At 45.6% G+C, this 121,896-nt stretch overlaps 1 long non-coding RNA gene across 1 annotated transcript; it reads left to right on the plus strand.

Annotated features, from left to right (window-relative positions):
- Nucleotides 1-13,231: 13,231 nt before the first annotated feature.
- On the plus strand, nt 13,232-121,529 carry LOC137369464 (uncharacterized). The gene is made up of 4 exons (XR_010974950.1): nt 13,232-13,315; nt 27,345-27,432; nt 118,808-118,841; nt 120,886-121,529. It is a non-coding gene; the product is annotated as an uncharacterized lncRNA (long non-coding RNA).
- Nucleotides 121,530-121,896: the final 367 nt, after the last annotated feature.

Raw genomic sequence — 121,896 nt, forward strand, 5'->3', positions numbered from 1 at the left:
TGACTTCCCACATTGCACAGGAGAAGCACTCCACGCTGCCCTGCCATGACTTACCAGTAATTTACTCCCTTAAATTAGTCAAAAATTAGAGATTATTTACACGAGGGACCTTGATTCCCTAAAAAACACTACTTATATATAAAAAAACTGTAGACCTCACCTTTCTCTTTATTTTAGTTACTAACCCAGCTATTTACTGATACTCCCTAACAGCAGTTACTCACCAACCAATCACCTTGTAGCTTTCCTGTGATGTCACTGTTCGATTTTTTTTTTTTAAACTCAGTCAGCACGCGCCAACTCCTGAAGAGGCCCCACACAGGTCCGACTGCTATCCATTCTTGAAGGTAAGTGAAGGCCCAGAGCCTGGTGCTGAATTTATCTGCTTCCAGTTCTAGGTGCTCCCACACAGGTCCGACTGCTCTCCGCTTGTAGCTTGCAGCTCAATTGCAAGGGCTGAGGCTGCTCCTCTCCTACCTTCGCGATCCCCTTCCCTGCCTGACTCGCAGACACACAGTCCTGACCACTGACCAAATCAGACAACTCAATCGTAAGGGGTGTGACTTCCATCTGGAATAAAGTGTCCAGGTAACTTTCCCCCTCCCTGATGCATCACAATGTCTGCAGCTCAGCCTCCAGCTCATCTATTCTGGGCCGAAGCTCCTCAAGCTGCAGACATTTACAACAGACAAGACACATACTGCAGCCATGTCACATCACCTGTCCTGCCATCTTTATCATGATAACTAAATTCAATTTATTTTTCTTAATTAATTTATAGTTCCCCTTTTCACCAAACTCCCTCACTCACCAAACTCCCTCCTTCACTCTCTGTGCACACAAGCAGCATGCAGTGCAGACAAGCAGCATTCAGAGACCCCTGAATTTCTACTCTCCAGAAAAAAATGATGAGTTAGCTTTGCTAGAGCTCAGAAACCAGTTTAAGTTAGCTACCTAATTAACTAACTACAGCTACACTCAAAGAGCTTGTTTGTCTCTGTTTAAACCTGGAAGAAACTTAACTTGCCACTTAATTTAAATAGTAATTTTAGTTAATTGCTAAATGTAAACAAAAAAACTAGACTTTCATGAGAGATTAACCCTTAAAATCGCCTCACTTACCAGACTCCCTTCTTCACATTCTGTGCATGCAAGCAGCATGCAAAGTGTTTGATATTGAGTCATTGGGGCTGGGAAAGGTCCTATATTTAATCCCTGGTCTTTGTTGAGTTAGCTGATGTCAATTAGGATGAAGGAGAGATAATATAATTGGTCTTGGTTTCCTTAATTTAAGGTGAGTAAATCAGTCAAGGTTTTAGAAGATGGCAAAATCAGGATTCTTTTCAACTGTAATCTGACAAAATATCAATAGAAGCAAGGAATCTGACAAAATATCAGTGAAATATCAGTAAAAGAGGAGAGTGTAGAAGCAATGGATAGGGTAAAATTTGAGAGGGAGGAGGTACTGGAAAATCTGTCTAATCTTAGGGTAGCTAAGTCACCTGGTCTGGATGGCTTGCATCCCAGGTTGCTGAAAGAAGTGGTGATGGAGATAGTGGAAGGGTTTGCCATAATCTTCCAATCTTCGCGAGATACGCAGGAGGTGCCAGAGAATTGGAAAGTGGCAAATGTGACACCCTTATTCAAGAAAGGGTGTAAGGACAGTTCTAGCAACTACAGGCCAGTTCATTTCACATCAGTGGTGGGTAAGGTTTTAGAATCAATAATCAGGGAAAAAAATCAACAGGCACTTGGAAAGGCTTGAGTTAATTACGCATAGATTTGCAAAGGCAGATCATGCTTGACTAACTTAACTGAATTTTTTGATGATGTAACAAGGAGGTTGTTGAAGGTACTGTGGTGGATGTTCTGTACATGGATTTTAAGAAAACGTTTGATAAAGTACCACATAGAAGGCTGGTTAACAAAATTGAGGTTCATGGAATAGGAGGGTCAGTGTTCAATTGGATAATAAATTGGCTTAAGGACAGAAAACAGCAAATCGTGGTAAATGGTTGTTTTTCAGACTGCAGGATGGTAGACAGTGGTGTTCCTCAGGGGTCAGTGCTAGGACCACCGCTTTTTTTTGCTACATATAAATGGCTTGGATCTGGAATACAGAGTAGAATTTCAAAATTTGCCAATGATACCGAACTTGGAGGAGTGGCAAACAGTGAGGATGATATGAATCGCCTGCAACAGGACATAGATAGGCTAGCAGAATGGGCAGACAGGTGGCAGATGGAATTTAGTACATACAAATGTAGGGGATGCATTTTGGCAGAAGGCGGAGGGTGAGGCAATATCGACTTAATGGTACAGTTCTAAAAAGTGTGTAGGAACAGAGGGACCTGGGGGTGCATGTACACCGATCTTTGAAGGCGGAAGAACATATTGAGAGAGTGGTTAGTAAAGCATGTGGAATCTTGGGCTTCATAAATGGAGGGATAGACTACAAAAAAGGGAAGTTATACTGAACCTTTATAAAGCTCTGGTTAGGCCACAACTAGTGTATTGCATCCAGTTCTGGTCACCACACTTTAGGGAGGATGTGAGGGTCCTTGAGAGGATGCAGAGAAGATTTACCAAAATGGCTCCAGGGATGGGGGATTTTAGTTACAAGGTTAGGTTGGAAAAGCTGGGGTTGTTCTCCTTGGTGCAAATGAGATTGAAGGGAGACTTGATAGAGGTGTACAAGATTAAGACAAACTTAGATAAGCTAGACAAGGAAAATCTGTTCCCATTAACTGATGGTACAAGGACCAGGGCACACAGATTGAAGGTTTTGGGAAAGAGATGCAAGGAGAATGTGAGGAAGAACTTTTTTACGCAGCGAATGGTAATGACTTGGAACTTGCTGCCCACAAGGGTGGTGGAAGCAGAAACAATCAATAATTTCAAAAGGAAATAGGATGGGGTCTTGAAGGAAATACGGGAATAGGACTGACTGGATTGCTCTGCGGAGAGCTGGCATGGACTTGATGGGCGAATGGCCTCCTTCTATGCTGTATGTGACTATATGACTCTAATGCGTCTCACAGTCACTTGTTATTGTTCAGTATCACACATGAAGAGTGAACAGTTAGATGAGGTACAAAAGTGCTTTTGACATCCATGGTACCATACTCCAGTAGAACGCACTGCATTGAGGATTAGAGAAAAAAATAAAACTAAACATGAAATCTGGAAGAAAATAATATACAAAATGTTGTCCGAGAGATAAGGGTTATACAGATAATCTTCTAACCTTTTGTTCTCAGCTAAGAACCTAGCCCACTAGCAACAAATACTGGAAATTTGGACATGTGTTTCATATGATTTTGTTGGGTAGGTAAATGGGGCAGCCAATTTGTGCAAAGTAAGATCCATCAAACATCAGTTGAACAAATGACCTGTTCATTTCTTTTGCATAGTGTTGGTTTATAGTAGAAGGCTACTTTTAATGGTTTTCTTGCCTTCAAAGATATCCATTACTATAAAAGGGGCGCTAAAAGTCACTTGTCATTCAAAAGGTTTATATTGCAAGCCCAAACTCCTGTTCACAATAAACCAGGATATGCAGCTGTAAACAGGTTCATGCTGCTACAAATGATCAATGACCCATTATTGTAGACACTTAGCAACATAAGCAGAAACCTGTATGGTGCAAATTTACCTCCAGCAGCAACGTTAATGGCTATTCTGCAATCACAAGAAACTCACAGGCAAATTGATGTTCGGGCTCCTTGCAGCTCACTGCTTAATTAAAACAACATAGTCAGAATTCCTTGAAACCTTGCTGCTTGATAACTTGTCCTTGCTCTAGTGTAACCACTTCCTCTCAGTCTCATTCAATGTGTGTGAAACATGATGCCATTCTCTTCCCCCACTCCCCAACATACAGACTAACATGCACACATCCTGCATAGTTTTGTGCTCTTTTTCCCTCGAGGTTCCCCTACAATGGGGCATTTTGGTTCTCAAATTTTGCTTACAGTTATTACTCTGCATTACAGATTACCAAAAAAATATAATTCTGACATCACGGTATTTTTCAAATAAGGACCCTTTGAATCTTTCTCATCCTGATGGAAAAAATAATTGCTTCCCGAGCTCGGTATCTTTAAAAATGCTCTCAGGGCTCAAATTCTAAGCCAGCCAGTCAAAGCATTTTTTTCTTGCACGCTGAAATCTAAGGCCTTTGAGTTGTGTGTTAATTTGAAATGTGTGTCATGTTTTCCTTATTCAACACATTTAGCATCCACATAAATTCGATATTTTGACACATTATAGTGGATATTTTTCCTGCATCTGTAAGTGCCACAGCTTTCAGTTTGTGAGGGCCTTGTTTCTGTGGATTATGGGTTTCAGACTGAGGGGTAGGGGGGAAGGTATATAATGTCTAATGTGAGATTGCTTGGATTACCTCAATCTCCAAGGGCAGTTTCACTTGGAGCTGAGTTGTATTATGATGGTGTATAAGCACCAGTGTCTTGTCACCAATTTGGGTTTATTCAGTTGGGAACACACAGAATTGCTGTTTTGATAAGGGGCATCTTGTCAATCCAACAGTTAGAAAAGCAGCTGTGTTGGTCACATAGGAAATTATTTCCCCTTGCCTTTATGGGCTTTATTAGTCCATCCCTACTCTCAGAGTCTTCGGGCTGCATTTTACATTCCTGCCGCCAATCTGTAAACAGTGGCGGTCCACATGCACGCTATTAAAAGCGGCGGCTCATTTAAATGGTCAGGGCGGATCATGTCCCCCGATGACATGGAGGGGCGGGCGGTCCGTCCCCGGCAATGATGTCAGCAGCCTTTGCGCAGCTGGATGCCATTTTTAAAGGGCTTCGAGCCCTACCACTTAATTTAAATATTTTAAAAAAGAGGTTACAAAAAATGTTTAAAACATTTAATTTGCCCTTCTCCCACTCCTCCAATAACCATGCAATTCATTACTTGCCTTCTCCACCCCCCCCCCCCCAAAACACTTCCCCTGCCCATCTGACCTTCCCCCACCCCCCCGTCAAAGTTCATAAACTGTGCACTGTAACCCTTCCCACCATCCCCTACACCAATCAGATGAATTTGACTCCGCTAAACCCCCCCTCCCGCACTGGAAAACTTACCTGCTTCCCCCTCCCCATCAGTGTTCTGCCTCGGATCCCCGGACGGCACGGGTGTGCCGGCCGCCAGCACCAATATCGCTCCGGGATGGACTGTGGGAGCATGACGGTCATTAATTCAGATATTTACATTAATCTACATATTGAAATTGGGCTTCCATCACCGAGCAGCAGGGGGGCCACCATGAGGCCTTGCCGCCGCTGGCAATAAGAAGCCGGGCCGTGCCGGCATCAAAGTCTGTGGCGGGCCTCTCCCGAAGGCATTTTCCGGACCCCCCCACCCCTCCCCACCACCGCCACAACCCTGACATTGGGGGGTCTGTAAAATTCAGCACAATTGGGTGATTCCTCACAAATTGTGAACCCACAGGCCTTTGTGGTATATTGCCATACAATATCGCAACTATAGACCCAAGTGGTCCCTTTTAGAGTGCAGCACTCTATGTCCAGTGCTATCCAAGTTCTGCCATTCTTTATGGGATGGGAAACTGACTATAGATTCAGAAGGGAGAAAAGCAGAGCTGGAAATGGAAGGCAGAAAATTAGCAAGAGAGTTTGGAAGGCAGAGTGAGCAAAGGTTGGAAAACAATTACAGCCATGAGAAGGGCAATATATTTGAGGGATCATCAAATGAGGTGGTATCGGTTGAACTAAGGAACAAAAGAGGTTCAGTCACACTGAAAGGAGTGTGTTTTAGACCACCAAATAGTCCAAAGAAGACAGCAGAGCAAATTTGTAGGCACATTTCTGACAAGTGCAAAAGGCAGTAATAGTGAGGGATTTCAATTACCCTAATATTAAGTGGGATACAGTCAGTGTAAAAGATACAGAAGGCACAGAATTCCTAAATTGCATTCAGGAGAACTTTTTTGAGCTAGTATGTGGCAAGCCCAACAAGATGGGGGGGGCAATTCTGGATTTAGTTTTCGAGAATTAAGCTGGGCAGGTGAAAAGAGTATCAGCAGGGGAGCACTTCTGTAGGACTGATCATAATTCAGTTAGATTTCGCATAGATTTTAGATTTAGAGATACAGCACTGAAACAGGCCCTTCGGCCCACCGAGTCTGTGCCGACCATTAACCACCCATTTATACTAATCCTACACTAATCCCATATTCCTACCACATCCTCACCTGTCCCTATATTCCCCTACCACCTACCTATACTAGGGGCAATTTATAATGGCCAATTTACCTATCAACCTGCAAGTCTTTTGGCTGTGGGAGGAAACCGGAGCACCCGGAGGAAACCCACGCAGACACAGGGAGAACTTGCAAACTCCACACAGGCAGTACCCAGAATTGAACCCGGGTCGCTGGAGCTGTGAGGCTGCAGTGCTAACCACTGCTCCACTGTGTGCCGCCCCTATGGAAAAGGACAAAGATAAAATAGGAGTAAAGGTTCTAAATTAGGGAAAGGCCATTTAGCCAAAGGGACTGGAAACAGCTACTTGAAATGGGGAGACATTTAAGAATGAGATTCAAGGGGTTTAGAGATCCTGCAAAGAACAAGGGTGGGACAGCTAAGTCTAGAGCTCCCTGGATGACAAGGTTGTCACAAACATGTGCTATGCGAAAGATGATTTTTTAATCCACCAGCTAGAAGCCTGAATTAAATTTTTAAAAATGGAAAAAAGGAACAGATAAAAGGTGACTGCTAGCAGTTAAGATGGCCACTGCAACTTACATCAAAATACCCTACATTCCAATGCATCAAGGTGGAGATGAATTGTCTGGCCAGTCCCCTCCAGAAAAATGACTTGGGGGAATTTTGAGGGAATCATCTGTCCTATACCCATTAACAAGACTTTAAAGCAATCACTTGGGGCATTAAACTGGTGGAGATGAACCACTCAAACCTAATCACTTGAACAGTGGAGCCCTGGTTGAGAGAAGGGAATTTCTAGACATGAACTAATTAAGTTGCAAGAGGAAATACACACTGAGCCATGATGTGACAGGTGCACCATCTGTATGTTTAAGCTGCTGTGTTTCTGCAGCAACAGAGACAAGCAGAGACCAGAGAAGACCCAAGTCCACCTTGTAAGCTTCAAACCTACCTGCTGGGCACAACCACCTAGACCTATTGCTGCTTCAGACAGAGACCCCATGAAGGAAATCATCTGCCTCGCTGTTCTCCAGGAGAACCACGGAACCAGCTGGCCATATCTGCAAGCCGGAAGCCTCAGGACCGCTAAGTTCAGCCGGAAGCCAGCCACGTCACCAAACTCCACAGACTGTATACCCCCTTTTTATTGCTGTGAACTCTAATCTGACCAAGCTATCCTTCCCCACTCTGTAACCTATTTGTGTGTGGGGGTGAGCCTCGAGTGTCTGTGTGTGTGAAAGTTGAATTTTACTTAGATCAGTTTAAGTACAATAAAGCTAACCTCTTACTTTGTCAAACTCAAGAAAACCTGTCCAGTTGGTTCTTTTATGATCAAAGCACGTAAATAGTTAAACACTCACTGAATTGGCAAATACATCCATTTTAAAAAAAAAGGAAATAAATCCTGTTGCAGTCAAACAGGGAGAGAGACAAGAGGGGAGCCCTTCAATCCCTCCTTGCCTGATCATAACAAGGTGCACAGAGGGTAAGATAAGGCAAAAAAAGGCAGCTTATGTCAGACACCAAGAGCTTAATACTGCAGAAAGCTTAGACGAGTACACAAAGTCCAGAGTGAAATTAAAAGGAAAATTGGGAAAATAAAGAGAGGGCATGAAAATATACCGGCAAATAAAAAATCCAAAGATGTTTTATAAGTGCATAAAGAGCAAGAGAATAACCAAGGAAAGAGTAGGGTCTATTAGGGACCAAAAAAGTAACCTATATGTGGAGACGGAGGATATAGGTAAGGTTCTTAATGAATACTTTGTGGCTGTCTTCCCAAAAGAGGGGGCTGATGATGACGTTGTAGTTAAGGAGGAAGAGTGTGACATATTGGATGGGATAAACATTGGATAAATATTATAAGGGAGGAAGTGTTAAAGGGTTTAATGTCTTCCAAAATAGATAAATCACCAGTCCCGGATGAAATATATCCCAGGTTGTTAAAAGAAGCAAGGGAGGAAATTGCAGAGGCTCTGACCATCATATTTCAATCCTCCCTGGCTGCAAGAGTGGTGCCAAAGGATTGGAGGACTGCCAACATTGTACCATTGTTTAAAAAGGGAGGACGGATAATCCAAGTAAATATAGGCCAGTTAATTTAACTTCGGTTGTGGGCAAATTATTGGAATCAATTCTGAGGGACTGTATAAACCTTCATTTAGAAAAGCATAGATTCATCAAGGAACGTCAGCATGGATTTGTTAAGGGAAGGTCATGTCCGATTAACTTGAATTTTTGAGGATGTGACAAGGAGAGTTATGAGGGCAGTGCAGTGGTTGTGCTCTACATGTTATTTCATTTATTGTATCCTGTATCCTTCCAAGATTCTTTATTAATTCCACAGTGAACAATATTGTGTTCTGATGCTCCCTGAGGTTGTCACCTGCTTACTTGTTCATTTTCGTCAAAAATCCTTTTAGTTGTCTCTTCATTACTTCATCATGGTCCCACATGTTTTCTATATCTGTCCTATTTACTCCTGCCAACCCTGCTGTGGCTCCTTTTCCTAACCATTCTGTTAAACCTTGTTTCTTTTGCACTTTAGACAGTTCAGGCTCATCTTTCTTAGCCCTCTGCTTCTATTTCCGACTTTCCAGTGTTACGACCAGGTGAAAAAGGTGTCTAGGGTTCCCTTTCAGCCTTCACCTGGTCTTACCGTAACAGAGTTTAATTTTAAACATGCTGTGTTTTTAGCTCTCCCTTAGTGAATCTTTGATCACAAACTTCAAATTATAAGGCAAAGAAAGCAGCACAAAAAGGTTTTCTAAGGTTTAAAGAAGAAAGGTTGAAATTTATTAAACTTAAACTCTAATGCGGTTAACGTCTATGGATACATGACACGCCCATGTTAGCATGTATATGCAATACATACATGCAGATAGACAGAAAAGCGCAGAAGAAAATAAAATGGAAAAGTTTGAGGCAATATCTGAAGATGGTTTTGGTTACTGCTCTTTGAGCTCACTGTTGAATGCTTTATTGTAGGTAGGTCTTGCTTTTCATTGGGGCCCAGTATTCTTCTTAAACCTTCTTCGATGTAAGAGACTTTTCTCTCTTGAAGTTCATGTGTCCTCAGTGGGCCCACAGGCTTGTGAGAAAGAGATGGGAGCAGACAGGAGAGATCTTCTTCAGTCCAGGAGCATACTGCAGTCTCTGTTTTCAAACTGTTTGTGCAATTCAGAAAAAACAGGTTGCTAAGCAGGCTAGTCATGTGACCAGCTGGTCTGACCACTTCTGTTTGTGGATTCGGCCATCCCAGCAATCATCCTGAAATTTGATCTCCCTCACCTTCAATGTCTGGGCCTCAAAGTCCATTGTGGGTTAAATTGGATAAGGGAAGTAACCCCCTTGTCTCCACAAGCACTGTTGTTAATATGCAAATGTCTTTCCAGCCATGGGCCTGGTGATTTCTTTTTTAAACAAGTCCTTTCTTCACTTCAATAACAGTTTTCAAATTAAAGTTCATATGACAAAATTAATGTGCCTCATTCTTGGTGAGGTCGGGGGGGTGGCGGGGGAGCGGTCTGCATGACACCAGTTGCAATTTGACTGCCAACTCTCCTATCATTTTGGCTATTAATTGTGAATAACAACCTTGCCGTAATTCTGTTGACATATTCAAGCTCATATCTAACACAACCTGTACAATCTCAAAGCACTCATCATCACATAATACAGTTCCAGATGCTATTACTTCCAGTCTGCTGACGCTGGGGTTATTTATGGGCTGGACAGGTTGATTTTTTTCTTTTCTAGTTCTGTTTTGTCATTCTTTGTTTCAATACTATTCTTGTATTTTCAGGAAAAATTGCACTGTTTGCTCCTCCTCCTTCATCACAACATACGTTTCCCCTTTCTCTTTCTACATGTTGTGTTTGTAGTCGTGGCCAATGTTTACCTCGGGACACAAGACCATATGACACCTATTCTTTATTCAGCATCTGCACCCTTTTTATATGGTTTACACTGATCCCCATGATGTCATGTGTATTAGATTTTCCTTCCCCGTTTTTGAATGTCCAATTTCAGATTGGTCTCTCCCAATTTATGATTTCATATACATTTTCCCAGTCGGCCTCACAGGCTCCCCACCGCCCATCCCCCACCAATCCACCTTTCAACAATACGAGGAGCTCATCTAAGAACAGGAGATGTCTCTCTTTTGCTTTAGCTAGCAGCGAAGAATCTACATACTGCTGGAGGCATTCTGGATTAGAAAAACCCTTACACAGTTCACTCAAAAGCAAATAATTGCTGGAAGCTCTAAAGGTGAGAGCAACTTTAAAAAAAAAGTACTGGTGCAGCAAATATTTAACTCCAGCAGTGCAATTTGGCAACCAGAAGTTAATTACTTCTAGCTTGTGAAACCGTAGTGAGTGGGGGTGGAGTCAGTCACACAATAGCAGTTTGCAGAAGCTGTTCTTCTACTTTTTAAAATTCTTTTGTGTACTTAACACTTGTATTTCAGTTGAAATGCACCCATGCAATGTGTCTTTAATTTACAAGGCTGCAAGTCAATTTTCCCTTAACTCTCCCGTTCCTGGGGTACAATCTTAAACTGAAAAGAACACTCCACAACCACTCATTTTCACGCACCTTAAAAATGTTATGAACTCCGAAAATGCCAATTTTTTCCTGATAATCCCAAATTGCGCACCAACGGACTGTTGACATAGTTTGCATTACGAGATGCTCTGCAATGCAAATCCACAGAAAGCCAGTTCCATAATATAATCAAACATTCCAGTGAATTACTCCAAATCAGTTCAAAACCAAAAACAGCAAACAGCAGCAGTTTCAGCGAAATAAGCTATCAGTTGCTAACATCACCATTAACTTTCAGGATCATGTAGCCAGCAACAAACCTTCACACATTCACACACACTTTCAAAGACTGAACACTGAATCCAGCAGCCTTGTCCTTTTTAAATAAAAACAGAAAATGCTGAAAACACTATGGGTGGAATTTTATGCTCTTCCCCCATGGTGGGTTTGGAGGTGGGGAGAGGATAAAGTCAAGTGGGATGGTGACCGGGGGGTTCCCACCACTATCCCGCTTCTGCCAAAATTCAGTCCAGGACGGGAAAGCCTGTGAATGGCCTTCCCGCCACACCGCCAATTGAGGCCCTTAAATGGGCAATTAACCCCCAATTAAGGGTCGCTTCCTGTTGCAACTACAATTAGCCGTGTGGCGGGCGGCCCTGTCACCGCACGAGAAGCACGGCACAGAAAACTGTGCGGGCTGCTTCCCGGCTTTGGGGACGGGGCGTCCCTCGTTAAAAGGCACTTGCCTGAACGAGGGACCCAGCATTGGTAAGGGCGACCCGCTGAGAGCCACCTCCCCTGCCCTGGCTGCCAACCCTCCTTCCCCCACAAGCCCCACCCGTGAGACCATCCCGCCCTGACCTACCTGTGGCCTGGGTCCAGCAATGCTCCTCAGCCTCCGGTAGGTGCTCAGCTGCCAGCCTCTGATTGGCTGGCAACTCTCCAAGGGCGGGATTTCTGGCGATGGGGTCTGTGATCCTGTGGAAGGTCCACCGTTGTCCACTTAAGTGCCCAATTGGCACTAGATTCGGTGAGCCTTCCGGAGAAGAGGCAATGCAGGGATCTGGGTGTCACTTTTCCCAGATGTTGAGACCCCAGCCGCCAGAATAAAATTCCCCCCTATTTCTTTCTCACAGCAATTTTAAATTTTGCTATGGGCTGTTAACTTCATTCCCTTTCTCATTGTCTATCTATTTCTGAATGAAACGCACAGCATCTATTCCCAGGGTATGGTAGCATGCTGTGTTCCTCAGCTGATCCAGAAGCCTGGACCAATAATCAGGAGACATGAGTTCAAATCCCATCAAGGTAGTTGGGAAATTTAAATTCAGTTAGCTAATTAAATCAGGAACTAAAAAGCAAGTGTCAGTAATGGTGACCTTGAAACTACTGTCATAAAAAAAACCCAACTGGTTCACTTATGTCCTTTAGGTAAGAAACACTGCCATCCTTACCTGGGCTGGCATATAGGTTATTCTGGACCCACAACAATGAGGTTGACTCTTAACTCACCTCTGAAATGGCTGAGCAAGACATTCAGCTGTATCAAAACTGCTATGAAAAACTAATCCACATAGATTGCAGCAGTACAAGAAGACTCACCACCTTCTCAACAGAAAGTAAGGATGTGCAATAAACGCTAGCCTTGCCAGCAATACCCACATCTCACGAGGGAATAAAAAAAATTCTCCCTTGTCACTGACGGATATCAGATCCGCCGCACAGATCTTCTCCAATTTCTTAAGCAAAGCTTTCTCAAGCTCAGTTGTCTCGGTCACGCAGACCTTTGTTGTGCTTTTTCCCTTTTGGATCTGGCTCCCATGTGGAGGTTATCAGTCTCCCTTGCTACAGTTTTACCTCTTAATACAAATCGCCCTATCTAGTGACTATAAGAGTTGAGGACTGTGCAACTGATCCACTGGTTTCCTCAGCCTCTCGTACATCATAACACCACACAACTTTGTCTAACCAATTTCATTACTACTCACAAGTGTATGGATCCTTTATCCCTTGTCTTGCTGCACGGTTGTCAATGGTGGAAATATTGTACCTCCTGTCCTAGGGCTCATCCAGATCAAGTCCTAATTGGTGGTTCTGTTTTCACTTCAGTCTGGTGTCAGGTGTCCCTAGTTTTCAAAAGGCTGCAAGTTCAGGTTGGGCCTAGTTGGCCAATGTTCTTTACTTACAAAGTTCAATTAAGCATCAGTCTTAGACACCAGAGTTTGTTTGTTTTGCCTTTACTAAGCTCAGCACGAAGAGAAGTCACACAAGCAGAATACAACCAAGCATAGTTACGTGCTCTTCACATTCCGATACCTTTCGGGTATTGCACTACTAAAAGCTAAACATCACAGTTTACTTACACATTAATCATTTTTGCTCAAGTCCCTTGTTCTCTCCCATTGGCTCCCTTTTGTCACATGACCTTAAACAGTGCTTCTCCTTCAGTTATTTTCCTTCATACCTGAACTTGCCTTTCATGAATGACTTCCTGATTTTGCACCACAATTAGGCGAACACTTTCAAACCTTGTTCCTACCTTCCATGTTTCAACAGTAAGTATTGAAATTCATTTTAATGAGACAGATATTTGTATGTCATCTATTATAAATACTAGAAAGCATGTAACTGATAACAGATTCAGGACAAGCTTTTGCAGTTTATCTTCAACTCAAGGTTTACCACTTAAAGTCTGGCATTGACTCTGTCAAAGTGCTCTGAATCCAAAACTAATGTTGAATTGTCTCAGCTCTCTTGAATGCCATTTTAGTCGCAACCCTCAAAAAGGTGAAGTGAAACATGAGATCTGAACATTTAGTAACATATATAGATATCCTTCTGATGTTTAATTATGTTCCCTTACTCGCCAATCCTTTTTAAGTTGGTCATTCAGTCTGCCTCTCATGAGCACATCTTTCCTTAGAGGAAGTGACATATTCCACAGACCTCTAAAACATTTGTTTCCTCTCCTGCAATTGAACGCTTCACTTCTATTCAGTGATCAGTCAAGACTCAGAAAAGGCCAGAGGGTGTAGATGTTTCTGTTAAGAAAAATGTCTTTGTCTGGAGGAAAAAAGAGGCCTGATGGGGAGAGGTATGCATAGCTGCAGAGGATCAGCATGGATTGTCTGAAGTGGAATGATTCTGATGAAGTTTTTTTTTCCAAAATATACTTTATTCATAAAAATCTGTAAAAATTACATTGCCAAACAGTTTCCAAACAGCACCAAAAAATACAAACATTTCAAGGGAGATCAGTTTCCTTCAATACTATCATGAGTTTCTTCCCAACCCTTCCGTTTCACAATTGTCATGTCAATTACAGTTTTACATTTACAGCAATTGAGAATATTAACGATACAGTTCGAGGGGTTTCCCATGGATCCAGCCCCTCAGTCCAGCTTGGTGGGGGAACCTTACACTGTGGTCTTTCCCCATTGAGCCTTTGCTGCGGCTGCCCCAAGCTTTTGTGCGTCCCTCAGCACGTAGTCCTGGACCTTGGAATGTGCCAGTCTGCAACATTCGGTGGTGGACAACTCTTTGCGCTGGAAGACCAGCAAGTTTCGGGCAGACCAAAGGGCGTCTTTCACCGAATTGATAGTCCTCCAGCAGCAGTTGATGTTTGTCTCGGTGTGCGTCCCTGGGAACAGCCCGTAGAGCACAGACTCCTGTGTTACAGAGCTGCTTGGGATGAACCTTGACAAAAACCACTGCATTTCTTTCCACACCTGCTTTGCAAAGGCACATTCCAGGAGGAGGTGGGCGACCGTCTCTTCCCCACCACAGCCAACGCGGGGGCACTGTGCGGAGGGGGCGAGACTTCGGGTGTGCATGAAGGATCTGACGGGGAGGGCCCTTCTCACCACCAGCCAAGCTACGTCTTGGTGCTTGTTTGAAAGTTCTGGTGATGAGGCATTCCGCCAAATGACTTTGACGGTCTGCTCGGGGAACCATCCGACAGGATCCACCGTTTCCTTTTCCCGTCGGGCCTTGAGGACATTCCGTGCAGACCACTGCCTGATGGACCGGTGGTCAAAGGTGTTTTCCCGCAGAAACTGCTCCACGAAGGATAGGTGGTACGGCACCGCCCAACTGCACGGAGCGTTCCGCGGCAATGTGACCAGGCCCATCCTTCGCAACACCGGGGACAGATAGAACCTCAGCACGTAGTGACACTTGGAGTTTGCGTACTGGGGATCTACACACAGCTTGATGCAGCCGCACACGAAGGTGGTCATCAGGATGAGGGCCACGTTGGGTACATTTTTCCCGCCCTTGTCCAGAGATTTGAACATCGTGTCCCTCCGGACCCGGTCCATTTTACATCCCCAGACTCAGCGTAAAATGGCTCGGGTGACAGCCACGGCGCAGGAGTGGGGTATGGGCCAGACCTGCGCCACGTAGAGCAACAACGTGAGCGCCTCGCACCTGATGACCAGGTTCTTACCCACAATGGAGAGAGATCGCTGCCCCCACATGCCCAACTTTTGGCGTACCTTGGCTACTCGCTCCTCCCATGTTTTGGTGCACGCCCCGGCCCTTCCGAACCATATCCCCAGCACCTTCAGGTAATCTGACCTGACGGTGAAGGGGACAAAGGATCGGTCAGCCCAGTTGCCAAAGAACATGGCCTCGCTCTTGCCATGGTTAACTTTGGCTCCCGAGGCCAGTTCGAACTGGTCGCAGATGCTCATCAGTCTGCGCACGGACAGCGGATCCGAGCAGAAAACGGCGACATCATCCATGTACAGGGAGGTTTTGACCTGAGTGCCTCCGCTGCCTGGGATTGTCACCCCTCTTATGCTCGCATCCTTCCTAATAGACTCAGCAAAGGGTTCAATACAGCAAACAAACAAGACCGGGGACAGAGGGCAGCCCTGTCTGACTCCAGATTTGATCGGGAAACTTTCCGATTCCCACCCGTTGATTGAGACTGCGCTACTGATGTTTGTGTTGAGCAGTTGGATCCAATTGCAGATTCCCTCCCCAAACCCCATTTTGGAAAGCACGTCCATCATGTAGGTGTGCGATATCCTGTCAAAAGCCTTCTCCTGGTCCAGGCTGATGAGGCAGGTGTCCACCCTCCTGTCCCGTACGTAGGCGATCGTATCCCTGAGTAGCGTGAGACTATCAGAGATCTTCCTGCCGGGTACAGTACAGGTCTGATCGGGGTGAATCACCAGCTCCAGAGCAGACTTGACTCGACTGGCTACGACTTTGGACAGAATCTTGTAATCAACATTAAGCAGTGAGATGGGCCGCCAATTTCTGATTTCTGCCCTCTCCCCCTTCTGCTTGTAAATGAGGGTGATGATGCCTTTCCTCATGGATTCTGACATGCTGCTGATTCTGATGAAGTTCCATGAAGGGACAGTAACAAAGAGTTAAAATGTAAGAGCCAGGATGGGCTAAAAGATGTTTTGAGTGTCTCGTTTAGACTATACTTTAAGGTATGGCTAGATGGCACAAGACTGTGGTGAAAGGAGCATGCACTACAGAAATGGTATTGAATTCAATTTGACATTGATTTAACATAGGAAACTTGCAAAACGAATCTGCAACATGATGTGGCCACAACATTTTTTTTCCCAAAATATACTTTATTCATAAAAATCCGCAAAAATTACATTGCAAAACAGTTCAAAACAGCACCAAGTCGACAATACAAAGAGTGCAAAGGAGGTCAGTTTCCTTCAATACAGGAGTGAGTTGCCTCACGACCCTTCCATTTCATTTTTCATGCCATGTACATTTTGCAGAAAACCCAAATTTTCTGGATACAGCCCGAGGGGTTTCCCATGGATCCAGCCCCTCAGTTCACCTTGGTGGGGGGAACCTTACACAGTGGTCTTTCCCCATTGAGCCCTTGCCGCAGCTGCCCCAAGCTTTAGTGCATCCCTCAGCGCGTAGTTCTCGACCTTGGAATGTGCCAGTCTGCAACACTCAGTCGTGGACAACTCTTTGCCCTGGAAGACCAGCAAGTTTCGGGCAGACCAAAGGGGGTCTTTCACTGAGTTGAAGGTCCTCCAGCAGCAGTTGATGTTTATCTCGGTGTGCGTCCCTGGGAACAGCCCGTAGAGCACAGACTTCTGTGTTACAGAGCTGCTTGTGATGAACTACAACAAAAACCACTGCATCTCTTTCCACACCTGCTTTGCAAAGACACATTCCAGAAGGAGGTGGGCAACTGTCTCTTCCCCACCACAGTCACCTCGAGGGCATTGTGCGGAGGAGTTGAGACTTCGGGCGTGCAGGAAGGATCTGATGGGAAGGGCTCTTCTCACCACCAGCCAAGCTACATCTTGGTGCTTGTTTGAAAGTTCTGGTGATCAGGCATTCTACCAAATGACTTTGGCAGTCTGCTCGGGGAACCATCCGACAGGATCCACCATCTCCTTTTCCCGTAGGGCCTTGAGGACATTCCGTGCAGACCACTGCCCGATGGATTAGTGGTCAAAGGTGTTTTTCTGCAGAAACTTTCCCACGAAGGATAGGTGGTACGGCAGGCTCCAACTGGATGGAGCGTTCCGCGGCAATGTGACCAGGCCCATCCTTCCCAACACCGCGGACAGATAGAACATCAGCACGTAGTGACACTTGGAGTTTGCGTACTGGAGGTCTACGCACAGCTTGATGCAACCACACATGAAGGTGGTCATCAGGATGAGGGCGATGTTGGGTACATTTTTCCCGCCCTTATCCAGAGGTTTGAACATTCTGTCCCTCCAGACCCGGTCCATTTTAGATCCCCAGATGAAGTGGAAAATGGCTCAGGAGACCGCCACGGCGCAGGAGTGGGGTATGGGCCAGACCTGCACCACGTACAGCAACAACATGAGCGCCTCGCACCTGATGACCAGGTTCCTACCCACAATGGAGAGAGATCGCTGCTCCCACATGCTCAGCTTATGTTGTACCCTGGCTACTCGCTCCTTCCAGGTTTTTGTGCACGCCCCAGCCCTTCCGAACCATATCCCCAGCACCTTCAGGTAGTCTGACCTAAAGGTGAAGGGGACAAAGGATCAGTCAGCCCAGTTACCAAAGAACATGGCCTCACTCTTGCCGTGGTTATCTTTGGCTCCCGAGGCCAGTTCGAACTGATCGCAGATGTTCATCACACTGTGCACAGACAGCGGATCCGAGCAGAAGACGGCGACGTCATCCATGTACAGGGAGGTTTTAACCTGAGTGCCTCCACTGCCTGGGATTGTCACCCCTCTTATGCCCGCATCCTTCCTAATAGACTCAGCAAAGGGTTCAATACAGCAAACAAACAAGACCGGGGAGAGAGGACAGCCCTGTCTGACTCCAGATTGGATCGGGAAACTTTCTGATTCCCACCCATTGATTGAGACTGCGCTACTGATGTTTGTGTAGAGCAGTTTGATCCAATTGCAAATTCCCTCCCCAAACCCCATTTTGGAGAGCACGTCCATCATGTAGGTGTGCGATATCCTGTCAAAAGCCTTCTCCTGGTCCAGGCTGATGAGGCAGGTGTCCACCCTCCTGTCCCGTACATAGGAGATCGTATCCCTGAGTAGCGCGAGACTATCAGAGATCTTCCTGCCGGGTACAGTACAGGTCTGGTCAGGGTGAATCACCAACTCCAGAGCAGCCTTGACTCGACTGGCGATGACTTTGGACAGATCCTATAGTCAACATTAAGCAGTGAGATGGGCCGCCAATTTCTGATTTCTGCCCTCTCCCCCTTCCGCTTGTAGATGAGGGTGATGATGCCTTTCCTCATGGATTCTGACATGCTGCCGGCCAAGAGCATACTCTCGTATACTTCCAGCAGGTCCGGGCCGACCCAGTCCCACAGAGCCGAATACAACTCAACCGGTAAGCCGTCGCTTCTGGGAGTTTTACTCGTCTCGAAGGACTTGATGGCCTTTGTCAGCTCGTCCAGAGTTAGTGGTTTGTCCAGTCTCTCCCTCATGCTGTCATCTAAGACCTCTGTGAGTTGGGACATTTCCCTCTGTCTCTCTCTTGCCCTCTGAACACCTTTGAAGATAAAGAATCTTTTGATGTTCTCCTTGATCGCCTCCCACCAGTGAACTGGAGACTTAAAGAGGGGTTTCACGGTTCTCCAACTTTGTAATCCCTTTTGAGTTACTTAACGTTCTCTGGGGTTAGCAGTGTAGCATTGAGCTTCCATGTCCCCCTGCCAACCCGCTGGTCTCCTTTAAGTGACAGTCGACCAGTCGGAGAAGAACACCGGCTTGACGTCGGTGGATCTGATCGTGACAGCACGGGACACAAACAGGAAGTCATTCCTGGAACGGGCAGACCCGTCCGATCTTGACCAGGTGTATCTGCGCTGCGCTCCATCTGCAGGTTTGCTGAAGACGTCGTGCAGCTTGGCATCTTTTACTGTGTCCATTAGGAATCTGGACATAGCGTCCAGTTTGCTGTCGTCACTGCCGGATTGTCCAGCTGCATTGATGATGCAGTTGAAATCACCGCCAAGAATGACAGGCCTGGACATCGCCAGCAGCAGTGGGAGCTGCTGGAAGACGGTCAGCCGCTTGCTGTATTGAACCGGGGCGTACACGTTGATCAACGGAGCAGAGCGTTGTTGTACATTACATCTGCTACGAGGAGGCGACCACCCACCACCTCCTTAACTTTGGAGATGGTGAAATTACCTCCCTACAGCAGAATACCTAGGCTACAGGAACGGGAATCATTACCACCTGACCAGATCGATGGCCTGTGGGACCACCATTGCAACCATTGCCTGTAGGTGCTGAGGTGTGGTATTCCATACTCCTGCAGAAACAGTAGGTTGGCTTTGACCTTGGGGAGGTAATCCAAGGTTGAAACACATCGCGTAGTGGATTTAATGCTACACACGTTAATGGAAGCAATCCTTATACCCATTTTTAAGTTAGTTGTCGCTTCCCACACCATTTGTCCTTGCTAGTCCCAGTCCCTCCGTATGTTCCTGCATACCCATAGTAAACACAAGCTGTTTCACATTCGTTGGGCTCAGTAACACTTCCTGGTTTCTTATGCAGGGTTTGTTCCGCTGGGGTGACATCGAGGGGGTGGGGGGGGCGGGGGGGTGGTTCTTGTAGGCAGCAAGGATTGAGCTGTCCTCTGCTGTTGGTATCTTTCCCCTCTGTTCCTCCTCAAAAACATCACTGCTCCCGGCTTCCCGGAGCTGGAGTGCGCCTGACACTTCTTTGTTCTTGGTGTCCTGGAGCTGGGATGCGCTGGGCATGTTGTTAGGTTCGGTGCTTGGGTTTGGGGCGCACTGGGCCCATCACAGCTTCCAGTGCCCGGGAGCAGGGGGGCTTTATCTTCCAGCTCCTTTGAGTTCTGCCACTTCTTTTGTTCCTCGTCCAGTGAGGAGGAGCTGCTGTAGTCTGTCTCAGATGGTTGCCTCCTCTTGCCATTGGTTTGGGTGGTGGTCTGTTCCATTTTTGGATGTTTTTTCTTTGTGGTTTTCCTTTGTACCACTTGCCACTGACCTGTTTGTCCATCTGCTGCCTCCTCCTCCATTGATTCTGTCTGTGGAGGAGGGGTTTCCGGGCGCAGGGTCGGTGTTGGGTCGCTGGTTTCAGCTGCCTCCCCTTTTTTCTCCATCTCAGGTGGACTTTCTTCGCTGCGGAGAAGGTTGCTTGTCTCCTTTCCAGCACCGGACGCATTTGTCGTTCCTTCTCCCGGCCTTTTCTTGGACCTTGCTGCCTGAGCATAACTGAGGCAGCGTTTGGGGCAGGTTTTGTAGAGATGGCCTGCCACACCGCACAAGTTGCAACACTTACTCTGCTTACAGTCCTTGGTCTGATGGCCTTCCTTCTTGCAGTTCTTGCAGACAACCGTGCTGCAGTTAGCTTCTGCGTGACCAGATTTGCCACAAGTGCGACAAACTCTGGGCTGCCCAGCGTAGACCAAGAAGCCTCGACTTCCCCCGATAGTAAAGCTGGAGGGAGGGTGGATGATGGCTCCGTTGGCATCGACCTTCAAGGTTACCTTGACCTGAAGCTTGCTGGTCCAAATCCCAAATGGGTCCTTGACATCAGTGCTGCCGCCGGCCACCTCGACGTACCTGGCGAGAAAGGTGAGTACATCCACCACAGGAACATGGGGGTTGTAGAGGTGAATCGTCACCACCTGGTCACGTTGTGACGGAAGCGTGAAGAGTGCCTCCACTGTGAGGATCGACAGTGGCGCCAGGTTCCCTTTCTCTTTGAAGATCTTCAGGAACTTCATGCATCCCGCCATATTCTTAAAAGTCATGTCGAGATATCCACTGCTGGGGAAGTCCTGCAGGCAGAAGATGTCCGTAGCTTGGAATCCACAGCAATCGGGGAGGATTTTCTTGATGAAGAAGGTGCGATCAACCAGTGCATCTCCTTCCTTGTCCTTCACCGCCACCAGTACGGTGTTACGCACTCCCTGGCCCAAAGCTCGAAGATTGGTTATAGCCATTTTACTCAAAACCTACCTGGAACAGGATCAAAGGCCACTTTGGTCTCTCCCCTGCCAGGTAAGTATGATGTGGTCCCAACATGAGGATGTTAAGGGCTTAATGGGCGGAGACCTATCTGGTGAAACATTGGACTGTCTAGCAACACAACATCTTAACAATCACATTTAGATCAACATTATTCATTCCTGATAAAGAGTTCATTCCTATGCCTTGAAATAGCAAAATTACGAAAATCTCAAGTCTCATGGCCAGGATTTCCAATGGAGATACAATGGCTATTCAGAACCTTTCTCAGGAGACATTCTGCTGGTTACTTGTTTGAGCTGTTACATCTGAGTTTTGACATGCAGATGAGGGGAATACATCAACCAATGTATTTCCCGTTATTTGCATCCTAGTGACAGTGAGCTTTAGCAGTTGCAGTCTACTCCGTGTCCAGGGTTGCCAGTCTGCTTTAGCCTATGCAACCAAACATAGGCTGGGAAATTCCAGGGAGCTGCTCCTGCTTCGCTCCCGTTATTTCTCTAAAATTGCGGAGGTGATCCCATTTGCACTCCTTTGTGCTGGAGGTGGGGCTTCCGGCACCGGGCCGAAAATACGGCGGGGGGGTGTGGAGGAACCCCCGCCTCTTCTCCCCCCACCAGAGCGATCCTCTGGTCTTTTTGTCTCAAAGTCTTTAAAGGGACGGGTATCATGCCTCCAAGAGCTGCCGGCCAATCACAATCACACCCTGCAGAAGATGCGGGGAGATTTTGTCAAAGCAGATAATCCTGGCTGATATGACCCTAAAGTTAATACTCCTGTGCCATCTATTCCCTAACCTTATTTCAGATGATTCAGTGTACACAAATCTGTACAGATACCAGAATTTCCTTCCACATCAACCGCTTTCCAATTATAAGGCAAAGAAACCAGCACAAACAGGCTTTCTTAGGTTTAAACAAGAAAAGTTGAAATGTATTAAACTTAAACGTAAACTCTAATTCGGTTGATGCCTATGGATACACGACGCTCCCCACGCTAGCATGCAAAAGCGATACACACATGCAAATAGAAACGGAAAAGAGCAGAAGAAAAATAAAGTGGAAAAGCTTGAGGCAATATCTGAAGAGTTGTTGTTACAGTTCTTTGAGCTCTCTGTAGAGTCCTTGATTGTAGGTAAATATTGCTTTTCATTGGGGCCCAGTATTCTTCTTAAACCTTGCTTGCTGTAGGAGACTTTTCTCTCCTGGGGTTCGTGTGTCTTCAGTGGATTCAGAGACTTGTGAGAAAGAAAAGGGAGCAGACAGGAGAGATCTTCTCAGTTCAGGAGCAAACAGACTTTCTGCCTTCAATCTCTGTGTGGCCAGTTCAAAAGAAAACCCTGGAACAGCCAGGTAGTCATGTGACCAGCTGGTCTAACCAGTCCTGGCCTTTGTGGATTGTATCCTCCTTAGCAGGCCCTGGAATGTGCTTCCTCACCTTCTATATCTGGGGCTCAAAGTCCATTGTGGGATAAATTGGATAATGGAAGTAACCCCTTTGTCTCCACAAGCACTGTCTGTTAATGCAAATGGCTTTCCAGCCACAGCTGATCTGTTTAACAAGTAATTTCCTTGGTCCAACAACAGTTAAAAATCAATGCTCATGACAAAATTGATGTGCCTCATTCTTGGCAGGTGGGGGCCTAGCTTGACACCTCCACATCCAGCGGAATGAAATGCGATTTGAGAAAAGCACATTTTATTAAAAGGGTTAAGAGAAAATATAAGATATAGAAAAAAACATGCATTTCTCTCATTCATTCCCATTCATTCTTAAATCCTAAAACTTATTACAGTCTGTCTTTTCTTAGTGGCAGTGCTGCTTTAATTACCCCTTTTCTGGCATCCTAATAAACATGTGGTTTTGGGGAAGCTTTTTCAGTTTGCACATTTCCATGACTGCCGAGGGTCTTTGTTCCTGCTGTGGTCTGCAAAGAGGGTGGGGGGGGAGGGGTGGAATTAGAGTTAATTAGCCCTAAATTGGAATTTTTTTCTGGGAGCATCAGTAGTAGGCGGGTCTATCCTGAACTCTCTTTCAGTGCTTTGCTGAGTCATGCAAAGGCTTTTGACTTCAGGTGATGGATGGTTCTCTTTTTTTTCTGAGTGTGGGGCAGGATTCTTTGCTTATCTCCCCTTTGTCCCAGAGGACACTCCTGCCTGCAGGTATTTGTACAGACTCTACTGCACTCCGCTATGGCTTTTCGACCAGGTGAGGCATCACTTCACAGTTTCTCTGCCCCCCTAGAGGTCTTACTTTGTTTCTGTAGGCTCCTGTAAATGATGTTAGTAACTCTGGTGGGGTGCTTCTAGTGTCTGCATTTACATAAGAGGATGTGTTGTCTAACTTTTCACATTTCTTTTGTTTGGCTGACTGGACAGTAGGGGTTTTCATCCAGGATTCCTCCCGGACTTCCTTTAACCTGCCCTCTTGGTCGCTTTTTCCCCTTCCCTTTCTAACCTTTTGCCAGCCATGTGCCTGCCTGTCCCTGTTTGTTCTCGGCGGGGGTCACTTACAGTTCAGCCCTCTGCTGGAGGGCCCCCTTAACACCATTAAAGGTGTGCAGGTTCCACTGCAGGTTGGGGTTTCCCTTCAACCTGGCACATGTGGCAACTCCTGCAGTATTCCACCACATCTTTGTGGAGTTTTGGCCAGTCAAACTGCTGTTTTATGCAGGCTTTAGTCTTTTGTATACCGGCATGTGCAGCTACTGTAGTCTCGTGGGCCCTTCTTAATATTTCTCTCTGGTACCTCTGTGGCATCACTAACTGGTGAACTACTGATCACTCCTTGCCCTCAGGCCTATGAGGAGAACTCTATTTCCTTACTAGTACCTCATTCTTCAAATAGTAGCAATCAAGGACTCCCTCTGCTTCACTTTCAGACTGGGCAGCCTGTGCTAACTCTCGCAATACTGGGTCGGCTCACTGAGCCTCAACTAGGGAAAATCCGTTTGATTCATTCCCTCGGTTTCCTAACTTACCAAAGAAAGTCTCAGACAGGCAGACCTCATGGTCATCTGCCTGCAGTCCCAATGCAGTCTCCTCTTGGGGGACTGGTTTAATCATGGCCTGATTCATTACACATTCAGGGAACTGCAAGTGTCCGTCTCCCACCACTGCCCTGTCTCTCTGACTTCCTGCGGTCTTTCTTTCACTACTGGGGGGGCTACTACCCTCACTCCTGCCAGATCATTACCTAAGAGCAGGTCAACCCCTTCCATAGGCAAACTAGGGACAATACCTACGGTCACTGGTCCCAAAACTAGGTCGCACTCCAGGTGCACCTGGTGTACAGGTACAGGAATACACTGCCCTCCAATACCATTCACCACCATTCTGGTGTTCACTGCACTCTCTGGGGGAAAGGTCAGGCCTTTTCCCAGTAAAAGGGATCTAGTGTCCCCTGTGTCCCTAAGAATCACTATGCCTGCTTGCCCCACTCGAGGGGTATGGGGTTACTTTCCCTTCGGACACAAAACCCTGATAGCCTTCAGGAATTCTATTGAATTTTCCTGCACTTGCAGCTGTAAGCTTCCTGGGTTTCACTCTTACTGCAGTTAAAGCCACAGCTTGTTCTGCTGTGCTTTCCATCAGGTTCACTTCTTCACTGAGCGGGTGTGCCCTGATTAAACCTACAGGTTTTCCCTTTAGTTTCCAGCCATCAGCTTTTAGATGACCTGCCTTATTACAATGGAAGCACACAGGTCTCCAGGTCTCACTTTTGCTCACAGCATCTTCCTTTTTGGCGAGAGGAGGGCCCCCTGTGTCTCCTGCTTTTCTTTCTCTCCCAGGACTGCTTGGGCTCCTATCACCTTCCCACCCTTTTTGGATTTGTGGGGGTGACCCCGGGATACTGACTTATAAATTAAAACAAACTCATCGGCCAGAACGGCTGCTTGCCGGGCTCTCTGGACCCGCTGCTCCTCTAACTGTGTCTTTATTGAGAATGGGAGAGAGTGTTTAAATTCCTCTAACAGAATTACTTCTCTGAGAATCTCATAGCTGAGCTGTACTTTAAGAGCCCTCAGCCACTGGTCAAAAGCCAGCTGCTTACTTCTTTCAAACTCCAGATAGATTTGATTAGCTTGTTTATGAGGGTTCTTAACATTTGGCGATAGGCTTCGGGTGCTAATTCATATGCCCCAAGGATAGAATTTTTGGTCAGTTCATAATTTGATGAACTCGCATCTGGCAACAGGAATAAACCTCATGGGCTTTTCCAGATAGCTTGTTTTGTGGCAAAAGAGGCCAGGTCTCAGCTGGCCATGTTATCTGCCTTGCCAGTTTCTCAAAGGACACAAAAAGATGTTCTACATCTTCTTCATTGAATTATGGAATTAGTTGAGCTAGTTTTAGCAATTTTGTCCCCAGCCCTGATTTATGCTCCTCCATATTGGCCATGCTTTCACTGCGGTTACTGTGTCGCCTCCCTAGTTATCTCAAGCTGCCTCAGCTCTCATTCTTCGCATTCGTTCTGGAATATTCTTTCTCTCTCTCTCTCCTCTCTCTCTCGCATTCCTTCTCTTGTCTTTCTCTCCCTCTCTTTCTGTCCCATTGCGTTCCTTCTGGAAGGCTCTCTCTTTGTCCTTCTCTCTTTCCTGAAATTCAAGTTTCCTCTGTTCCAATTGTATCTTTTCTAGCAATACCCTGTCAGAGTCTGCTTCTAACACTGTTTCTGCTTCTTTAGATTCAAGGGAAAAATGGTTGGCCTCTAGTCTTAGGAGTTCAGACTTCCTAGCCTTGCCACGTACAGTGATCCCACACTGCTCAGCCATTTTCCTCAACTCCTCCATAGACAGTGCTTTTAACTGAAACCAAGTTACTTCACCCTGGCTTGGAGAGCTGCTTGCTTCAGTCACAGACATGTTAGTATTCAATCACTCACAACCACAAGAAAACCTGTATTGAAATCTTGCTCTTTTTTTGATTGGGAATAATTTGGCTTCTCACTTCCAATTTCTCTCGTTTGTCTGTGGGTCAGTTCCGGATGCTAGCACCCAAATTTCTGTTACGACCAAGTGAGAAATGTATCTAGGGTTCCCTCTCAGCCTTCACCTGGTCTTACTGTAACAGGGTTTAATTTTAAACACACCATGATTTGAGCTCCCCCTTGGTGAATCCTTGTTCACCGCTTTCCAAATATAAGGCAAAGAAACCAGCACAAACAGGCTTTCTTAGGTTTAAAGAAGAAAAGTTGAAATTTATTAAACTTAAACTTTAATTTGGTTGACACCTACGGATGCATAACACGCCCATGCTAGCATGCATATGCGATACACACATGCAAATAGAGACAGGAAAGAGCAGAAGAAAAATAACGTGGAAAAGTTTGAGGCAATATCTGAAGAGTTGTTGTTACGGTTCTTCAAGCTCACTGTAGAGTCCTTGATTATAGGTAGATCTTGCTTTTCGTTAAGGCCCAGTATTCTTCTTAAACCTTATTCGCTGCAGGAGACTTTTCTCTCTTGGGGTTCATGTGTCTTCAGTGGATTCAGAGACTTGTGAGAAAGAGATGGGAGCAGACAGGAGAGATCTTCACAGTTCAGGAGCAAACAGACTTTCTGCCTTCAATCTCTGTGTGGCCAGTTCAAAAGAAACCCTGGAACAGCCAGGTAGTCATGTGACCAGCTGGTATAACCAGTCCTGGCCCTTGTGGATTGTATCCTGCTTAGCAGGCCCTGGAATGCGCTTCCTCACCTTCAATGTCTGTTAGTATGTAAATAGTTCTTTCCAGCCACGGCTGATCTATTTACCAAGTCATTTCCTCGCTCCAACAACAGTTAAAAACCAATGTTCATGACAAAACTGATGTGTCTCATTCATGGCAGATTCATGGCTTCCTGGTTACTTTCACCGCTGCCACCATATTGCGTTGTTGGATTTGTATTAGTCGTGTTGTAGGGCGTTCTAGAGAAAGTCTTAAACTCTGGTAAAGGTTAACTAACAAGTCTATTATTTACCATTACTATATATACTCTCCACAACCACCGAAGCTAGCATCCTTCTTTTTGTTAAGCCTACCTCATGTGACTGTTACATCATTGCACGTACAGTGGGAGAAGTCTCTCTCACTGTCTTCAGTATTAACCCTTTATATCCTTATGCTATACTTTCTTTCAACAGGCAACCTTTCCTTTCCTCCTCCATTACCTGACTCATGTTATTCCTCAGAAATACACACTAAGACCACCAATGACTGAAAAGAATAAAGGTATGTTAAGATCTCTGGCATAGATGCTACTTTTGATCTGTTTCCAGAAATGTATTATTTTTCAATGATTACCCACTGGATGATACCACAGCAGTGCAAGTGGAGATTTCATTAATTAAAGAGGAAGCTTATTTTCCTTGTTAACTGTTTTTATTGGAAGATCCTGCAAACTCTAACATGCATTTTGCTTGCAGAAACATTGCTTTGTTTGGCCTTGGCATCACATATCTTCAAGGTTTTTACTTTCATTAAATGTCTTACAATTGGATGTACCATATTCCCACACATGCTCCCTAATATAATTAAATATTTTATTGTGAATATCTCTTTTACTGCTACAGAAATCCATTGTATTACAACACATGTAATTGCATTACTAAGCTTTAATAAATTAGTACGTATCTTGCAATACAGGTAAATTCTGACAGCGTGCAGATAATTAAAGATTGTTTCTTTATATCTTGTTATGGACAGATGAGAGTGAATTTATTTTGCAATGAGAGAGGGAGAAATACTGTAACTAATGCTTTGTGTTGAAAGATAGACTGAAGCTAATTATATTCTGTAAAGACTAAATGGCCAAGAAATGTAGTCCAGAAATCACACAGTAATCTATTTAAGCCATTGATTCCCACTGTGCACTCAACTGCTTCATCAGCTGATGATGACCTTGTAAAATTATTGTTCTTATGATTTATTTGTTCTAATTTCAGCATCTTCCATTAATTGTAAACTATCTCACTGTTTTCACTCTAAAATATTTATAACAGTTAACAGCTTTGATTGCACTAGACTGGATTGAAGTGAGGTTTTTCTTTCTTTACATTTTAACTTATTTTTTAACGGGTCACTTTGCCTTATCCACAATCCCTGGCAGGCAAGGTGACCTGTGAATGCCGCTTTGGAAGTGGCAACTAAGAATCATGCTATTTTTTTCAATTGCAGAAGTCATTAACTGTCTTTACAACTCAGAAAATATACGTTGTCAAAGGAGGTATGTCTTTAAAAGGATTAAAAGATCTTTTTGACACTACACAATATTATGATAATGATAACTTTCCTGTTGCCACCAAATTATTTTAATCATATATAATTTACCTCATTTCAGGATCTTTTATCCAACATATTTGAAATGATCACAAATCAAATCACTACCACAACACTCAATCATTAATAAGGGTTCTATATTTTTTTGGAAGGAACAAAAATGAACCTCTTCTAAAATCACCTCTTTAACTTAAATTGCAAGTAGAAAAGTTTAAATATACAGTAATCTGCCAGTTCTATAACACCATTAGAAGCTTCAGAGAACCTTGCAGGAATAGAATAATCACTCACATACACATATATTGCAAAACTGTACTCTACTGTTCAAAATGATAGGGTTCATGTGTCTTCAGTGGATTAAGAGACTTGTGAGAAAGAGATGGGAGCAGACAGGAGAGATCTTCTCAGTCCAGGAGCAAATAGACTTTCTGCCTTCAATCTCTCTGTGGCTAGTTCAAAAGAAAACCCCTGGAACAGCCAGGTAGTCATGTGACCAGCTGGTCTAACCAGTCCTGGCCCTTGTGGATTGTATCCTGTTTAGCAGGCCCTGGAATGCGCTTCCTTACCTTCGATGTCTGTTAGTATGTAAATAGTTTTTTCCAGCCAAGGCTGATCTATTTACCAAGTCATTTGCTCGCTCCAACAACAGTTAAAAATCAATGTTCATGACAAAACTGATGTGCCTCATTCTTGGCGGATGGGGGCCCAGCATGACAACACCATTTAAATAAATGTCCAGCTTCACTGTCTCACCAATCCTGGATCGTCGCCTGGCATGAAGTCGTGGACCCGACTGCTGGATGTGCTGGAAGTACCGACATGGAGCCCCATGCTGCTGCGGTGTGGTCTGAGAGGCTACAGAGCTCTTCACAGCCGCCCCGATGACCCTGTGTGCAGGAAGTGTATCCAGCTGCAGCTACTGACTACCCGCATTACGAAGCTGGAACTGCAGGTGGATTTACTGTAGAGCATCCGTGATGCTGAGGACGTTGTGGATAACACAGTTAGTGAGGTGGTCACACCGCAGGTAATGGCTGCACGGGCAAAAAAGAGATGGGTGACCACCAAGCGGAGTAGTAGGCGCAGGCAGGTAGTGCAGGAGTCCCCTGTGGCCATCCCCCTCTCAAACAGACATACTGCTTTGGATACTGTTGGGGGGGATGACCTCCCAGGGGAAAGCAACAACAGCCAAGTTCATGGCACCATGGAGAGCTCTGCTGCACAGCAGGGGAGGAAAAGAGTTGGAAGAGCTATAGTGAGAGGGGATTCTATCGTAAGGGATGCAGATAGGAGTTTCTGTGGCCACAAACGAGACTCCAGGATGGTATGTAGCCTCTGTGATGCTAGGGTCAAGGATGTCTCGGAGCAGCTGCAGGACATTCTGAAAGGGCAGGGTGAGCATCCAGAGGTCGTGGTCCATATTGGTACTAACGACATAGGCAGGAAAAGAGATGAGGTCCTGCAAAGTGAATATAGGGAGTTAGGCAGAAGGTTAAAAAGCAGGACCTCTAGGGTTGTAATCTCAGGATTACTCCCTGTGCCACGTGCTAGTGAGGGTAGGAATAGGAGGATAAGGCAAATGAATGCGTGGCTGAAGAGCTGGTGTAGGTGGGAGGGCTTCAGCTACATGGATCATTGGGATCTGTTTTGGTGCAGAGGAGGCCTGTACAAGAAGGACGGGCTGCATCTAAACTGGAGGGGGACCAATATCCTTGCGGGGAGGTTTGCTAGCTCTACTTGGGGGGGGGGGGTTTAAACTAGTCTTGCAGGGGGGTGGGACCCAAAGTAGTAGTCTCTCAGATGAGATAGTTGAGGCAAATGTAGAGATTAAAGCAAGCAAGTCCAGTAGGCAGGCCGGACAGGGGCAGGACAGGGAGCGTGGAAGGTCTGGTAGGCGAAACTGCATTTACTTTAATGCAAGAAGCCTTACAGGTAAGGCAGATGAACTCAGAGCATGGATCGGTACATGGGATTGTGATATTACTGCTATTATGGAAACGTGGTTGAGGGATGGGCAGGACTGGCAGCTCAATGTTCCAGGTTACCGATCATTCCGGCGTGACAGAGGTGGAGGTAAGAGAGGAGGGGGAGTTGCACTATTGATTAGGGAGGACATCATGGCAGTACTTAGAGAGGATATCCCGGGGGGAATGTCCAGCGAGGCCATATGGGTAGAACTTAGAAATAAAAAAGGGATGATCACTTTGATGGGATTATACTATAGGCCCCCCAATAGTCAGAGGGAAGTGGAGGAGCATATATGTAGGGAAATCAAAGATAGGTGTAGGAATTATAGGGTTGTAATAGTAGGTGATTTTAACTTCCCTAATATTGACTGGGACTGCCTTAGTACTAAGGCTCACAAATGTCCTTAGGGAAGGAAATCTGCTGTCCTCACCTAATCTGGCCTACATGTGACTCCAGACCCACATCAATGTGGTTAACTCTTACATGCCCTTTGAAATGGCCTAGCAAGCCACTCAGTTGTACCTAATCACTACGAAGTCAATAAAAAGGAATGAAACCGGACTGATCACCCGGCATCGACCGAGGCACCGGAAACGACAACGGCAAACCCAGCCCTGTCGACCCTGCAAAGTCTTCCTTACTAACATCTGGGGGCTTGTGCCAAAGTTGGGAGAGTTGTCCCACACACTAGTCAAGCAACAGCCTGACATAGTCATACTCACGGAATCATACCTTAAAGACAATGTCCCAGACACTGCAATCACTATCCCTGGGTATGTCCTGTCCCACCGGCAGGACAGACCCACCAGAGGTGGCGGGACAGTGGTCTACAGTAGGGAGGGAGTTGCCCTGGGAGTCCTCAACATTGACTCTGGACCCCATGAAGTCTCATGGCATCGGGTCAAACATGGGCAAGGTAACTTCCTACTGATTACCACCTACCGCCCTCCCTCAGCTGATGAGTCAGTAGTCCTCCATATTGAACAGCACTTGGAGGAAGCACTGAGGGTGGCAAGGGCACAAAATGTACTCTAGGTGGGGGACTTCAATGTCCATCACCAAGAGTGGCTCGGTAGTACCACTACTGACCGAACTGGCCGAGTCCGAAAGGACATAGCTGCTAGACTGGGTCTGCGGCAGGTGTGAGAGAACCAACAAGAGGGAAAAACATACTTGACCTTGTTCTCACTAATCTGCCTTCTGCAGATGCATCTGTCCATGACTGTATTGGTAGGAGTGACCACCGCACAGTCATTGTGGAGACGAAGTCTCGCCTTCACATTGAGGATACTGTGCATCATGTTGTGTGGCACTATCACCGTGCTAAATGGGATAGATTTCGAATAGATCTAGCAATGCAAAACTGGGCATCCATGAGGCGCTGTGGGCCATCAGCAGCAGCAGAATTGTACTCAACCACAATCTGTAACCTCATGGCCCGGCATATCCCCCACTCTACCATTACCATCAAGCCAGGAGACCAACCCTGGTTCAATGAAGAGTGCAGGAGGGCATGCCAGGAGCAGCACCAGACATACCTCAAAATGTGGTGACAACCTGGTGAAGCTACAACACAGGACTATCTGCGTGCCAAACTGCTTAAGCAGCATGCAATAGACAGAGCTAAGCGATCCCATAACCAACGGATCAGATCTAAGGTCTGCAGTCCTGCCACATCCAGCTGTGAATGGTGGTGGACAATTGAACAACTAACTGGAGGAGGTGGCTCCAAAATATCCCCATCCTCAATGATGGGGGAGCCCAGCACATCAGTGCGAAAGATAAGGCTGAAGCATTTGCAACAATCTTTAGCCAGAAGTGCCAAGTTGATGATCCATCTCAGCCCCCTCCTGAAGTCCCCAGCATTACAGATGCCAGACTTCAGCCAATTCGATTCACTCCACATGATTTCAAGAAACGACTGAAGGCACTGGATACTGCAAAGGCTATGGGCCCTGACAATATTCTGGCAATAGTACTGAAGACCTGTGCTCCAGAACTTTCCGCACACCTAGCCAAGCTGTTCCAGTATAACTACAACACTGGCATCTACCCGGCAATGTGGAAAATTGCCCAGGTATGTCCTGTACACAAAAAGCAGGACAAGTCCAACCTGGCCAATTACTGCCCCATCAGTCTACTCTCAATCATCAGCAAAGTGATGGAAGGTGTCATCAACAGTGCCATCAAGCAGCACTTGCTTAGCAATAACCTGTTCAGTGATACCCAGTTTGGGTTCCGACAGGGCCACTCAGCACCTGACATCATTACAGCCTTGGTTCAAACATGGACAAAAGAGCTGAACTCAAGAGGTGAGGTGAGAGTGACTGCCCTTGACATCAAGGCAGCATTTGACCAAGTATGGCATCAAGGAGCCCTAACAAAACTGGAGTCAAAGGGAATCGGTGGAAAACTCACTGCTGGTTAGAATCATACCTAGTGCAAAGGAAGATGGCTGTGGTTTTTGGAGGTCAATCATCTGAGCTCCAGGACATCACTGCAGGAGTTCCTCAGGGTAGTATCCTGGGCCCAACCATCTTCAGCTGCTTCATCAATGACCTTCCTTCAATCATAAGGTCAGAAGTGGGGATGTTCGCTGATGATTGCACAATGTTCAGCACCATTCGCAACTCCTCAAATACTGAAGCAGTCCGTGTAGAAATGCAACAAGACCTGGACAATATCCAGGCTTGGGCTGATAAGTGGCAAGTAACATTTGTGCCACACAAGTGCCAGGCAATGACCATCTCCAACAAGAGAGAACCTAATCATCTCCCCTTGACATTCAATGGCATTACCATCGCTGAATCCCCCACATCCTAGGGGTTACCATTGACCAGAAACTGAACTGGAGTAGCCATATAAATACCGTGGCAACAAGAACAGGTCAGAGGCTAGGAATCCTGAGGCGAGTAACTCACTTCCTAACTCCCCAAAGCCTGTCCACCATCTACAAGGCACAAGTCAGGAGTGTGATGGAATACGCTCCACTTGCCTGGATGGGTGCAGCTTCAACGACATTCAAGAAGCTCAACACCATCCAGGACAAAGCAGCCCACTTGATTGGCACACCATCCACAAACATCCACTCCCTTCCCCACCGACGCACAGTGGCAGCAGTGTGTACCATCTACAAGATGCACTGCAGCAATGCACCAAGGCTCCTTAGACAGCACCTTCCAACCCACGACCTCTACCAACTAGAAGGACAAGGGCAGCAAATACATGCGAACACCACCACCTGCAAGTTCCCCTCCAAGTCACACACCATCCTGACTTGGAACCAGATCGCCGTTCCTTCACTGTCGCTGGGTCAAAATCCTGGAACTCCCTTCCTAACAGCAGAGTGGATGTACCTACCTCACATGGACTGCAGCGGTTCAAGAAGGCAGCTCACCGCCACCTTCTCAAGGGCAATTAGGGATGGGCAATAAATGCTGGCATAGCCAGTGACGCCCACTTCCCATGAATGAATTTAAAAAAAGGGATCAGGTGGGGAAGAATTTGTTAAGTGTGTCCAGGATGGTTTTCTGAAGCAGTATGTGGATGGCCCTACTAGAGAAGGGGTTACACTCGACCTCCTCTTAGGAAATGAGGATGGGCAGGTGGTTGATGTGTCAGTCGGGGAGCACTTTGGGACCAGTGACCATAACTCTATTAGCTTCAAGATAGTTATGGAAAAGGATAGGACTGGTCCTCAGGTTGAAGTCCTAAATTGGGGGAAGGCTAATTTCAATGGCATCAGACAGGAACTCTCAAAAGTTGAATGAGAGAGGCTGTTTACAGTGGGAGGCTTTTAAAAGTGAGATCGGAAGAGTTCAGGGTCGGCATGTTCCTGTCAGATGGAAGGGCAAGGCTGGCAAGTTTAGGGAACCTTGGTTGACGAGGGATATTGAGGGCCTGGTCAGGACAAAGAAGGAGGCATGTGTCAGGTATGGGCAGCTGGGATCGAGCGAGTCCCCGGAGGAGTATAGGGGATGTGGGACTACACTTAAGAAGGAAATTAGGAGGGCAAGACGGGGCCATGAGATTTCCCTGGCAGATAAGATAAAAGAGAATTCTAAAATATTCTATAAATATTAAGAGTGAAAGGGTAGCTAGGGAGAGAATAGGACCCCTTAAGGATCAGTGTGGAAATCTATGTGTGGAGCCACGGGAAATGGGCGAGGTCTTAAATGAATATTTCTCATCAGTATTTACCGTGGAGAAGGTCATGGAAGCTAGTGAGTTCAAGGGAGGGAACAGCGATATCCTAGAGCATATCAACATTACAAAGGAGGAGGTGTTGGAGGTTTTGAAGCGCATTAAGGTGGATAAATCCCCAGGGCCTGACCAGGTGTATCCTAGGATCCTATGGGAAGCAAGGGAGGAGATTGCTGGGGCCCTGGCAGAGATTTTTGTATCATCGTTAGCCACGGGTGAGGTACCAGAAGCCTGGAGGATAGCTAATGTTGTGCCTTTATTTAAGAAGGGCAGCAGGGATAAACCAGGGAACTACAGGCCGGTGAGCCTTACATCAGTGGTGGGAAAGTTATTGGAAGGGATTCTGAGAGACAGGATTTATATGCATTTGGAAAGGCATGATCTGATTAGGGATAGTCAGCATGGCTTTGTGCGTGGGAAATCATGTCTCACGAATTTGATTGAGTTTTTCAAAGAGGTGACCAAGAGGATTGACGAGGGCAGGGCGATGGACGTTGTCTACATGGACTTTAACAAGGCCTTTGACAAAGTCCCGCATGGTAGGCTGGTCCAGAAGGTTTGAACACATGGGATCCAGGGTGAGCTAGCCAATTGGATAGAAAATTGGCTTGGTGATAGGAGGCAGAGGGTGGTAGTGGAGGGTTGTTTTCCAGATTGGAGGCCGGTAACCAATGGTGTGCCGCAGAGATCAGTGCTGGGCCATCTGTTGTTTGTCATATATATTAATGACTTGGATGAGAATGTAAGGGGCATGATTAGTAAGTTTGCAGATGACACCAACATTGGTGGTATAGTGGACAGTGAAGAAGGTTGTCTAAGGTTACAACAGGATATAAATCAACTGGGAAAGTGGGCAAGGGAGTGGCAAATAGAATTTAACGCAGACAAGTGTGAAGTGATGCATTTTGGGAAGTTAAACCAGGGCAGGACATATACAGTGAATGGCAGGGCCCTGGGGAGTGTTTTTTAGAGACCATGGGGTGCAAGTACATTGTTCCCTGAAAGTGGCAACACAGGTAGACAGGGTGGTGAAGAAGGCGTATGGCATGCTTGCCTTCATCAGCTGAGGCATTGAGTACAAGAGTTGGGACATAACGTTGCACATAACGTTGGTTAGGCCACATTTGGCGTACTGTGTGCAGTTCTGGTCGCCGCACTACAGGAAAGATGTGATTAAGCTAGAGAGGGTGCAGAAAAGATTCACAAGGATGTTGCCTGGTTTGAAGGGCTTGTGTTATCAAGAGAGATTGGATAGGCTGGGTCTGTTTTCCCTGGAGCGAAGGAGGCTGAGAAGGGACATGATAGAGGTGTATAAAATTAAGAGAGGCATAGATAGGGTAGATAGCCAGACTCTGTTTCCCATGGTATGGGTGACTAAAACTAGAGGGCATAGATTTAAGGTGAAGGGAGGAGATTTAAAGGCGATCAAAGGGGTAAATTTTTCACAGAAAGAATAGTGGGTATCTGGAATGAGCTGCCAGAGGAGGTGGTGGAGGCAGGAACAGTAGCAACATTTAAGAGGCATCTGGACAGATATTTGAATGAGCAAGGCATAGAGGGATATGGAATTATTGCAGGCAGGTGGGATTAGTATAGATAGGCATTATGGTCGGCATGGACGCGGTGGGCCGAAGGGCCTGTTTCTATGCTGTACAACTCTATGACTCTATGAAAGGTAGTCATCAATTGTCTCATAGATTTAAATATGTTCAGTTATCTTCAATGGTGTATGTATACCATTGTGTGGTGACTTTGCTTAATGGATGGATTTGGTCTTCCAAACCTCCATGGATATGCAGTCTATTATATTTAGAGGGAATTATGAATCATTCCAGTTAACAGAAGAGTGTAAAATCAAACTTTTACAAATTAAATTTGCACTGACTATTTAGAGCTGATACATGGACTGATTATATGTTAAAATACAGGGGTAACTTTTGATCTTTAGCACTCCTGCCTCAGGTAGGCGAGGCATTAATCAATGATTATTATTCCTTGAGACATGTACATGGCCCATTCAACAAACAGAGGAACTGAAAGCAGAACAGAAGTTATATGTTGACATAGAGCCACAATTTTTTGTTATATTGTACTGGTATGCTTCAGAGAATCATGGAATGATCCAAAAAAGCAGGGCATTCAGCCCATCGTATCTCTGCTGGCACTTTGGGTAAGCTATCCAATTAGTTCCCGCTCAGCGAGCGAGTAACAGCAAGAGCGGAGCCAAAGTATAAAGAGACCAGGAGAGAGAGAGAGAGAGTTCACACAGCGAGCCGGAAACAGCGAGAGCGGAGCCGGAGTATAAAGAGACCGGGAGACAGAGCGAGAGTTCACTCAGCGAGGGGCACACGGCGAGAGCGGAGCCAAAGTATAAAGAGACTGGGAGACAGAGCGAGAGTTCACTCAGCGAACAGGAAACAGCGAGAGTGGAGCCAGAGCACAGAGAGACCGGGAGACAGAGCGAGAGTTCACTCAGCGAGCGGGAAACAGCGAGAACAGAGCCAGAGCACAAAGAGACCGGGAGACAGAGAGAGAGTTAACTCAGCGAGTGGGAAACAGCGAGAGCAGAGCCAGAGCACAAAGAGACCGGGAGAGAGAGACAGAGTTCACTCAGTGAGTGGGAAACAGCGAGAGCAGAGCCAGAGCACCATGAGACCGGGAGAGAGAGACGGAGTTCACTCAGTGAGTGGGAAACAGCGAGAGTGGAGCCGGAGCACAATGAGACAGGGAGAGAGAGAGAGAGTTCACTCAGCGAGTAGGAAACAGCGAGAGCGGAGCCAGAGCACCATGAGACCGGGAGAGAGAGACAGAGTTCACTCAGTGAGTGGGAAACAGCGAGAGTGGAGCCGGAGCACAATGAGACCGGGAGAGAGAGACAGAGTTCACTCAGCGAGTAGGAAACAGCGAGAGCGGAGCCAGAGCACCATGAGACCGGGAGAGAGAGACAGAGTTCACTCAGCGAGTGGGAAACAGCGAGAGCGGAGCCAGAGCACAATGAGACCGGGAGAGAGAGACAGCGTTCACTCAGTGAGTGGGAAACAGCGAGAGCAGAGCCAGAGCACAATGAGACCGGGAGAGAGAGACAGAGTTCACTCAGTGAGTGGGAAACAGCGAGAGCAGAGCCAGAGCACCATGAGACCGGGAGAGAGAGACAGCGTTCACTCAGTGAGTGGGAAACAGCGAGAGCAGAGCCAGAGCACCATGAGACCGGGAGAGAGAGACAGCGTTCACTCAGTGAGTGGGAAACAGCGAGAGCAGAGCCAGAGCACAATGAGACCGGGAGACAGAGACAGAGTTCACTCAGTGAGTGGGAAACAGCGAGAGTGGAGCCAGAGCACAATGAGACCGGGAGAGAGAGACAGAGTTCACTCAGTGAGTGGGAAACAGCGAGAGTGGAGCCGGAGCACAATGAGACCGGGAGAGAGAGACAGAGTTCACTCAGTGAGTGGGAAACAGCGAGAGTGGAGCCGGAGCACAATGAGACCGGGAGAGAGAGAGAGAGTTCACTCAGCGAGTAGGAAACAGCGAGAGCGGAGCCAGAGCACAATGAGACCGGGAGAGAGAGAGAGAGAGTTCACTCAGCGAGTAGGAAACAGCGAGAGCGGAGCCAGAGCACCATGAGACCGGGAGAGAGAGACAGAGTTCACTCAGCGAGTGGGAAACAGCGAGAGCGGAGCCAGAGCACAATGAGACCGGGAGAGAGAGACAGCGTTCACTCAGTGAGTGGGAAACAGCGAGAGCAGAGCCAGAGCACAATGAGACCGGGAGACAGAGACAGAGTTCACTCAGTGAGTGGGAAACAGCGAGAGCAGAGCCAGAGCACAATGAGACCGGGAGAGAGAGACAGCGTTCACTCAGTGAGTGGGAAACAGCGAGAGCAGAGCCAGAGCACAATGAGACCGGGAGACAGAGAGAGAGTTCACTCAGCGAGCGGGAAACAGCGAGAGCGAAGCCAGAGCACCATGAGACCGGGAGAGAGAGACAGAGTTCATTCAGTGAGTGGGAAACAGCGAGAGCGGAGCCGGAGCACAATGAGACCGGGAGACAGAGAGAGAGTTCACTCAGCGAGCGGGAAACAGCGAGAGTGGAGCCAGAGCACAATGAGACCGGGAGAGAGAGACAGAGTTCACTCAGCGAGTGGGAAACAGCGAGAGCAGAGCCAGAGCACAATGAGACCGGGAGAGAGAGACAGAGTTCACTCAGCGAGTGGGAAACAGCAAGAGCGGAGCCGGAGCACAATGAGACCGGGAGAGAGAGACAGAGTTCACTCAGCGAGCGGGAAACAGCGAGAGCGGAGCCAGAGCACAATGAGACCGGGGACAGAGAGAGAGTTCACTCAGCGAGTGGGAAACAGCGAGAGCGGAGCTGGAGCACAATGAGACCGGGAGACAGAGAGAGAGCGAGAGCGGAGCCAGAGAACAAAGAGACCGGGGACAGAGTTCACTCAGCGAGTGGGAAACAGTGAGAGCGGAGCCGGAGTATAAAGAGACCGGGAGACAGAGACAGAGTTCACTCAGCGAGCGGGAAACAGCGAGAGCAGAGCCAGAGCACAAAGAGACCGGGGACAGGGAGAGAGTTCACTCAGCGAGTGGGAAACAGCGAGAGCGGAGCCAGAGAACATATAGACCGGGGACAGAGTTCACTCAGCGAGTGGGAAACAGCGAGAGCGGAGCCGGAGTATAAAGAGACCGGGAGACAGAGAGAGAGTTCACTCAGCGAGCGGGAAACAGCGAGAGCGAAGCCAGAGCACCATGAGACCGGGAGAGAGAGACAGAGTTCACTCAGCGAGCGGGAAACAGCGAGAGCAGAGCCAGAGCACAAAGAGACCGGGGACAGGGAGAGAGTTCACTCAGCGAGCGGGAAACAGCGAGAGCAGAGCCAGAGCACAATGAGACCGGGAGACAGAGAGAGAGTTCACTCAGCAAGTAGGAAACAGTGAGAGCGGAGCCAGAGAACAGAGACCGGGGACAGAGTTCACTCAGCAAGTAGGAAACAGCGAGAGCGGAGCCAGAGCACAATGAGACCGGGAGACAGAGAGAGAGTTCACTCAGCGAGTAGGAAACAGTGAGAGCGGAGCCAGAGAACAGAGACCGGGGACAGAGTTCACTCAGCAAGTAGGAAACAGCGAGAGCGGAGCCAGAGCACAATGAGACCGGGAGACAGAGAGAGAGTTCACTCAGCGAGCAGGAAACAGCGAGAGTGGAGCCAGAGCACAATGAGACCGGGAGAGAGAGACAGAGTTCACTCAGCGAGTGGGAAACAGCGAGAGCGGAGCCAGAGCACAATGAGACCAGGAGAGAGAGACAGAGTTCACTCAGCGAGTGGGAAACAGCGAGAGCGGAGCCAGAGCACAATGAGACCGGGAGAGAGAGAGAGTTCACTCAGCGAGTAGGAAACAGCGAGAGCGGAGCCAGAGCACAATGAGACCGGGAGAGAGAGACAGAGTTCACTCAGCGAGTAGGAAACAGCGAGAGCGGAGCCGGAGCACAATGAGACCGGGAGACAGAGAGAGAGTTCACTTAGCGAGCGGGAAACGGCGAGAGCGGAGCCAGAGCACAATGAGACCGGGGACAGAGAGAGAGTTCACTCAGCGAGTGGGAAACAGCGAGAGCGGAGCTGGAGCACAATGAGACCGGGAGAGAGAGACAGAGTTCACTCAGCGAGTGGGAAACAGCGAGAGCGGAGCCGGAGCACAATGAGACCGGGAGACAGAGACAGAGTTCACTCAGCGAGTGGGAAACAGCGAGAGCGGAGCCAGAGCACAATGAGACCGGGGACAGAGAGAGAGTTCACTCAGCGAGTGGGAAACAGCGAGAGCGGAGCTGGAGCACAATGAGACCGGGAGACAGAGAGAGAGTTCACTCAGCGAGTGGGAAACAGCGAGAGCGGAGCCAGAGAACAAAGAGACCGGGGACAGAGTTCACTCAGCGAGTGGGAAACAGCGAGAGCGGAGCCGGAGTATAAAGAGACCGGGAGACAGAGACAGAGTTCATTCAGCGAGCGGGAAACAGCAAGAGCAGAGCCAGAGCACAAAGAGACCGGGGACAGGGAGAGAGTTCACTCAGCGAGCGGGAAACAGCGAGAGCAGAGCCAGAGCACAATGAGACCGGGGACAGAGTTCACTCAGCGAGTGGGAAACAGCGAGAGCGGAGCCGGAGTATAAAGAGACCGGGAGACAGAGAGAGAGTTCACTCAGCGAGCGGGAAACAGCGAGAGCGGAGCCAGAGCACAATGAGACCGGGAGACAGAGAGAGAGTTCACTCAGCGAGTAGGAAACAGTGAGAGCGGAGCCGGAGCACAATGAGACCGGGGACAGAGTTCACTCAGCGAGTGGGAAACAGCGAGAGCAGAGCCGGAGTATAAAGAGACCGGGAGACAGAGAGAGAGTTCACTCAGCAAGTAGGAAACAGTGAGAGCGGAGCCAGAGAACAAAGAGACCGGGGACAGAGTTCACTCAGCGAGTGAGAAACAGCGAGAGCGGAGCCAGAGCACAATGAGACCGGGAGACAGAGAGAGAGTTCACTCAGCGAGTGGGAAACAGCGAGAGCGGAGCTGGAGTATAAAGAGACCGGGAGACAGAGACAGAGTTCACTCAGCGAGCAGGAAACAGCGAGAGTGGAGCCAGAGCACAAAGAGACCAGGGACGGAGTTCACTCAGCGAGCCGCTTACCTTCCGGGAGCAGTCCTGGCGCGCTGGAGTTTTGACAAAAAAAGTCAACAGTGACATCACAGGAAAGCTACAAGGTGATTTGTTGGTGAGTAACAGCTGTTAGGGAATAACTCTAAATAGCTTGGTCAGTAACTAAAGTAAAGAGAAAGGTCTACAGTTCTTTTTAATATAGTAGGTAGTGTTTTTTGGGGGGGAATCAAGGTTCCTAGTGTAAATAATCTAATTTTTAGGTAATTTAAGGGAGTAAAAACACAGTGAAAAAAAAGTGACATCACAGGAAAACCGTAAAGTTCATTGGTTGGTAAGTAACTGCTAATTTGAATGACCTATTCTCAGTTGATTTCGGATTAAAGGTGAATAGGAGAAATATTTTGCAGATTAAAAACTAAAGACCAGTTGGAAATTTAAAAAACAAATTAAAATCTAATTAAATAAAATAGAGATGCAGGGCCAGGCGATGTGTTGTACCTGCATGATGTGGGAGCTGGTGGACCCCATTGTAGTTCCCAGTGAACATATCTGTAGCTAGTGTTGGCTGCTCGAGGAGCTCCGGCTCAGAGTTGATGAGCTGGAGTCTGAGTTTCGGACACTGCGATACATCAGGGAGGGGGAGAGTTACTTGGACACTGTGTTTTAGGAGGCAGTCACACCACTTAGATTAACTACTGTGAATTCGGCCAGTGGTCAGGGATAGGAGGGTGTGACTATGAGTGAGGCAGGTAGAGGGATCCAGGAGGTAGTACTGCAGTAGCCTCAGCCATTGTCCTTGTCCAACAGGTTCTAGATTCTTGCTCACTGTGTGGACAAGAGCAGAAACTGTAGGGAGGATGAGCAAACTGACCATAGCACCATGGTACAGGGAGCCATTCAAGTGGGAGGAGAAAAGAGAAATGCAGTCGTAATTGAGGATAGTATAGTTAGGGGCATAGACACTGTTCTCTGTGGCCAGGATCGAGAGTCCCGAAGGCTCTGTTGCCTACCGGGTGCCAGGGTTCAGGATATCTCATCTGGGCTGTAGATGAACTTGGAGTGGGAGGGGAAAGATCCAGTTGTCGTGGTCCACATAGGTATCAACGATATAGGTAGAACGAGGATAGAGGTTCTGCTGAGGGAATATGAGCAGCTTGGGGCTAAATTAAAAAGCAGAACCAAAAAGGTAATAATCTCCGGATTACTACCTGAGCCACGAGCAAATAGGCACAGGGTCAATAAGATTAAAGAGGTAAATGCGTGGCTCAAAGATTGGTGTGGGAGAAATGGGTTCAAATTCATGGGACATTGGCATCAGTACTGGGGAAGGAGGGAGCTGTTCTGATGCGACGGGCTCCACCTGAATCATGCTGGGACCAAAATCCTGCCGAATCGGATAACTAGGGCTGTAGATAAGGCTTTAAACTAAATAGTCGGGGGGAGGGTTCAGTTACATGAAAAAACAGGAAGTTAAAGGAGAAGGTAGGAGTGCAGGTTAGTGGTGAGGCTGATTGTTACCAAACTGCAAGAAGTATACTGGTTAAACCAGAGGAGAGAAATAATAAACAGGCGAATAAAGCATCAGTGCTGAGGGACAGGTTAGGGGGTATAGTCCAAATAAGAGTTCTATATACAAATGCACAGAGTGTAAGAAATAAACGGGATGAACTGCAGGTGCAAATTCAAATGGAAGATTATGATGTGGTGGCCATTGTGCAGACGTGGCTGCAGGATGATCGGGACTGGGAACTAAATATACCTGGTTATAAAGTTTACAGGAGGGACAGGGAAAATGACAGAGGGGGTGGAGTGACCTTACTGATGAGTAAATATCACCTCATTGGTGAGGGAGGATATAATGAGGGGAAAGCATCCAGTGGAGACCTTATGGGTGGAATTGAGGAACAGAAAAGGATCTAAAACTGTAATGGGTGTTGTGTATAGACCCCCTGGTAGCAGTTCTGAGGTGTTAGATTGTATAAATGCACAAATTAGGCAAGTGTGTAACAAAGGCAGAGTAGTATTAATGGGGGATTTTAACTTACACATAGATTGGGAGAGGCAGACTAGCACCTGTCAGAAAGGTAGTGAATTTTTGGAATGTGTCCGGGATAGTTTCCTACAGCAATATGTCCTAGATGTAACAAGGGGACAGGCAATATTAGATTTAGTTATGAGTAATGAGCCAAATTTAGTTAGTAGCCTAACTGTGTGTGAACATTTATCAAATAGTGATCACAACATGATCAAATTCAAGGTAGTGTTTGAAAGTGAAAAGCACGAATCAGCTACTAGAATTTTAGACTTGGGTAAGGCTGACTTTACTGGGATGAGACAGAGACTGTCCATGGTAAACTGGGTAGATCTGTTAATGGGTCAAACGACTGAAGAACAGTGGAGAATATTTAAAGAAACATTTAACGAAATACAGAGCGAGTATATACCCCTGAGAGGAAAAAGCTCCACTTCACAGAAAAAACAGCCATGGACAACTAAAGAGATTAGGGATAGCATAAAACAAAAAGAAATGGCTTACAAAAATGCAAAATGCAGCACAGATCCGGCCGAATGGGATCGATACAAAGACCAGCAAAGGGTCACAAAGCAGCTTATAAGAGCCACTAAAAGAGATTATGAAAGGAAACTTGCAAGGGACATCAAAATCAATAAGAAGAAATTTTATAGTTACATAAATGGAAAACGGGTGGTCAAGAGCAATGTAGGCCCACTAAAAGCTGAAACTGGAGATATTGTCATTGATAATGGGGAAATGGCAGACATGTTGAACAATTACTTTGCCTCAGTATTTACAGTTGAAAAGGAGGATAACTTGCCGGAAGTCCCGAAAAAATTATTAGCTGATTGGGGACAGGGACTTAATACAATTAACATAAGTAAATCATTCAAACAAGGAAATTAATGGAACTAAAGAATGAGAAATCCCCAGGACCTGACGGTTTCCATCCGAGGGTGTTAAAGGAAGTAGGGGAGCACATTGTAGATGCCCTAACTATAGTCTTTCAGAGTTCCGTAGATTCAGGAGTGATCCCTCTGGATTGGAATGTTGCACATGTCACTCCACTTTTTAAGAAGGTTGAAGGGGGAACCAAGGAAATTACAGACCAGTTAGCCTGACATCTGTGGTGGGCAAGTTGCTGGAGTCTATAATCAAGGATAGGGTGACTGAACACCTGGAAAAATTTCAGTTAATCAGGGACAGCCAGCATGGATTCATGAAGGGAAGGTCATGCCTGACAAATCTCATTGAGTTTTTTGAAGAGGTGACTAAGGTAGTGGACAGGGGACTGTCTATGGATGTTATTTATATGGGCTTCCAGAAGGCATTTGATAAAGTCCCGCATAAGAGACTGTTAACTAAGGTAGAAGCCTATGGAGATGAGGACAAATTATTGACAGGGTTAGAAAGTTGGTTGAGTGGTAGGCGACAGAGAGTGGGGATAATGGGTAAGTACTCCGATTGGCAGGATGTAACTAGTGGTGTCCCGCAGGGATCTGTGTTGGGGTCTCAATTATTCACATTATTCATTAAAGACTTGGATGATGGCATAGTAAGTCATATATCCAAATTTGCTGATGATACAAAGTTAGGCGGCATTGTAGACAGTCTAGATGATAGCAGAAAATTGCAAACAGATATTGACAGACTAGGTGAGTGGGCAAAACTGTGGCAGATGGATTTCAATGCGGGCAAGTGTGAGATTATCCATTTTGGACCAAAAAAGGATAGAGCAGGGTACTTTCTAAATGGGAAGAGGTTGAGTACAGTGGATGTCCAAAGAGACTCGAGGATTCAGGTGCATAGATCTTTAAAATGCCACAAGCAAGTGCAGAAAATAATTAAAAAGGCTAATGGAATGCTAGCCTTTATATCTAGAGGATTGGAGTATAAAGACACAGAGGTTATGCTGCAGCTGTACAAAACACTGGTTAGACCCAACTTGGAGTACTGTGAGCAGTTCTGGGCATCACACCTACGGAAGGATATATTGGCCTTGGAGGGAGTGCAACGTAGGTGTACAAGCATGATACCTGGACTACAGGGGTTAAGTTACGGGGAGAGATGACACAAATTAGGCCTGTTTTCGCTAGAATTTAGAAGGTTAAGGGGTGACCTGATTGAAGTCTTCAAGATATTAACAGGAAAAGACAGGCGAGATAAAGAAAAACTATTTCCACTGGTTGGAGATTCTAAAACTAGGGGACATAGTCTAAAAATTAGGACCAGACCGTTCAGGAGAGATGTTAGGAAGCACTTCTTCACACAAAGGGTAGTAGAGGTTTGGAACTCTCTCCCACAACAGCAGTTGAAGCTAGAACAGTTGTTAATTTTAAATCTGAGATAGATAGATTTTTGTTAAGCAAAGATACTAAGGGATATGGGCCAAACGCAGGGATATGGAGTTAGGCCGCGGATCAGCCATGATCTCATTGAATGACGGGACAAGCTCAAGGGGCTGAATGGCCTACTCCTGTTCCTATCTTCCTATGTTCCTAAGTTCCGTACCTCTGCTCTTTCCTCATAGGCCTGTAATAGTTTTCTATTCAAGTTTTTATCCAATTCTCTTTTGAATGCTACTATTTCAGGCAGTGAATTCCAGATGACAATAATTCACGATGTAAAAAAATGTTTCCTCCTGTCGCCTCTGGTTTGTTTAGCCTGCTGCCTTAAATCTGTGTCCTCTGGTTACTGACCCTTCTGCCACTGGCAACAGTGGGCAGAATCTTCCCAGCCCTGCGAAGGCAGGTTAGGAGGAAGGACTGGGAGGAAACCTAGAAATTATCACGTTCCTGCCTCTGAGCAGTCTTATTGGTGGGGTCAACATGGCAGCAGCTAGCAGCCCAGCAGCAGCAGATAACCAATTAGGCCTATTAAGGGACCAATTGGGGGCATGGTTATGGTGCCACCGAGATCATCCCGATGGCAGGTGGACCGCCCTATGAGGCTAAAGCTCGGCACGTAAATGGAGGGGCGCCATTGGCGCCTCCTCTTAATCACCCCAGCACAACCCTGGGATGAGTGGGCCACAGCCATGGCCACTAGCCATCGTGTGGAAGGGTTCCTCCTCCACACTGATGGCCTGACAGCTGTGGCCTGCCAGTGGGGCTGGCAGCAGTACAGAGCTTCGGTCCCTCTGATTGGGCCTCCTGGCTGCAGAACGCACCCGCCATCCTTAATTAGACAGCAAATGCAGAGGCAGCCTCTTAATTGGCCACCCCCTATATGATCGCTACACTGTATGGCCAGCCAACATCATCAGGGTTGGGACCTGCATTTGTTCTCAACTGCACAAAATTTTCAGAGATGGTAAGATTCTGCCCAGTGTCTCCTTATTTAAGCAATCAAAACTGTTCATGCGTTTGAACACCTCTATCAAATCTCCTTCTCTGCTCTAAGGAGAATAACCCAGCTTCTCCAGGCTCACCACATAACTGAAGTCCCTCATCCTTGGTACCATTCTAGAAAATCTCCTTTGCACCCTCTCCATGGTATTGGCATCCTTCCTAAAGTGTGGTGCCCAGAATTGGCCACATTGCTCCAGCTGAGGCCTAACCATTGTCTTCTAATGTTTTGCATAACATTTTTCGACTGATATATCTTTCTTAATTTGTCCTGCTATCTTCAAAGATTTGTACACCCCAGGTCTCTCTGTTACTGCATCTCCCTTTGAAATTGCAACAGTTAGTTCATATTGCCTCTCATCATTCTTCCGCCTACAATGCATCATTTCATACTTCTCTGTGTTAAGTTGCATTTGCCATATGTTTGCCCATTTCACCAGTCTGTCTTGTCCTCCTGAAATCTGTTATCATCTGCAGTGTAATGTTCATTTATTGTTCTTTCAATAAGTAATGTATTGTTCATTTGAGACCACTGTATATGCTTGGTGTAGCATGCACTGTGTGCTACTAGAGGGAGTCGATCATAAAGGTTCAGTTTACAGCAGCAATCCAGAAGGTAGTTCTATGTGTTTATTCCAGAGATTTACAATAACGGACCTACAAAGTGAGATCTTACACTATCCGCCTTATTGTTTACTATATTTCCAAGTTTTGTGTCACTTGCAAATCTTGAAATTATTCCCTGTGCACCCAATTCTACATCATTGATATATATCAAAATGAGCAGTGGTCCGAATACTAACCCCTGGGGAACACCACTCTATACCTCCCACCAGTCTGAAAAACAGCAGTTCACCACTATTCTCTGCTTTCTGTCCTTTAGGCAATTTTGTATCCATGCTGCCACTATCTCTTTAATCTTATGGCCTTTAATTTTATTTACAAGTCTATTATGTGGTACTTTGTCAAATGTCTTTTGAAAGTCCATATACACAACATCAACTGTACTACCCTCATCAACCCTCTCCACAACTCCATCAAAGAACTCAAGCTAGTTGGTCAAACATGAATTTCCTTGAACAAATCTGTGCTGATTTTCATTAATTAGCCCATATTTTTCCTAATGCCATTTAATTTTGTCTAAGTTTATTGCCTCTAAAAGTTTCCCCACCTCTGATGTTCGGCTGACTGAGTTTATTCCTTCTCTCCTGCCCCCCACCCCCACCTTTTAAAACATTTTCAATCTTCCGGTCCTCTGGAACCACTCCAATTTCCAAGGGGAATTGGAGAATTGTGGCCAGAGCCTCCACATTTTCCATCCTTACTTCCCCAGTAACCTAGGATGCACTTTGAGCACTGCCAACCTTTTAAGTACCTCCTCTCTGTCTGTTTCTATTCTATCCAATATTGCTACTGTCTCGTCCTCTACTGTTACATTGGCAGCATCCTCTTCTCTAGTGAAGACAGATGCAAAATATTCATGTAACACGCCAATCATGTCCTCTGCATCCACAGAAATATCTCCTTTTCAGTCCCTAATTGGCCCCACCCTTCCTTTGACTACCCTTTTACAATTTATATGTTCATAAAAGACTTTTGCTTCCTGTTTACATTAGCTGCTAATCTATTTTTATAATTTCTCTTTGCTCCCCCACCCCCCACTTCCCCACCCCCCACCATTCCCTGTTTTAGATCTCCTCTGTACTTTTCATATTCAGTTTGGTTCCCTCCGTATTATGAACCTTACACTTGTCATAAGCATCTTTTTTCTGCCTCATTTTAACCTCTATATCTTTAGTTATCCAGGGAGCTTTGGCTCCCTTTATTATCCCCTCATGGAATTTGTCTACTTCTGTACCCAAACTATCTCCTTTTTGAAGGCCTCCAATTGTTTTCTTACAGTTTTGCCTCCCAATTTTTGATTCCAATCCATGTGGGCCAGATCCCTTTTTATCTTATTTCAGTTAGCCCCCCATCAGTTAAGTATTTTTATACTTGATTGTTCCTTGTCCTTTTTCATAACTGTTCTAAACTTGATGATATTATGATTGTTGTTACCCAGATGCTCTCCCACTGAAACATGCTCAACTTACCCCAGTTAATTTCCCAGAATTAGATCCAACACAGCTTCCTATTACATTTCTAACTTCTCCCAGTTCTCATGAAAGGTCATCAAGGTGAAACATTAGCTGTTTCTCTCTCCACAGATGCTGCCACACCTGCTGAGTATTTCCAGCATTTTCTGTTTTTATTACTGCTTCCTTCCTTGTTGGGTTGGAAACACACTGATCAAGAAAATTCTCTTCTGCACATTTCAGGAATCCCCCCCCCCTCCCCCCACCCCCTCTTTGTTCTTTACACTGTTACCATCACAGTCTAGATTAGGATAATTGAAGTCCCCAATTATCAATGACTCTGTAGTTCTTGCAACTTTCTGGAACTTGATTGCAAATTTGTTCTTCTATCTCCTTCCCACTAGTTAGTATCCTATAGTATACACCCAGTAGCATAATAGTTCCTCGATTGTTTCTTAATTCTAACCAAATAGATTCTGTCTTTAACTCCTCAACTGCATCGTCCCTCTCCGGTGGTATAATAGTTTCTTTGATCAATGCTGCCAGTCCCCCTCCTATTTTTCATTCCCTAACTTTCCTGAATACATTGTAGTCAGGAATATTAGATTTCCAATCCTCCTCTTCTTTGACCGGTCTCTGTTACTGCCTCTATATCATCAGTCACATGTGGCAATTTGTGTCAGCAGCTCACCAACTTTATTAATCACGCTCAGGGCACTTAAGCACATGCACTCCAAATCTACCTTAGACTGACTTGCATTTGCCCACTGTCTGATCGCTCCCATTTCTGAAATATTCTTTACTTTAGTGTTATTTGTCTCTCCCAGTCCTCTGTACACCTTGTTGCTCCTCTCTCATTTAGTTTTAGTTTTAGAGATACAGCACTGAAACAGGCCCTTCGGCCCACCGAGTCTGTGCCGACCATCAACCACCCATTTATACTAATCCTACACTAATCCCATATCCCCACCTGTCTCTATGTTTCCCTACCACCTACCTATACTAGAGGCAATTTATAATGGTCAATTAACCTATCAACCTGCAAGTCTTTGGCATGTGGGAGGAAACCGGAGCACCCGGAGGAAACCCATGCAGACACAGGGAGAACTTACAAACTCCACACAGGCAGTACCCAGAATTGAACCCGGGTCGCTGGAGCTGTGAGGCTGCGGTGCTAACCATTGCGCCACTGTGCCGCCCCTTTGTTCCATACTGGTGCCCAATCCCCTGCCAAATTAGTTTAAACTCTCCTCAGCAGCACTAGTTAACCTGCCCACGAGGACATTGGTCCTGGCTCCCTTGAGGTGCAACCCATCCACCTTGAACAGGTCCCTCCTGCCCCACAACTGGTCCAAATGCCCAAGAATCTGAAGTCCTCCGTCCTGTGCCATTTCTCCAGCTTCATAATAACCTATCTTATCCTGCTATTTCTATACTCACTAGCATGTAGCACTAAGTGTAAGCCAGGGTTTAGTATCTTTGAGGTCCCGTACTTCAATTTCTTCCCAAGCTCCTGAAGCTCTGACTGCAGGACCTTAATCCTTTTCCTTCCTATCTCATTGGTTCCCACATGGATCATGATTTCTGGCTGCTCTTCTCACTCCCACCTCACTCAAATTATCCTGCACTCCCTCTCAGTGATGCCCTTTAACCTTGCACCAGGGGGCAACAAACCGTGCAGCACCCACATTGGCAGTTGTATAAACACCTGTGTTATGACCAGGTGAGAAAGTTGTCTCGGGGTCTCTCTCAGCCTTCACCTCCTCTTACCGTAACAGGGTTTAATTTTAAACACACTATGTTTTGAGCTCCCCCTTGGTGAATCCTTGTTTACAACTTTCCAATTATAAGGCAAAGAAACCAGCACAAACAGGCTTTCTTATGTTTAAAGAAGAAAAGTGAAATTTTATTAAACTTTTAAACTCTAATTCAGTTAACGCCGACGGATACACGACCTGCCCATGCTAGCCTGTATATGCGATACACACATGCAGGTAGGGACAGAAAAGAGCAGAAGAAATAAAGTGGCAAAGTTTGAGGCAATATTTGAAGAGTTTTTGTTACGGGTCTTCGAGCTGACTGTAGAGTCCTTGCCTGTCGGTAGATCTTGCTTTTTGTTGGGGCCCAGTATTCTTCTTAAACCTTGTTCACTGTAGGAGACCTTTCTCTCTGGGGTTCATGTGTCTTCAGTGGGTTTTTGAAGTTCCGTGAGAAAGAGACGGGAGCAGACAGGCGAGGCTATGGCGAGCCAGCAAGGAGAGGTCTTTTCAATCCAGGAGCAGTTTTCTCTGCAGGCTCTCAGTTCAATCTCTGCAACAGCCAGTCAGTCATGTGACTAATTGGTCTGACCACATCTGTTTGTGGATTGTATTGGAGCAGGGGGTAGCTCCTTTGTCTACAAGCACTGTCTATTAATATGCAAAAATGTCTTTCCAGCCAGGGGCCTGGCAACCCCTTGTCACAGGCCTTCTCTTCTTCCCAGCAACAATTTGAAATTTAATGTCCATGTAGCAAAATTAATGTGTCCGATTCTTGGCAGGTGGGGGCCTGCATGACACCTGTCCATTCCCCTGACTATCTAATCCTCCATGACCACTGCATCTCAACACTTTGCTGTGTTCCCCTGTGTAGTCATTTTCCCATTGCACTCTCGACTGCACTCCCCCAAAGTGTTGTCACCCTCATTCAACATATTCAACACTGAAAACCAGTTTGAGAGTGTCACACTCCTGGAAGATTTTTGCACTATCTCTTCCTACCCAACTGGATAGGAACCCACTTACTATACTCCTGAAATAAAAGCATAGAGTACAAAAGCAAGGAAGTTATGGTGAATGCCTCAACTGAAATATTGTATCCAGTTCTGGTCACCGCACTTCAAGAAGGATGTGAAGGTATTAGAGAGGGTTCAGAAAAGATTCATGAGAATGGTTCCAGGGATAAGGAACTTTAGTTATGTGGATAGATTGGAGAAGCTGGGGTTGTTGTCCTTCGAGAAGAAAAACTTGAGAGGAGACTTAATAGAGGTGTTCAAAATCATGAGGGGCCTGGACAGAGTAGATAAGGAGAAACTGTTCCCATTGGCTGAAGGGTCGAGAACCAGAGGGCACCAATTTAACCAAATAGAAAAAATTTGCAGGGCTATGGGGAAAAGGCAGGGCAGTGGACTAGGTGAGCTGCTCTTGCAGAGAGCCAGTATGAACACGACAGGCTGAATGGCCTCCTTCTGTGCTGTAACCATTCTATGATTCTATGAACTGTCTGTAGTTGCAGGGTGAACACCTCCTGGAACATGCACTGCAGGAAATTCTCAGCTTCCCATATGCCTTGCAGTGACTCCAGCAGCTCCTCATGCTCAAAAACCCTGAGCTCGAGATTGGCGATACTTCCTGCACACATGGTCATCCAGGACACATGAAATCCTGGAGTTCCTGCATGGCACAGGAATTGCAGGCAATGGGTCTCTGCTGTCGCATCACTTTATTTAAGCTTACTGAGTTTCTCACTATAACTGCAAGTATATCAATAAGAACATTTGAAGCCTAACCCGTTGATGTCCCTTTTGATATGTTTTGTTCTCAACTATTTAATTGAAATCTGGATTGTACTCCATCATTCGTTTATTCCCTCTTTCTGGCCATTATTTGACATTTGGATTGTTCAGGCATTTATTGTCTTTCTAATCATTTAGTTGAAATTTGGATTCTGCTCTCTCATTCATTCTCTTTATAACCATGTAACTGGATTACCTGCTCTCATTCATTCTTTCTGTTTAATTGAAAGCTATTGTACTCTCTCACATTCTCTCAACTATTTAATTGAAAGCTAGATTGTAAGCTCTTGTTCATTCATTCTTACTCACTCTCCTTTTATCAATTCAATTCCCTACTCTCATTTTTTTCTCACTCTCATAGTCCCATTTCCTACCCCCATCATTTCTTCTCTCCCTACCTCTCATTCCCACTTGTCTATCACTCTCACTCCCTCATACTCATCCTTCCCTTGTCATTCCTTTCCTCAGTTTCTTTCTATCTCTCTTTCTGCTACCAGCCCCGTTCATTATTTCTCTAGATAAGCACCGTCTGGTTTCCCTTCTGCTGTAGACTGAAACTTTGTGCTTGGGGCTTTTGCAGTAGTGCTGTTACCACTTTCCTCTTTTGAACATGTGCAGCAGTCCCTCTCAGATGCTGGATACAGTGCACCATCAGGTTAAAAGTAGATGATTCAAAAATGATTCCATAAACATATGGAAAGGCTTGTCCATTCCAGAATTGCCATTAATAAAGATGTAAAACTAAAATCTGATCGCAATCACTTGCAGAGCCTTTGTTCATCATAAACAACAGTTTAAACTGTCAAGGATGTTTGAAGTTCCACCACTGAATGATACTCTTTAAAAAAAAATCCTCTTTAATCAGCTATCACTGAAACAAGGGATGGTAGATTCTACAATCTTCGATTTGGCAAATTGCAAATGCTTCCAATGAAACAGATTATTGTCATCACGCACAACTGATGTAGCTTTATGTCAAGTAGATGAAGGACAGAAACGAGTGGGCCAGACATACAGGAAAATAAATTGGAAGCAAAACTACAGCTGAAATTGTCAATGGCAGTAGATTGGAGAATTTTTGTTGATTAAAAAGTGCAGAAAGTCAATTTCTTAAAATTGACATTCATGTTAAGCAGACGGAAAATCTTTATATTTCACACAAGTAAAACTTGTGGGACCACATTGATAAGGACAGCACTAAATCTTACAGCACCTACAGCAGTGAATAGTCAATGGTTTACAATTAATATAGATTGAAATGGAAGGAAGATTACATGTTTTATTATGGTTGATCACAGGTCTTTGTTCTTCTGGGCCTTTCAGTTCCAGACTTCATATGGTGACAGGGCAGCAAAACAAAGTATTCAAAGTGCCACATTTCAGTCATAGAAGAGCTGCATGCAGCTCATGGGAACTCACATGTCCACCCTTGCTCTTTATGCTGTAGACCCAGATGGTCCTGCCTATGTGCCAGGAAGTCTCTTCTTTTCCTACCACAGGGTGCTGTGTGCTTTGGGTGCTTTTCATGTAACTTGCCCGAAGGTAGCTACAGGTAAGGTTTTGGTAATTAATGCTCCTTTGGTAAACAGATGCTCCTGTTTCTGCCTACTGACTTCTGACTGTGGCCATGATCTCTGTATGCAGACCACTGCACTGCTGTGAAGTCTCTGAATCCCTAGAGTGTCCTGAGGATTTTCCAGACATGCAAAAACCTGCCTTTATTGCTTGAGTCTGTGAGCTTCAATGCTTTTGATATCATCAGTTGGGCACATTCACAGAATCATACAGCATAGAAAGAGGACATTTAACCCATTGTGGCTAAGCCAATTCTCTCAGAGTTCTTCAGTTAGTACCACTTCCTTGCTCTTTTCCCATTGCCCTGCAATTTTTTCCTTTTGAACTACATATCCAATTCCCTTTGAAAACTACTTTTGAATCTGCTTCCACCGTCCTTTCAGGCAATGGATTTCAGATCATGTTAAGTTGCTGAGTAAAAATATTTCTCCTCATCTCCCCCCTCGCTTTTTTCCTAATTCTCTTAAATCTGTGTCCTTTAGTTAACGAAACCCCAGCCAGGGGAAACAGTTTCTCCCCATCTGCCCTATCCAAACCTGTCATAATTTTGAACACCTCTACTAAACTACATCCGTCGAGCAAACAACATTTTTTTCTTCTTTCATGGGATGTGGGCATCGCTGGTAAGATCAGCATTTGTTGCCCATCCCTAATTGCCCTTGACAAATGAGTAGCTTGCTAGGCCATTTCAGAATCAACTACATTAATGTGGATCTGGAGTCACATGTAGGCCAGACCAGGACAGCAGATTTCCTTCCCTAAAGGGCATTAGTGAACCAGATGAGTTTTTACAACAATCAATGATAGTAATGGCACTATTACTGAGACTAGCTTTCCATTCCAGATTTTTATTAATTGAACTTATTAATTAATTGAATTTAAATTCCACCAGCTGCCATGGTAGGATTTGAACCTGTGTCCCCAGGGCATTAGGCTGGGCTTCTGGATGACTAGCTCAGTGACATTACCACTATGCTACCATCTCCTTTCCTACTGCATAACACTGCGCAGCGCTATGCAAACAGATTTCTCCCCATACAACTCTACCCAGACCAATGTTGCATGTTCTCTTAACCTCTGTGTTAGCTGCTACTATACACAAAGCACTGACCACTCAAAAAAGGATCAGTAACGCAGAAATGTGGATTCTTTATTTAAGGATGGTTCTGCGTGTACACATTGTCATCACTGTAGAGACACTTACTTAAGACTGCCTCTCCACCCAGAAGTCACATGGTTTGTTACATCACAGCTGTTAAGCTGCTGGCATAACATAATCACATCTCTTAAAGGCGTACACACACAATATCCCCTTTTCCCAAACAGAAGCATATCCCCTTCAATTAGGTAAAAGTTAACTATATATAATTCAACAACAGTAGTAGGAGATAAACATACATGGTACAAAACAGTAGTAGGAACATGCGAGTACATCAGTCATGGTAACGTAAGGGTGGTTTGACGAAACAGTCTGATTTAGAAAGAAGACAACAGTTCTTGGAATCTGGAGCATTTGTGTGTGGACTCAGTTCTGTGGAAGTGAAGTGCGTAGACTTTGCCCGCAGCGTCCTCTTCAATCTCGTCTGATCTTCAATAGAGTCTTCCGTGGATTTGGGTTCATGGACTGGTCTGATCTGACCTCTATTCCTGTGCAATATAGCACCAGTAGAAGTAGTAACTTCATACGAATGTGGTTCTGCTCGAAATCTGGAGAATTGTGCAGTGCTGCATGTACCAGTTACAGGGTTCTGTATTGTGATCTGCTGTCCTCCCTCTAACTTTGAAAGCTCACTCCCAGCACGACTGTCATGCACCTTTTTCATCTTTCCTCGTTGCTCCAAAAGAGCGTCCCTAATTTCAGGGTAGATGGAACGATGAAAACTTGGAAGATCAATACGGATCTGAAGCCCAAACATAAGCTCGGCTGGGGACGAAATCGTAGAACTCAACCAAGTTAAACATAGGTGGAACATGGCAATGTCCTGACCTGTCTGCTGGCATTTGATAATTAGCGATTTGACAGTGTGAATCGTACGTTCCGCAAGACCATTGGAAAGCAGATAATGAGGTAAAGATGTGGTATGCATAACACCACATTTCAGGCACATGTCACAAAAGGATTTCCCAGTGTACTGAGGCCCATTATCAGAAATCACCTCAAATAGACAGATGATGGCACTGAGAGTGCTCGCTACTGTAGAGCTCGACGTGTTATGTAGCTGGCGGAAGATTGACTATTTGGAGAAATAATCTGTGACAACAAGGTAGTTGGGGCTATTAATGTGGGACAAATCTGTGGCAATCTTAGCCCATGGGATGGTAGGAATCTCGTGAGGGATGAGGGGTTTTCGATGTTGACTTGGCTGGTGAGCCTGACACGCCTGGCATGTCTGAACAACAGATGCAATATCATCGTGAGTACCCGGCCAGTAGACAGTTTCCTTGGCCAACCGCCTGGTACGGTCAATGCCCAAGTGCAATTGGTGAAGCCTGTAGCAACGCAGGGACTTGGCAGCCATTGAAAATGACACTGTGCACAATTCCCAGCTCGTCTCTGAACATCAAGAATGATGACTTGATGGATTCAGCCACGTCCTGAATGGAGCCCAGCCAGCCTTCCACTATGGTCTTCCAGAGCTCCTGGAATGCGGAGTCCGCTGCTGGCTCTGCTTGTAGCTGGTCACACGTTCACTGCCTGAAGTGGACCAGGTTGATAAACCTTACATCCCCTAGTTCCACATCAATGAGGTGAACCTGCCATTCAACAGAAAGATCTTCAGCCTTCACCGAGTTAGGTAACCAGCTCGTCATGTCAGAGGTAGTCATCACGTTGCTTGGTTTATACTTCACCTCACAATCATACCCCTGTATCTTCACCAGCAATCATTGTCGGCATGGTGGTGCGCTCATCAATGGCTTCTGCCAAATCATCTCCAGAGGCTTATTATCCGTTTCCACCACAAAGCGTTTACCGAAGAGATATGTGTGGAAATGTGTAATGCCAAAAACAAGAGCCAGGCTTTCCCTCTTGATGTTGGAGTAGTCAGCTTGAGCTGGCAACAAAGCCTTGGACGCAAAAGGAACGAGTCTCCCTTTCATAGTAAACAGGCACCAAAACCCTTCTGCAAGGCATCCAGCTCAATCATGCTGACCTCAGCAGAGTCATAGAACTGGAGAATCAAAGTGTTCTCTGTCAGTGAGGTCTTCATCTGATCGAAGACAGGCTGGTGGTCTTCATGTCAGAGGAAAGGGGTGTCCTTTTTCAGCAGCTCTCTCAATGGCGCCACTTTCTGACCAAAACCCGGAATGAATGGGGAAAGGAAATTGAAGAGCCCCTGGTATCGCTGGAGGTTTTCCTTGTCCTGTGGAACAGGCATTGCACGGATATTGTCCAACTTGCCTGGGTCCGGTCGAATGCCCTGGTCGGAGTATATGGAGTATATTACAGATGAGGTCTTCCTTCCGTGCCACACACATCAAAGCGTGTAGGTTTCCATCATGCTCTGCTCTGGTCCTGCCCACCACAGCAATGTCGTCGGTAACACACACACACCCTGGCACCTGACTCGTAATGTGGTCCATGTGTTGCTGGAACACATTTTGGCTAATGCACACCTAATGATCATCTGTGAGTGTTAAACTAAGTATACCAACCAATAGCCATTCTTGGCATCTAGTTTGGAAAAAAAAATTGAGCATCTTCAAGGGTGGAATCTTGTGCTGGCATCGTTTGAGAGCCCGGGTCAGCCTGCGGGAATTGAAACATACCCAGAAGGAGCCGCCCTTCTCACTACTCAGGTGAGGGAGACAAAGCAGTCGGTGTGGTCCTGGACACATCGTGTGATACCATCCACCTCCATTTATCCAGCTTGGTCCAGAGCTTGGCCTAGATTTTTTTTATATTCATTCATGGGATGTGAGCGTCATTGGCTAGGCCAGCATTTATTGCCCATCCCTAATTGCCCTTGACAAGGTGGTGGTGATCTGCTTTCTTAAACTGCTGCAGGTGTAGGTACACCAACAGTGCTGTTAGGAAGGGAGTTCCAGGATTTTGATCCAGCGACAGTGAAGGAACGGCGATATAGTTCCAAGTCAGGATGGTGTGTGACTTGGAGGGGAACTTGCAGGGGGTGATGTTCCCATGTATTTTCTGTCCCTGTCCTTCTAGGTTGTAGCGGTCATGGGTTTGGAAGGTGCTGTCTAAGGAGCCTTGGTGCATTGCTGCAGTGCATCTTGTACATGTAACACACTGCTATCACTGTGCATTGGTGGTGGAGGGAGTGAATGTTGAAGGTGGTGGATAGGGTGCCAATCAAGTGGGCTGCTTTTTTCCTAGATGCTGTCAAGCTTCTTGATTGTTGTTGGAGCTGCACCCATCCAGACAAGTGGAGAGTATTCCATCACACTCCTGACTTGTGCCTTTTAGATGGTGGACGGGCTTTGGGGAGACAGGAGGTGGGTTACTCACTGCAGAATTCCCAGCCTCTGACCTGCTCTTGTAGCCACAGTATTTATGTGGCTGCTCCAGTTAAAGGTTTCTGGTCAATGGTAACACCCAGGATGCTGATCGTGGAGGATTCAGCAATGGTAGTGCCATTAAACATCAAGGGGAGATGGTTAGATTCTCTCTTGTTGGAGATGGTCATTGCCTGGCTCTTGTGTGGCATGAATGTTACTTGCCACTTATCAGCCCAAGTCTGGATATTGTCCAGGTCTTGCTGCATTTCTACATGGACTGCTTCAGTATCTGAGCAGTCGCGAATGGTGCTGAACATTGTGCAATCATCAGCGAACATCCCCACTTCTCAGTGACTGTCTCCGGCTCCGACTTATTCCACGTGGATTCCAACTGCAGTTTCACCCATCATGCTTTGAAACCACCCAGGATCACAGGTATCTCCGGGAAATACAACGTTCCTCGGACTGCTACTCTCGCCGCATCCTGAGATCCACACTCAGTGCTATGTGCCGCCACATGCACACACTGGACCTCTCTCTCCAGCAGCACCGCCTCACCTTATCTCAAAGCTGTTCTACTCCGCATTTTCATTTCATCTTTCGTCTCATCCGACGCATTAACAAAAAACTTTTTTTCTTCCTTTCAGGTGTTAAGGAACGCAAGCTCCGGCAGCTGATGGGGACTAATGCCCCTCCAGATCCTCCTTCCGCTTCACTTCCCTCTGACCCCACCCCTTCTGATCTGACCCCTTGCCGTGTATTCACTATACCTTCTGACCTCCCCCTCTCTGATGCTGAGCTTTCTGTACTCAGCAAAGGTCTCAGTTTTATCCCCTTACGCCCCCACCTCAATGAATTTCGCGCTCGGCATGACGTTGAGCCCTTCTTCCGTCGCCTCCGCCTCCGGGCTCACTTCTTTGACCAGGAGTCCTCCCCCCCGACCAGCAGACCCATTCACCCACCTCCAGCATTCTCCCTCTACCTGGACCCCTCCCCCTGGCCTCTTACCCGCTCTTGATCTCTTCATTGAAAACTGTCGGCGAGACATCGGTCCTCACAATTTCTCTGCCCCCCTTACTCACTCTAACCTGTCCCCCTCTGAACTTGAGGCACTCCGTTCTCCAGGTCTAACCCCGACATGGTCATCAAACCTGCAGACGAGGGTGGTGCTGTTGTCGTATGGTGTACCAACCTCTACCTTGCAGAAGCTCAACGCCAACTCACGGACACTTCTTCCTACCTCCCTCTGGACCATGACCCCACCACCGAACATCAAGCCACCGTCCAAAGGACTGTCACTGACCTCATCTCCTCTGGAGATCTTCCCTCTACAGCTTCCAACCTCATAGTCCCACAACCCCGGACAGCCTGCTTCTATCTCCTTCCCAAAATCCACAAACGGGACTGTCCCGGCAGACCCATTGTGTCAGCCTGCTCCTGCCCCACTGAACTTATTTCTTCCTATCTAGACTCTATCTTTTCTCCGCTGGTCCAGTCTCTTCCCACCTACATCTGTGACTCGTCTGACGCCCTACGTCATTTTGACAATTTCCAGTTTCCTGGTCCCAACTGCCTCCTCTTCACTATGGACGTCCAATCGCTCTACACCTCCATCCCCCACCAGGATGGTTTGAGGGCTCTCCGCTTCTTCCTGGAACAGAGGCCCAACCAGTCCCCATCCACCACCACCCTCCTCCGCCTGGCTGAACGTTCTCACATTGAACAACTTCTCCTTCAACTCCACGCACTTCCTTCAAGTAAAAGGTGTCGCTAGGGGTACCCACATGGGTCCTAGTTATGCCTGTCTTTTTGTGGGATATGGCGAGCATTCTTTGTTCCAGTCCTACTCAGGCCCCCTCCCCCAACTCTTTTTCCGGTACATTGATGACTGTATCGGTGCCGTTTCCTGCTCCCGCCCCGAACTGGAAAACTTTATCAACTTTGCTTCCAATTTCCACCCTTCTCTCACCTTTACATGGTCCATCTCTGACACTTCCCTTCCCTTCCTCGACTTCTCTGTCTCCATCTCTGGGGATAGGTTGTCTACTAATATCCATTATAAGCCCATCGACTCCCACAGCTATCTCGACTACACTTCTTCACACCCTACCTCCTGTAAGGACTCCATTCCATTCTCCCAGTTTCTCCGTCTCCGATGCATCTGCTCTGATGATGCTATCTTCCATGACGGTGCTTCTGATATGACCTCCTTTTTCCTCAACCGAGGATTTCCCCCCACTGTGGTTGACAGGGCCCTCAACCGTGTCTGGCCCATTCCCCGCACCTCTACCCTCACCCCTTCCCCTCCCTACCAGAACCGTGACAGGGTTCCCCTTGTCCTCACTTTTCACCCCATCAGCCTCCATATCCAAAGGATCATCCTCCGCCATTTCCGCCACCTCCAGCGTGATGCCACTACCAGTCGCATCTTCCCCTCCCTTCCCCTGTCAGCATTCCGAAGGGATCGTTCCATCCGCAACACCCTGGTCCACTCCTCCATTACCCCCACCACCTTGTCCCTGTCCCATGGCACCTTCCCCTGCAATCGCAGGAGGTGTAATACCTGCCCATTTACCTCCTCTCTCCTCACGATCCCAGGCCCCAAACACTCCTTTCAGGTGAAGCAGCGATTTACTTGTACTTCTTTCAATGTAGTATACTGTATTCGCTGCTCATAGTGTGGTCTCCTCTACATTTAGTTTAGTTTAGTTTAGTTTAGAGAAACAGCACTGAAACAGGCCCTTCAGCCCACTGAGTCTGTGCCAACTATTAACCACCCATTTATACTAATCCTACACTAATCCCATATTCCTACCATATCCTCATCTGTCCCTATATTCCCCTTCCTATACCAGTGGCAATTTATAATGGCCAATTTACCTATCAAACTGCAAGTCTTTTGGCTGTGGGAGGAAACCGGAGCACCCGGAGGAAACCCACGCAGACACAGGGAGAACTTGCAAACTCCACACAGGCAGTACCCAGAATTGAACCCGGGTCGCTGGAGCTGTGAGGCTGCGGTGCTAACCACTGCGCCACTGTGCCGCCCCATTGGGGAGACCAAGTGCAGACTGGGTGACCGCTTTGCGGAACATCTCCGCTCAGTCCGCAAGCAGGACCCTGAGCTTCCGGTTGCTTGCCATTTCAACACTACCCCCTGTTCACATGCTCACCTCTCTGTTCTGGGATTGCTGCAGTGTTCCAGTGAACATCAACTCAAGCTCGAGGAACAGCATCTCATCTACCGATTAGGCACACTACAGCCTGCCGGACTGAACATTGAGTTCAATAATTTCAGAGCATGACAGCCCCCCATTTTACTTTCATTTTTAGTTATTTTTTTCTTCCTTTTTTTTACATTCTTTTTTACATTTTTTACAATCTTTTTTTTTCCATTTATTTCATTTCATCTTCGTTTGTTCAGTTTGCTTACCCACTGTTTTTTTTCAGGTTTGCACTTGCTGCTGTTCTATATTCAGTGTATTAACACCTAATCTGGACTAATGCTTTGTCTTTCAACACACCATTAACATATTGTTTGCCTTTGCTTCGTGACCTTTTGGTCAGCTATGTGGCCTGGTCCAATCTACACCTCCTTTGTTATCTCTTGCCCCACCCCCACCTCACTTGCTTATAACCTGTGACTTTTCTAATATTTGTCAGTTCCGAAGAAGGGTCACTTACCCGAAACATTAACTCTGCTTCTCTTTTCACAGATGCTGCCAGACCTGCTGAGTGGTTCCAGCATTTCTTGTTTTTATTTCAGATTTCCAGCATCCGCAGTATTTTGCTTTTATCCCCTCTTCTGACCTTATGATTGAAGGAAGGTCATTGATGAAACAGCTGAAGATGGATGGGCCTAGGACATTAACCTGAGGAACTCCAGTAATGATGTCCTGGGACTGAGATGATTGACCTCCAACAACCACAACCATCTTCATTTGTGCCAAGTATGAATCCAACCAGCGGAGACTTTTCCCCCAATTCCCATTGACTCTAGTTTTGCTGGGGCTCCTTGATGCCATACTCGGTCAAATGCTGCCTTGATGTCAAGGGCAGTCACTCTCACCTCACCTCTTGAGTTCAGCTCTTTTGTCCATGTATGAACCAAGGCTGTAACGAGGTCATGAGCTGGGTGGCCCTGGCGGAACCCAAACTGAGCGTCACTGAGCAGGTTATTGCTAAGCAAGTGCTACTTGATAGCACTGTCGATGACCCCTTACATCACTTTGCTGATAACTGGGAGTAGACTGATAAGGTGGTAATTGGCCGGGTTGGATTTGTCCTGCTTTTTGTGCACAGGACATGCCTGGGAAATTTTTCACATTGCCGGGTAGATGCCAGTGTTGTAGTTGTACTGGAACAGCTTGGCTGGGGCACGGCTAGTTCTGGAGCACAAGTCTTCAGTACTATTGCCGGAATGTAGTCAGGGCCCATAGCCTTTGCATTATCCAGTGCCTTCAGCCATTTCTTGATATCACATGGAGTGAATCGAATTGGTTGAAGTCTGGCATCTGTGATGCTCGGGACTTCAGGAGGAGGCTGAGTTACACACTGCTGCCACCTTATTGCGTGATCTCTTAATCTCTGTGTTAGCTGCTGCTATACACAAAGCACTGATGGCTCAAGATGGGCTCAGTAACGAGGTAACATGGATTCTTTATTCAAGGATGGTTTTGCATGTACACACAGGCCTTCACTGTACTGACTTAAGACTGCCCCCGCCATCCAGAAGTCACATGGTGTGTTACATCATGGCTCGTACACTGCTGGCATGATAACATAGCCACACTTCTTAAATGTGTACACACGACGACCATTTACTGTGTTCTTGTTCAAAGAAACGAGGAACTTGATCTCCAGTTTCGTGAAGGTTTGTTCATATTATCAGTGGACCAGTTAGAATCACAAGTTGATTAGCAGTGCCTGTACTTCCACAAACCTGCAGTCAACCCTTCTTCATCCATCATCTCCTTTCTCATCGATGATCAGTATGAGTATGTCACCGTTTTGCCCTCCCACCCAAGGCAAATTTATAGTCCTTTACTTACTAACTGCCACTACCAAGCTAAACATTGTGGCACCTGCTAAGGACCTTCTTCTTCTGCAGAGATTAGAACAATATGCATTATTATGATTTTGCAATGAAAAGCCAAGTACAAATGACATCTGATGTGACTGTGACAAAGGCAAACTATCCCACCTCATCTTTCCTGACCTGTCTGCAGCCTTTGACAGAGCTGACCACTACATCCTCCTCCAACGCCTCTCCACCATCATGCAGCTGCGTGGGACTGAACTTGCCTCGTTCCATTCTTATCTATCTAATCGTAGCCAGAGAATCACCATCAATGGCTTCTATTCCCCCTCCCGCACCATTGCCTCTGGTGTTCCCCAAGGATATGTCCTTGGACCCCTCCTATTTGTCATCTACATGCTGCCTTTCAGCGACATCATCCGAAAACACATCAGCTTCCAAATGTAGGTTGACGACACCCAGCTCCACCAAACCGTCACCTCTCTCCGCCCCTCCACTGTCTCTAAATTATCAGACTGCTTGTCTGACTAGTTAAGCTGAAATCTCCTCCAGTTAAATATTGGGAAAATTGAAGCAATTGTCTTCAGTCCCTGCCACAAACTGTGCTCCTCTGCCACCAATTCCATCCCTCTCCCTGGCAACTGTCCAGGGCCGAACCAGACTACTTGCAACCTCGGTGTCATATTTGACCCTGCGATGATCTGTCAACCACATATCCACACTGTCAGTAAGACTGACTATTTCCATCTCCGAAACATCACCTGACTCTGCCTCTGCCTCAGTTCTTCTGCTGCCGAAACCTCATCCATGCCTTTGCTATCTCCAGACTTGACTATTCTAGTGCACTCCTCGCAGACCTCCCACATCTTACTCTCTCCTGCCCGTGTCCTAACTCGCACCAATTCCTGTTCACCAATTACCTTGTACCCACTGACCTACACTGGCTCCTGGTTAAGCAATACCTCAGTTTTAAAATTCTCACCCTTGTTTCAAATCCCTACTTGGCCTTACCCCTCCCTGTCTCTGTCATCTCCTGCAGTCCTACAAACCTCCAAGATATCTGCCCTCCTCTAATTCAGGCCACTTGAGCATCCCCGATTTTAATCACTCCACGATTGGTGGCTGCGCCTTCAGTTGCCTAGACCCTAAGCTCTGGAATTCCCTCCCTAAACCTCTCTGCCTCTCTCCCTCACTTTCCTCCTTTAAGACACTCCTTAAAACCTAGCTCTTTCACCAAGCATTTGGTCATCTGACCCAATATCTCCTTAAGTGGTTTGGTGTCATATTTTGTTTTATCATGCCTCTGTGAAGTGCCTTGGGACGTTTTGTTGCATTAAAGGTGCTACATCAATACAAGTTGTTGTTGTTGTTGTGAAACAGCGTGCATAATGTTTGGTCCAATAAATTGAAATGCTCAATACCTTGTTAGTTGAAGTTGGAAAGGCAGAGTGAATACAGATGTTAGTCAATATCTATCTGTGTATAATGACACTTAGTGAACAGCCCTTAAGAGCTGCTAGTGTGCATATTTTTTCTGATCTATTGTTATACTTGTGAAATACCTTCATAATGTCTCTTCTGTGCTCCGTTTCCAGCAAGTTAATTAATATTTTTCAGATGGCAATTTTCTTCTGTTAGACTTTGCAGGAAAACATGGCTGACACCCACAATCCTCTTGGACACTATTTATACTGATGCAATACAATTAGTAGCTATATCCATATATCACAACTGTAGGCAGTCAATTCACAAATATGAAACTTAGAACAAAGATGGACAGAAAAAGACAAGCTGGGCCATAAAGTATCAATACAACTAATAACAGTGTGGGATAATTGTCAATTGTACTCATTGGTTACCTTGGAATTTTTTCCAAAATGGATTCCTCCATATGCATACCGTTTGAAGTGGCTACATTTATCTCTCACTTAATAGAGATAAAGGGTAGCTATTCGGAGTGGCAGGGATCAGTGCTGGGACCGCTATTGTTCACAATTTATATTAACGATGTAGATTTTGGGGAAAAAAACAGTTTCTAAATTTGCGCCAACACCAAATTGGCGGGATGGTCAATACTGAGGAGGAATACAACCAATTACAAGGAAACATTAATCTTCTTCTTCTTCTTCTTTGGCCTCCTTATCTCGAGAGACAATGGGTAAGCACCTGGAGGTGGTCAATGGTTTATGAAGCAGCGCCTGGAGTGGCTATAAAGGCCAATTCGAGAGTGACAGACTCTTCCACAGGCGCTGCAGATAAAATTGGTTGTCGGGGCTGTTACACAGTTGGCTCTCTCCTTGCGCTTCTGTCTTTTTTCCTGCCAACAGCTAAGTCTCTTCGACTCGCAACACTTTAGCCCCGCCTTTATGGCTGCCCGCCAGCTCTGGCGATCACTGGCAACTGACTCCCACGACTTGTAATCAATGTCACAGGACTTCATGTCGCGTTTGTAGACGTCTTTAAAGCGGAGACATGGACGGCCGGTGGGTCTGATACCAGTAATGAGCTCGCTGTACAATGTATCCTTTGGGGATCCTGCCATCTTCCATGCAGCTCACATGGCCAAGCCATCTCAAGCACCGCTGGCTTAGTAGTGTGTATATGCTGGGGATGTTGGCCGCCTCGAGGACTTCTGTGTTGGCGATACGGTCCTGCCATCTGATGCCAAGTATTCTCCAGAGGCAGCGAAGATGGAATGAATTGAGACGTCCCTCTTGGCTGACATATGTTGTCCAGGCCTCGCTGCCGTAGAGCAAGGTACTGAGGACACAGGCTTGATACATTCGGACTTTTGTGTTTCATGTCAGTGCGCCATTTTCCCACACTCTCTTAGCCAGTCTGGACATAGCAGTGGAAGCCTTTCCCATGCGCTTGTTGATTTCTGCATCAAGAGATAGGTTACTGGTGATAGTTGAGACTAGGTAGGTGAACTCTTGAACCACTTCCAGAGCGTGGTCGCCCATATTGATAGATGGAGCATTTCCGACGTCCTGTCCCATGATGTTCGTTTTCTTGAGGCTGATGGTTAGGCCAAATTCGTTGCAGGCAGCCGCAATCTTGTCGATGAGTCTCTGCAGACACTCTTCAGTGTGGGATGTTAATGCAGCATCGTCAGCAAAGAGGAGATCCCTGATGAGGATTTTCCATACTTTGGTCTTCGCTCTTAGACGGACAAGGTTGAACAACCTGCCATCTGATCTTGTGTGGAGGAAAATTCCTTCTTATGAAGACTTGAACGCATGTGAGCGCAACAGGGAGAAGAAGATCCCAAACAGTGTAGGTGCGAGAACACAGCCCTGTTTCACGCCACTCAGAATAGGAAAGTGGTCTGATGAGGCTTGTTTGTTTGCTGTGTCGAACTTTTTGCTGAGTCCATCACGATGGATGTGGGCATAAGAGGGGTGGCAATCCCAAGCAGCAGAGGCACTCAGGTCAAAGCCTCCCGGTACATGGACATCGTCGTCTTCTGCTCGGATCCAATGTCAGTGCAGAGATGGGAAGCATCTATGACCAGTTTGAACTGGCCTCGGAAGCCAACGCAAATCACAGCAAGAGTGAGGCCATGTTCTTTGGGAACTGGGTCGACCAATCCTTTGTCCCCTTCACCGTCAGGTCAGACTACCTGAAGGTGCTGGGGATATGGTTCGGAGGGGCCAGGGTGTGTGCCAAAAAATGGTAGGACCGTATAGCCAAGGTGAAACCATTCATTTGGACTGTGTCGTAACACCTGTCCCTCGTTGAAAACTTTGTGCAGAAAAATTCCTTTGATCACAAGTCCATCAGGCAGTGGTGTGTATATAATGTCCTTGAAGCCCTGCAGGAAAAGGAGATGATGGATCCTGTCAAATGGTTCCTTGAGCAGACTGTCAAACTGATTTGCCAGAATGCCTCATAAGAACATAAGAAATAGGAGCAGGAGTAGGCCATTCGGTCTCTCGAGCCATACAATAAGATCATGACTGATCTAATCAAGGCCTCAACTCCACTTTCCTGCCCGTCCCCCCATAACCCTTGACTCCCCTGTCAATCAAAAATCTGTCTATCTCAGCCTTGAGTATATTCAATGACCCAGCCTACACTACTCTATGATTTAGAGAACCCCAAAGATTAACGACCCTCTGAGAGAAGAAATTCTTTATCATCTTTGTCTTAAATGGGCAACCACTTATTCTGAAACTATTCCCCCAGTTCTAGATTCCCCAACAAGGGGAAACATCCTCTCAGCATCTACCCTGTCAAGCCACCTCAAAATCTTATATGTTTTAATAAGATCACCTCTCATTCTTCTAAACTCCAATGAGTATAGCCCCAACCCACTTAATCTTTCCTTTTAAGACAGCACCTTCACCCCAAGAATTGGTCTAGTGAACCTTCTCTGAACTGTCTCCAATGCAAGTATATCCCTCCTTAAATAAGACCAAAACTTACATAGTACTCCAGGTGTGGAGTCAACAAGCCCTGTACAGTTGTAGCAAGACTTCCCTACTTAAATACTTCATTCCCTTGCCATAAATTCCATTTGCCTTCCTAATTACTTGTTACTCCTAATTAGTACCTGCATTCTAACGTTTTGTGATTCACGGAAGAGGACACCCAGGTCCCTCTGTACCATAGCATTCTGCAGTCTCACTCCTTTTAAATAATATTCTGCTTTTCTATTCTTCCTACCAAAGTGGATAACCTCATATGTTCCCACATTATAGTCCAGCTGTCAGATTTTTGCCCACTCACTTAACCTATCTATATCCCTTTACAAACTCTGGGCTGGATTTTGTGCAGGAGGCGGAGCTCCCAGCACCAGGGCAAAAAGTTGGGGGGGAACCCCACCTCTGCATTTTTTCTGAGCCTCCAGAGAAATCCTCCAGTCCTTTGGGTTAAAGTTGAAGGAGGCAGGATCCCCATCCCATTAAACACTTAATAGGGACAGGGATCCCAGCCCAAGAGCTGCTGGCCAATCACAGGGCTGGCAGCTCAACAGTATTGGCAGCACCACTGGGAGTGGTGGCCATTGCCGGTACTGCAGGAGGCCTGCAGTGGCGAAGATGGAAGAGACCCCAGAACGCTGGTTCGGGGGGATAGTTGTCACCAGGGCTGGTCCAGAAGGCCCCAGCAAGGGTGGGGGTAGGGTGTGTGGGCATTCTATCCTTAACAGAGGGGTCCAAGGGGGAACAATGGTTCCCAGGGGGTCCTCCAATGGCTACGAATTGCCCACAAAGGAGGGACGCTCCCCCCCACCCCCGTCGCCAAAGCCCACAGGGAGAGCGCCTCAATTTCCAAGGTGTCCTCCCATGCGGTGGATGCCGCCCCAATGCAGGTAAGATCCGAGTGGTGGTGGGAAGAGACCCTTAATTGGCCATCAATAGGCCATTTAAGGGCCTCAAATCGCCTCTGGGCGAGAAGGCCAACATCAGCCTATCCTGCCCCTGGGAGAATCGGGTCCGGTAATCTTGGCATCAGGTTCCGCTCTGATTCTCTGGCCCTCCCCCACCACAAAACCTGATGTCGGACTGGGAACAAAATCCAGCCCTCTTTGTGTTCTCCTCACAACTTGCTTTCCCACCTATCTTTGTATTGTCAGCAAATTTGGCTACAATATATTCCCTTCATCCAAGTCATGAATATAGATTGTGAATAGCAGAAGTGCCAGCATTGATCTCTGTGGCACTCCACTAGTTACAGTTGGTCAACCTGAAAATGCCCCATTTATCCCAACCCTCTGCTTCCTGGTAGTTAGCCAATCCTCCACCCATGCTGATATATTACATCTGACATCATGAGCTCTTATCTTGTGAAGTAACCTTTTAGGTGGCACCTTATTGAGTGCCTTTTGGAAATCCAAATATACTACTTCTACTGGTTCCCCTTTATCCACCCTGCTTGTTACATTCTTGAAAAACTCTAATAAATTTGTCAAACATGATTTCCCTTTCATAAAACCATGTTGACTCTGCCTGATTGTATTATGATTTTCTAAATGTCCTGCTACTACTTTCTTAATAATGGATTCTAGCCTTTTCCCAATGACAGATGTCAGGCTAACTGGCCTATAGTTTCCTACTTTCTGTCTCCCTCTTTTTTTGTATTGGGGCGTAACATTTGCGGTTTTCCAATCCGCTGAGACCTTTCCAGGAATTGGAGAATTTTGGAAGATTACAACCAATGTATCCACCATCTCTGCAGCAACTTCTTCTAAGACCCTAGGATGCAGGCCATCAGGTCCAGGGAACTTGTCAGTCTTTAGTCCCATTAGTTTTCCTACCTTTTCTCTAGTGATAGTGGTTGTGTCAAGTTCCCCCCTCCCTTTTACCACTTGATTTTCTACTGTTCGTGTGATGCTTTTAGTGTCTTCTACTGTGAAGACAGGCAGAAAATACTTGTTCAAAGTCTCTGTCATTTCCTTGTTTCCCATTATTAATTCCCCAGTCTCACCTCTAAAGTAGCTAGTTACTTTAGCTACTCTTCCTTTATATATACACTAATAGAAGCTCTTACTATCTGTTTTTATATTTCTTGCTAGTTTACTCTCATATTCTAATTTCTCCCTCTTTTTTTTGTTATCCTTTACTAGTTTCTAAAATGTTCCCAATCTTCAGGCCTACCACGAACCTTTGCAGCGTTGTACAATTTTCTTTCAATTTGATACCATCCTTAACTTGCTTAATTAGTTATGGATAATTCATTCTTCTCATAAAGTCTTTATTTCTCATTGGAATATATGTTGAGAGTTATGAAATATCTCCTTAAATGTCTGACACTGCTAATCCACTGTTTTACCTTTTAACCCATTTTCCCAGTCTACTTTAGCCAGCTCGGTCTTCATATCCTTGCAATTGCCTTTATTTAAGTTTAAGATATTAGTTTCAAACCCAAATTTCTCACCCTCAAACTGAATGTGAAATTCTATCATGTTATGATCATTCTTGCCTTGCGTCTCTTTTTCTATAAGATCATCAATTAATCCTGTTGCATTACACATCGCCAGGTCTAAAATAGCCTGCTCTCTGGTTGGTTCCAGAATGTATTGTTTGAAGAATCTGTCCTGAATACACTCTATGAACTCGTCCTCAAGGCTACCTTTGCCAATTTGATTTGTCCAATCGATATGAAGATTAAAATCGCCCACAATTTTCGCAATACCTTTCTTACAAGTCTCCATTATTTCTTGATTTATACTCTGTCCTACAGTGCAGCTACTGTTAGAAGGACTAGAAATTACTCCCACTAATGACTTTCTTTTTTGTTATTTCGTATCTCCACCCGAACTGATTCTGCATCTTGATCTTCCGTGCCAAGATCATTTCTCACCACTGTACTGATTTCATCCTTTATTTACCCCTCCTCCCTTTCCTTTCTTCTGATCTTTCTGAAATGTCAAGTACCCCTGAATATTCAGTTCCCAGCCTTGGTCACCTTGCAACCAAGTCTCTGTAATGGCTATCAGATCATACTCATTTATTTCTATTTGTGCCATCAATTCATCTATCTTGTTATGAATGCTATATGCATTCAGATAAAGGGCCATTAATTCTGGGGGTTTTTAAAGCATTTTTCCCTACTCTGACCCTATTTGCTGGTGCACTAATTATTTGATTCACCAGGACACTGGTCCCAGCGCAATTCAAGTGAAGCCTCTCCCAATGGTACAGCTCCCTCTTTTCTCAGTACTTCTGCCAATGGCCCATGAATTGAAACCCATTGCTCTCACACCAATCTTTGAGCCATGTATTCAACACTCTGATCTTATTTACCATATACCAGTTTGCTCCTGGCTTAGCTATTAATCTAGAGATTATTATCTTTGTGGTTCTGCTTTTTAATTTAGTCCCTAACTGATCATACTCCCTTAGCAGAACCTCTTTCTTAGTCTTACCTATGTCCTTGGTAGCCACGTGAACCATGACAACTGAATCCTTCCCCTACCACACCAAGTTTCTCTCGTGTCCTGAGGAGATGTCCTCACACCTATAACTGGGCAGGAAACATAGCCTTTGGGACTCACGCTGTCAGCTGCAGAGAACAGTATCTATCACCCTAACTATACATCCCCTACTACTACAGCACTCCTTTTTATTCCCCCAACTTGAATGGGCCTCTGTACCACGGTGCTGTGGTCAGTTTGCTCATTCCCCCTGCAGTCCCTCCTCTCATCCACACAAGCTGCAAGAACATCGAACCTGTTGGATAAGTGCAAGGGCTGAGGCTCCTCCAGTGCAACCTTCTGGATCCCACTACCTATCTCACTTCTAGTCACACCCTCCTGTCCTTGACCAGGGACCAAATCTGAAGTACTTAACCTAAGTGGTGTGACAGCCTCCTGGCACAAAGTGTCCCAGTAACTTGCCCCCTCCCTGATGCATCATAGTGTCCGAAGCTTGGACTCCAGCTCATCAACTCTAAGCCAAAGTTCCTTGACTGCAGCCACTTACTGCAGATGTGGTTGTAGTGGATCACACTGGTGTCTACCAGCTCCCACATGCTACAGTTACAACTGGCTGCCATGTCTATTTTATTTAACTAATTAGGATTTCAAGTTTTGAAATACCACTCACTAAATATTTGTAGTTATTAAGTAGTATAACTACTTAAGGTATGAATTTTATACAGTACTTATGTCTCCCCAATTCTAGTTTAAACTACTGCCCAAGTTTGGAGAAAAAAGTGTAAAACTCACCAACCAATCACCTACCTGCTCAGCTAATTAATGCCTCTAGATCTCATTGCCAGAACTTTCAAACAAGCACCAGGACATAGCTTGGCTGGTGGTGAAGGGCCCTCTTCATCAGATCCTTCCTGCATGCCCAGAGTCTCAGCGCCACCGCACTCTACCCTCGAGGCAGCTGTGGTTGAGAAGAGACAGTTGTCCACTTCCTTCTGGAATGTGCCTTTGCAAAGCAGGTCTGGAATGAGATGCCATGGTTTTTGTCGAGGTTCATCCTGAGTAGCTCTGTAACACTGGACCCAGTGCTCTATGGGCTGTTCCAAGGGATATACACCAAAATAAACATCAACAGCTGCTGGAGGACCATCGAGTCAGTGAGACGCTCTTTGGTCTGCCTGAAACTTGCTGGTCTTCCAATGCAAAGAGTTGTTGACGGCCAAGTGTTGCCGACTGGCACATTCCAAGGTCCAGGACTACGTGCTGAGGGACGCACTAAAGCTTAGGGCAGCTGCTGCAAAGGCTCAATGGGGAAAGGTCACTGTCTAAGGCCCTCCCGCCATAGTATACTGAGGGGGCTGGAAACTGTAAAACTCCTCGGGCTGTATGTACCAGAGATTGACAAGAAACGTAAATGAATATTGTAAATATAACCAAGTGCTGTGAGGCACCTCATGTACTGTATTGAAATAAACTAATCTGTATTCCACTTTATGCAATGTCAAATTTGAAATGTTATGTAATGTACCTTTACAAATTTTCATGAATAAAGTATATTTTTGGCAAAAAAAATGAACCGGCTGGGTCTCCTCTCTTGAAAAGAGAAGACTGAGGAATGGCCTAATAAAGGTCTTTAAAACTATGAAAAGTTTTGATAGAGTAGGCACAGGGAGAGTGTTTCCACTTGTGTGGAAGAGAAAAACTAGAGACCATCATTATAAGATAGTCACTAAGAAATCAGATAGGGAGTTCAGAAGAAACTTCTTTACCAAGAGAATGGTGAGGGAGTAGTTGAGGTGAATAGTATAGATGCATTTACGGGGAAGCTAGATAAACATGAGGGAGACGGGAATAGAGGGTTGAGCTGCTGGAGTTAAATGAGGAAGGACGAGAGGAGGTTTGAGTGGAGCTGTAAACTCCACGTAATTCTATGTAATTCTATACAACATGCTGGATCCTGTTTTGTCGTGGCTGCCTTTTCAGTCAGGAACATTTCAACATTCCTTCACTCTGTCCATAAAGATTTGTGAAGTGAGCTTTTTATAATCTCTCCCTTGTTCCCTTCATGATCCCCCAAATGTATGTACTTCACAACTGAACTATTATCCTGAGAATTACTTAGAGTTCGCACGTATATTTGGACAATTGATGGATAAATCAGCAGCATTATCAATGCCAAAGCATTCTGACTGGTTGCATTAACTGTGACTCACACAACCTCCAAGTAAATGGGTTGAGTTAACTCATACATTACTGTGAATGAGCAATAAAAGGAAGGGAAATTAACTTAATCATCTTGTGCCCAAAAGCACAAAGTAAAGCTATTGAACTTTAACTCAAATAGGCTTACAGGAAACTCAACCCTTTAGTAACTTAATTAAAAGGAAAACTTACTCTCTTTTTCCCTTGTTTAATGTGTTTGGAATCTTAGACTGGTTTTGATACTAGTTGTTTGTGTTGCCATGGTTACTAAAAGCTAAAGATAGTTTGAAAAAAACACCATCATAACCATAAAATTGTAATCGGCTGTGCATCCGTCCTCCCAAGCTTCAGTTTTACTGATATATTTTATGTCTCTAACAATAATCCCCACTGACCTTTGTAACCTTCTGTACACAGCAGTCTTGCATGCTTTGATATTATTTTAGCCAAACAACTTATTTGCAAGGAGAGCAAAACATGAAAACTAATTTTTTTGAAATCGCTTGCAGTGATTCTCAGCTGTTCCATTGCACAGTGCACACAGTTTAGGGAAAGCTGGACTCACACCTGGGACACAGCTGGAGGAGAAGAAATGTTCTACAACTGAAACAAAATGGAAACAAATATGTGATAAGTGAGGCCTCCTTGCTTCTGTGAGCAAAAACCTGAATAGGAATTGAAAGTGCATTGTGAGAACTGCAAAGCCTGTCTTCTTCCAGCAACAGATTTCAAAGTTTCAGCATTTTCTCAAAGCAATCTGTAGAGGGGAAAAGCAAAAAGATTCAATTTTAAGGAACTTAATTTAGTCTGAACAATGCTGCATATAATGGGGTCAAAATTTGTCTTGGGAATAGCATAAAATGGGGACTAGTGAATCGGCAGCGCATTTTATACGCCATCCAATTTAAAATCTGATTTAAAATCAGTTGGAGCGCCAAACAGGCTACCAATTTGCTACAGCCTGTTTTACACTGTTGCCCAAGACAGAGTCTCTCACTGCAACTGAACCAAACAAGTTCCTATAAGATTATCATCCTTTCCTTCACCTCAATGACAAAATGAAAACGTGTCTCAGCTTCAAGCTTTCAAATTTCAAGGTTGACAGAACCTCAAACTGGCAATGTTTAGGTTTGGCTCAATTCTACTAAACCTCCCACTTTCAAATAAGCCTCTGTATTCCTAGCCTCTGACCTGCTCTTGTAGCCACGGTATTTATATGGCTACTGCAGTTCAGTTTCTGGTCAATGGTAGCCCCCAGGGTGTTGATAGTGGGGGATTCAGCGATTGTAATGCCATTGAATGTCAAGGGGAGATGGATAGGTTCTCTCTTGTTGGAGATGGTCATTGCCTGGCAAATGTTACTTGCCACTTAACAGCCCAAGCCTGGATATTGTCCAGGTCTTGCTGCATTTCTACACTGACTGCTTCAGTATTTGAGGAGTCGCGAATGGTGCTGAACATTGTGCAATCATCAGTGAACATCCCCGCTTCTGACCTTATGATTGAAGGAAGGTCATTGATGAAGCAGCTGAAGATGGTTGGGCCTAGGACACTACCCTGAGGAACTCCTGCAGTGATGTCCTGGAGCTCAGATGATTGACCTCCAACAACCACAACCATCTTCCTTTGCGCTAGGTATGACTCTAACCAGCAGAGAGTTTTCCCCCTGATTCCCATTGACTCCAGTTTTTCTAGAACTCTTTGATGCCATACTCAGTCAAATGCTGCCTTGATATCAAGGGCAGTCACTCTCACCTTACCTCTTGAGTTCTGCTCTTTTGTCCATGTTTGCACCAAGGCTGTAATGAGGTCAGGAGCTGAGTGGCCCTGGCAGAACCCAAACTAAGCAATACTGAGCAGGTTATTGCTAAGCAAGTGCTGCTTGATAGCACTGTTGATGACACCTTCCATCACTTTAATGATGACTGAGAGTAGACTGATGGGGTGGTAATTGGCCGGGTTGGACTTGTCCTGCTTTTTGTGTACAGGAGATACCTGAGCAATTTACTACATTGCCAGGTAGATGCCAGTGTTGTAGCTGTACTGGAACAACTTGGCTAGGGGCATGGCAAGTTCTGGAGCACAGGTCTCCAGTACTATTGCCGGAATATTGTCAGGGCCTGTAGCCTTTGCAGTATCCAGTGCCTTCAGTTGTTTCTTGATGTCACGCAGAGTGAATCGAATTGGCTGATGTCTGGCATCTGTGATGCTGGGGACTTCAGGAGGAGGCCGAGGTGGATCATCAACTCGGCACTTCTGGCTGAATATTGTTGCAAACTGCAGGAAGTTTCCTTAGCCTTGAATAACCTTCAAGCCATGAAAAGAAAGACTTGCATTTATATAACAACAACAAAATACTTTTGAAGTGCTATCACTGTTGTAATGTAGGAAATGTGGCAGCCAATTTGCACACAGCAAGCTCCCATAAACAGCACCTGTGATAATGACCAGGTAATCTGTTTTTGGGTTGTTGATTGAAGGATAAATATTGGCCAGGACACCAGGGAAAACTCGCCTTCTCTTCTTCGAAAGAGTGGCATGGGAACTTTTATGTCTACCCAAGAGGGCAGATAGGGCCTCAGTTTAATGGTTTGTCCAAAAGACAGTACTTCCAACTGTCCAGCATTCCTTCAGTACTGCAGTGGAGTTTCAGTTGATTTTTGTGCTCAAGTTCTGAGTTGGGACTTGACCCCAGAACCATCTAACTCAGAGGTGAGTGCTACCAACTGAGCCACACCTGAACCATTTCAGAAGATGTCATGGGGCCTGAAGTCAATGTTGAAGACACCCATGATTACTCCCACTTGATTATATATCACTGTACCCCAACTCTATCCTGCCAGTGGGACAGGATGTACCAGGAATAGTGACAGAGGAATCTGGGCCATGGCTGATGGCTATGATTCTGTAATGTACAATATTAATGGGAATCAGGGGGGAAACCCTCTACTGGCTGGAGTCATACCCAGCACAAAGGAAGATGGTTGTGGTCGTTGGAAGTCAATCATCTGAGCTCCAGGACATCACTGTAGGAGTTCCTCAGGGTAGTGTCCTAGGCCCAACCATCTTCAGCTGCTTCATCAATGACCTTCCTTCAATCATAAGGTCAGAAGTGGGGATGTTCGCTGATGATTGCACAATGTTCAGCACCATTCGCGACTCCTCAGATACTGAAGCAGTCCGTGTAGAAATGCAGCAAGACCTGGACAATATCCAGACTTGGGCTGATAAGTGGCAAGTAACATTCGCGCCACACAAGTGCCAGGCAATGACCATCTCCAACAAGAGAGAATCTAACCATCTCCCCTTGACATTCAACGGCATTACCATTGCTGAATCCCCCACTATCAACATCCTAGGGGCTACCATTGACCAGAATTTGAACTGGAGTAGCCATATAAATACCGTGGCTACAAGAGCAGGTCAGAGGCTAGGAATCCTGAGGCGAGTAACTCACCTCCTGACTCCCCAAAGCCTGTCCACCATCTACAAGGCACAAGTCAGGAGTGTGATGGAATACTCTCCACTCGCCTGGATGGGTTCAGCTCCAACAACACTCAAAAAGCTCGACACCATCCAGGACAAAGCAGCCCGCTTGATTGGCATCCCATCTACAAACATTCACTCCCTCCACCACCGACGCACAGTAGCAGCAGTGTGTACCATCTACAAGATGCACTGCAGCAATGCACCAAGGCTCCTTAGACAGCACCTTCTAAAGCCACAACCTCTACCAACTAGAAGGGCAAGGGCGGCAAATACATGGGAACACCACCACCTGCAAGTTCCCCTCCAAGTCACACACCATCCTGACTTGGAACTATATCGCCGTTCCTTCACTGTCGCTGGGTCAAAATCCTGGAACTCCCTTCCATACAGCACTGTGGGTGTACCTACCCCAAATGGACTGCAGCGGTTCAAGAAGGCAGCTCACCACCACCTTCTCAAGGGCAATTAAGGGATGGGCAATAAATGCTGGCCTAGCCAGTGACGCCCATATCCCATGAATGAATACAAAAATAAAAATAAATTGCTCTTGCTTAACTAATCCTGAGGCAGCTCTTCCAACTTGGGCACCTGTCCCTAGATCTTGATGAGGCAGACTTTGCAGGATTGACTGGGCTGAGATTGGCTTAGTCTTTTGCTCACTCGATGCCTGGTCTTTGCAGATTTTTCTGTCTGATTTTCTACTTCAATTGAAAGGGGGGGGAGGGAGGAAGAAGAACTAAAGGGAAGGTCTGTGATGAGTACAGAATTGAAATGACAAGTGACAGGAAGCTCAGAGTCACGCTTGCAGACTGAATGGAGGTGTTCTGCAAAGTGGCCACCTGGCCTGCTTTCGGTTTCCCCAATGTACCTTGCTCCCACTCTGACCTTTCTGTCCTTGGCTTGCTGCAATGTTCCAATGTATCAATGTCAGCTCAAGGAACAGCACCTCAGCTTTCAACTTGGCACTTTACAGCCTTCTGGACTCAACACTGTGTTCAATAATTTTAGAGCATAACCTCTGTCCCCATTTTTTCCTTTTTTTGTTTTTTTTGCTGGTTCGTTTTTTCTCCCTCTTGTTTCTTTCTTAATCCCTTTACTTTGTGTTCAAGCGGCTGCGATCCTGCCAAAAATTGGCTGTGTAGTTGATAGTGAAGAGCTCTTCCCCTGAGGGAGAGCAGACATTAGGGCCTGATTTTTACTTGCCTGACCTATTGGGAGCGGTGGGTCAGAAAGTCACAAGGAACCTGGAAGTTGAGATTCCCTCCCATGCTGTGAAGCTTTAATTGGTAAAGGTCACAGGAGCAGATAAGTGCGTAACAGGGGTTGTGATGGTGGTGGGGGGGAGGGGGGGGATGGCAGTGTGTGTGTGATCTCGGAGGGGGGATGGGGTAGGGGTAATTCTGGCTAGTCCCAAATGTGGGAATTGGAGGCCTGGGTTGGGAGTGGTCACTGGGCAGGGGATCAGAGGCCTGGGGAGTCATTGGGGGCTTGAAGTTAGGGGAATGGTCAGAGGAGAACAGCAAGCTTGAGATAGGGTGGTGGGGGATTGGGAGGCCTGTGGGGCTGGGAGGAGGTTGGCAGCCTAGCGGGGGATTGGAGGCCTGAAGGTAGAGATTGGGGTCCTTTGGCGGGGTGGTGGGGGAATCAGAGGTCATGAGGAGATTGGAGGTTTGTGTGGGAGGTTGAGGGCTTGTGAAGGGATTGGAGGCCTAGAGGAAAGGTTGGAGACATCGTGGCGGTGGGGGGGGTGGAAATCGGGGGACATTAAGGTGGGAATCAGAGGCTTCGGTAGAGAGTATCAGAGGCCTGAGGAAGGGTGTCAGAGCTCTTGGTGGAGGGGGATTGGGGCAGGGCTGCCCAATCATAGGGGTTCCTCAGGCAGACATGCTGAAACCAGGAGGTAAGTATAAAGGCACTCCCCTCCTGCATCCTCTCAGTCCTTACCTGGATATAGCCACCGTGTTTCTCAAGATTCAGGAAACGCGGCTGACACAGTTAATATTGAAAAACTGAATGACAATGAGGGTAGCTGCCTCATTATCATATTTAAAGTACTAATCCCACCTCTTGAAGTGGGTTGGTTGCCTGCCCACCTTTCCGTCGCAGTTAAAGGCAAAAGTGGGCAGGTTGAAGGAGGGTTTGGGTCAGGAGTTTGATTTTTAAGACTTTAACCCCCATCTGACCCTTTTTTTGGTTAAAATTCCCTCCTAAGAGATCCTTGATTCACATGAAATCCCTACCCCAGCCTGTCCAAGGTGGAGGAGATCACTGAATACAAGCCTGTGTGGTTTCAGTATGAACATCTTTGAGAGATGCTATGACTGGTGTCTACAGGTGAGTCGAGGAGGTGGGGGTGGTGGTGGTGGTGGACAGTGATGGGGGAATCAGTCACAATGTCATTAAGGTGGCCAGAGGACACTGCCTAGTTGACTGTGAAGTGTTGATGTCAATTGCAAGGATCTGACACCAGCAGACCACGGATTCTGTCATATTTTGTAATCTGTCTTGCAAGCTCCCTGAAAGGCCGTTCAATGGCTTCAACAATGGCGGGTGCATAGCAATTATCCATTTATAATTGATAATATCTGCATCACTGTCCTCTTCAGGGAAGCAAGAACATGAACTGACGTTCATTGTCACTTCCACCTGCTCTTGCTCACTTATCCTCAGTGAATCTCCAAATATGGTACCTGAAAACTAAATATCTAAGTCACGCAGAGTGTCGATTGCTGTGCTGGAGTACTTCAACAAATGTGTAATTGAACCAGAATTCAAAACAATTTGCAACAAAAATTATTATAAACAGCAGAGAGTCTGGAAGTATTGTTTTATTATTCAAGTTTGGAGAAACGTTCTGAATAAAAGCTTTTAAACCAGTTTAGTCAAGGCTAAACTTTTAGGAACACTAAGTATTGTTGTATTGTTGCAAATGGTATGTTCCAAAATAGCTAAATCTTGTCTTAATGTATGATTTTTAGTCTTCACCATTAAAACCTTTTCTATTCCGGAAAGCCAGTTGGTGAACGAGAGTACCGAAGCCAATCTTTACTCAGTCTCACATTTATTTACAGAGTGAAACATTTCATGCATACACCTCCTAACTCAACCACCCACAGTTTCAGTAAGTGTCTCTTCATATGTGTGCTGAAGTGAAACCCCAAATAATGCTCACCATCTGCATATAATTAAACACAATTGATACACAATTAACAAAACCCACACCCTTAACAGAAGGGACCAATGATCCCACTAAGCATTGTGCATGCGCAGCTGCACAACAGCCTGGAAGGTATTGCATAAGCCTTGTTCCAATGTTAAATATTGCACATGTACAGCCATGCAAAAAAATCTAAGGGTACAACACATTGAAAAAGCTGGTCACGCATAACGACAAAATTTTAAAGAAACATTGGATGGGATGTTGGTTCCTTTGACATTATAGGTAAACACTGCTTTCTCTTTTGAAAAATGTGGAGAATCATTTATTTATGTCACGGCAATATTGAGGGGAAGAAAACACTTCACTTCTTTTTCACAAACCAATAAAGAAGCAATCTAATGTAGTTTCTTTACAAACTTTGTTCAAAGTCTTTTCAGTGCGGATGTGCTCTTATCCACCAATCCACCACACTTGGCCATTTGCTGATTCACTGTGAGAAATGCTGTCGGAGATCTGTGAATGCTCCTAATGCTTTATGGCTACTTTCCCCTGAAAACAGGAAGAAATTGTAAGTGAAGGAAATGACGCATTTTGTATTGTGGAAAAAGTTGATATTATTGCAGTCCGTCTTTCACTTTTTCAGTTCTTTTTTTCTTTTTGCAACTATCCTCGAACCAAGTCACAAAAAATGAAGTTGTGTTCCACACACTGCTAAATACTGTTCTTAAAAGGAAAAACGTCCTTAAATTTAAGTGACCATCTTGCTGAGTTTTTAAGGCAAGATGTGACATGGATCAATTTTTGGGCAGTTCTAGGAATGTTTTGCAACAAGAACTGGGATTCATACCCAAAGGCTGAAGCAAATTTAGAATTAACAGTTAAATTTCCTGGAAGCAAAGCATTAATATGATTTTTTAAAAAAGGAGCAGATGATATGGAGCTACTTTAGTTGTTGATAGAGGAAATCATGTCACGGCAGGCGTTATCCACTCCTTTTCAAAAGACCAAAAGTGATAAATGCAAGCCTTCAATCAAAGTTGGCATTAACAGCCACAATTATTCAGATATTAAATGCTATGAATAACTTTAAACATAATCACCAGCTTAACTCATCCAACAGACTTTTACATTCCAGTGAAATGATGTGCTCTTAAATGGCAGGCACCCAAAAATACTTTCCCCTTGGGCTACGTTGGCTTTGGTTAATATTGATGGAATGTGGAAGAAAATTAATGCAGAGAATTGCGTTGTTCTGCAGGAAAAATGGTTCCTGGTGGAACATGTTTCGAATCTGCTATTCAGTGTAATGCATCCCACCAGGAACCAATTCTTCTTTCAAACTGGGAAACTTGTTCACAAGGTGACAAGAGGTAAACAGAAAGAAGGCAGCATGTTTCCAGACTTATGGTGAAATTAACGGCAATGATACAAAGTGGATTTCACTGCAAGACAGCTGTGCACAGTTCAGAACTATGGGCTGGGATTGTGTGTGGAAACCAATTCTTTTTTCACTTGATGAAGAGAAACATGTGATCCCAAAAGCTTGTGTAACTACTATGTTAATCTAATAAAAAGCTTAAAAGAGTCCCTTACCATAAACAGGTGGGGAAGATAAAAAAAGATGCATCCAAAGTGGTTTAGAAATCTACAATCTACTTACATCAACTGAGCATTAAATTCAGTGTGCTGGCCCTATGTTTTATTGAAAATGTAAGATAAGAATCTGTAGTACATGTTGTTCCTGTAAATGATGTTGTGATAGACTTTGTCAATGTTAAACACTGTTACAACCAGGTGAAAAAGGGGTCTAGGGTTCCCTTTCAGCCTTCAACTTGTCTTACCATAATAGGGTTTCAATTTGAAACACACTGTGTCTATAGCTCCCCCTTGGTGAATCCTTGTTCACTGCTTTCCAATTATAAGGCAAAGAAACCAGCACAAACAGGTTTTCTTAGGTTTAAAGAAGAAAGTTTGAAATTTATTAAACTTAAAAATTAAACTCTGATTCGGTTAACGTCTATAGATACACAACGTGCCCACACTAGCATGCATACGCGATACACACATGCAACTAGCGATAGAACAGAGCAGAAGAAATAAAGTTGAAAAGTTTGAGGCAATCTTTGAAGAGGGTTTTTGTTACAGATCTTCGAGCTCACTGTAGAGTCGTTGATTGTAGGTAGATCTTGCTTTTCGGTGAGGCCCAGTATTCTCCTTAAACCTTGTTCGCTGTCGAAGACTTTTCTCTCTTGGGATTCATGTGGCTTCAGTGGATTTGGAGATCCGTGAGAAAGAGATGGGAGCAGATAGAAGAGGCTGTGGTGAGCCAGCCAGGAGAGGTCTCGTCAGTCCAGGAGCAAACATACACTCTGAGATCAAACTGTTTGTACAATTCAGAAAAAAAGAGGCTGCCAAGCAGGCTAGTCACGTGACCATCTGGTCTGACCATGTCTGTTTATGGATTCGACCATCCCAGCAGTCATCCTGAAATTTGAGCACTCTCACCTTCAATGTCTAGTGCTCAAAGTCCATTGTGGGTTAAATTGGATAAGGGAAGTAACCTCTTTTGTCTCCACAAGCACTGTCTGTTAATATGCAAATGTCTTTCCAGCCAAGGGCTTGGTGATTTTTTTTAACATGTCCTTTCTTCATTTCAGCAACAGTTTTCAGATCAATGTTCATATGACAAAATTAATGTGCCTCATTCTTGGCAGGTTGGGGGTCTGCATGACAACACAATAACTGTTTTTATTTATATAGTCAGCACGTATTAGTCCAACAATGCAAAATCTGGCCATTGGGTTCCCAGAAATCTCTCAAAATATATTCTGAATTTTTTTTGGTACTTTTTGGTCAGTACCTGAACATTTTAATATGCAAAAATACACGTTTCACTATAATACGATAAAATTTATCCAATAAGTTGTATTTTGTATTTTTTAATGTCTTCATTAAAGTTCTTACTAGAAGGCTTTAGCCTTTCCCAAATGTCTGGGCTTGGACTTGATGTTTTTGTCGAGAGCAGTGACTGTAAACAGAACTTGGATTGAGTGATCTGATCATGTACAGTGCTCTGAAATTTACAGGAAGCATCAGCATCTTTCAGTCAACTGTATTGCTAGGATATTTTTCTATAGCTCTCAGCAATTTCTGCACAGTAGCTTTTCTTCATATTTTGAAAAACAAGAGGACAAATTTACGTTGAGTTTTTTAAGAGAATCTGTGTGTGTGTGTGTGAGAGAGAAAGGTAAGTATTCTGATAACTCATCTGTTGTAGTTGTTTTATATTCTGTAAACTTTCAAAAGTGTAGTAAACTGAGAGTTTTTCTTAATTTAACATTACTCCAATTTTTTTTATTATTTAGTTGAATTTTGAAGTCACCTCATTATCGCCACCTGTGTTTTATTGACAGAAAAGGTCAACAATAAACAAATACACCTGTCAGACAGAGATTCCAACTTCAAACACATATGAGTCAGACAGAGAGTGAGAGGAAACATGAAGAGACTCTTATTTGAATTCTCTTTTAAAGAAGCAAATTGAACCTTAAGAGCAAACAAAGCCCATTTGAGGGAAACAAATAAGAAAAGAGGATAGTTGCGGAGTGACTGGTTGAGGGTGGCTTCTCAGAACTCAAATTTACAGGAAATGAGAGTGAGGGTGGAGACTGTCAATAGAAGGTTAAGAATGGGTTAAGTGACAACAAAGCAATAGGAAAAGGATGAAAAATAGGTTGGGTGGTTGGTTCAAATGAGAAATGGTAGGAGTACCAATATGATTGTGATGGAGGCAAGAAAGGGAATGAGTAAATGGGAAGGTGAAAGTGTTGGGGTTAAGATAGGAGCAAGGTAGTGGGGGAAGCAAGAGTGGTTAGGGAGGGGATGGGAAGGGAGTTGCTGAGGCCCACATTTTCCTCACAAATGCAGTCTTTAGCCATTGGTGGTTCCTTTTCTTGCCACACCATCAATCGCCTGCCAGCTACCATTCAAACAGAAAGATGAGAAGATCAATACAAAGAGGAGCTGGTAAGGTTTAGAGAGAAGAAAAAGAAGAGTTATGGGGAGCAAAGCAGAAGTAGAAAGAAAGATAGAAATGGAAACTGGAACACAAAGACATCAAAGACAGCTAAGGGAGTGGCTGTATTCTCAATATACTTTGTACAATGCCTGGGATACATCCCCTTATATACATAATAAAAGTGTTATGTCTAGCACATCTATCACACAACCTCAACCCATCACACTTGAAAGTGTACTTACACATACAAAGTGTATGTCACACTGATGAGCTCAAACATCACTTTCATAAAATAGCAATAAATCACAATTGAACTAGTTCTTGGTGGTTCCTGCTGATCTTGAAACTTGGTCAGGCAAGGAGCCAGGGGTGTACAAATAGTACAAGTAGAGACAAATTTCCCTTAACACTAGAGCTGCTCATTATTCTGCCATTAACACTCTCTGGACTATTGCTTTGTCTTTCACCACAAGCATTAACACACTCTTTGCCTTTGTCCCATGACAGCATTGTTATTTAATTCCTCCTGCCCTCTGCCCTATCACACACCTTCCCTTTTGTTCTCTTCCCCAGCAAACCTTGCCCCCCAACCCACCCTTCTTCACTTGCTTAAAACCTAATTTGTTTCTAACCTTTGCCAGTTCTGATAAAGGGTCACAGATCTGAAACGTTAACTCTGCTTCTCTCTCCACAGATGTTGCCTGACCTGCTGAGTATTTCCAGCACTTCCTGTTTTTAGTCCCTTAACAGCAGCTGGCCTTTAACTGATGTAGGGATCTGCCTCTTTAGAACATGGATACACCTTAGCAGCTACATATCAAAAACCAGACCCTAGATTATCCACAAACAATGCAATCAGCAAGCCGAATAACATTTGTTGCCATTGTAATGATAGTTCTGTTCTGCTCTGCATGGAATTACTATAAAATCTGGATGATAAACTTCTGATGCATAAATTACTTACTGATTTTCACAATTACCGTTAATCTAAAAGTACATATTACTTCCTTATATGGAAGTGTTTCTTACACTTGCTTTTTAGCTCCTCGAGAGATGGTAAACTGGCAGGCGTTTTCCAAACTGCTGGAACAGACAGAGTTGGGGTGGTTTGTTCTTCTTGACAGGTTTCTCCAACTGTCATTTTTTTGTAATAGAGCTAGAAAATGAAAATCCCTTTATTTTTCCAGTGTATGTGTGTGTGTGAGGGGTTAAGGTAAAAAGGGAACTTTAATATTTCAATCTGTGTGTTTATGCTTTACTTCATTACTGGTTAAGACTTATTTTATAATAAATTGATCATTTTGTTGTTTATTAAAGAAACCTGGTTGGTGTGTTTATTCTGGGAAAAATAGAGTATATGATTGACTGTATCGGTAAGTAGGAAAATTTAAATATATGTTGTGACCTGTGAAGAAGTGGAACTAGAATAAACAGTGGACTCCTCCCGCCTCGGTCGTAACATATAATTGGGGGCTCTTTGTGGGATGTCCGACACCGATGACATGCAATTGTAAGAGGGGTAATAATAATTGAAAAGAAGAAAAGAAAGAAAAAAAGATTTCTTGTGCAGTAGATTAAAGTTTGCTCTACTGGAATGTCTCTATCAATTGTTGTGACTTTTCTGGAGAAGGAGGATGTATCCCTGAGTGATTTGAGAAACCAAGGCTAGGCTAAAGAATTTGGCAGACCTGTTGGTGCTAGAGTTAAAACCAGGAGCTAAGAAAGCAGACATAAATGAAGTAATAGCACACCATTTGAAATTGGAAGAGGAAGGCAAACCAAAGAGTAGTGCAGTTGAATTAGCTAAAATTCAGTTACAGATGAAGCAGCTTGAGCTTGAATAGGAAAAAGAGCTGAAAAAAACTTGAGCTTGAACAAGAAAGAGAATTGGCAATGAATTTGAAAGAGAGGAAAGGGCAAAAGGAAGGGAATTAGAATTTTAAAAAGCTGGAACTAAGTCAACAGGGTGGCCTTGACTTCAAGGAAAATTCTGGTGAGGAAAGATCTGACTCCAGCCCAGAACCCAGTGGAGAGCTGTTTAAATCTGTGCAAGCCCTCCCTAAGTTTCAGGAAAGGGATGGCGAGGCAATTTTCGTTTCTTTTGAAAAAATAGCCAAACAATTGAAGTGACCAAAGGAAAGCTGGACACTGCTTCTGCAAAGCAGTTTGATGGGCAGAGCTCATGAAGTTTATGCCATGCTTTTTGAAGAGGCTTCTGCAGATTATGAGATGGCAATAAAGGCTATCTCGCTGCAGATGAGTTGGTCCCTGAAGCTTACCGGCAGAAATTTCGGAACCTCTGGAGATTGTCTGGGCAGACTTATACAGAATTTAAGAGGGTAAAGCAAATTAATTTTGATCATTGGACACAGGCACTAAAGGTAGAGGCCATATATGAGAACCTTAGAGAATTAATTCTCCTGGAAGAATTTAAAAGTTCACTCCCTCCGTTAGTAAGAACCCATGCAGAAAACCAGAAGGTTTCAATGGCCAGACATGCAGCGGATATTGCTGATGATTATGAGCTTGTTTATAACCCCAAACCTTTTGCTCGTCATCCCACAAACCCGAGAAGGATAGAAAGTGGAAGGGTGAAAGGAAGGCAAGTAGCTGGGGACAAGAAGGGACAGCTGTGAACGCCCCAGGATCTCCTCCTCAGGCCAGAAAGGAAGATGATGAGGGTGGAAGTGAGATCCACAAACCTAAATGTAACTATTGTCACAGGGTGGGGACACCTTTGTGCAGAATGCTGGAAGTTGCGGCGTAATCCTATGGGACTTATTGGGGTACACAAAGTCAATGCAGAGAAAGGGACCCTGACCAAGAGTACGACAGATCAGGCTTTGGTTTTAATGCAGCTATAAGGCTAAATACAAAAACCACTGTGAGTGCAGGGGTTGTGAGTAAGATACTTGAGAGTTATATGGAATTCTTGTTAAAGGGAAGAGTAACTCCTTATCCCTCAAGTGAGGCAGATAAGCCTATAATTATACTTAGGGATACAGGAGCCACCCAAACTCTTTTGCTGGGGTAAAAAAACATTTCCACCAGAGAGCACACTGAATGCTAAGGTTTTAGTGAATGGTATAGTTGGGGAGTATATACCTGTACCTTTGTATTGGGTACACCCAGATTGTGACCTAATGTCTGGAACGGTAACTGTAAGAGTTGTCTACAGTTTGCCTGTAGACAGAGTTGACCTACTGTTCGGGAATGATTTGGCCGGAGCAAAGGTAGTAGCTTCGTCAGTAGTCATGGAAAAACCAAGTGACGATAAAGAGACAGAACAGTTGTAGGAAAAGTTTCCTGGAATTTTTCCTTCATGTGTAGTAACCCAAGCAATGGCTAAACAAGTTCCATTTTCCAGGTAAAATTGGCAGCACAGTCAGATAGTCGAATACCTGAAATTTTCTTTGGGGATTTGGATAATTCGAAGGAAATGTTCAATACGTCTTCTCTGATCAAGGCCCAGCAAATCAATCCAAAGTTAAGTAAAGTGGCACAATTGGCTCTAAGTGAAGCAAAGGGAGTTCCAGAAGGCTACTATATTAAAAATGGGAATCTGATGAGGAAGTGGAGACTTCCTCACAGGCCTCTGGACGAAGGTAGTTCATCAGATAGTGGTACTGCTGAAGTATCACCGGTAACTATTAAGGATAGCGCATTAAATTCCTATAGCGGGAAATGTGGAGATCCGGAAGACCAAATCACATATATATCGACATTTTTATTGGCCAGCTCTTTCCAAAGATGTGGTGCAGTTGTGTCAAACCTGCCATATGTGCCAGATTGTGGGAAAAACGCAACCCGCCATAAAACCAGCACCTCCAATTCTCCTACCAAATTTTGGGGATCCATTTAAGAGGGTGTTGGTAGACTGTGTAGGACTTTTGTTGAAAACAAAAGCAGGACACCATTATATACTCACGATCATGGCGATGGCTACTTGGTACCCAGAGGCCATTCCCTTGAGAACTGATTGAGATTCAGTCGGATCAAGGAGCCAATTTTATGTCTAATATTTTCAGGAAGTCATGGGTAATTTGGGTATAACACAGTTAAAGTCTTCAGCTTATCACCCACAGATACAAGGAGCTTTAGAAAGGTGCCATCAGACCCTCAAAATGATGATCAGGGCATACTGTGATGAATATCCCCATGATTGGGACAAAGGACTAGAATTTCTTTTGTTTGCCACTAGGGATTCACCTAATGAGTCTACTGGTTTTAGTCCTTTTGAATTAGTTTATGAACATGAGATAAGACTAATTAAAGAAAGGTATTTAGAGCAGAGGGATGCATCTTCTGTGCTAGATTATATGTCTGTGTTCTGGGAATGGCTCATGAGAGCCTGAAAAGTGGCTCAGGAACACCTGAAAGGTTCCAAAACAAGCAAGCCAAGACCTGAGCATTTCAACCAGGGGATGAGGTGTTAGTATTACTGCCTTTACAGGGTGCTCCGCTGAAAGCACAGTTCAGTGGTCCATATAAAGTGGTCAAAAGAATTGGTAAAATAAATTATTTGATTGACATGTCAGTTCACCAGAAAAAGGATTGGCTGTGTCACATCAATATGTTGAAACAAAAATATCACTGGGAGGAGGATAAGCAAGCACAGGTATGTCAGGTAGTAGGGACAGTGAAGGATGAAAGGGACAGTGAGGATGAGGCAGAAGGAGGCCTAGATAATTCTCAAATTGAACCGCCTACTATCGGGTTAGCTAATACTAAATCGTTAGAAAGATTGGACACAATGCTTTCATATTTAGATGCAGAATGAGAGACCTAACAAGGCTACACACAGCATTTAAAAGAGTCTGTCGGGATAAGATAGGATGTACAACCTTAGCCACACATGATGTGGTACCGCTTAAGTCCGGGGAAACAGGCCCAAGTAAAAGCAGAAATCCAATACATATTGAAAACCACCTAATTGAACCCAGTCAAAGCAGCTGGAGTTCCCCAGTGGTATTAGTACCTAAATCTGAAGGTTCAACTAGACTCTGCATAGACTGCAGAAAAGTTAATGCAACAACAAGGACTCCTACCCAATTCCTCTCTTGGAAGACTGTATTGACAGAGTGGGCAGTGCCACATTTCTTACAAAAACAGATTTGTTAAAGGGATACTGGAATGGTCCTTTAACACCCCGAGCTATAGAAAGATCGACCTTTGTCACGTTGGACAGTCTTTTCCAATGCTGAGTGATACCATTCAGGCTAAAAAATGCCCCAGCAACCTACAGAGACTAATGAATGAAGTGGTAGCCAGTGTTCCTAACTGTGTCGTTTACCTTGATGATGTGCTGGTATACAGTGACACTTGAAAGGGTCACTTGAAACAACTGGAAGTTCTGTTTAAAAATTACAATCAGTTGACTTAGTAATAAACCTTGCCAAAAGTGAATTTGGGAAAGCAAGAGTGACCTACCTCGGGCATATAGTAGGGCAAGGACAAGTGTTGCCAAGAACAGCAAAAGTGCAGGCATTGGTGGAGTCCCCTACCCCTAGGACTAAGCAAGAAATCATTTCTGGGGATGTGTGGTTTCTATTGCAAGTTTGTAGCAAATTTTAGTGCTATAGCTGCTCCACTGACAGATTTGCTGCAGAAAAAGAAAACCAAGGTAGTGTGGTCAGGGGAGTGCCAAGTATCTTTTGAGAGGCTAAACGCCATTTTGATTAATGAACCAGTGTTGGCTGTTCCAAATTTCACTGAGCCCTTTAAGATAGCAATTAATGCTAATGACCTGTGGGTCGGTGCAGTCCTGTTACAAGATGATGAATTGGCATAGAAAGGCCAGTGGGATACTTTTCTCAAAAGATAAATCAACACCAAAAAAGATATGCAACAGTAGAACTAGAATAAACAGTGCACTCCTCCCACCTCGGTCGTACCACTATATAATTACAAGTTGTGTTGAGAGGAGTAGGAGCCAGAAGAGGACAAAAAAGCTAAGTGTTTTTACTGTTTTGACTTTCCTTGTGGTGCTAGAAGAAGCAGGCGTGCTTCACCAGCTGCCACGAGTAACTGGTTTTAGGCGGGTGACTAATGAGACTTGTGCAGGCGAGGCCTGGGAATTAAAACATCCTCATGCTGTCGAGATTAAATAATTTGCTGCCTGCCTTGCCATCTGTCGGCATGAATGCTACCCTGGTAATATTTGATGATATATTACGTAGAAGATAATTCATCTCAACACCCCTAATGGTAAATATTGGCAGCAAGTCAAATATTGATTTGAAAACCCCAAGAAAGTCTCTGGAACGTAAGGAATGCTTATCTTTGACAATCAAACTATTTCTTCTCATAGGAACATAGAATTAACTGTGCCCCAGCCAAGCTTGTTCCAGTACAGCTACAACATTGGCATTTACCCTGCAATGTGGAAAATTGCCCAGGTATGTACACAAAAAGCAGGACATGTCCAACCCTGCCAATTACTGTCCCATCAGTCTACTATCAATCATCAGTAAAGTGATGGAAGGTGTCCTCGACAGTGCTATCAAGCCCCACTTGCTTAGCAATAACCTGCTCAGTGACGCTCAGTTTGGGTTCTGCCAGGGCCACTCAGCTCCGGACCTTATTACAGCCTTGGTTCAAACATGCACAAAATAGCTGAACTCAAGAGGTGAGGTGAGAGTGACTGCCCTTGACATCAAGGCAGCATTCTACTGAGTATGGCATCAAGGAGCCCTAGCAAAACTGAAGTCAATGGGAATCAGGGGAATAACTCTCCGCTGGCTGGAGTCATACCTAGCGCAAAGGAAGATGCTTGTGGTTGTTGGAGGTCAATCATCTCAGCTCCAGGACATCACTGCAGGAGTTCCTTAGAGTACAGTCCTAGGCCCAACCATCTTCAGCTGTTTTATCAATGACCTTCCTTCAATCATAAGGTCAGAAGTCAGGGTGTTCATTGATGATTGCACAATGTTCAGCACCATTTGCGACTCCTCAGATACTGAAGCAGTCCGTGTAGAAATGCAGCAAGACCTGGACAATATCCAGGCTTGGGCTGATAAGTGACAAGTAACATTCATGCCACACAAGTGCCAGGCAATGACCATCTCCAACAAGAGAGAATCTAACCATCTCCCCTTGACATTCAATGGCATTACCATCGCTGAATCCCCCACTATCAACATCCTGGGGGTTACCATTGACCAGAAACTGAACTGGAGTAGCCATATAAATACCATGGCTACAAGAGCAGGTCAGAGGCGAGGAATTCTGCTGTGAGTAACTTACCTCCTGACTCCCCAAAGCCTGTCCACCATCTACAAGGCACAAGTCAGGAGTGTGATGGAATAATCTCCACTTGCCTGGATGGGTGCAGCTCCAACAACACTCAAGAAGCCCGACACCATCCAGGACAAAGCAGCCCACTTGATTGGCACCCCATCCACAAACATTCACTCCCTCCACCACCAATGACAGTGGCAGCAGTGTGTACCGTCTACAAGACGCACTGCAGCAATGCACCAAGGTTCCTTCAACAGCACCTTCCAAACCCGCGACCTCTACCACCCAGAAGGACAAGGGCAGCAAATGCATGGAACACCACCACCTCCCCCTCCAAGTCACACACCATCCTGACTTGGAACTATATCGCCGTTCCTTCACTGTCGCTGGGTCAAAATCCTGGAACTCCCTTCCTAACAGCACTGTGGGGGCCCCTACCCCATATGAACTGCAGTGGTTCAAGAAGGTAGCTCACCACCACCTTCTCAAGGGCAATTAGGGATGGGCAACAAATGCTGGCCTAGCCAGCGATGCCCAAATCCCATGAATGAATTTTAAAAAATTCCTCCTAACTGTATACCACTGTGTTGCCACCTCTGGTGGGTCTGCCTGCTGGTGGGCCAGAGCATACCCAAGAATGGTAATGGAGGAGACTGGAAGTTGGTTGAAAGGTATGATTCTGTGTGTCTGACTATGTCAGGCTGTGGAACAGCTCTCCCAATTTTGACACAAGCCCTCAGATGTTAGCAAGGAGAACTTTGCAGTATCGACTGGCAGGGTGTGCCTTTGTCATGTCCAGTGCCTAGGTCGATGTCAGGTGCTTTGTCTGGTTTGATTCTTATTAGACTTTTTTGTAGTGGTTTGATGCAACTGAGTGGCTTGCTAGGCCATTTCAGAGTGTAGTTAAGAGTCAAATACATTGCTGTGGGTCTGGAGTCACATATAGGCCAGACCTAAAGCACATTACTGAACCAGATGGGTTTTTATGATAATCCAGTACTTCCATGGTCACATGGCTGATACTTGATTTTTTTTTTCCAGATTCACTTAATTAACTTCCCAGCTGTCATGGTGGGATTTGAACTCATGGCCGGAATTTTACGGCCCCCAAACAAGCGGGCGGGTGGCAGGGTGGGGTGTAAAATTGAGTGGGAGGCGGGCGGGGGCCATTCCCGACACCCTCCCGCCCCCACTACAATTTTATGTGGGGCGGCAAGAAACGGCCTGCCCTCCCCAGGCCAATCAAGGCCCTTAAGTAGCCAATTAACGGGCACTTATGGGCCTCCTCCCGCCAGCGCAGGTATTTTACCCTTGCGGCTGGACGGCAAAAGCCTCAAAAACCCCACCTCATAAAACCAGGAGGCTTTCTTGCGGGCTGGGGGAGGCCCTCCTGATTGGGTAGCCAGTGCCCCGTGGAGGGCCTCCGCAAAGCCCCAACTGCCCCCGACGTACAACACTTCCCCCACCCCCCCCAACTGAAACCCCTTGTCTCGCCGGGGCCCAGCCGATTTTCTTCGGCGAGGCCCTAAAAACGTACCTGTCTTCCAGGCTGTCCTTCACCTTGCTTGCGATGACTGGGTGTAGTTCCAGCAGTGGCCCACCACTCCCAGTGGCGCTGCTGGAACTAAGAGCTACCAGCCCACTGATTGGCCAGCAGCTCCATTCGGCGGTACTTCCTCAAGGAGGTGGAAGTCCCACCCAAGACCAATTAAGGGCCTGGGGAGTGAAAACTCCCAGCCTGGCTTCCCAGGCCTGCTGGAAGCGGGCTCACCCCTGACATTTCGGCCGGTGGGCAGGGCCTCCCACCCAACAAAAAATTCCGGCCCATGTGACCAGAATATTAGTCGAGGCCTTGGATTTACTCGTCCAGTAACATAACCACGAGGCGACCATCCTCGCCATGTTGGCCACCACTTCCACAATGGAAAGGATGGGCTCTAAGCTCTGCGCGGTGACCTGCGCTATGTTGGAGTCAGACTCCTCCATGTTCCTTGACTCGAGGCTGTTTGGCAGGCTTTCTGATGCACCAAGCATTTCAGTGTGCATCCTTATCAGTGATCTCCTGCAGGCCGTCCCATTGAAGTCCTGCTCAGAGCCTCCTAGTGCAGAACTCATCTGCAAACTCACCCTCCGGTGAGCTGGTCCATGCGCTTTCCTTTCCCCCTGTCCTGGCTTCAGCCCATTTGTGCTTGGTGACTAACCACCTGCTGATCCAGACTATATTAGCCTTTAAAGTTCACACAGTGCCAGTATCTGAGCTGGTGCTATGAGGGTCAGATCAAGTGATGATGTTTCTTCATCAGTGGTGTTGCGTTGCTCTCCATCATCCTCCTGAGGCGGCAGTTTCTGGGTATTTGAAAGCAGAAAATCAGAAGGGGAGGGTTTGGGCAAAGATGGAAGATTGGGGTCAGGTTGCACTGCATGATAGATAGCAGGATGAGGATGAAGTGGGAGTTGAGAAGGGGCCTAAGGGAGTAACATACCATCATCCTCACTGTTCTCGGTGATGCCAGATGCCTGGGCTTTGTGAAAGCAGGACCCATGACTCAGCGAACCATCTCCACCGTAGGGCTCAGGTGATGCGGGCGTGCCTGTACCCTGCTGCTTCTGCTCTGCTCCCTTCTATTTTGTGACACCTTGTCCTGCAAGAGAGAATGTCTGTGATTGTGTTGCACTGTGTACAGGTGATGTGCCCTCAATGGATGGATAACTGGAGGTATGTAGAGGCAGGAATCGATCGATGTAAGGCGAACTTCATTGGAAGGTGTGTGAAATGGAGGTGGACTATCTGAATGGATAGCCTGGGTTCTGACTGCGAGGGACTTCTGTTGGGTGAGTGATGGGTGCAGTGCATTGAGCAACATGAGAAGTAGGGGAAGCAGCGGGTGTGCGATGTCATGCGAAGATGCATTCAAGGACTTTGACCACCCATGTGAGGTCAGTGAGCTTTTTCCAGTCCTGCTGCCAGGTCTTCAGGGCCAGACTTCTTGCATTGATCTTCCAGGCCACCTGTTCCTATTCCCTTCAGAGGATGTTCCTAGATAAGCTTCTGCACCCTTGCGGAAACCATTGCACCCTCCTGTCATCCTCCATAACTAAGGCTTCCAGCGCCACATCTGTGCACCTGGCAGCCCTCTCACTGCCCTGGTTCTCCATTAGAATTAGTTATTAGAACATTACAGCGCAGTACAGGCCCTTCGGCCCTCGAAGTTGCGCCGACCTGTGAAACCATCTGACCTACACTATTCCATTTTCATCCATATGTCTATCCAATGACCATTTAAATGCCCTTAAAGTTGGCGAGTCTACTACTGTTGCAGGCAGGGCGTTCCACGCCCCTACTACTCTCTGAGTAAAGAAACTACCTCTAATATCTGTCCTATATCTATCACCCCTCAACTTAAAGCTATGTCCCCTCGTGTTTGCCATCACCATCCGAGGAAAAAGACTCTCACTATCCACCCTATCTAACCCTCTGATTATCTTATATGTCTCTATTAAGTCACCTCTCCTCCTCCTTCTCTCCAACGAAAACAACCTCAAGTCCCTCAGCCTTTCCTCGTAAGACCTTCCCTCCATACCAGGCAACATCCTAGTAAATCTCCTCTGCACCCTTTCCAAAGCTTCCACATCCTTCCTATAATGCGGTGACCAGAACTGCACGCAATACTCCAGGTGCGGTCTCACCAGAGTTTTGTACAGCTGCAGCATGACCTCGTGGCTCCGAAACTCGATCCCCCTACTAATAAAAGCTAACACACCATATGCCTTCTTAACAGCCCTATTAACCTGGGTAGCAACCTTCAAGGGATTTATGCACCTGGACACCAAGATCTCTCTGTTCATCGACACGACCAAGAATCTTCCCATTAGCCCAGTACTCTGCATTCCTGTTATTCCTTCCAAAGTGAATCACCTCACACTTTTCCGCATTAAACTCCATTTGCCATCTCTCAGCCCAGCTCTGCAGCCTATCTATGTCCCTCTGTACCCTACAACATCCTTCGGCACTATCCACAACTCCACCGACCTTCGTGTCATCCGCAAATTTACTAACTCACCCTTCTACACCCTCTTCCAGGTCATTTATAAAAATGACAAACAGCAGTGGCCCCAAAACAGATCCTTGCGGTACACCACTAGTAACTAAACTCCAGGATGAGCATTTGCCATCAACCACCACCCTCTGTCTTCTTTCAGCTAGCCAATTTCTGATCCAAAGCTCTAAATCACCTTCAACCCCATACTTCCGTATTTTCTGCAATAGCCTACCGTGGGGAACCTTATCAAACGCCTTACTGAAATCCATATACACCACATCCACTGCTTTACCCTCATCCACCTATTTGGTCACCTTCTCGAAAAACTCAATAAGGTTTGGGAGGCACGACCTACCCTTCACAAAACCGTGCTGACTATCGCTAATGAACCTATTCTTTTCAAGATGATTATAAATCCTGTCTCTTATAACCTTTTCCAACATTTTACCCACAACCGAAGTAAGGCTCACAGGTCTATAATTACCAGGGCTGTCTCTACTCCCCTTCTTGAACAAGGGGACAACATTTGCTATCCTCCAGTCTTCCGGCACTATTCCTGTCGACAATGACGACATAAAGATCAAGGACAAAGGCTCTGCAATCTCCTCCCTGGCTTCCCAGAGAATCCTAGGATAAATCCCATCTGGCCCAGGGGACTTATCTATTTTCACACTTTCCAAGATTGCTAACACCTCCTCCTTGTGAACCTCAATCCCATCTAGCCTAGTAGTCTGAATCTCAGTATTCTCCTTGACAACATTTTCTTTCTCTACTGTAAATACTGACGAAAAATATTCATTTAACGCTTCCCCTATCTCCTCTGATTCCACACACAACTTCCCACTACTATCCTTGATTGGCCCTAATCTAACTCTAGTCATTCTTTTATTCCTGATATACCTATAGAAAGCCTTAGGGTTTTCCTTGATCCTATCCGCCAATGACTTCTCGTGTCCTCTCCTTGCTCTCTTAGCTCTCCCTTTAGATCCTTCCTGGCTAGCTTGTAACTCTCAAGCGCCCTAACTGAGCCTTCACGTCTCATCCTAAAATCAGCCTTCTTCTTCCTTTTGACAAGTGCTTCAACTTCTTTAGTAAACCACGGCTCCCTCGCTTGACAACTTCCTCCCTGCCTGACAGGTACATACTTATCAAGGACACGCAGTAGCTGCTCCTTGAATAAGCTCCACATTTCGATTGTTCCCATCCCCTGCAGTTTCCTTCCCCATCCTATGCATCCTAAATCTTGCCTAATTGCATCATAATTTCCTCTCCCCCAGCTATAATTCTTGCCCTGCGGTATATACCTGTCCCTGCCCATCGCTAAGGTAAACCTAACCGAATTGTGATCACTATCACCAAAGTGCTCACCTACATCTAAATCTAACACCTGGCCGGGTTCATTACCCAGTACCAAATCCAATGTGGCATCGCCCCTGGTTGGCCTGTCTACATACTGTGTCAGAAAACCCTCCTGCACACACTGGACAAAAACAGACCCATCTAAAGTACTCGAACTATAGTATTCCCAGTCAATATTTGGAAAGTTAAAGTCCCCCATAACAACTACCCTGTTACTCTCGCTCCTGTCGAGAATCATCTTCGCTATCCTTTCCTCTACATCTCTGGAACTATTCGGAGGTCTATAGAAGACTCCCAACAGGGTGACCTCTCCTCTCCTGTTTCTAACCTCGGCCCATACTACCTCAGTAGACGAGTCCTCAAACGTCCTTTCTGCTGCTGTAATACTCTCCTTGATTAACAATGCCACACCCCCCCCTCTTTTACCATCTTCTCTGTTCTTACTGAAACATCTAAATCCCGGAACCTGCAACATCCATTCCTGCCCCTGCTCTACCCATGTCTCCGAAATGGCCACTACATCGAGATCCCAAGTACCAACCCATGCTGCAAGCTCACCCACCTTATTCCGGATGCTCCTGGCGTTGAAGTAGACACACTTTAAACCAAGTTCTTGCTTGCCAGTGCCCTCTTGCGTCCTTGTCCCTGACCTCACTACTCTCAACATCCTGTACACTGGAACTACAATTTAGGTTCCCATTCCCCTGCTGAATTAGTTTAAACCCCCCCGAAGAGCACTAGCAAATCTCCCCCCCAGGATATCTCCCCCCTCTGGTTCAGGTGAAGACCATCCTGTTTGTAGAGGTCCCACCTACCCCAGAAGGAGCCCCAATTATCCAGGAAACCAAAACCCTCCCTCCTACACCATCCCTGCAGCCACGTGTTCAACTCCTCTCTCTCCCTATTCCTCGCTTCGCTATCACGTGGCACGGGCAACAACCCAGAGATAACAACTCTGATTGTTCTCGCTCTAAGCTTCCACCCTAGCTCCCTGAATTTCTGCCTTAAATCCCCATCTCTCTTTCTACCTATGTCGTTGGTGCCTATGTGGACCACGACTTGGGGCTGCTCCCCCTCCCCCTTAAGGATCCCAAAAACACGATCCGAGACATCACGAACCCTGGCACCTGGGAGGCAACACACCAACCGTGAGTCTCTTTCGTTCCCACAGAACCTCCTATCTGTTCCCTTAACTATGGAGTCCCCAATGACTAATGCTCTGCTCCTCTTCCCCCTTCCCTTCTGAGCAACAGGGACAGACTCTGTGCCAGAGACCTGTGCCCCATTGCTTACCCCTGGTAAGTCGTCCCCCGCAACAGTATCCAAAACGGTATACCTGTTGTTGAGGGAAACGGCCACAGGGGATCCCTGCACTGCCTGCTGGTTCCCTCTCCTTCCCCTGACGGTAACCCATCTACCTACTTCTTTTACCTGAGGTGTGACTACCTCCCCATAACTCCTCTCAATAACCCCCTCCGCCTCCCGAATGATCCGAAGTTCATCCAGCTCCAGCTCCAGTTCCCTAACGCGGTTCTCGAGGAGCTGGGGTTGGGTGCACTTCCCGCAGATGCAGTCAGCAGGGACACTCTTGGCGACCCTTACCTCCCACATTCTGCAGGAGGAACATGTAACTGCCTTAACCTCCATTCCCACTATTCTAAATTCCCAACAAATCTACTGAAAAACCCCCCAAAAAAGTCAAAACTTGTTAGCTAAGCAATCCGACGGACAGAACTTTTAAAATAAAAAGCTTACCTTATCAACACACCAGATTCCTTTTTTTGGTTAGAGGAGGAGGGTGGGTGGGAGACACTACACGTGTAGTGTAGTCTCCATCTGCTTTGATTCTTCTTGTAGGCAAATGCAGTGCTTGCAGTCAGTAGCAGTATCCTTTAATTTCAGTGCAGATCCCCTTTAAAAGAGACAGATTGCCTTAAAGAGTTGGAGGCTAGCTGGAACACATGTGAGCTTCACGCGCTGTTAGGGCCCCTGTAGAGCATGCAATCAGCCTGCAGCATGGGTCATACTCAGCTACTCGCTACAATCAGGCAAATGAGGAGAGAGCATGAAGTTTGCCTGTTGCCTGCCTCGACAGCACTGGGTGTGAGCAGATTGTGAATTGCAACTGTGCACCCGAAAATTAGTGCAGATCAATTTTGACCCCCATGACTTTTAACCCTATTGAACAACACATCGTCTGACTTACTGGGCAAAATCTGTGCCCTTTAAAAAATAATCGAGGGGGCGGGACCATTTCCGGGTCCTGACCCTACACTTGATGGCAGTGCGCCCATTGGTCTGCTGTCCAATTAAGGTCAGCGGGCAGGTCCCTGAGGCTGCAGGCCCAATCAGAGAGCCTGCAGCCTTGGAAGGACGGCAGCCCCACCGCCAAAGGTGGGTACCGCCGCTGTCCAAGGTGGAACATGATGGCACCTCCATCTTAAGGCACCCTCTGAAGAGGTTTGAATTCTTTAAAAATAAACTCGGCGGCCACCGGCCATCCTGTGGAGGGATCTACCCTGCTGTTGGCTGCAGCTCCAGTGTGTGGGGTGGGGTGGTGACTGTAAGAGGTCTTGTGGGACCCCCAGCCAGCCACCGACAAGCCTCCTCCAGGCGCCTGCTGGACTTGGCCCTCAGTGGGGGGGCTCGTCACGTCCCCAGTCAGCCCACAATTGTGCAGTTAATTATTCAAACTGCTGGGCGGGTAACCTCTGCCAGTGATGACCCGCCTCTGGGAAAATCATCCATTGGAGGAAATGCTGACCCGAAGCCACGATGTCTGAATTACCTCCCGATCCCGCCTTCAAGCACGCTCTGCGGGAAGGGGAATATTCCGCCCACTGTGAGCAATAGAAATTTACTAATAGTAAGTACAAATTGGTATCTCAGCTTGTGCCGATATCACACTGTAATGGCCTGCTCGGGTCTGCAAACGAGACCCAACCCGAGCCCGACAGAACCCCATCTGACCCCGAGCCCGACCCGGCCCGAGTCCTTCCATTTTTTTCCCGCGCCTGACTCGACCCGACCAGACCCGAGCATCAGTTAACTTACCTTCTGTTTTTCACTTTGTTCCTTACCTGCACAAGCTTAAAATAACTGTAGCAAAACCACCTTTAAAGTCCAAAAATTAAATTAACATTAAAGTCACTTAGTTGAGGTGGTGATAGAGCGTGTCCGATCCGGCCTGACCCGAACCGAGCCCGAATGCCGGACCCGGAAGTGTGACCCGACCCGACCCGACCCGAACCCGACACATGTCATCGGGTCCCACCGGGGTCAGGTCAGGTTAGCAGACCTTTATCACATTGTAGTTGTGACCGTTGCAAAATAATCTTGAAAAAGGAAACATCCTGTTACTTCATGCTGCTTGATTCTGAACTGGAGGTGAAACTGACAAAGACGTTACAATTTTCAACGTTTCTTAACCAAACAACAGTTAAATTCGCAACGACCTGACCCTCTACCATCTGATAATGCTGAGTTTGTTGACCGAACAACAATTAAACTCTGAATGGTTTGGGGATCTATTTACTTAACAATTGTACTTTGTGGCCATAAAAGGACCCAAGTCCACCTCACCAGTAGAATTATGTTATGTAACATAAAATTCTTGTTGTGATAAACCAGCATATTATCTGAATTGCTGTGAGCAACACCATAGGAGATCTGCTGGTAATGTATTAAAATGGTGCAGACATCATATTTTCCTACTGAATCAAAAGAATTTTCAAATGTTAAATGCTTCTGAACTGCAACCTAAAAGTGACAAGCACATTCCAATTCATAAAGTAGCCACGACCCCCGACGCTGAGAAGGCACCACCGCAATTTATCGATGGCGGCGAGGCCTCGAAGTGGGCCCCCCTCCCGGCCGCTCAACAGCGGGGCCTTTATTTTAATATTAAAATAAACTTAACTTGTCCCGATGGCTGTCCCACGCCGATATTCCGACTGGTGGCCGGATGTCCCGCACCTTCAGATCTCCATTTGGAGATCCGAAGCGAGACGCTGGTGGGGAGGGGGGGAAGAGTGAAATTTTCAGGCCGGTGGGGGGTGGTGGTGGAAACGGGGAAAAATGCTTCCATTGCCTGAGGGGATGGTGGGAAGGGGTTGAAGGGCAAAGTTACAAAATTCAGGGGGCAAAGTTGATGATTAGGAAGAAGAGGTTTTCCGGTGTATAAATAACATGAAATGGCCATAGTGGGGGGGGGGGGGGTGGTGGCGGGGGGGAGAGGGGCCTGGATCTGTTAATAAAGTTTTAAATTTTAATTTGTCCAACAATGTGACTAAAAATTTAAACTACCAGTATGGGCTTGAAGCCTTTTAAAAATGGCGTCGGCACCAGGGACAGAGTGGTCGCCCGCTCTACGTCATCGGGCGCGTCCATTCCACCTCTCCATTTAAATGAGCCACCACACTAAATATAATGGGGGCTCAGCAACAGACAATCCGCATGGGGGGACCACCACTGGCAGTGTGCTCGTAAAATTCAGGTCTATGTTTTCTTGTAACAATTATACTTTCTGGTTTTATAGTTAAATTCAATACACTCCCACCTTACCAGCAGAATAATACATTGTGTGTTAAATGCTATAATACTTTTAAATGAAAGACTTGACCTTTCACAACCACTGGACATCCCAAAGTGCTTTACAGCCAATGAAGTACAGTCACTGTTGTAATATGGCAGCCAATTTGTGCACAGTAAGCTCTTACAAACAGCAATATGATAATGACCAGATAATCTGTTTTTTTGATGTTGATTGAGGGATAAACATTGGCTCGGACACCAGGGATAACTCCCCTACTCTGTACCACAGGATATTTTACATTCATGTTAGAGGGCAGGCAGGGTCTCTCATCCAACAGTGCAGCACTCCCTCAGTACTGCACTGGAGTTTCAGCTTTGATTTTTACACTCAAGTGCTGGAGTGGGACTTGAACCCACATCTTCTAACTCAGAGTCAAAAGTGCTACCTAATGAGCCACAGCTGACACCCTAAAAATTTTGCCTCTATAAACGGAGTATCGCCCACTATAATTGTTCAATTAAAAAACTGTACTTCAATCACATCAGGTTCCGGAAACAAATGTTAGAATTAAACCTCTATAGGGCACATGGACGAGAAAACATACAACTGAGAGTCCTGAAAGAAATATGTGAAATTATAGCTAGGCAGCTACCTATTAAACAATATTTTGAAGAGCTTCATTAATGCAAGAACTGTAACCAAAGACTGGAGGTCGATGGATCGTGTCCCAATATTGAAATAGGAAATGAAACATTAACCTGGGAGTTGTGCTCTAGTTGACCAAAGATCCATTGTGGGAAAATTGTTTAGGAGTGTCAACAAGTGTTGTTAATGTTTATCTAAGGAGTGCAGAGGAGCAAGTATATGGATTGAGAAGGAATAGATTATGTTTCACAAATCTCCAGGAATTCTTTGAGGGGAATAACTAAATTAATGGGCAAGGCCTTGCCAATGTGCATAATATACTCATATTTTCAAAAGAAGTTTGATCAAGTTCTACACGGAAGGTTATCAAAAGTTAAGAGTTGTGAATTAAATAGGAAATTAGCTCACTGCCATGAAACCTTGTTTCCCAACAGAAAGTAGCATGGCTCAGAGCAGACCTGGTGCAGGACAGTTCTCAAAAGCATTCCTTAAGGAGATGCATATAGAACTATACTACATGTCAAAATCATCACAAAGCAATTGTGAAGTTCCGAATGTTATATGGGTAAATACAGTAGCCATTTTACCACACAGAAAGGTCCTACAAATAACAGTTAAAAATGATCAGGTAACCTGTTTTTGGTGGTGGTGCTTGGCAGAGGAACATTGGCCAGAATAACTCCCTGCCTTTCTTCAAACAGCGCCTTCGGATCTTAAGCATTTCCATGCAGAACCTCAGTCTAACTTTTCATAAAAGTGATGGAACCTCCAACAGTGCAGCAATCCCTCAGGACTACATTCAAATGCCAGCCTAGATTACATGTTCAAGCCCTGGAGTAGGACTTGACCTGACAGTGGGGCTTGTGCCATTCTGACTTCGAGGCAGGAATGCTACCAGCTGAGCCAAGCTTATGCCTGATTAGGTAGATGGGCTAAGAACTGCCACGTAGATTTTAACATTGATTATAATAAGCCTTGTCAGTAGCAGTGAAATTGGCAGGCGCTTTCTCCTGCTGATCTTGTGTTACCTTTCAGACTCCTGTAGGTTATATTAGAGATGCCAGACAGTACACTCCATGTGATTGTGTGAACCAGTTAATATAGCAGCACTAGCTAGGATGGCAGATCACCAAGACTACTGGTTTGCAGTTTTCACAGAAAAATGTACATAATTGTGGAATATGATCCCTAAAACACTGAAAAATCCCAGAATACTAAGTGATTTTAAAAAAATAAGAATTTGACTTGTTCAGTCTCAAGTGTCATTGACTGAATGCCTGTTAAAATATTTGTACCTCCTCAGAATGGATTTCTGTTCCTCGATCAGTAACGGCTCGTCTCTGATCCTCAGATCAACAACCAATTGTGTTGGGCAAATTACTCGGAGTCCTGGCATGATTAGTTCATTTTCTTACAATCCACCGCTCCCAACTATTTAAGACTAGATGAGAATCTGTACAATTGGCTGACTATATTTTTTTAATGCAGATTAACTTTATTTAATTCAAACTGAATCACAAAGTGTAAGAAAATAAAACACTGTTAAATGATCACTTGCCTGCTGTAATATTAATTACTATTCTGGACCGGTGTAAATTTTGGCCCAATAAAAAAAATAATGCTCCAGATCATTTCGATTGTGATCCGAAACACTGAATTATAATCTGATATTTCATCCTCATACTTGTGTGGATGGTAAGAGGTACCACATCCCCTGAAGATTTCCTGTTTTTTTTTGTACATGTATGAGGAGTCTTTTCTACATCTAAAAAGTACAAAAAAATGACAAAGAAACTGAAAAGCCATTGAACAACTGCTTAATTAAGTACTAGTGTTTGTTATGTTTCCAAAAAGCTTCAGCTGTAGAAAGGATCTCCTTATACCATCTGTAAATGGTGCAGTCATGCTGTTCTTCATTCTAATTACTTGTTTAATGTCAGTTATTCAGTGCAGATTATCCTCGCACTGGCAAAAAGGATCACAGATGAAATTGTTACATTACACTGTTCCAAGGGCATGAAAATTATCCTGCTCACAAGCAACTTGCACAAATTCTAAATGGGATTTATTTAATAGTAGGGTGATGCTGACTAGGCTAATGAAATCAATATGTGACTACTATCGTTAGTCAAAGGATAAATAATTGCTGCACCCCAACAAAGGCATGCACAGAAGAAACCACACCCCACATTAATGTTTATGGTAATTTTATACCCTTCTAATTTTATGACTGTCAAAAAACTACAAGGAACGTTATTATTAAAACTTACATCAATGTGGCAGACATCCAAACCAGCAAAATTAATTTAAACCAGCACCGTGACAGTTATGGAAAGGCCCAAGTGGAGTGAATCACACACTTTGTTCTCATGCCACCAGCCCGGACTTATATTTGACTGCTCAGTGGGTAGGAATAAGGAGTATGTGCCCTTAAAAAGCTCAGTATTTTTGAATTTTCAGCATCTTCTCTTCTGAAGTTGTCTTACCCTGCTTGCATTAGAAATATTTAGTGGAGAGAAAAATAAATTAGACTCTTGTCCACGTTTTCTATAATAAAGCAGTTCCTTCACCCCAGAGGAAAACCTCAGATTCTTTTTCTTTTAATTTGATGAAACAGATAAAACCCACCTTTTTGAGTGCTCAAATACTCACACTGGAGACACTGTAATCCTCATTCTCATAAAAAATGGAAATGTTTTTTACCCTCCCCCACCAATGGCGGTAGTGTTATCCCTAAGGAAACCGTGAAGTAAATCCTTTGTGATTTTGCTGAAGGTCAGAAACTGGAGGGGTTTTTTTTGTTAGTTGACACTGTTGAAAGGAATTCTCCCGGATACAGACCAAACATTGACAATCCCCATGTATTGATGCAAAAAATATGTCCATGACTAAAAATTACTGCTATGTTAATTTTTTTTTAAATCATTTTACTGCCTGGCAGCTAATCTCTTTTATTTTAGTATTCCAAGCTGTACCAATACCACTTTGCGATTCTCATAGAAAAATGCAAAGAATTGACAAGATTCGTTCCCAAAAACACTAGTTAAAAATCCCAGAGTTCTAGATACCAAGAATGAAATGTGATTTATTGTGTTAACTGTATACCAATGGCTCTCTCACATGTTCAGTGGAAGAGTTTCCAATGCAGGGAGCCAAAGCACAAAACCACCAAGGCTGTAAAATTTGGCTCTTAAGTGCCCTATTTTTCAGCACTATGGGTGCAATTTTGCCTCCACAAACGGCTTGCACAGTGTGTGCATACAGTTCTGGAGTTCTCCTTGTATATCAGCTCTGGTATAATTAGTCACACTCTCACTTCTGAATCAGTAGGTTGCGGGTTCAAGTACCAGTCTAGGACTTGAGCCCGGAAGTCAAGGCTGACGCTCCAGTGCAGTACTCGGGCCATTCTGCACGGTCAGATGTGCTTTCTTTTAGATGAGATGTTATACCATAAGTCCTGTCTGACACCTCAGGTGGACATAAAAGATCTCATGGTACCATTTTGAAAAGCAGGGGAGTTAACCTGGTGTCATGGCCAATATTTATTCCTCAACTATAATTACAAAAACAGATTATCTGATCATCCTCACGTTGCTGTGTGCAAATTGGTTGCCGCATTTCCTATATTATAACAGTGAGTACACTTCAAAAGTACATTGTTGGCTGTAAAGTGCTTCATGAAAGGTGCAATATAAATGCAAGTCTTTCTTTCTTTTCTAATACCACCATCAGCTCATGGACTGCAATGACTCAAGGAGACGGCTCAGGACTGCATTTCAGGACAACAAGGGTTTGACAATAAATGGGCCTTACCAATATCACCCACATCCTGGGAACAATATCTAAAAAATGCCTATTTTTTAAATTCATTTGTGGGGCATGGTTGTCATTGGCTAGGCCAGCATTTATTGCCCATCCCTAATCACCCTTGAACTGAGTGACTTGCTAGGCCATTTCAGAGTGCATCTTTTTAGGAGTCAGCCAAATTGCTGTGGGTCTGGAGTCACATGTAGGCCAGACCAGGTAAGAACAGCAGATTTCCTTCCCTAAAGGACATTAGGTAGCAAAAGTGTGCAGGAAGATCTCAGTATGGATGAGGGAGGGTGAAGGTAGAAAGTAGGAGGTAGAAGTAAGTGGTCTTAAAAATAACATAATTCTTATTTTCCAAAATTGGAGGAATACATCTCATGATTCTTTTGATAATAAAAACAAGAAATGCTGGAAATACTCAGCAGGTCTGGCAGCATCTGTGGAGAGAGAGGCAGAGTTAACGTTTCAGGTCAGTGACCCTTCTTCAGAACTGGCAGAGGACAGAAATATAATAGGTTTTAAGCAAGTAAAGCGGCGGTGGGGCAAGAGATAACAAAGGAGAAGGTGTAGATAGGACAAGGTCACAGAGAATAACCGATCAGAAGGTCATGGAGCAAAGGCAAACAATTTGTTAATGGTGTGTTGAAAGACAAAGCATTAGAACAGATAAGGTGTTAATGGACTGAAAATTGAACAGCCGCAAGTACAAACATGAAAAAACAGTGGTAGGCAAACTGAACAAACTAAGATAAAATAAAATAAAATAAACACAAAAAAAAGAACTAAAAATAACAGTAAAATGGGGGGCCTGTCATGGTCTGAAATTATTGAACTCAATGTTCAGTCCGGCAGGCTGTAGTGTGCCTAATCGGTAAATGAAATGCTGTTCCTCGAACTTGCGTTGATGTTCACTGGAACACTGCAGCAGTCCCAGGACAGAGATGTGAGCATGAGAGCAGGGGGTAGTGTTGAAATGGCCAGCAACCAGAAGCTCGGGGTCCTGCTTTCGGACTGAGCGGAGGTGTTCCACAAAGCGGTCACCCAGTCTGCGTTTGGTCTCCCCAATGTAGAGGACACCACATTGTGAGCAGCGAATACAGTATACTACATTGAAAGAAGTACAAGTAAATCGCTGCTTCACCTGAAAGGAGTGTTTGGGGCCTGGGATAGTGAGAAGAGAGGAGGTAAATGGGCAGGTATTACACCTCCTGCGATTGCAGGGGAAGGTGCCGTGGGAAGGGGACGAGGTGGTGGAGGTAATGTTGCGGAGGGAATGAGCCCTTCAGAATGCTGACAGCGGAAGGGAGGGGAAGATGCGTTTGGTAGTGGCATCACGCTGGAGGTGACGGAAATGGCGCAGGATGATCCTTTGGATATGGAGGCTGATGGGGTGGAAAGTGAGGACAAGGGGAACCTTGTCGCGGTTCTGGGAGGGAGGGGAAGGGGTGAGGGTAGAGGTGCGGGAAATGGGCCGGACACAGTTGAGGGCCCTGTCAACCAGAGTGGTGGGGGGTGGGGGGGAATCCTCGGTTGATGAAAAAGGAAGACATATCAGAAGCACTGTCATGGAAAGTAGCATCAGCAGAGCAGATGCGTTGGAGACGGAGAAACTGGGAGAATGGAATGGAGTCCTTACAGGAGGCAGGGTGTGAAGAAGTGTAGTCGAGGTAGCTGTGGGAGTTGGTGGGTTTATAATGAATATTAGTAGACAGCCTATCCCCAGAGATGGAGATAGAGAAGTCAAGGAAGGGAAGGGAAGTGTCAGATATGGACCACGTAAAGGTGAGAGAAGGGCGTAAATTAGAAGCAAAGTTGATAAAATGTTCCAGTTCGGGGCGAGAGGAGGAAACGGCACCAATACAGTCATCAATCTACCGGAAAAAGAGTTGAGGGAGGGGGCCTGAGTAGGACTGGAACAAGGAATGTTCAACATATCCCACAAAAAGACAGGCATAACTAGGACCCATGCGGGTACCCATAGCAACACCTTTTACTTGAAGGAAGTGAGTGGAGTTGAAGGAGAAGTTGTTCAATGTGAGAACAAGTTCAGCCAGGCGGAGGAGGATGGTGGTGGATGGGGACTGGTTGGGCCTCTGTTCAAGGAAGAAGTGGAGAGCCCTCAACCGTCCTGGTGGGGGATGGAGGTGTAGAGAGATTGGACATCCATAGTGAAGAGGAGGCGGTTGGGGCCAGGAAACTGGAAATTGTCAAAATGACATAGGGCGCCAGAAGAGTCACGGATGTAGGTGGGAAGAGACTGGACCAGCGGAGAAAAGATAGAGTCAAGATAGGAAGAAATAAGTTCTGTGGGGCAGGAGCAGGCTGACACAATGGGTCTGCCAGGACAGTCCTTTTTGTGGATTTTGGGAAGGAGGTAGAAGCAAGCTGTCCTGGGTTGCGGGACTGTGAGGTTGGAAGCTGTAGAGGGAAGATTTCCAGAGGAGATGAGGTCATTTACAGTCCTGTGGACAGTAGCTTGATGTTCGGTGGTGGGGTCATGGTCCAGGGGGAGGTAGGAAGAAGTGTCTGAAAGTTGGCGCTGAGCCTCTACAAGGTAGAGGTCGATACGCCAGACAACAACAGCACCACGCTTGTCTGCAGATTTGATGACAATGTCGGGGTTAGACCTGAGAGAACGGAGTGCCTCAAGTTCAGAGGGAGACAGGTTAGAGCGAGTGATTTTTTAACCATTTTCCTACCAAATTCTGACACGTCAGGCTAAATTATGTACTCAGGTCCCTGGAGTGAGGCTTGATTCCACCAGCTACTGACTCAGAAGTGAGCCAATTGTTTTTTTTTAATGAGTTCCAGAGAACCTTTGCCAGTTTTGAACCTAGGTGCTAAAGGCTATGTAGAACCAAATAGGTAAAAGAATGGTCTCTGTCATTCTTCATCAATATGATTTTAAAACATTTCAACATTAATAAGTTGAATTAAATGGACAGGGATTTCTTCACATACTTTCAAATACTTTACACTTTCACAGTCGATAAACCTGTAAGTGTTCACAGTTGTGCAAAGATATCTCATTACCTCATTGAACAATTTCTAAAGTGTCACCAAATTCAAATTAAACTCATCGTATTTATTTCTAAACCCTTCATTAACATTGCTACAGAAATGAATTGGTTCAACAAACTTAGTATGTTGGCATTCAGAGTTCTCCTGACAATGAAGAATAGAGATTACTTTAGAGATTACAGAATGCAGTACCCAACCTGTAACAGAAGTATAAATTCAGAACACAATATACACACTACACAAGGTTAACCCCGTAGTACTTTGCTTGTTGCTGTTTATGTGATGAGCTTTTGAAACTGTCCATCCATTCAATTTTTCTTGCACAGATCCAGCCATTAAAGTGATTATGTTTATGTAATTGTGACCTTGGCACTGAGCTGAATCAAACAGGATATACTTTTCACTGTGATTCTCAGTTGAAGGCTCTGCCTTTATCTCTGTCACCCTTACAATGGTCATTTATATACAAACAATGCACCTTTTGGACCACAGTGACCAGCGTTAATTCAGCACTTCAGTTCAGAAAAAAATGTACACTGCATGTGAACGTCCTCACAACTGAGAAGCAGTCTCTGGATTTAGTCCCCATAATTAAAGACACTGACATAAATCACTAAGCCTGTAGTTTCCTAAGGAGAATCAGGGATGTAAAGCATGACCACTAAGTTGATGCTTAGAGTTGCTTGACATCCCTGCCACTGTTGTGATTGTGACACTTCTAAACCTCTGAGATATACCAATTTCTTACTGAATCTAAATGCCAACAAACAGATGATACCTCACTAGTTAATAAAACAAATATGTCTGTAAATTCAAAGAGATGCATCTATTACTCATATTCGAACTCCATTGACTTGCAACCATTATGAAATGAAAGGAAATCAAATTTGATTCCTCGGCCTTACTAGTAAGACTCCTTGCATTAAAAATGCCTTGCATTTTTCACTTGTGCCTTAACAGGTCTATATTTGTTCTGCCTTCCAGACGGACTCTGTTTCTCTTCTATATTTGACTGTGCATCACCCCATACTGTACCTCCACTCTGTATTCCATCCCGCTGCCAAATTAGTTTAAACCACCCCCCCAACAGCACTAACAAACCTCCCAGCAAGGATATTGGTCCCGTTTCGGTTCAGGTGCAACCCATCCAACTTGTACAGGTCCCACCTTTGCCAGAAACAGACCCAATGATCCAGGAAACTAAAGCCCTCCCTCTGCACCATCTCCTCAGCCACGCATTCATCTGCCCTATCCTCCTATTCCTATACTCACTAGCCCATGGCACCGGGAGTAATCCAGAGATTACAACCTTTGAGATCCTGCTTTTTAATCTGCTACCTAGCTCCCTAAATTCTTGTTGCAGGACCTCATCCCTCTTTCTACCTATGTCGTTGGTACCAATGTGTACCACGACCTCTGACTGTTCACCCTCCCCCTTCAGAATGCCCTGCAGCCGCTCTGTGACATCCTTGACCCTAGCACCAGGGAGGCAACATACCATCCTGGAGTCACGTTTGCGGTCACAGAAACACCTATCTGTGCCCCTTACGACAGAATCCCCTATCACTATAGCTCTTCCACTGCTTTTCCTCCTCTCCTGTGCAGCTGAGCTACCTGTGGTGCCAAAGACTTGGCTCTTGCTGCATTCCCCTGAGAAGCTATCTCCCGCAACAGTTTCCAAAGTGGAAAATCTGATAGATATGGAGATGGACCCAGTGGACTCCTGCACTACCTGCCTAGTTCTTCTACTCTGCCTGGCAGTCACCCATTCCCTTTCTTCCTGAGCAGTCTTTACCTGCGGTGTGACCACCTCCCTGTATGTGCTATCCATAATGATCTCAGCCTCGTGGATCTCCACAGTGTCTCCAGCCACGACTCCAGATCCGAAACGCAGATTTCGAGTAGCTGCAGCTGGAGACACGTCCTGCACATGTGTTCGCCCTGGACACTGGAAGTCTCCCTGACTTCCCACATTGCACAGGAGGAGCACTCCACACTGCCAAGCTGCCCTGCCATGATGTACCCTTCATTTATCCACTTAAATTACCCAAAAATTAGATTATTTACACGAGGGACCTTGATTCCCGAAAAAAACACTAAAAACAATTAAAGAAAAACTTTAGACCTTTCCCTTTACTTTGGTTACTTACCCAGCTATTTCGAGTTATTTCCTAACAGCAGTTACGCACTGACCAATCACCTTGCAGCTTTCCTGTGACGTCACTGCTGACTTTGTTTTCAAACTCTGGCGCGCCTGGACTGCTGTTCACTCCTGGAAGGTAGGTGACTGGGCCTCGATCCTTGGGCTCAATTTATTGGCTCCGCTCTCGGCGTTCTCCCCACAGGTCTGCTCTGCTCCCAGAAGCCGACTAGAAAGCCTGTGGAAAATGTCAAGGAGCATCGTGGAGTCCAGCACCAACATGGTACAGGGCTTTGCACAGAGCTTGGAGCCCATCCTTTCCAGCATGGTGGCCAACTCCATCAGTACACTTGTGGACATAAAATGATGCAGCATCTGATGGCCAATATATCAACTTCCATTGCAGTACAAGCAGCTTCCACCAGATGTTTGAGTGCTGCAATGAATTTGGGTTACGGTTATTGCTATTACACTCAGCTGAGTTCTTCACGAACAGTCCGACCAGAAAGGGCCTGCCTAGGTTGTCTCCTCTCTTCCTCTCCCTCTTCCCTCTGTATGTTCCTGCTCCTGAGCTGCTTGCCATTTGGCTGGTGGTGAGGGCTGTCCCCTTATGATGGTGAGGTTGTGCAGCATGCAGCAGACCACCGGGAATCTTAACACCCACTCTGCTGAGCACTGCAGGCAGCGGACGCCTTGTTTTTAGGCTGCCGATGGTCTGCTCTATCACATTCCAGGAGACAGCACTGCTTTCATTGGGCTTAATTTTGTGAGGTCAGCAGGAGCAGAAGTGGAGGCGTGGGGGGGGCTGAAAAATTGTGATGGATGCGCTCAACTGGAACCCCCACGTTGTGATGTCAGTTCCAGATTTTGTCAACGGTGGGAAAGCTCAGAGACGGTTTCGCTGCCCCAACGCGGCAGGACTGCCATTTAAATTGCCGAACAGCTCGTTAAAATACATTTGCATGGAAGCGATTGCGATTTTAAGGGGGGGTTTATATTTTGTCAGTGGCGCACGGGGATCACGTGCCTTCTGATCCCTGCTGTTTAAAGGTGGCAGCACCGAGGCAAGGCCACTGTGTCATCACGAGAATACAGCCATGGGGAGCAGAGGCTAAGGGAAAAGGCGGAGAGTGGAGGCCAGTATCGGCCTGTGGTGCTGGGCTCTCTGCACGGATGGGCTATATTTCGAGTGCCAGGATCTGTGGACAATGTATTGGGTGCAAGGGTGGGCACTGAGGGGCATTAGAAAGTTTTCTGAGGGGAGTAGCAAAGGGACAGGTGCCAAGGCAAGTTCATCTCTGCAACAACAACGCTTTGGAGGGCTGCTGATCAGCTGGCATAGGTCTCATATGCCCTGTCCTTGTGCTCCCCCATGCCACACAGCAGAGGATCAGAGGGAGGGAAGGCCAGGAGGTAGCTACACTCGCCCACGGAGCTACAGTGGAAGAGCAGCAGCAGCCAGTCACTCCAAGAAGATCCTACCCGCGCCAGAGAGTGTACTAGACTCAACTCAGCTACTCCAAATGTCTGAGTGACAGTGTCAGCGAAGACTATGCCTCTCCAGGGAGACTGTCACCGACTTATGTGCCAGGCTGCAGGACAAGGTGTCACCCATGGGCTTCAGTGGACACCCAATGTCCGTGGCCCTGAGGATCAACCTTTACGCATCTGGCTCTTTCCAGGGATCCACCGGGGACATGTGTGGGGTCTCCCAGGCAGCAGCCCACCGCTGCATCAAGGAGGTGACCAATGTCCTGTTCAAGAGGGCCGGCGACGATGTGCATTACCAGACCGACCATGACAGTCAGGCAGAGAGGGCCATCGGATTCGGGGTCATCGCTGGATTTATCCCTGGTGCAAGGTGTAATGGATTGTACGCATGTGGCCATCAAAACTCCAATGGACCAGCCAGCTGCCTTCATCAACAGGAAGGTCTTTCATTCCAACAACGTTCAACTGGTCTGTAACCATTGAAAGCATTTCCTGCAGGTGTGTGCCTGATTCCTGGGAAGCAGCCACCATGCCGACATACTTTGACAATCCCAGGTGCCGTAGCTTTTCAGGGTCTCCACTCGCTTTCAGGGGTGGATTCTTGGGAACGAGGGCTACCCATTGGAAACCTGGTTATCACACCTGTGAGGATCCCTTACAATGCAGCGGAAGAGAGGTACAACACTTGCCCGGGCTCCACCAGAATGATCATCGAGCAGGCTGCTAAAGATGATATTCCAGTGCCTGGATCGATCCGGTGGAGCCCTGCAGTATGTCCCATGATGGCACCAGTTTCAGCCCATTGTGTGCGTGCTGCCCATGTGTGCATGGGTTGCAGGGCTGAGTCTTCAGCCATGTGGTGAGCGGATAACCTTTGTCGCCCAGTCGCTCCCCTTTGGTTTGCCATAATGGCTCAAATGCAAATGGTACAGTGGACTGCCATGGAATGAAGGCATAATGACAGCTGCTAAAATACTGGACAGTAACCTGTATGATACACAGCATATAGTTACACACTAAGTGGACAATGAGGGAGTGGAATCCCCTTTGGTTTCGGTATAGTGCAGGGTTGACATGCAGCACCCACCAAACGATGTACGTGTAGTCATTGGCACCCTGCACCATGGTGAAGCTGGTAGTCATTGCAAAGCCAAATGCTCACTTTGGCTGCTTCTCTCTGTCGAGAGTAAAATGTAGTTAGCTCACAATGAATAGAGTGGACTAGTGGATGCAACAGTAGATGGCAAACTGCAAGATGTTGCAAATATCTTCAGCTCCAGCATAAAAGGTCATCACCATGGGCACCTTCTCAGCCACTGACAATGTGGTCCTTGCTCTACTCTGAAGTTGCAGTTGTGGCTGATTTATTTCAGGTGAGGATGTCACTGAGGTTCAGGTCAGAGAATTGCTCCCTGACCACCGTGGGTGGATATGGCCTCCTGCTGAGTGCCCTTCTCTCCCTCTTCCTCCGTCTGCTTCCAGAAGCTTGTCCTGCTCTGCATGACCTCTGTTCATTCTCCAAGTCATGCTGTATTCTAAGGGGAATGCCTATAAATGCACCCATGTCTGGGTGCAACTGTTTTGTGCTAAAGCTTTGAAGTCAGTACCTGCCACACCACTCCCTGGGGACTTGAGCAACTTGCAATAACTGTAGAAAGCACCAAAAATTTGTCGGATCAAAGTAAGAGCCAGAAGAAATCTACCAGCAATGAACCTGTAAGTAGTGGGGAGGCAGTGGCATAGTGGTAATCCAGAAACCCAGGCTAATGCTCTGGGAACATGGGTCAGAATCCCACCACAGCAGATGGTATAATTTGAATTCAATTAATAAATATGGAATTAAGCTAGTCTAATGGTGACCATGAAACCATCGTTGATTGTTGTAAAAACCCATCTGGTTCACTAATGTCCTTTAGGGAAGGAAATCTGCCATCCTTACCTGGTCTGACCTACATATGACTCCAGACCCACAGCAATGCGGTTGACACTGAAATGGCCATTTCAAACAACTCAGCAAGGGCAGTTAGGGATGGGCAATAAATGCTGGCGCTTGCCAGTGATGCCCACATCCCTCAAACAAAAAGTGTTGACCCACTAAATGGGGCTGGGGGTCCTTCCAGCTGTTGAATGTGCGCTGAGCTGTGTAAAGTCAAGACAGGGCATTAGGTGGAGCATTGAGCTGGCATCAAATCAGCATGATTTCATGATGTGTACGTTCTATCTACTTCCCATGGCTGGTCACTGCACGTGTGCCAATGCCTTCACCAATATAGCATCTGGCATGACTCTCCCTAAAAGGTGCTACAATCATAATTTTACATCAGATGTATTTAAGCAAAACATTTTGAAATTCAAGACTTTTATTCAGAATCTCTCGCTAAACATTAAGAATGATACAATACTTACTACTTGTTTATGTAACAATTGCTGTTTTTGAGTACTGAATATAAACATAACTAAAATAGTGTGACCCTTTTAATACCTGACCAGATATACGCCATATTCTTTCCACACGCCTTTTATTGGGGCGTCTCTCTGCTTGGACTATAAATACTTCCCTGGCTCTGACTGAATATACAGCCTTGAGGTTCTTATTGTATTGGAGGCAGACACCCTCACCTCCATCATGGAGCCCCACTGAAAGGTGTTCAGAGACTTGAGGCAGTTTTAGACTCCTGCCACAGTATTGGGCTGCTGCTACCAAATTGGCTTTTTGTTTTCTAGGAAAGGTCTTTATGCTTCTTGGGCCTTTTACTAGGTAGCATTCTCAGTGCTTGCACAGGTGCAGCTGCACATGAATGTCTTGGCTGCCTGATCACCGATTTCTGAATGTAGGATGCTTGTGTCCAATGCACAAACAGGGAAAATGCTGGGAAACACTCAAGAGGATGTACTGTTGCCCTGATTGGATGACCCATGGAATATGCCCAAGTCATGGCCAATCATGCTGCTGATTGGCTTTCCACCTCCTCTTGACCCAGGTCTGCCAAAATTCAGCTGAGTGGCAGATGGAAACCACAGGATTCCAGTTTGAAATTTGACGTTTTTCAAAGCTTCATTTGTCACATGCTTAACATCCTTTAATCAAATCCTGTAAACAACTCCTTGAATACAATAATCAAGAATTTATTTTCAGGGAAACTATCTGAAAAAAATTTAAGAGCTCATGCTGTATCTTGATGTTTTAAACAAAAAGACTACTTACTTTGACTGTCCTAATAATGGTTTACCTGCAATTTTTAAGTCCCAAGAATTTTCCATTGGTGGAGCAAAGTATACACACAATGGCCAGTCTTGTCAGTAATCACAAGAATTTCCAGAAGTTATGGGCTCCTATACTGGAGCCTGCTAGTTTGTATTTCTTTAGTTGAAAGTGATGGGTCTGGGAACTGTACGAATCCAACCTTAGGCTTCTAAAATAGGAAGTGGCTTCAAATAGAAAATATTGATACAGGCATTTTAAACACCAAACATATTACTGCAAATTTTGTAGTGTTTAATATTTTGATAGCATTTCCAGGTGTAAGTGCTTAAAATCTGCAGAAACCAACATGGTGGCTAAAAGGGTGTTCCATTTTATTTGTTCCTCTTCTTTCTTCTACTGGGGGGTTTCACTGCATGCTGATTTTTGATAGGTGCTTTCATGTCCTTAGTAGGCTCTTATTTAAAGCTTATCTATGCACGTCCCTTGTTTCTGATTCCTACGTCCTCTACCTTTCCAATTCTGATTGGCTGTTGCTTTTGAGGTATGAAACTTGAGCCAAACAGACTGCAAGAAAATTGTATATACAAAGGACAAAGTGTGACTCAGATGGGTTTTTGTAGATATTAGTGGATCTCCCATTGTATTGCTTAGTCAGATCTGCTGCAGTTGTGAAGCTGTCTTTTTTATGGCCACAAATTCTAATTACGTATACAGCTTCAATCAATGTAATTAGTTGCTGAGGAATCTGTGGAGATCAATTTTTTTTCCGTTTTGGGCTATGGGTCAGAAGCCCCCATCATTAAATAATTAGTTTTATTTCTTTAATCCTACATTGTTAGACTTCTGTATTTTTTGTCCTTTTTTTATTCTAGATTGTATGCCTCTTTCATATTATTCTCATCAGTAAGTCCTGATTCCCTCTGACTTCAAGATCATCACTCATCCTGACACATAAGCAAAATTTCAGGATAACAGATATAAAACGTTTTACAATAACTATTTCCTCTACTGGAATTAACTACTGTCTCCACAGGATTTTTCTCCCATCTTGGATAATCGGTAGAATATCACAGACCTTGCTTTAGACTCAAACCAGCACGTGAATGTATTTAACAAAAGACAAGCCGCAAATAAATAACAGTAATATATAAAGTGCATTTACAATAAAGTGTAACTGGACAAGCCACATCATCACTGAACTGAGCAGAGGTGAGATAGTCTACCGCAAATAGTTCAAGTCAAGAGTGTGATGGAGTTTTCGCTACACACCTGGGGTGAGGTTCTATCTGTCCCCGGTGTTGCGAAGGATGGGCCTGGTCACATTGCCGTGGAACGCTCCATGCAGTTGGACCGTGCCATACCACCTATTCTTCGTGGAGCGGTTCCTGCGGCAAAACACCTTTGACCACTGATCCATCAGGCAGTGGTCTGCACGGAATGTCCTCAAGGCCCTACGGGAAAAGGAGACGGTGGATCCTGTCGGATGGTTCCCCGAGCAGACCGTCAAAGTCATTTGGCGGAATGCCTGATCACCAGAACTTTCAAACAAGCACCAAGATGTAGCTTGGCTGGTGGTGAGAAGGGCCCCTCCCGTCAGAGCCTTCATGCACGCCCAAAGTCTCGCTCCCTCCGCACAATGCCCCCGCGGTGGCTGTGGTGGGGAAGAGACGGTTGCCCACCTACTCCTGGAATGTGTCTTTGCAAAGCAGGTGTGGAAAGAGATGCAGTGGTTTTTGTCGAGGTTCATCCCAAGCAGCTCTGTAACACAGGAGTCTGTGCTCTACGGGCTGTTCCCAGGGACGTACACCGAGACAAACATCAACTGCTGCTGGAGGACTATCAATTCGGTGAAAGACGCCCTTTGGTCTGCCCGAAACTTGCTGGTCTTCCAGCGCAAAGAGTTGTCCACCACCGAATGTTGCAGACTGGCACATTCCAAGGTCCAGGACTACGTGCTGAGGGACGCACTAAAGATTGGGGCAGCCGCAGCCAAGACTCAATGGGGAAAGACCACAGTGTAAGGTCCCCCCACCAAGCTGAACTGAGGGGCTGGATCCATGGGAAACCCCTCGAACTGTATCGGGAAAATTTTGTGTGCTGTAAATGTAAAAATGTATATGGCATGACAATGAAATGGAAGGGTTGAGAGGCAACTCATGATTGTATAGAAGGACACTGATCACCTTTGCACTATTTGTATTTTTTGACTTGATGCTGTTTTAAACTGTTTGGGAATGTAATTTTTACAGATTTTTATGAATAAAGTATATTTTGGAAATAAAATAAAAAGGAGTACTTGCTACACACCTGGAAGGTTGCAACTGCTCAAGACCATACAGAGCACCTTGATTAGTGCTCCTGCCACTGGACTCGATATGCACCCTTCCACCATCAGCACACTGTGGCTGCAGTATGTACTGTTTACACGATCTCTGCAGAGTTCACCAAGCTGACTTGAATATGGGAACATTATCAGCTCCAAATCTTCCCCCAAGTCAGACATCATTATGACCTGAAACAAAACAAGAAATGCTGGAAATCCTCAGCAGGTCTCTCAGCATCTGTTGAGAGAGAGAGAAGCAGAGTTAACGTCTCAGGTCAGTGACCCTTCGTCAGCATCTGCAGTATTTTGCTTTTATATTATCGTTGGGACTTGGGCAGAGAGCACTTTTTTTTTGTCATCACAAGGTCAAAGTCCTGTAATTTCCTATCCAGCACCATCAGAGGAGCATTGGCATCACAAGAACTGCAGCAGATAAAGAAGATGAGCCATCACCTTCTCTGGATAACTAGGGATAGGCAATAATTGTAGTATTAACCACATCCTGGGAATAACTTTTAAAAAAATCTCACCTTACACCCAAATCCAGTGGGTGAACGCCTCCTCTTTCTGACAGTGATTAAAAAATCCCACACAAAATAAGATTGGCCAGTCTTCATCTAGCTTGCAGCACAAAACTGCACAAATTACCAACCTCAATCAGAGACCACAGGAAAACTGATTTGGGAAATGGAGAAATACATGCTGGTACAGTAGAGAGTGCTTTTCCGCAGTCAGGCTTAAGGTATAACCTTTATCCAGAATAGTTAACTTTGCTCTTTTAAAATAAAAGCAAAATACTGTGGATGCTGGAAATCTGAAATAAAAATAAAATGTATGTTCAGTATGAATTTTTAATTTTCAACTCTATTCTTCAATAGGTTTTTCTTTTGTTCCATGTTTTGCAGTCTTTAAATTTTTGATGCTGTCGCCCAAAACAAGGTAGGAAAATTACATTGTATGGAATGATTGATTGCGAAATAAGGACAAGTTACATATTTAAGAGTGGAGCAGTTTTGCAAATGTGAGCAGCATTTTTAAAAATGCCGCTGCCTGTTTTTTGACTTGGCAAAAGGAGGGCAACCTATTCCCTTTCTATGTTCCATTCTTCTTCTGTAAGGATACTTGTTTCCTCTCTCTCTTTCTCACTCTCTCTGGATTATTGTGTAATGTTTTGTCACAAATGCCATATCCAAAATGTGAGCTCGGTGTCGATACAATTTTTTTGTGCACAAGCACATTAGATTTTTTTTTATCGATGCAGTTAGTGGGAGCAACTGCCTTTCTCTCTTTTGGTACTAAAATCACAGTGTCTGTACATTTAGAATTGTATTGCTTTCTACTTGAATGCTTGATGTTGATATTTTGGTTTTCTGGTGAAGATTAATACTTTCTGCAAGTTTTGCTGTTTAATTTGGTTGGCTTATTTTATTATTGTTGCCTCTGCTAGTTTTCCTATTTCCTATTCCTGCCTCAACATCCAATTCAGCAATATGCCTGTAGCTCAGTGTGCCCTTTCCATGACCATCTATGTACGCCATTACCATTGTCTGCTAGTTTTCTATTTTCTGGTCACATGCTTTCCTTGTCTTTACAGTATCGAGAAGATTTTGTGTATTTAGCTCCATCCCTGTTTATCCTGGTGTTCTTCTATCCACAGCCAAGGGAGTCTCTAAACTTCATGCACCACCCACCACAGACCACTCCTTTTTCTTCCACTGCTCCACTGTCCACACCTGCATTTCCTGTTTCTTCTGGCCACCTGTGAATCCCCTCCAGAGAGATGGGGAAACTCTTTACAGGAGGTAAATGAAGGGACAGCACAGAAAAGGAAGAGATAGGGTGGCCTCCAAATCTACTCTCATTTGCAAAACTGCTCTACTCCTAAATACAGTGCACTGCTTCCATTTAAATGAGGCCTGAGCCTCAGAATGGCTCCTGCCTCTGCATCCCCAGAAAGGGCAGGCTGCCAGTGCACTCTGCCAATCAGCTACCCAAGAAATAAAATCAGTACACTCATTTCATGCTGGATTCTTCTGACCTGGAGCCATAAATCTACAAGTCTCGAAAACTACCCTCAAATTGACATGAGTTTACAAACAGTTACAATTCGTTGAATTATTCAACTTGGACAGTCGATTTGGCCATAGAGGTAGAGTAGGTTAGACACAGCACTCACTAAATTGTATAGCCCATGATAAAGGGGGTGGGTACCTCAATTCGTGACTGACCCAGGGCCGTTGGTCAAAATGCAGGCATCACGCCAACATTGTGCCACTTGCTCATTATAATAATTTCTGTGTGCAGTCAGAGCTAACTGTGCTGTTCATTGGCTGCATGCAACAGCAAGCGACCCAAAATCATAACTTCCTAGCACCACTTAAAGCTAGCCTGCACTACTTAAAGCAAGGCTGCACTACTTAAAGCAAGGCTGCAGGTCTTAAAGAGGAGGTAATGTGTGGCTGGAGCAGAGGCTGGTAGTCATGCAGCAAGTGAATCTGTCCTGGGAATTTGAGGAATGGCAAAAATGGGAGAGCCAGTTCCAAAGTTCTTGAATGATTCACTGGAGGTTTTGGTGGAAGTGGAAAGGAGGAGATGCCCTGTATCCTTAGGAGGCTGGAGGCCCTCTCTATGCATGATCAAAAGGCAGTGGGAGTTGTGGAGATCAATGCCAGGAGTCAAACCCCAAGAACTTGAATGTGAGAAGCTCAATGATCTCAAGTGGTCAAGGTCAGTGACTGCATCTTCAAATGACATCCTATTAGTATCCATTATTGCAATGGCCTTTGCAGAGTCTGTGGGCAGCAGTGGGGCTGTAACTATTGGAGGTGACAGTATCTACAAACCTGATGATCCCTTTCACAACCCACTTCCTCACACCCAACATTCTCCCCTTATTTACAAGACACAGATGGCGTAAGCATGCACCTCTTACTATCCTCCCTCCCCTCACCACAACCTTATCCTTGTGCCTTTATCCTTTCAGATATCCAAGAATGCAACCTGGTCAAGCAGTGGAGAAACATCAAAGAGTGATGATGAAGATGCACCATCACTTGATTTCACATTCGCAGCCACCTGCTCCAATACCAACACTGCACATATTTTAAGAGGATAGCATAGAGTCAGGATCTACACTTGGTGAGACGTCGAGTATATGAATGCACTGCAACCAGGGCAGGGGGCAAGAGAGTGAGCGCTCACATTATTTCTGCTTGAGAGGATTCAGATGAGTGCTTCGATGGGCCAGACTACAGAAGACTGATGGAAATGCACACCAAAATGCTTGGTATATTGGGAAGCCTGCCAGATAGATTGTGTTCAATGTTGAGGAGTGTGGAGGAGTCTGGCATCAACTTGGCACAGGGTTTTGTACAGAATTTGGAACTCATCCTTCCAGCATGGAAGTGGTGACCAACTTCATCAGCGCACTTAAGGACCCAACCATGAGGCAGCATCTGATAGCTGATGTCTCGGGTTCCATTCCAATACAAGCAGCTTCCCCCAAAAGTCTGAATGCTGTAGTGAAAGTTCAGACTGATATCATGCAAGGTCACCTTGCCACCATGCAAGCTAAGACTGCTGCCATCATGGTTGTGGATTAGTGTTCAAAGGCTCTTTCAGCTGTCCAGCAATCTGTCCCCCCAGAAAATTACCAGGATTGCTGAGGGGTCACCCTGGGCAGGTGACTGACTCCATGGAGCACAAGCCTGCTGTCCTGTGTCATGATGACAGCATTCGTCCTCCTGCCCCTGCTACTCTGCAGTCTCATTGCTGTTGGCTGTCAGCCAGACAGCTGCTGGCCATGCCAAGATGGTGCAGTCTGAAGCTCTGCCTCCTAAGCCCACAGCTGCTTGAGGACATCCTCCAAGGGTATGTGCAGTCTCTCCCACTGAAAGTCAGCAGCCTTCCGCCACCCATGCTGCAGCCACTGGGGTAGCACTGTATAGGAGCAGTAGGACAGGCAAAGGCACATGGAAGACGGGCATTAAAGGAA

Source organism: Heterodontus francisci, chromosome 4 (genome assembly GCF_036365525.1).
Source record: "Heterodontus francisci isolate sHetFra1 chromosome 4, sHetFra1.hap1, whole genome shotgun sequence".
NCBI lineage: Eukaryota > Metazoa > Chordata > Chondrichthyes > Heterodontiformes > Heterodontidae > Heterodontus > Heterodontus francisci.